This window comes from Lepeophtheirus salmonis, chromosome 6 (genome assembly GCF_016086655.4).
Source record: "Lepeophtheirus salmonis chromosome 6, UVic_Lsal_1.4, whole genome shotgun sequence".
Taxonomy (NCBI): domain Eukaryota; kingdom Metazoa; phylum Arthropoda; class Copepoda; order Siphonostomatoida; family Caligidae; genus Lepeophtheirus; species Lepeophtheirus salmonis.
Window position 1 is genome coordinate 58,536,011 of NC_052136.2, and position 135,748 is coordinate 58,671,758.

At 32.2% G+C, this 135,748-nt stretch overlaps 4 protein-coding genes and 4 long non-coding RNA genes across 16 annotated transcripts in view; 4 read left to right on the top strand and 4 right to left on the bottom strand.

The window, feature by feature from the left end:
• LOC121120107 (proclotting enzyme) overlaps positions 1-7,797 on the bottom strand; it is a 15,223-nt gene extending 7,426 nt beyond the window's left edge. The window contains exons 1-6 of one of the 2 annotated variants that reach the window (XM_071889793.1): positions 7,402-7,797; positions 7,018-7,221; positions 6,852-6,941; positions 6,553-6,603; positions 2,271-2,312; positions 2,031-2,205 (exon numbers count right to left, since the gene is read on the bottom strand). In XM_071889793.1, coding sequence (XP_071745894.1) covers positions 2,031-2,128 — 98 coding nt within the window. In that variant the 5' untranslated portion in view covers positions 2,129-2,205; positions 2,271-2,312; positions 6,553-6,603; ... (1 more) ...; positions 7,018-7,221; positions 7,402-7,797. Of the gene's footprint in view, positions 1-2,030; positions 2,206-2,270; positions 4,847-6,552; positions 6,604-6,851; positions 6,942-7,017; positions 7,222-7,401 lie in introns of those variants that run through there. The other variant, XM_040714939.2, reaches the window with a different exon arrangement.
• A 15,536-nt stretch (positions 7,798-23,333) lies between these two features.
• LOC121120447 (ubiquitin carboxyl-terminal hydrolase 9Y) lies at positions 23,334-26,869 on the top strand. 3 transcript variants are annotated; one of them, XM_040715315.2, is made up of 3 exons: positions 23,334-23,489; positions 23,742-24,562; positions 25,000-26,869. In XM_040715315.2, the coding sequence occupies exons 2-3, from the start codon at positions 23,809-23,811 to the stop codon at positions 26,508-26,510; spliced, it is 2,265 nt and encodes a 754-aa protein (XP_040571249.1). In that variant the 5' UTR covers positions 23,334-23,489; positions 23,742-23,808; the 3' UTR covers positions 26,511-26,869. The 3 variants fall into 3 exon arrangements, with proteins under 3 accessions (XP_040571249.1, XP_040571248.1, XP_040571250.1); XM_040715314.2 differs by having other exon boundaries at positions 23,334-23,451; XM_040715316.2 differs by having other exon boundaries at positions 23,335-23,455.
• Positions 26,870-52,039: 25,170 nt separating this feature from the next.
• Positions 52,040-119,908, bottom strand: LOC121120322 (uncharacterized). Of its 4 annotated transcripts, none has more exons than XR_005865011.2 (8): positions 117,209-119,908; positions 116,726-117,115; positions 116,192-116,640; positions 115,941-116,119; positions 115,531-115,881; positions 66,124-66,182; positions 63,042-63,119; positions 52,040-52,402 (listed from the first exon to the last, which is right to left on the bottom strand). XR_005865011.2 is itself a non-coding variant. In XM_040715173.2 (7 exons), exons 1-6 carry the CDS (start codon positions 119,255-119,257, stop codon positions 66,151-66,153), a joined length of 3,450 nt encoding a protein of 1,149 aa, XP_040571107.1. In that variant the 5' UTR covers positions 119,258-119,908; the 3' UTR covers positions 52,040-52,402; positions 66,124-66,150. The 4 variants fall into 4 exon arrangements, 2 of the variants coding, with proteins under 2 accessions (XP_040571107.1, XP_040571106.1); XR_005865010.2 differs by having other exon boundaries at positions 52,236-52,402; positions 63,042-63,116; XM_040715173.2 differs by lacking the exon at positions 63,042-63,119.
• LOC121120323 (neurotrophin 1) lies at positions 71,996-73,445 on the bottom strand. Its single transcript, XM_040715174.2, has 2 exons — positions 73,316-73,445; positions 71,996-73,247 (listed from the first exon to the last, which is right to left on the bottom strand). Exons 1-2 carry the CDS (start codon positions 73,331-73,333, stop codon positions 72,423-72,425), a joined length of 843 nt encoding a protein of 280 aa, XP_040571108.1. The 5' UTR covers positions 73,334-73,445; the 3' UTR covers positions 71,996-72,422.
• On the top strand, positions 74,799-77,991 carry LOC121120324 (uncharacterized). 3 transcript variants are annotated; one of them, XR_005865013.2, is made up of 4 exons: positions 74,799-76,254; positions 76,310-76,495; positions 76,555-76,800; positions 77,184-77,991. It is a non-coding gene; the product is annotated as an uncharacterized lncRNA (long non-coding RNA). The 3 variants fall into 3 exon arrangements; XR_011781018.1 differs by having other exon boundaries at positions 74,799-75,861; positions 75,926-76,254; positions 76,310-76,800; XR_005865014.2 differs by having other exon boundaries at positions 76,310-76,800.
• LOC139905895 (uncharacterized) lies at positions 101,294-103,727 on the top strand. The gene is made up of 2 exons (XR_011781019.1): positions 101,294-101,426; positions 101,493-103,727. It is a non-coding gene; the product is annotated as an uncharacterized lncRNA (long non-coding RNA).
• A 6,688-nt stretch (positions 119,909-126,596) lies between the features above and the next one.
• LOC121120936 (uncharacterized) lies at positions 126,597-130,819 on the bottom strand. The gene is made up of 2 exons (XR_005865272.2): positions 129,724-130,819; positions 126,597-129,670 (listed from the first exon to the last, which is right to left on the bottom strand). It is a non-coding gene; the product is annotated as an uncharacterized lncRNA (long non-coding RNA).
• A 3,902-nt stretch (positions 130,820-134,721) lies between these two features.
• Positions 134,722-135,748, top strand: LOC121120181 (uncharacterized). The gene is made up of 4 exons (XR_005864947.2): positions 134,722-134,849; positions 135,096-135,155; positions 135,421-135,483; positions 135,678-135,748. It is a non-coding gene; the product is annotated as an uncharacterized lncRNA (long non-coding RNA).

Below are 135,748 nucleotides of genomic sequence, written 5' to 3' on the forward strand. Positions count from 1 at the left end.
TCCACGTGGAGAAGGCGAGAGTGAGACATATGGTACTACTGAACTAAGACCCTTTTAGGATCAGCTACTTTTTATATGGCTTGGGGGAGCAAATAAGTTAATTCTATAAATGGAGAACTTTTTACTACACTTATTATTTACTAGGTTGATCTTATTTAATGGTACACATGTTATTATTTTTAAATTTAAAATTTCAAGGAGAGATTTTGTGAGGACATTTATCTAACAAAAATCATATAGAAATAGTGTTCGGCACGACTTTTATTCAAAATGTGAGCCCTCACATCCTAAATAAAAGACCTAAATCCCTTGAAGACCTGGACTATTTTGTTAGACACGAGCTTGGTCCACTCCTTCTTGATGGAAGGCTCTAGAGACTGGACACTCCTGTGAGGAGTAGTACTCGCCCTCCTCTCCTGACACGTCTAGATAGAGTATTACATGGGGTTTGCGTATGGAGAGAAGGATGGCCACATTTTGAGGCCCCAAATGTCCGGAAGGTTGTCAGTAAGGAAGGCCGGGATCTTAGTAACACGATGAGATAGAGCTCCGTCTTCAGTAAAAACAAAGCTTCCCCGAAACTTTTCTTTGGTCTAAGGTACCACTTTCTTTTCCAGAAGTTCCACGTAAGCAGCTCTATGGAGCTGCTCCTTCCTCTCCACAAAAATGAGAGGGCAGACATCAACTGTGCTGGCCATAACACCCAGTATCATGGTGGCGGTGAATAAGTCTCTGGCAGTATAAACAGTGGTACGGCTGTACCTGTGCTCCTTGGATAGGGCCATGGGGGACATGCCTCGTGAGAGAAGCTACAAAATTCCCCTCCTTTGTTCCTCCATTTTACTCGTTCTCGTTTGTTTTGTTTTTAACTGAGTCGAAACTTTACATAAGGAATCTTGAGTCACAAAACCTATCTTTCGCCGAGTTTGAAGCCTTATTTTCGATTTATTAAAATTGAAATAAAGTGTACCACTAAAAGAGATCAACCCTGTCAATTATATAAGAAGCAATGCAATCACTTAACTTTCACCTACCTCGACGAGATTGCATCCTTAAGGTCATTGTGTAGTAGTGATTTATAGGTAAGGTCTTAAAATATTATCTTAAAATAAATTAAACGAAAACAATATAGCTCAGTTGTAAAATTTCATGGATTAATTACACTATACAACAAAATTAAGGTATTTAAACGTCCAACAGGCATAATCATACAGAAATAAAGTAAAATGAAGGATCACATTTGGAAAGAAGCATTTTTTTCTGGTTTTTCTCAATTTTTTTATATTATGGGTAAAACTTAAGAATAACCCATTATGATTTAAAAATATTTGAGTACAAAAAAAAAGTTCAATTTGGACTGATTTCTTTAGTTTAACTTTTTTAATTTCCATATGGAATATTTAATAATGAAGCAATAAAAAATGTTTGGTTAATCTTTATATCTCTAAAATATTAATCACTTATCACATTGTGTCAAATAATCGATTTATTTATAATTAATTGTGAAACATTTTCATGCAGACATAAATTACTTAATTAATAATTATTATGTACGAAAATGTTAAGTTAAACTGAAAAAAAAAAAAAATGAAATTGTAAAAATAAAGTTGAGCTACTTCGTAAAGGACAAAACTTTATACTTTTTAGGACTAATATGCAAGACTGTACCGTATCAGGCTTGAACTAAACGGGAACGTAGTTTTCATTCCCAAATAATGATCGACAAATACACTAAATTTGATGTAGTCAGTACTAAAGGTTTGTTCTTTCGTTTGTCCTACATTAGTAAAGTCATATTCTTCTAAGCGAATCTTAAGTTGTAATTTGAAAAACTTGCCAAAAAAATGTACAAATCTTTTCATCTTCACCAGATTTTAAATGAAGAATAAATTGGAGAAAATTGACAAAATAGATAATAGTGCATGCTATCCTAATTTTGAGCACGTTAAGAAAATCTGGAGTCCAAATCACAAGTATAAACTAATTGTGCCTTCACATATTTAAATGCTGTAATATTTAACAAAGAATACCTTTCTACACAATGAGCCGCAGTTAGGATATATTGATTCGAAATAAAAGTTCCACCACAATGATGCTCTAGGTTTCTCGATTTCAAAAGAGCAACCATCCAAGGCCATTGATTAGGTCCTGCAATACGTCCATTGACAATTCTAGTTCCAACATTTTGAGAAGTCACGCCACACTCTAAATATTCAAAAGAAAATTCAAAAGAAATACAGAAATCAAAGAACAGCTGATGGAATAGTTACTTGGCGTAAATGAGGATGGAGAATCTGCAGGTGTAGATGGATCTAGAATAAACAATCACATCAATTTTTATTTATCTTTACAAACTCGCTCAAACGATACTATACCATAATTAAGAATATAATTTGTTATAATCATATAGCTTGAAGTACAACTTAGAACAATAACTCAAATGACCATTCACATATATAAATTCAACTAAGGAAAAACATGAAAAAAAACACTGGTCAATATAGATTGTAGGACCTGGGGGAACTTGAAACTTAGACAGTTTACTTTTTTTAAATAATTGCTTCATATTTCAAATAACATTCGTTTTACGAAAAAAAAATTAAAAATAACAAATTATTCTTAAGTATGCTTGCTTTATATATTTATTCAATTCTACTAGCATCATCTGTGACATTGACACTGATCCTACTTCTGAAAGTTTTGCAAGTTTTGCGTATGTAGTCTGGATTTTTTTCTAATTAAAGTCTTATTTACGATTTCCTTCATGGCTACTACCCTACCATGTCGCTTCTTAAGGCGTGTTATCATATAATCATGTAAATGTACACGCACGATATATATGGCAGCCCACCTTTACATGTCTTCATCTCAATATGCTACCAGAATGAATAGTCAAAGACTGGGATCTGGGATAACCGCTTTGTTTTTGCCCCGAAATTGATTTTTTTAGGCAAGAATGATTGGTTAATTTTGGCTGTCTGTGCAGGAACTCCATCCTGCTGGAAGTTTATATCACCTTCAGGGGTTTTTTTCCACCGTACAAGGAACCAATTTGTTTTGAAGGACTTCACCATAACATAATAATAGGTGTATTACCAGAGCCATCCTTCGTTTCATAGTTCTCATCATATTCGAACTAATTTTCAACGTTCTAGTCAGCTACAAACTCCAATAAGCCTGCAAATTTCAGTTGGAATGTGACCTGCACGAATGAATGTTCAGACCTTAAGCCTTGCTTCACCTCTCTGATTACAGTTTTTTCATTAATAAAAAATGTATATATTTATGACGCTGATATTTCATAAGAACAACAAATATTCAGAAGTCAGTCACTGAAATCCCCAGAACTTTGAATCATTTGAGTGTGTACTTTTTTATGTTCCACCTGGAACTATTGTTGTTCCGTGTGTATCGGATAAAACACGTGGTACTCATATATTTAAAACGAAAAAAAAAAAAAATGAAAATTGACTTTATAACAATAACTCGAGCGTCTAGTCTCTCCAATATCAAAAGTGCAGTCTAGGGTCTTAATGTCTTTCTCCTCCCTCCCACCTAAAAAAATAAATGGTCCCTTCCTCCTATGAAAACTCCTTATTCGCCCCTACAAGGGTATGTGAATTTCCTTAATCCCATTTTTTTTTTGTTAAAAATAATTATTAATAAGTATCATATGAGACGTCAATGGTTAAGACTACTGTTAACAATATTTAATTTTTATTTTTAATATTCATTATGTCTCTTTGGTGTTTTTTCCCGAGTAAAAATCACATATTAGGGATTTAGTGGTCCTAAAATTACAAGCTTAGAGATTGAAAGGGAAAGTGAATGGTGTTCACGCTTTCTGTTATTTTTGAACAGTGAACGGGGACACAAATTGTTTCTAAAGGATCCTTTAATGACTTTTTTTTCTTTGTTATGGGTATAACTACTATTATCTTTGAGGGTCCCTAGAACAAAAATTAATATACATATTGAAAAAAAATAATTTACTGTGTGTATTCATTATTTTCCAGGAAATTTCCCCAAGCGCACTATTTGCATATAACTTGACAACAGAATTGCCGTGTAAGAAATACGTATATCTCCTTTGAGTACAAGTTTCTATATATCCATTCGTTTTTTTTATTATTGCTAAATATTTCATTAAAATATAGATTAAGAAAAGATGCTGAATCTAGTGTAAGCTCAACCAAATTCAAGAGTATGCCTGTAAACATCTAAGGTAAAACTTCTAAGGTCCCAAAGGGATTGGTCTCAGTTATTAATCACCAAAAGAAGTGATGTGATAACCATAGAAGGTGTAATAGATAAGATTTTCGACATTTTAAACCAATGCGATAAAATATTATTTGAATTCCATGATTGGAACGCATTAGTTCCAATCAGGGAATTCTAGACACATGTAATAATCAGGAATGGAGCTTAGCTTCTTTTTATTACTTTCCCGTCTGGCAGGAATAACTTTACCACCAAAAAATCTAATAAAATGAACGATTTTACTTTTTGCTCAATTTTGTTTCTAACTATATGGGTGAATACTAGTGTTGGGTTTCGGTCTGGAAATCCTAGACCGGTCTGAGACCATTATATTTTTGTTTGACCGAACTAATTCGGTCCAACAAAAAAAGCTCGGTCTGGACCGGTCTCATATAAAAATTCGGTCTAGAACGGTCCCAAAGGAGAATTCGGTCTAGGTTGGTCCAAAGGAAAAATTCGGTTTAGACTGATTTTACAGATAAATTGAGATTATATGTTGTTTCAAGTATAATGAGTTTATACAAAGTTTAAACAGAGATAGCTCAGATTAATTTTGATCACACCGTCTCTTATATGTATACAGTATTTTTTTCTAGAACTTAACGTGTACTTTTGAGATTTTTTTGGAAAAATGAATGACAGTTGATCTAGAAAAAAAAAATGTTCTATCATAATATATGAGACTGAAAAAAATCTGTCCATGAATTGAGACAGAAAAAAATCGGTCTATAAAGTGAGCCCGAAAAAAATTGGTCCACGATATGAGACCACGGTCTGGACAGAAAAAATAACTTAAGACCGAACCGAAAAAAAAATTCGGTGCTGGACTGAGTTTCAAAACTAGTGAATACTAATGAATTATTTTGAATACGAAGCATCAATAAACTTGTTTTAATACCCTTTCATCTAAATTATCAATTACATAGTTAGTTATAAACTCATAAGGTATTCAATTTTTTCCCCAGGAATATTATTACAATCTATATTCAATCCAACCTAACCAGCCTATTTTATTAAATTTCTTAACAATTTTTAAAACTTAATTGACCAAAAATCAATCAAAATCGACTTTTTTTTTTAAATTGAAATATAAGGTGTATTTTTTGATAGTTGTATACATTTTTTATTAATTGTAATCGAGATAAAAAATAAATAATTCATTTTTTTTGCTAAAGCAGTGATGATGGGCGGCCTTCCGTTTTTATTTATGGTATATTGGACTCCCGTAAGCTTCCCCTTGAGGTGGCCAAAAGTACTAAGTTCCTGGTGGAACTGTCGGGGCTCTGGGGAGGCCAATAGTCTTACTTGTTCTGAGAAATTTGTACCGGGTCACACGCTTTACTCGATCCGAAGGCTTCAAACCCTGACGAGGACCTTTCTTGTAGGCATTAAGGTTTAAGTTTTGTTTCACCAAGCGATACATTGTAGTCTGACTGCCGTCAAATTCATAAGGAAGGTCATTGAAGGTCAATTAACCCCATCTGCGTTAAGCTTTACCTTTAAATGCCACAAACAATTTTTTTGGCCTCTGTGGCCTTGATCAGAACCATGTGGAAGCATTTGGTGTGCCTCTCGCGGTCACCGGTCCACAGTAGAGTGGTTACAAACAAGCAATGTGGAGTTCTATGATTGTGATTTTGTACGCACGGATAGCTCTAGAATTGCAGCTCTGTATTGTTCCATTTTTTTTGGGGTAGGACACTCTTATTTATGGGCTGACTTTGGTTATTTTCTGTCTATTGTTTCTTAAGAAAATTGTAAATAAAATGTTATAAGGATTAAACATCGAAATATAACAAATAAAACAAAGGCGCGCCATTTGAAAAAAGGGTTACATTTTAGACGGAGGGGATTGTACTCTTTTATAAATGAAATACCAGTTATATACGCTTTCATTGAGCCCATTCAGCGTAAACACAAAATGAAAAATCGAGGTGTTATTTCTTTCCAAAGAAAATCCTTACAAAAACTAGATTTTATCTTTTTCTCAGGTTTTTTTTCAGGCTTTGATGAGTCTAAATGGTGTATATACTCATATTTGAAATTAGCCTATAATTTTGCAATTAATAAGTATATTTTCATACGGATTACTGATTATTTTCTTTCTTAAAAAGTATTCTCAAATTTCTAAAAAGGGTAAAAGAAACTGAAAGTTTAAAATCGAAAATTATCAAAAAACAGATTGATACGAAAAGACTAATTACAGATTCGTGATCAGCGATTTGTTGTTAAGTACTATGTACTATAATTAGATATCGAACTAAAAAATTTTTTTTATGTTTATATACTTACTGCCAAAAAATGGTTGACCGTTGGGTGATGAACCTCCTCCAGAGTTAGTTGCTAAATGTAAAAAAGGAACATTATTGAATGGATAACTATCTATGTCAATGATTCATAACTGGGGCATTGCGTCGTAGAAAAGATCCGCGAGATTATGAAAATTTATTTAAAAAAAAAAGGACCATTAAAAATTCCTAATAAATATATTGACTATTTTTTTATAAAAAGCCCTTAAAACTAGCTACTCTTTAAAGAAAAATCCAGAGTAATGAAAAGGTTTGAAATCACTGAGCAATGTAGATACTTACTTCCAAAAGATAGTACCCCGTTAAATGATGAACTTTCTCCAGAATTTGGTCTCAAGAGCGACTAATTACTAGTTGGAACGCTCATTCCATCTAATTGTAAAGGAAACAATCATTGTTCGAATATCAATATTAGAAAATTGTTAAAAATAAAACAAATAATACGTACCGAAATCCAATTTGCATGAAGTCAAATCACAATCTCCCCAATTTCCTTTTATATGAACTCCCGAACTGGTTACTTTAGTAGAACACCATGGGGTTAAGCTAAAAGAATTCAAGACTGTACATCCATTGTATTGCTTTCCTTTGAAAATGAACGGGAATACACATTGTCTCCCTGAAGATGCTCCACCAACCGTTCTACAGGTAACTTGAATTAAAGATTTTTTGGGGTATTAGATTAAAAAAAAAAGTCATAAACAGTTACAACAAAATATTTTTGATTTAATCTTCGGCATATTTTTTTCTATGTATTTTTTCTAATCATATTAGGAATAAATCATTCTTGAAAACTATATCTATCTTTTAAAAAATATATATGAATGCTTACCAACCCTTTTTTGCTTAGATGCTTGAACATTATTCATAAAGAAATATACCAAAAGAATATAGTTCATAATTATTTTGATCATTTCTCTCCAAGTCTCCGTCACAAAGCATCCACAGATAAAATAAAATATTATTTCGGTGTAAAGTAATGTGTACTCAAAATTAAATTATCTTTAAAATTAACAATCCGTGGTCCTATTTCAACATTTCTTGTTATTGCATGCATTGCTTGCAGCTATTGAAGGTAGTGAACATCTATATTTATTAAGCAAATTATATAATTGCAGTGGGAGACCTGACCATTCTTGAATATGAGATGAGCAGACTACATGCACAGGGATCTTTTATTTTTTCTTGCCCACATACGATCCAGAACTTAAGAAAAACCTATATTTACAAGAAATATTGTTAAACTAAACTCTATAATATAACTCTTATCAATCGTTTTTTAGAATTGGACTCTGGAGAGTCCTATACAAGTTCTATAGGTAAATAGATAAAAAAAAGATACAGTAAATCCTCGGATTACGAGTAGTTTCCGTGCCAGAAAAGTTCAAAACCAAACCTGAATTATTATTTGTGCCTTTATACAAATAAACTTACCGTCATTTCATGGCAAATATCTATGTGTATAGTCTCAAGAAGTTCAACGGTTCTCACATATGTATAGTGGACTAGAAAATATATTTATAAGTGTTTGAATGAAACTTATTATTTTAGCTAGTATGAATTTAAATAAGGGAAAAAAATATTTCTCCCAAAGATGGCCAATTTTTGACCAAGAAAAATGCTGTTTTCGCATTATCGCACAAGGTACATATTTTCTATTATCTTTAATTTCTCAATATAAAATTGGGGGGGATAAACTGACTGTTTTTTAGTTTAATGGCACATGATTCCTTAGTTTTTGAAGTATTCAAAAAAATTGATTGAATGTAGGCCATACTATAGGATATGAAACTGTATATGATTTTTTTCCTATTTAAATTATCCTACCCAAAAATTACTTTTCATAATATGGAGACAAAGGGGTTAATTAGAGGGATGTGCAGGTAAATTGGGAAATTTTTTAAGCGCTATAGCTTAGAAAACTTAAATTTTACAGGATTCTTTTTACAAGAAAAGTGAGGTTAGGTGTCTAGTTTAAGCACAAAAAGTTTCATTCAAATAAGTAAACAAACATGGAGCAAGGAAAAAGGTGGGTAGTTGTCAAAAAGCCTCCCACGATCGCCAAGACGCCCCAGGTCGACGGTCGACAGGATCTACGACAAGTGGAAGCTAACCAACCAGTCCAAACGGAAGTCCCACCAGTCAAGAAGCTACAAGAAGAGGAATCCCACGTTTCTGGTGGAACTCAAATGATCGATTGAGGCGAACCCGCAAAAAACAGTGGAGTCAGCACGTGGGCAGTCCGTATGGCATTAAAGACCAGCCTGAAGTTAACCTCCTACAACCATTCGAAGTGGCACATCTTGACATCAAAGATGAAGGAAGTTCGATTGACCAGGAGCACAAAATTATTGAAAATCCTCAAGGATAATTGTCGTCCTTCAGCAACGAGAAGAATTGGCACGTATACCTTCAAAACGACCGCTTCTAAGTTGATAAGAAGGAGAAGACCCCTATGGTCTACACACCCAAGTTTCCGGTCTTAATAATGATGTTGGTTTCATCGAGTTCCAGGGGACGGAGATGCTGCCGATCTTCTTCAACCAAAAAGAGTGGGTCGGCGCTCACAAGTACTGCGAGGTGTTGAAGGAAAACTCATCACGTGGATGAAAGCCAACGATGGGACAATGGGGTTCGCCTTCCATTCCCCCACTCATAAGGCCAAGAAGCCCTCGACTTGCTCAAGGAGGAAAACACTCACTTCCGGCACCCGCAGATTTAGGTCTCTAAATCTCCCGATTTGGACCCTATAAACTACTTCTTTTAGGTAGAGTTAGAGAGGCAAGTCTGCTCGAGGCCCCACAACAGTTTGGCCGACCTCAAGAAATCGATGGTGAAGGTAAATCCCGCACACGTCGTCTCGGCCTGCTCCTACCTCCGGATCCGCCTCGACAATGTTATCGACGCCAACGGCGGACACATCGAATATTCATTTTCTTCATCGATGTATAAACAACTTTTGTACAAAAAAAATTCTGTAAAATTAAATTTTCAGGAGTTTTAGTCCATTAAAAAATGTCCCAATTTACCTTTACATTCCTGTAAGTAAAATGAAATTAATTAATAATTATGCCAGCAATATAATATGCGATAAACTTCAAAAATGGTTTCCAATTTTTGAAGCTTACAACAAACACATTATTTTTTTTATTTGTTTCTTGGGATTAAGATAATGTTTTTTCCAAGATATAAAATAATTTTTTTTTTTTAAATTGACATTTTTCTTTTGCCATTTACTCAAAATAGTAACTTAAACGCTTTGTATCATAACGTTGCTTAGGAGCAACACTCCACAAAATAGTCTCTATCTTCTATGATTAAAAAAAAGATGATTTGCAAGAATTATCGTATTAATATGTGTTTAGGGATGCATTTCAGCATTGGAAATACCAGAGTTTCATGCTTCACAGGAAAATTTAATTTTTGAAATTTTGTTCCAAAAATATTATTTTTTTGTGAATAGTTGTCTATTTTTGAAGTTTAAATTGTTAAAAAGTCTTTTCAAAAAATATAATGGTCCGATTGATTATTTGTAACAAAAAATTGATAATGAACACTAAACATAAACATCATAATATCTATTAGATGTAAATATACGGAACAAAAATGATTTTTTTATCCGCAACCTTTTCTTTAAAAAGGAAAAAAATGACCATAATGAATTAGTAATTAGCACATTCTTTCCAACTTTAGAATCACTATTTAATCATTGTTAGGAATTGCTAGGGCCGGCCTCCCAATAAACCTCATTTTTAATGGAAAAATTAGACTAAATCTTTTTTTCTAAAGAGGTAACTTGAAAAATGTATTTTTAACCCATTAAAACCGAAAGTTTTAAAAAATCCAAATTTGGATACCTCCTTGTTTTGAAATGATAGTATTTTTAATAGAAAATGGCTACTTTAGCCTCAAAATTTCTATACATATTCTCTGACTATTACTTTTCAATTAAGTAAAAAAGAAGATATGGTAGAAGAAAAATTAAATAAGAGACTCTTTAATTTTTGTCCAAACACTAAAAAAATTGCCGACGCCTCCCCTATATCGAAATGATATTTTTGAAATGAAAGATGGATTTACGAGTCTCAAAATTTGTATTTATATTTCCTTGTTATTGCTGGAATATATCGTATAAAATAGAATAAAAGGGTGTCTAAAAAAAAGTGAGACATGTCATTATACTATGTTCAAAATGTCAGGGACGCCATTTTTGAACTTGTTTTTATGAATGAGACTACAAACTCTGAAAATCTTAGTTGAAGCTTGAAGAAATGTAATATTTAAATAAAGGGTTTTTAAGCAAACTACATTATTTTATGACTCAATATTTTATTAAATAATAAAAGGTGAAGTAAAAATAAATCCATTATTTTTCCAATAGATGGCTTTAGTAATGTTTATCTCGCTTTGTACAAATGCAATCAGATTCAATGTGTTTCAAATATGTTTCACCAAAAGAAATGTGGCCTCCTAGCTCTCCCAATCTGAACCCCTTGGACAACTATGTGTGGGCGTCTTGGAGAGAGAGTCCAAAAAACCTGCAAATACCTTGGAATTTCTCAGCATGTAGAATAGCTGTAAAACTTTTGTCAGAGGCTTCTACAAAAGTTTATGGTTAAAATCAGAAACATGGCTGCATTTTATCAGCTTTGAAATTGAGAAAACGACTTAAAAAATTAGAACGAAGAAATAATATAAATAATTTTTAAGGACTAAAAAAATAAATGTAAACATTATTTCGTAATTATACACAAGTATTTTATAATAAATATGTTTATATGTAGATTTTAACTAAAAAAATTTATTTTTATGCATGTGAGATTCTATTACATTTGTAATACAGTAAGTTTAACTTATGAGCGGATCTCATATGGAATGCTGAAGAAATTTTGATCAACAACTGGAAGAGATGACTTTTTAGGCCACTATATCGGGAATGAGAAGTCAAGGTCAACACTATTATCACAACAACTCAACAATTAATATATGCTTACCAAGTATCAAGAAGGACCCTAAAGATGTCAATGCCTGGTGATCCATCTGTTGCACCATAATAATATTAGCAAGTAGGATATTTTTCTATTGTAAAAAGTTATCAATGATTTCAAATACAGCTCTCATTTAGTATTTGTTGTAAGATTTCTTACAAATATCTTTTCTTGAAGTTCATACATGTAGATATTATATTATTAATACATGTACCTATATTTTATGTATATATATGTCACACAGGATGATCGTGTAAAGTAATAATAAAGTATACAGTTTAATATAGGCCATGATGTTGCAAGGTACATCAGTCTCACTCTTAAATATAATTACACGGCGCAGGTGGTAGTTTTAGAATACTATTAAAGAGGATAAGGATAGCCCTGTGGATTCATAAGAACGTGACAAGATGTCGAATACAGAGAAGGGTGCAATTGTAATAAGATCACGAAGGGCTAAGAAAAGATCATATGAGTCACAATTTAAAAATTAAAATCGTACACACGATGGGGAATTATACACCTAGATTTCCCTAGACTATAAAAAGAAGAATGGATTAGTCCATTGTTGCTTAATGCAAGTTTTAAATATAATAAAATTCTAGATTTTAATACATCAGAAAAAGTCAGATCGCATATTTCAAAAGATTGGATAGCCAAATTTTCAGATGTGATGAAGAACTAAAGACGATTATATTCCGTCCGATAAAAATTTAACTTTGGGAAGATGCAAAGCCATTTACCATTCATGAATCGATACATCCCATTTTGTTACAGGGATCAAGTTAAAAAAACATTAGTAGACATGGTGAAAAAAAATGAAATTATGAAGATCGACAATGAGTTAACAGAAAGGTGTCATCCAATTGTTGTTGTATCAAAATATAATGGAAAATACAGTTAACAATAAATCTTATTAAATTAAACTCTCAAGAGATTAGTTTACCCTATGAAGACACCTAAAGAGACCGTTTCGGAAATCAACCCGAAATCAAGATACTTAACTAAATTTTATGCAGTAAATTGTTGTTGGAAATGCCTTTCAAAGAGAGAAGTCAGAAATTAACAAGATTTATAACAGCGTATGGTACATTTTATTTTAAGCGAGCACCAATGGGGTTCATTACTACTCGTGAGAGATCAGAACCCGTCATTACCCACATATAAACAGTTGAGCTGGAGGCAACTGTTCTCCACTCTTGGTCCGCTTTAGATGAAAGATCGATTAGATTTTTTTATTTAATTTTTGGAAGAATCGTTGCCGAGAGAACAAGTCCCCCCCTAACTGATTTCTAGGTCTACTTAGACCAGAAATATAAGATTTATGGAAAATGTCAGACAATCATTTCCTTTCTCCATTTATAACTTTATCGGCTACTGTAGGTAGGGAGGAGGCAACAAGGAGAACCATATGGGTATTATAAAGATTAATACAATTTTGCAAGTTAAAGTTTCTCCATTTTCTAACCTTATAAACTACCACCAAATACCGACTGCATGTAAACGGAATATATTTCGATATTTGACTATTAATATGGTAATTTACTCATAAATAAAGTTATAAATTTAAGATTATTGTTACATTGTTATTTCTGAAGAGGTCTCCAATGGAGACAAAATCGATTAAATATTACTGATCCTCTAAAAATCTATGTTTATTGTGTTGGTTGATTCAAGTACTACCTCAAAGTTTAGAGAAGTCCAATTAGCCTCTGCTTCTCCATTTCTTGCATACTCAATCCCAAACACTACAACCTTGTTGGTTACAGGACAACTGGCATACCGTCAGCAGGAATGCATAGACCAGTAGGGATAACTCAAGTCTCCTTAAAATTTAACCTAAGACCAGATTTCATCACAAATTTCTTGAAATGATACAGCACTACTTCCAATTTACGGATTAAATCTACGGGTTAAATCTAATTCTTCAATGGGCATGACATACAGTAAAGGAGCTGCAGGACATCTTTTCTGGCAGCTACAGTTGGTTTCTGAAGAAAAAAAATAAAATATTAAAATTTTGAAGAAAAATTTAAGAATCTTTTCACACAAAATTAATTTTTAGGAAAAAAAAATTTGGAATATTAAATTTTTTATTAAAAATGAAAAAATCCTAAATTTTGATGGAGCTATAGTGCCTCCAGCAACTGAGGACGCCCCCTGCCAATAAACTTTATTCTTCCATGTTTTCTTTTTTACAGTTCAAAAATTAACGAATGAACGGAAAACAGTGAACGAATATCCAACAATAGGAAACTTTACGGAAAATTGAGGAATGAACAGAAAAAGTGTGAACGGTTCTTAGGCTGGTATTAGTAAAAATTATTTTTAAATGTACACTGCATAATAAATATTCATTATTTTAACCCCAATTATAATCTTATGAAAATAGAAATACTTTTCAAAACTCCTTTTCTCATTTATATTGCATAATAAGTGCATGGAACTTTTTGTTCTAGATTAACTAATTTATATTCAAATTACGTTTTTGATAATACTATAATAATGAAGAAAACTAATAAATATCAGGGGTGTTTGCAAGATTATATGTATTTATATATTTTTGCTTGGTTTTTGGATTTTTTTTGGAAAAAAAATTAAATTTCTTGGAAAAAAACATTGAGCAATAGCAAAAAAAAGGCAAAAATAGCAAAAAGGCAAGTGTGATCTCCTGATTTCCTTTGCATCGGGTATCAGTGCCGACAAAGCTACTAAGACCATTGAGATTTCCTACAATATTTAATAGTGAATAGCTATTTGAAAAAAAAATCTTAAGACAAATTACAAATATTAAATTTTTGGGGAAAAAATTTCAAAAGCCTCCAGTTGTTGAGAAATAATTACATTTTTTGTAGAAAAAAAAATCAAAAATTAAAGTAAATTTGAAATATTCAACTTTATTTCAAAAAATTTACATATTTTTATTTGTAGTAAATGCCAAAATTCCTTTATTTTATTTTTTTTTTTGGGGGGCTAAGACTGCTTCCAGCGTGTTGATGCTGTTAGTGGTTGTGAAGGAAGACATCTTGATTACAAAAACTAGCCAAATGGAGTATTTAAATATATAACAAATTGGTGTTGAGTGGCCTTTTCTTGATTCCATAAAAATAAAGTTTTTTAAACTTTCTTCATGAAAGTTTTGTGTCCACCATCTCTATGTGGCTCATCAACACAAAGCAAGCTGAAAGAATTTTTCTCAAAGTGAAGTCCTACTTACATTTGTATTCTTAACAAATTATTATACATTTCTATAAATAAATTATTATGGATAATCCTGTGGAGTCACGGCAAATCCGCAAAAAGACATCACAATAAAAGAATTAGTTATGGATAGACTCTACTTATAATGGGCCAGGCCGGGTGCAAATATAGTATCATAAATGAAATGAAGGTTTGAAGTTATAGTTAAAATTATTTAGTATCTCAACTAATTACCAGAAATTTAAATATCAAGTATGCAATTATTGGAAATATGTCTATGAAATATTGGATGTACCCAAAGTAACTTGAAATACAACCTATATCAATAAGATAAATTTGGCCATCTGTCATTTTTGAACTGTTGTACCGCACCGACTGCCGGTAAAACTCAATAGAATGATTGTTTTTGTGACGTCAGAGCCGATGTGAAAAATTTATATAATATAAATATTGTATTTTAATTGTATTCATGGTAGTTAGATAAAATTATTACTATTAAAATATCATATACCTCATTTTATAGCGTGACTGGTGATGAAGTCTAGCAATAAATCTTGGATCTGTGCGGTTTCCATTTGTCAATTACCTAATACCAGATTTCCCTAAGGATTGTTCAACGAGAAATAATTGGCAAAGAGCTTGTCATCGAAAGGGTCGCCTAGGAAATACACCCAGAATTTTTGCAAATCATTCTGAGGAAAGCCATAAGATCTAATTCATATTTTGTAAAGATGATGGAAGGAGGACTTGAAAAAATATTTACTAAGATTCAAAGTAAACTCCTCGTTAGCGGGAAGAATCTGGTAGATTGAATAAAGAGTGTTTATTCTGGGACTGGTACTCAAGTCTCTCTCCTCAAAAGGTTATAGATATATTAAGTCAAGTGGCCTTCTTCCGACTCCTTGTGTATCAACCAAGGTTGTGCTCTTAGCTGTTTAGAGGGTAAGGAAACGACTTGAAGCCAAAGATAATATTGAAGACAATCCTCCAAGATCAATAATCAAACTAACTTAAGAAGCTGCCTGAGAGGTCTTTGAAGTCAATCCATGAATGAAAATGACTGAACTGGCCAAGAAAAAAGGCATTGTCAAGTCCACTGCGTCAAGAGCCCAAAAAATTGCTAGTGGTATACCCCTACCACTTTAGAAACGACCTACAGTTAGTTAGTAAAAAAAAAACATTTGTCTCCAGCACTGTAAATGCATCTTGATTTATCAAATTCTTTTAATAAATTATTCAATTCAATTTTTTGCACTTAAAGTAACAAAAAGCATGGAAATAGAGTCATTTTCTTCAGTGATGAAAAAACTTTCACTATTCATCCTGTTACTAACAGGCTAAACGACAGACATAAAACTCTTGATAAATAATTGTGTAGAATTATCCTCAAATTCTATAAGTAAATTAGTTAATGTGTTAGCTAGTCACAAAGAAAAAAAAATCTTAGATTTTTTTTTCAAAAATCCAAACTATTCACAACAAAATTAAATTTTTTGGAAAAAAGTTTGAAATAATAAATTTTTGGCTCTGCTGCATAATTTCCCTGGATGACGGAGAAAAAAAATAGTATACCCCAACAATTTCTTAACTTGGATATTTATTTACAAACACACGAATCATTGTAGTATATGTAATTTTAGATTTAATATACATGTTCATTTCAAAAAAATCAATTCATCAGTATTCATTTTTTTTATAAGATTAAAAAATTGTGCAGAAATAAACAACAATCTGCATGAAATAAGAAAGTTAAGTTTCGATTCGAGCTAAGGAAAAACGGACACAATTATGCCTCATAAAGATTATAAGTATGATTGACATTCTTAAGTATATTAAATCTTCCCATAAATTTTCAAACAAAGCCTATACATATTAATGAAATCTTGAGGCTTTATACATGTATATCTTGCCTTTAATCCTCAGTTTTAACTTTTTGTCCCTCATATTCTTCTCTCTTTCCCCTTTGCTTTAAACCTATAAAACTTTCCTACGCACCGATTTTTACTGATGGTTTTTATTTGCCTATACTGAGCTCTAGTACTTCAACTATCAACTTTATGACCCAAATTTGGTGAGTATTTTTACGAGGCCGAGCTTAGAGAGATTTAACCACATTACTCAAAGTAGGCAAGACTATTTAAGGAAGTTTACGCCTTTTTTTATCACGCGCATGAGCTATTACACCAATTTTTTTCGCTCTAAGAAGCTTAGGAGTTTAAGTAATTGATATATACCCTATCCCTTAAAAAGAACACTTTCTCGGACAGGGGAGGTAGTTTCTAGCTCCATAACTTAGACTAACCCCAAAAATTTTGCCCACTGTCAACACTTTTAACCACCTCTGTAAACTTAAAGAAAGTATCACCCTATGATATAATAAAATATTTTGATCATTTTTCCCTTTCATTATTTTGTTCAAGATTGTTTTTATGTTGAGTCACCATATTTATTAACATTTATTTTAATCAAGTTGAAAGTATCTAAAGGTCTCATTTTAGAATATATTATATACCTCAAAGATTTCCAAAAAAAAATGAGCAATAAAAACAGGCAAAAAATATATAGGAAATACCTGTTTTTTTTTTAACTATTCAAAATGCTGACTCTCGCGTGACTCGTTTAATAAATGTACACAAAGGTAGTACTCATACCTAATGCCGGTATTCATAAATTTAATCTAATTCATTGCTTTAAATGCCTTTTTTAAAGTAAATTGGAATCAGAAAAAAATAATAAATACAAGACTAATTGCATAAGAGGATAATTAAATAGGTTGTGTGTTTGGTTCATGTATTATATAAATGTTCCTTTAATTCCTATTATGTAGATTTCAAAAGTATTCATATTAGTATGGAAGAGGTATGGATCAAAATAAACTCTGAAAGTACATATGATTAAAGGGATTACCTTACAGCATACACAATCTATAATAACATAAACCTACTAGAAGTGCTCTTGTTTGTTGCTCTATTGCAGTAATTATAGGTCTATTATGTCGTGTTTGAATTAGTGATGGATTTCAGCTCTTAATTTTAGATTCGGGTAGTTTTGGTTTTATTTTAAAAATTATTGGGGTAATTTACATAATTTCTCAATTATTGGTGTCAGTTGCGTAGATTATAGATTTTTTGGTTCTAGTACTTTTACACTATTTTTATAATTATTTTCGAGCTTTATTCATTCTTAGGTTCATTTTCCAATTGACTCGGGTCAAAGGTCAACAAATTGATGTGAAAAAGATTTTAGATTGTCTTCTACGTAATGATTTATTCCGGGTCTTAACTTTAGATACGGGAGTTTCGATTTTTTTTTTAAATATTCGGGTCATTTGTATATTTTTTTAGTTCTCGGCCCCAGAACCTCCTTCCATTCATTCCAAGGATCTAGTTTTAAATTGATTCATTTAAAAGATCAACAAATTCACTAGGACTAGACTTGAAGGGTGAATTTGTCTATTATGACTCGCGACCTGCCTTGAAAACTTCTTACAGACTAACGGCATAATACCATTTTTGCATTTTATGGCCCCAAATTCGAATATATCGTTTATTTTGTGGTCGAGTTGGTGACTGAAACAGCAGTGTCGGTCTTTTTACTTTTATTTTTCATTATAAAGAAATGGAACCGAGTTTTCGGTTCTTCTATTTACCCAATATCCATCACTAGTTTGAGTACTCTAAATATTATTTCATTACATCATAACAATAGAAACACCAAATTGTATTTTGATTAATGAATGCCTATATTTTTGAGAGTGCGTGCGTATACACAGTCCTACTATCAAAATTGAGTATTCTGCACACCAAATGCTTGTTTTAACAATATATTATTGCTATTACATGACGTAATCATAGAAAGTGATCATATCATCAAACGGAAGTTGGAAGATATGTGATCAAATTTATCACTACATTTAACAATCTTAATAAAATAAGGCCATAATTATTAAAGTACCTATATGAAACTTAAAAATACAAAAATGGGTCGTTTATTTTTTCATTAGACCGATTTGCAATATTTATATACCTATGTAGTTAACATACTTTTCAAATGAGATTGTTTTTCACTTTTCTTAGATGATGCAATATTTTACACTTAATCATATTATGAGTTTGTTGACAACATTTCAGAGGAATATCACATTTTGTCCATTCATAAAAAAAAACTAAAAGAAGTAAATGTATACTAGTGAAGGTTATCAAGCAGGCCGGGAGTTCGAGTATTTGTACGATGCATCCTTTAGGAATTCAAGTTGTGAATTTTGTTTCAAATATTATTTATAGATGGAGCTTCAAGTGTGAGCATAAATGTGCATGCTGTTTATGAAACGTTATAAACAAACTAGGATGATTAAAAGTTTTTGAGCTCATTATGAATCAATTGGATAGTTTGTCAACTAAACTTGCTAACAAATCAATTTTCAGTACAAAAGCCGCTGGGGATATATCAATGATTGAGTAAATCACTCGCGGTTTTAATTATCTTACGTAGTTGAAGGGATGAGTTAATCCTATAAATTTAACTTGTTACATTCTTCTAAGTTACAGAAATATGTCAGTCCAAATTATTATTTAATTTTAGCGGGAGTTTTTTATATGAAACTCTAATATAATATTATAAATTGAAACACATTAGAAAGCTTAATTTTCATGCAATTTGCACATAGTAAGATTAATGTGATAAAAAGGTATGATGAAATAATTGTCCTTGGCTTGACGTGACAACGTGGAATTTCCTGAGGTATTTAATGTACAGAGTCATTTGCAAGAAAAAGAATTTTTATTTTTATTGCGTTTGACATTTAGAGATGAAAAATATCATAATAATAGTTTATAACATATTATACTATTACAGGTACTATGCAACACGGATAGCACGGGGTTAACTATCAATTTTAGTAAAGATAATCACTAAAGCAAGGCCCGTTACTACCCATGGCTAAGGGGAGATGTTACCTCCTCCTTAACAAAAATGGTGATCCCAAAGTTGTCGAAAATACAGCATTTTCTGTCAAAAATTTAAAGTATGTCAGGAATATAATTTTTGATTTTTTTTGTCACAATTCGAAATAAACCACTCATTGTTGTCAACGTTTAGTACATTGTTCCTATACAAAAAAGAGTTCATCGAAAAAATATGGCATTAAAAAACCACTGTCAACATTGTCAAAGTTTTGTCAAAAAGTATAACATGTAGGGCATTTTTGAATTTTTTTAGAAAAAAAAGTTATCATCACAAAAATTTTTAATTATTTTTTTGATTTTATTTTTTTTTAAATTAAATTTTTGAAATTGTTTGTAAACAGCTATGAACTTTTGAAATTTTTTTCCCGAAAAATATAATATTTGAAATTTGTTTCCAAAAAATTTAATTCTTTGTGAACAGTTGTGGGTGGTTTTAGAATTGTTTTCCAAAAAAATTAATATTTAAAATGTTAATTTTGATTTGTTTTTTGAAATTTTTGTGAAAAGTTAAGAATTTCTGGAAAAAAAAAAATCCAAAAAATTTAATTTTTGGATTTGCATGAAAAAAATCCAAAAACACCTAGCCTTCCCCCAAAAAAAAAAAAAAAAAAAAATTATATATATAAAATCCTGTGGCTCCCTTAAAAGATATTATTTTTGTATTCTTCATAATTTTCCTAAATTGGAAATAATCTTCTAATGAGAATCTTCAAACATAAAAAAGGAGTGCTTATTTGATATTGTATACATAAGTATTAAAATAATATTACGAAACCCTAACCATATGTAGTTGACAGGTATTGAGTAAAAAAAAAAAAGTACAAAAATGTACAACGAACATAATAATCCTCTTCTTACGTCCAGTCCGGATTAATGGATTGGAATTGATTGGTTTTTGGAGTTATTTAGCAAAAAATTCAAATATTTATTTTTTTGAAGAAAAATTTTAAAAATCCATAGATAGTCATTTAAAAAAATCATTCGAAAATAATTTTGAAAATTTAATTTATAATTTTAAAAAAATTCAAATATTAAATTTTTCAGAGTCAAATTTCAAAAATCCATAGTTATTCATATAAAAATTTCAAAAAAAATAATTAAATCAAATTTCAAATATTAAATTTTCTAGGAAATAGTAACAATATCTTAATTTGGGGGCATCCAGGCCCTCCAACCCACCTTCTGCAAATGCCTCTGGAGCCCCTTAGACTTGGAGTGATCCCTTCTTTACTCCACTAGGGTTAGAATCCGGAGAGAAAAAAATATTGTGAATCAGATATTGAGTGAATTCCTGGAATGGATGACATCCTAATTCTATAGCATCAGTTATATTCCATACTTTCCTGGTTGTTTGTCCTTCTAACATCTTGTTCTATTTCATTCATCCTATATTTGTTACTCTTTCACTCTTGTACGATTTGTACCAAAAGTTGTGGAACCTTTCAACAGCAAGAATGCCAAGTTTACAAGTCCGAATCAATTTATTTATTAAATTTGATAGCACTATTTAGGAATAATTTATATTAATTCAGCAAAGTTTGTCAGTCTCTTTGTCGACGCGTAATAACTCTGAGCAATCCCAAGTATTCCCGCTAATATTTTATGAATTATTTTTTGAACCTTCGATTTGAGAAGTTTGACAATTTCTTGGGTCAAAAAAATCATGGAAGATATTGCAAATATATGGATCAGTAAGTGGTACTGATGCTGGAACCAAAGGGGCCGATGGGTTATTGTCCACTCCCCATTTCTTATAGCTATCACAATAAAAATAATCCCTATTGCCTAAAAAAAATTAATTACCATAATTTTCGAGAAAAAAAAATCAATTGCACTTTTATTTTTAAATTTTTATTCGTTCAATTTTTGTTCTTTTTTTAATATAATGGGTTGCCTTGCCACTTAAAATATTCTAATGGACCGCAGAACCTACTAAGTAAAATTTCTTAAAAATGGCTATTTAAAAAAAAACTATTCAATACAAATTTATTTCAATTTTAGAGCAAATATAAATAAAGGCAACATATAATTTTTCAAGGACAAACTATTTTAAAAAGGTGCACTGGTATCCCTGTTAGAGTATCAGAAAATACGAGATTCAGTTAAATATTTTTCAATATTTGTACGTATTATGAGCGTTTTAAGCATTTAGATGATATTGCAACAATTTTGCTAAAAAAGACAACTTTAAGTGAGAATGAGTAGTGGGCCACACTTAAGCATTCGTTGGGTGCATTGTTGCCCACGATCCACAGGTTGGACATCCTTGTACTATATTATCAAATTGCTTACAATGTAATTGTATCTTAATCAAATCCTTATTGATGAAATTGCTTGCAATGAATTGTTTAATAATCAAATTACTCACAATCATTTTATTTTACCCTACAATAAAAATAAAGTTAAAATGACCATTGACCACTCTATGGGAAATTTATTGATTACCTTGGCATTTGCACATTGTCCACTCTGACGGACAATACGTCTATTATCCGGGCATTTTTCAAAATTTCCGATTTTCCACATTGCCCACAACATATACATATTTTATTATTTTTACAAATAAATTTCGACATTCATATAAAATTACGTTTTAATAAAATATTACTAAGCAATATTATAAATTATATTACAGTTTCAAATAAAATACTGTGTAGGATTTTAATATTACGAATATAAGAAATGGGATAAGATGTCCAGGGCTTCACATATAGATGGCATTATCTTTTTTTAAATTCACCTTATTCTCAGTAAGTACCGACCTTCAAAAGATAGATGTCAAAATTTTATGGACAATTTTTTCTTCAGTTTGTGAGTTATTGTACTATGTGCAATGCAACTTTTGTTTTTTCCAAATCAATGGATGAAAACAATTTTGTATTTTAATTTTACACTGCTTCTTTATGCGAACAAATACCGTACAATCAATGCAAAAGGCTTAAAAATTAAATTAAGGGAATAAAAATAATTTTACAATTTTTTTACAAAAAGTTAAATTTTCTGTAAATATATATGAATTTTTGAAATCTTTCCAAAAAATTTAATTTTTTGAGAACAGCTGTGGAGTTTTGAAATTTGAATTGAATAGCTATGGATTTTTGAAATTTGAATTGAATAGCTATGGATTTTGATTTTTTTTTTTTTGCAAAATATTTAATATTTTGTGAGTAGCTGAAGATTTCGGAATTTTTTTTCCAAAAAATTAGATATTTCCTCTCTTTTCTAAATATTTTTTCAAAAAATTTGATTTTTTTTTACGAATAATTTTTGCTATTTTTTCGGAAAAATTAAATATTTTTTTTTTTTTTTTTTTTTTTGAGGAAGGGTTGTGTTATACCTACAATATAAGTAACTACATGTGTAATTAATACAACAGAGTCCAAATTACTCAGTATGAGATGGATTTTCAATGCTTCATAAGCTATCGTTATTCCCAATTTTCTTAATTATATGTAAATTTATCATTGAAAGCTGTGGACATATGGAAGTACTTGTATTTATTTATAAACATAGGAAATTTAAAAAAAAAAGATAATTTGAATGAATGCTTTACAAGCAGTCATTATTTAAATTATAAACATAGGAAATTTAAAAAAAGAGATAATTTGAATGAATGCTTTACAAGCAGTCATTATTTAAAGTCATTTTAAATTAGTTTTAAATGTGATAAGGTTTGAAAAGTGTTAATTTAATTGGTTTTGTTAGTTAATTATTGTGTTAAATATCCTTGTAGGTAACCAAAAGCAGGCTTCACAGCTTTTAGATTCGTAAATTTTTGCAGTCGAACTTCGGATTTTTTTTTAAGGAAAATAATGTTTTAATCTTTTATCGATTAGGATTCATAATATATTTTGACACTCCAATACGAATACTTTAAAATAATTTGGACTATATTTTTGCTATTATTTTTCAGAAAAAGATATTTTAAATCTTATTTTTCTTTAGAAAATAAATTTTACGTTTTTCTTTTTAAATTATTATTTGTCGCCTCTTTTGTGACCCTATAAAATTCATAACAGGCGGACAAGGACCCTACACCCCTCTTTTCACTCCGCTACTGAAGTAGCCAATATTTTTTCAAGCACAATGAAACCATCTCAGGATAGCAAAGGATCCACATATCCCATAGAAAGACTCCACAACTTGGAAAAATTGATCAATAAGCCGGATTCTCTCATTCCTGTAGGTCCAGAATCAGACCTAGCTGTTCTTTTAGAAGCATCTATTTCTTTAGTAAAGAAGCAACTGGATTTAGAATCCCCAGACTGTCTCCGTTTTTACGAACTGGCTCTACCAAAGTCATTTTTCAAGTTAATGAATCTTGAAATTGATTCATCAGGGGACGATGCAACTAACATAGAAAAGTACGTCCAAGAAAAATGTGTTACTCTGATGGTGCTGCTGGTTCTTAAATGGAGAAATCCCTTAGACCAAGAAGAAGAGGAGACTTTTGCCTCAAATGACGTCCTTTCCCTGCTTTTAGATCCACATTGTATTTTTCATACTACCAACGCCAAAAAGCAACCTCAGAGCAGATCCATTTTCACAAACGATGGATTTCGAAGCAATGGAACACTGTTGGACTTTATTGAAGGATTTGGTTCTCTGGGTGGGTTCGATGTTCTCTATGATAGATTATATCACCCAGCAAAATCCGGAATATGTCTAATAAATGCTATTATTAAACCTTTTGGGTTATGTGCGGAGTTCCTCTCTCAAGACATTCTTCAACGTTATTTCTTACCTCTTCTGCAACAAATTCCTACATATTTGGAATCTTTGTGTGAGGAAGAGATGCAAGAAGAAATGGATGATAATTACATTCTTTCTATCATTCAAGGTTATATATTTTATATTGTATTATCATTTTTCAAAACAGTTTCTTGGTGACCCCTGGTCATTCACGATAATATGTATTTGTCATCTTAATGATATCATAAAGTTATTTTGAATTAAGCGCGCTTACGATTAGTTTTTCAGTTTGAATATATCATTTCGACATATTCCTTGAAAATCATAGTCGACATTGTCTTTTCGTTGGAGAATACGTCAAGTTCATCCTTACTGGATTAGTATACTAATTCAGATATAGATAGAAGTTGGTATGGTCACCTTATTTGACGGAGTACCATGTTTTTGGTCCTTATGTCTTTCCCGTTTTGGAAAAAGGTCTCACGATACAATAAAGATCATGAGGTTTTTTAAATATTCGATTATTTTTTAAAATTATATTTACGTTTACAATATTGCAATTCCCGTCTTTTTTTCTATTTACAGCTCTTAAATCCCTCTCAAAGGCCACACTTAATCTACTAGAAGATAAAGAAATAAATCGTAGGTTGGAAATGTTTCGTCTCCAAGTTCACCTTAGAACATTAGTCATGTCTTCTCCTAAAAAAGATACTAAAGAACTTCTGCAGATCATAGGATTCATATCAAATGGACGTATAAGTCCCCAAAAAGTGCAAAATTTACTAGAAATGGAAGATAAATCTAATTTTCATCAAGATAATTGTATTTCTTCTTGTAGTAAAAGAATATCCCAATTGATTTTTGAAGAATATTTGGATCAGCCTAACTCTTTCGACAAACTAAGCCAAATAATTTCATTTAAAAAAAATGAAAGATCTTTTTCTTCACAGGATATAGATGATATATGGAGTGCTCAATTTGGTCAACATGAGTCCATTATACACTTGCTATTGATTCAAATAGTTGTGAATTTGTCTGATACCCAAATTGATTATCTCTTTGATAAATTCAAATATTCTATTCTTGAAATGAAAGATGATCTTAGAGTTCAAAGTTTACTTGAATTAATGGGGAAAATTGTGGAAGTTGATACTGAAGACGTCATGAGAATGAAGGTTTTGAGCTTATATTGGAATTTATGTCACCATGAGGATATTTCCTTGGCTAATATGAGTCAAATAATTACTGCTCATGTAAAAATCCTTGATGGTTCATCCAATCTGGAAGCTAGAAAAAACCATTGGCTGCAAGTGTGTATTGAAGAATTCAGCTCAAAAAGAAGAAGAAGAGGATTCATTCCTTCTCTGAGGCTTATTCGAGAAATTTGTTCATACTATCCAGAGCCATCAAATATTGTTGTTCAAAGCTCAGAGCCTATTCCAGTCGATGTAGCTCAACGATATAATATCACTGATGAATTTCAGGGATGCCATATGATTCTTACCAATGTAGTACACAGTTTGATATCTCTTTCTCAATATAATGTTGATCAGGGTGATTTATCTTGTTACAACATTGAGGTGCGAGAACATTTGGAGTTTATCGGTTTTATACTCAAGCATGGATCCTTGTGGCTTTTGGAAGCTCCTGCTAAAAGGATTTGGAAATCTTTAATTGAAGAATCACATTTGGAAGAAGTTCGAGATGCATGTTTTGAATGGTTTCTCTACTTGATGAACAATGAACCAGATATTAATCCAGAACATGTCAAGAGCTTTTTTGATAACTGCATTATTCAGATGGATCCAAAGCTACTCACAATGTCTGGGATGGAGTGCTTTAATATATTCTTTCGATCAGTTAATCTTAAAGAGAACAAATTGTCAAGAGATTGTTTTTTGACCAAAGATTTGAATCTTATTGGTATTGACTATATTTGGAAGATCATTCGAACTTGTCCAAACAAAAAAATAGTACATAGAGCCATTGATATTCTAAAAGAAAAGTATACTCAGCTTGATCCATCTCTCAGAGATGAAGATGAAAATATTGAAAATACTATACTCAGCTCCTTTTTTGACAAGTTATATATGTGATTACTTATTAGTTATTGAATTAAAGCTATGGTCGACTTCATTTGCTCGTTCAAAAAAATCTCATGAAATAAAATTAATTGTAGTAAATTCAAATTACATTCCATGTTATGTGCATGGTTGTCAAGTTTCTAACAAGTACGAATTTATATGCATTATTTACTATACATGGAGATGATTAAACAAAATTTGAATTCATTCGGTTATTAGTTTCATAGATATGAGCGTCTAAAATCATTTTAAAATATTGTTGTTTCAAATTCTGACCTCAAATTTTCTGAATATAATATTACAAAGTGTTATTGTCATCTTTAATGAATTAACATCAAATAAATCTTGAACAAAAATCAAGAAAAAGAAAATGAATTTATTTTTTTATATCTAATACAGACATTTAGACATTTCCGCTCAATTATAGGCACTGAATTCAAATTTCTGGTAGGGCATTATAAATCCAGATATAGTTTATAACCTTTATTTGACTGATGTGACTTATTTTAACTCTGATGTGGGCTTTCAAATAATTAATTTTCTAATTATTTCATAGTGACGATGAATTTTCCTACTTTAAGGTGTAAATTACGATGTCACCAAAGGATTAATCAGAATATTTTTTAAAGAAATTGACATTAATATGTCAAAGAATCCTAAGATAATCCAGACTCAATTTGGAAAAAAAGATTCAAGCTTGCTTTTGTCTTGACATTTGATTAAAGTTATATGAATACGGGTGCATGGATTTATTTTACGTTAGTGTGAAGAAATTATGTGGATCAACTTTTGTGGAACTTGAGTGTTTCTCCAACTTGAATGATTGAAAAAGAATAAATTAGTCAATTTCGAGTAATCAAGTTTCTGGAAGTTTTTATCTTATCGGAAATAGACAAAATTATGCCATTATGTAAATATATTTATCCAAACAAAAATCAACCCGCCAAATGTTTCAAGTATCTTTTTTTTTCTAATATTAACAAAAACAAACTTTAAAACTTAGAAAGGTTGTTGGTATTAGTGCTTAAAAAAGGGATAGGGGTTCATGTTTCGACTTAATACGAGAAAATACAATAAAAATTTCAATTAATATGGCACTTGATCCTCTCCCCCATTTTTGGAGATTTTTTTTAAATTAACAACAATACCAAAATTACATAAAGAATTCTAAATGTAATAATTTAGGTGAGAAAAAATCATTTCCCCTTCTTTTTCTTTAAAAATTAAGGCTATTATTTCAGATTTCAGATCAAAAAATATCCAGGGGCATTGACAGAGGGCTCCCACCACCCAAAAAAAGTATTTTTGTTTTTTTATTCCAAAAAAAATTCTCCAGGTAAAAATTATATTACACGACAAAAAGTACTATTTTTTTTTTTTTTTTCGGGATTTCGTCTCCCCCCTCAATATTAATGAATTTTAAAACAAAAAGTAATAATTAATAAAAGCACTAATATCTTACAGATTACCAACAGTTACTATTTTTTTAACTTACAATCCCTTGAACCTTTGTAAATTTATACAATAATGAATGCTAATGAGTCCGTATCGTTACCTGACTAACAGAAAAATCTAATGAGTATTTTTTATCTGGTGTCAATGTTTCTGCTTCTTTTCCTCTAATTAGTACTCTGAACGTTGATTGGTTGAATTAGAGGGTGATCTTGTTAAGCTGTGAACAGTTCCACATAATTGTTGAATAATAATTCCATAGTTTGGAAGAATTCACAAAACTGGATTAAATGATTTAAGGCTTGATTTTCGGAGGAAAGAATACGAGATCTAATAAAGGCAACGACTTGACATGAGATAGACAGCCTGTTGTCGAACATATTTGATTTTAGATTCTCGTAACGTATTTGTAACATATTAACTAGTACTATCAGCGACTCCAGTCTTGCTCTATATTTAGCCTATTATTACTGAAATGTTATTTCGAAATACTTTGAAGAATGGGTTTTAAGTAGTGTTGTGTGGACTTGAGTCGAGTCGTTAAGAATCGACTTGACTAGATGAAATAGAAAAGGAAAAATCGAAGTGTCTAGGCAATACGATGCCCACTGTCCTTATATATTAAACTGTATTCCATCAAGAAATTTCAATGTTTTCTTTGCAGGGACTTTGCAGGATTATAATTAAATTTTGGAAGAAAAAAAATCAAAAATCCATATTTATTCACAAAAAATCATATTTTTTGGAAAAAAAATTTCAAAAATTAAATTTCTAATAGTAAATTTTTCGAAGAAAAAATTCAAACATCTAAAGTTATTCACAAAAGATTGAATCTTAAAAAAAATTTCCAATATTAAATTGTCCGAAATAAATTTCAAAAATTAACCGTTTTTTACAAAAAAAAAAAATTTGGAAAAAAAAATTCGAATATTTAATTTCTTGGAAAAAAATTCAAATATTAAATTTTTTTAGTAAAAAGCAAACATTCCTTAATTTGGAGAGGGCTGCCGTCCCTCCAGCCCACCCCTTGCGGAAGTATGACCAACTAACTTTTCATTTATTATTGATTTTTTATTTTATTTCTTGCGTTATATGTGCAATAGACTAATATTTATATTAAATGTGAGATTGTGCAATTCGTTACAAAACTGTAGTATATTTAGGGAATACAAATTAAACCTGTGCATCACTTAGTTAGTGTTATTTATATATATATTATCTTAGACTATTCGTTTCCTTTTCAGTTTATGAGCAGTATGCGAAATATAGTATTGATAAGACGTTATTAACTGTGTTGAATTATTTAATGACTAATATTATATATATATATATACATGTAGTTGTCTAGTGTATCCCTTCAGAGATTAGAAAAAAACTCATTAGAAACTGTGATTGATTAGGAACTCAAGTAGCGATAGCGAAACAAAACTCAAAAAATATGATAAAGTTTAGGGATAAATATTAATCTGGAATTACCAGCGGAGGTATCTGGAATAGGGCAGAGTTATTAGGCATGGTCAAAAAGACAAATATTGATAAAAAATATAAAACACCTAATTAAGAAATCTTCAGTGTTACTCACCATTTTTTATAGCACACGTAGTTACTCAATACCTAGAGGATAAATGTTCTCTCCTCAAGAATGAAATAATAATAATTAATGCATAAGAAAAAAATAATAATTCGATGTTATGACTGATGAGCCAGGGCTTGATTTTTTAGTCTCTAGTACGCTACCTGTCTGTACATTAGCTACACAAGCTCGATGTTACATACAAATTCTTACGGAATTTCATCTACCCTTAGTTAGTGAACTAGGATTTTCTGTCCCCTGACTTCTACCTACATTTTATTACCATAACTCTATATGCAGTGATGAAAATCCGGTGTATTTTTTAGATATCCCGTGTTTTTGGAATTATAATCTGAAGAATGAATTATCTTTTCCTTAGTAGTTGTCTTTATTATTATATTCTGAGTAGTGTGAACATTCTTTCCTAAATATATTCCAATCTGATTGAACATTCGTGTGTGATCATAAAAGATTTAGCATAACCTGAGGATTTATTGCAGTGTTATCATTCTAAGTCCTTGTTGGACTCAGAGTAGAATTGAGGATCGACTTCGTAGTAATTATATTGATTTTTGTGTGTGTTTTTTTTTAACATGTGCATTACACACACGATTTTAATCACAAGGTAGTAAGTATGCTCCTTAAAGGAGCAATCATGATAAATTAAACTTGTTCCGTGTTTTAATAATGTTGTTTCTAGGAATTATTCGGTGTTGCTACAAAAGTAATATATGAGTATCTATTTATTTCATGAGAATATGAATCCAAACTGAAAGTATTTCTTATTGTGGCCCAAAACTTATGTTGTTAAGATTCATAAATAAATAATGTATCTTATATATGAGTATAACTACATATGTATATTAGGGCGACAATAATTTCAACTTTTTTTTTCGAAAAGTAAATGACTTAGATTAAACGTTATTTTGGAGAAATAAATATATTTTTTGTAGAAACACTTATAAAGTTTATTTTATTGCAAATTTGTTAAGCTCAATTCATTATTATTACAAAAAAGCTTTAACTTGAATTATTTGTACCGTTTTCAAACAAATACTAACTTTATTTTCCTTAAAAATATAAAAACTTTAGAACCGTTGAGCTACCTCTAAATATTTCTTAAAACTGTTCAAAGTTTTCTTAAATGTTTTTGATATAAATTTATAATTTTGAAGATAACAACATTGAATAAATAAATCGAATTTTGAAAAATAAATGTGTTTTACTATGTTAGCCTTCGAACTTTTCAGTTAAGTAAACATCATCTCTTATATATGTTATGTAGGTGTGTATATTTATTATAATATGAATACATATGGTAAATTTTAGATCTAACATATGTAGCCTAACGAAATATATATATTTTTTTTTGTCAAATCATTAAAGGGTTTGGGACATAAGTGGAGTTTGAAATGCTTCCTTATTTTTTTATTAATATACAAACATATCAGGTACGTTTATTAAATAAATCATAAGATCTAGGGTGCCAAGCCCCTCCCCCCTTCCGGCTTCTCTCGCAAACTCTGACCATGGTGTATGGTTTTGCCATCAAGTGTTAATAGATGGGAAAATGTTTCTACCATTTTAAGAAAATAGTTATTTTGTTATATAATGCTATTAATGACCGTTGATGCCCGTAAACTGACCGTTGGACAGTCACTTTTTTTTGACCGCCCATTGAAGCTTTAGTATGACCGTTGAAACCTAAAATTTAGACTAGATGACATAATATTTAGATAGATCAATACCATCAAACATGCGTATTGGACTCCCACCAAGAATTTATTGATCTGATTTACTCAAGATGCTTTGAAAAATTTATTCAGCCTTATTAGGTACAAAAGCCCAACTCCAACATCATTAAAGGCTCAAATCAATCTAAGAATAATTACTTTCAGTCAGTTCATGAAGGAAAACGGATCTTCCAATCATCAATATGATGAAGGCAAATATCAAATCGATTTCTCAGATGATTCAAACACGGAAGAAATAAATCTGACAAAGGGGATAATACATCTTTTCTACAAGAACTAACTCCTCAGCTAGGAGAAGATACTGTGTTGCTGAACAACAAACTGATGTTTTATATTATATTGCAGGATATATTTTAAACCAAATTAAGACATTTCAGTCTGTTTATTCGGATTGTCTTAATTTTTGTTATTTTGGGGGCTAATGATAGTGGCCTGTATTCAAAACTCCTTGATCTAAAACATTATACCAGCCAATCTTTATGCCGCTGTATCAAGAAAATCATCGAAAGTACATGTATTGCAAACAAGAAGCGATTTAGCAACTTTATTCAAACTTAAAAAATTAATGATTTAAAAGATATAACAAAAATCCTGCAAGATATAATTGAAAAAGAAATAACAAATGTATCCCTACCCGATTGTCATAATGTGAAGACAAAAATTATTAGAAAATATTCCCAAGTTTGCATTAAGATGTCCGCAAAACTTTTTCGAAAGAGACGAACGGAGGAAACAATGTTTGGGCTAGCAAAAGTGCAAGTATGCATGAAATTGTGTAACACATTTCTTAATAATTGGCCACATTTAATTATATGTATACTTTATATTTATTTAAAAAAATTATTTTCTTTAATAAAGATAATAAAAAAAAGTATTAACATCTATATTATATAAAATAAAAATTTTAAATTATGAATGATGAGAAAATAACAACTATAAATATATCAGTCATATCTGCCCTTATATATTTCCTTTATATTTTTGTTATTGTTCTGGATTTTTTGTTTGTCCGCTCTTTCCCTCGAGTCTTTTAGATTAAAGTATATTTAAATGCACGGAACATTTAATTCTAACCACCAAACCTTTACACAAATGAAATAATATCAAGTAGGTCAGTCTTATTTTTAATTAAGTGTTTGAAATAAAATAAATAGCTATTCCATCACTGAAACAGGAGCTCAAAAAATCATTTAAGAATTATCGTGTGTCTGCTTTTATCGTAATTATACATAAAATTAAGTAACTTTTTATCGTCTATACATGGTTGATAATTCAGTTTCCGTAGCACTTTTAGCGGCGTCCACAGGGGGGAAGGGTCTTCCTTAAATTAAGGAATTTGTGCTTTTTACTAGAAAATGTAATCTTGGAAAAAAAATTCAAAAAATTTATAATTGAAATTTAATTTTTGAATTCGTTTTACAAAAAATGTTATTTTTAAAATATTTTGAAATTCAAAATTTTTATTTTTTGTAAATAGTCGTAGACTTAACAAAAATTTCCACAAAATTTAATTTTCTGTAAATAGCTGAGGATTTTTGGATTTTTACAAAAAAATTTACATTTTAAATTTTTTTACAAAAATTTTTTTTTTTTGTATAGCTATAGATTTTTGAATTTTTTTTCCAAAAATTTGATATTTTGTGAATAGCTGAGGATTTTTTATTTTTGATTTAATATTTGAAATTTTAATAAGTGCAATTTAATTTTTGAATTTTTTTTTTTTTCGAAAAAAATTAATTTTTGGATTTTTTTTCAAAAAAATCGAAGAAGAAGCCCTCCCAAATATATAACCCTACTGATGTCTTTTATATTGTCCCTTATTTACGCCTCACAGAGTATGTAGGTAATATTAGTGTGTTTTTATAAGTGTAATTCTCCTTGTACGGGCCTTTTTTTTAATTAGTAGAAGGAATTTTGCAGGCCTCTAAAAAAATTGAAAAATCTACCAATACTTCAGAATGAAAAACTCCTGTAGATAGAGGAGGGTTATAGCCGGTTCATCCATTTCCTTCTCCACTTTTTTTCATATATATTTTTTGTGCATATTTATTGTATTACTTGTAGAAGGTTTGGTTCGTACTTAAAATTAATTTCTGTTATTATATTCATAGGAACAGTTTGATAATCAACACCACAAATAATAATAGTGAACAGAAAAGTATTTCTTTCCTGATGATGGAGTTGAAGCTATTTATATATTGGATTTATCATGAAAGTGTTGCTGTATTCAATGAAATCAATTTGAAATGTAACTTTTAAACCAATCATCCTAATTATGAATAAAATTTAGCAAATCCTAAATTACAAAAGAAAACAACCATGGGTGGCTGGAAGAAGTTGTTGGGAGGGGCTGTAATCCCACCCAAAATAACGAATTGTTAATTTTTACTAGAAAATTTTAATTTTTGAATTTTTTTTCGAAAATATTTAAATCATTTGAAATTAATTTTTGAAAAATTTATATTTATTTTTGAAAGGCTTTAGATATTTGATTATTTTTCAAACGAATTTAATACTTAAGTATTTAATGTCAAATCAACAAGGGCATGTCACCCTCTCAGATTTGGATAATTTTTGGCACACATGCTCAAATTCATGAGTAAATTAAGTGTGCCTAAATTTCAGTACATAATTCATAGTCTTTTCGGAGATATAGATATTCGTCTCAGACCAAAATTTTCACTTTATTGTCTTTTTACCCGACGCATCGTTTTCTTGTATATTTTTTGATTTAAAAGACTTTACCTCTTTAAATTTGCTACTAAACAATTTTAAAGTGTGAGAATTCCAAAAATGAAGTCAACATTAGAATATTTAAATATCTTATGATCTCAATTTTGATTTAAAAAAAATCTGAAATACACTAGCAAGTACTTGATCAACAATAAAAAAATTGCCCAACTCTTACGAATTTGAATCTTTGAGGACATGTTTTACATAAATACCGTGTTGGCTTTTTTATCATGTCTCTCAGGGTTGGATCTTAAAATTAGGTTACTTTTATCTGAAAATTTGGTAGATTTTACTTACGTTTTTATATCTTAAACTTATTTTATGATTTATATAGACTGAAAAAAGACAATAGACAATAATAAAAAAGCGTCGGGTAAAAAGACATTAAAGTGACGCTGAAAATTTAAGCTTATGTGCCAAAAATCATCAAATCTGAGGGATTCAGGTGACATTTTTCATTTATTTGACATGATTTTTTTTTATAATAATTTAATATTAGAACTATTTTTTCCCATAAATTTAATTTGTTATGAACGAACGTTGATTTTTGAAATTTTTTGTGAATACCCATGGATTTTTGAATTTTTTTTTCAAAAAATTTAATTTTCCTGTTAAAGCTATATATTTTTAGAATTTTTTTCCCTTAATTTTAATGAAAAAAAAAATGAAACATTTATAATAATCATCCTTTAATATCTCAAAGACAATGCAATACATCGGAATATCACTAATATTAAAAACTCAATTCCAAACAATACCAATTATAAATTGGTATTTTAATAGTAGTGTATTTGACTGGAAATTTTAGGAGCACGTTCGAATATGTTCATTTGAAATGTACAAATGGGGGGGAGGGGGGTATATTTTGTGTTAAATTTTAGGTATTATCATTCAAAGCATTAATTTTTAATTGAATTGTACTAGTTATATGTCTATATTATTTACTCAAATACCTCCAAATATTTATCAAATATGTTGGTACATAGTTACGAAAGTAAACTTAACTACTCTTGGTATAGTTTATATCAGTAGTTTTTTACCTGGAAGGCTGGCTCCTTTGGGAATGTGAGAGGTATTCAAGGTCAGCGCCAATGTATAAACAATGGGACTGTTTGATGTACAAGAATCACCACTTGGGCAAACTCTATCTTATCTTAAAAACTCTCAGGATTTGTAAAAGACTGAAAGGAAGGTAGAATTTATGTTGAAAAATTCAAAGGCCTGCCAATAAATATAGAAAATATTGACCTTACTTAAATTAAGAGAAAAAGCTACATCAAATACAACAAATTATTGCCTTCAAATATAAAATTGTAAACATTGCTTTATGTATATTGGGTTTAAGTAAAAACAATAATTATTTTTCCAATAGATGGCTTTAATAATGTGTATCTTGTGTTGTACAAGATAAATCGGTTTACACTAGATGGTTTTAAAATGATTGGATTTCGTACTAAAAAACTTCTTATATAGTTTTGTGATTGCTTGACTTAGTATTGCTTGAGCACGCGTCAAAAATGGGCACTTGCAAAAAAAAAAAAAAAGAAAAAGAGAGTCATATGTTACTTTTGTTTGATAAAAGCAAAAACGTCAGCCAGACGGCTGAAAATGTGAATAGTGTTTATGATATTGATACTATATCAGCTAATTACACATAATTTTTGTTAGGTCGATTCCATTCCTGTAATTTTGATGTCAAATAGGCACCGCGCTCTAGAAGGCTAATTGTCGAAAATGTGGATAAAATAATGAAAAATTGTCCAGTCCGACCGTTATGTAAGCTTTGTTTTGATTGACAATAAGATTAACATTATGTTGGGTTAAGGCAGTCTAGGATTTATTTCATTTTGATGGATATCTTGTATTAAAAGGTCGATGCATAAAATATTTAGTATTACAGAAAAAGGGCTCCCTCGGCGCACGCCTCTTTTGTTATAAAATAAGCATTTTTGAGTTCCATATTGGAACTACGTTCTAGTTTTGAACAGGATAACGCCAATTACTTGAATAATAGAGTCTCCAAAGCCCTTTCTGTAAAGGATCTTAATTATATATTTGTGAGATATGGTGCTAAAAGCTTTAGCAAAATCTATTGCCATTAAAAGCCACATGCATAAAATAATTAGTATTACAGAAAAAGGGCTTCCTCAGATGCAAAACGAAGAAAATCTTCAATTGACATAACCTTTTCATAAAAACAAAGAAGAATTGTACCAAAGAAGTACAGATTCATTTTCCCACTCTTGGATAAGAACGGATTCATACTCCACTATTTGGAGCCTATGGCCGGCCCAATTTTGTCTTGTGTGACCAATTTGAACAAAGCACATACATTGTTGTCAGACACCCGTAAATCTTAAATTTACTTAATTATCATCCACAGGAATTAATTGAAGAATTTGTTATGGATCAGCCAACACTTCGAAAACATAGTTTTGAAGTTCTCCAAACGGACTTATAATCCACCACGCTTTTTAATGACATAGTGTGTGAGTGGTTGTGTGATTTGTCAAAATCTGTCTTTCTTACGCAGCAGTTGGTACGATATATCAATTTGAAAATATATAGCAATAGTGACGTCATAATCTATGATTGGTTACATGTTTTGTCAAAATGTGCTTGCCATGCCCAGAAGTTGGTACGATACATTCAAATTGAAAATTCTAACAAGCTCGATTATGTTATAGTCTGACCTTTTATTTCTATTAACCTTGTTATTGACTGAATTGTTAGAAATGTGAAAACTGTCGAAATCCTTGCTAGTATACCACCTTTTAAAAAGGTCATGACGGCAACTTCCAAGATATTATTTCTTTTATTAATCATTCTTCTGTATTTTGATGATTTAAAATATAGCTCATATTATCTCTGTGGGTGTTCTAGGGCTCTTACCTCCGACCAAATAATCCTGTCCTTTACCTTCCGACCAATACCTCCTTCTATACACTAGTATTTTACCCCCCCCCCCTGAACTATTAACCTCCTGAACTATGTACCCCCTCATCATTTTAACCCCTAATTACAATTAATACCAACCATGCGACCAAACATTCAATCATTTAACAACCATACAAACGTAATTATTAATTTAACTTGTTGACGGTAGTATTATTGATGCATCAGACTTCTCTTGACGTCGTCACTTGTCACCTCTTTAAAGTCAAAGATGAGTTTTCAATTATAAATTTATTTATGATTTATTAATTGTTATTATAATAATAATAAATAGTATAATAATAAGTATAATTTAAGATACAATGGTGAATTATTGCCAGAGGTAGGAGCTTGGACTCAAGACTTGCGACTTGATTTAGAGTTGAGTCCATATTTTGAAGGTGATCTCACAATCAAAGACTCAAGAGTTGACTTTGACTCGATAGCTAAGTCTTGCAACTCGACTTGGACTCCAAAGCCAGTCGGTTATGTACTCGAGAAAAGCCTTAATACTACGGACCCCATATTATAGTTATGGACTTGAAATGAGCTTGAATAAAACCTGAGGATTCGATGACATGAATTGAGATTTGACGTGGACTCTTACCTACTAGACACCTACTAGAATTCATGTTTGGTTTCATTAATTTTTGAATAAGGACTTTTAAGATGACCTATCAGATAGCAAATTCTGCCATTTTACATATCCTGGAGTAATAAAAAGAACCAAACTTAAAAATATAAATGTACTGAGTACTCCCATCAATATTTGTACCTGAAACACACTACTATATCTTGTAAAATGTGAAATACGAATTGGACATTTTCTGAAGCAAGTAAATCATTGGAATTATTTAATGAACAAATAGACCCGTTTCATTCCTCCAATCAACTCAATAACTTGTCAAATATCCAATTAAGATTGATAAAGCAAGAACTTACTTTTTATACATATCTAAATCATAAAAAGCTTCCAGTGTCAAGGGTTGTATATATTGTGAGGTCCAATAAAGTTAAAATTCTTGATACAATTCATAACGTCATAGCTTATTTGAAAGGTAGAAAGACTATAATGTGGAATCAAAACAGATGATTACGAAAGTTGAGGAATTGATTTCTTCGAATATCTTGTTTACCAATAAGTTCCCCTAAAATATGATTCTTCTTGAAGTTGAATTTATAGTATTTAGATATTCCGGCTCCAAATCTGTAGGTATTTTTAAATTTGGCACTCCAAATCATAGATAAATAGCCATATATCTGTGATCCAAACCGATTCGGTGAGTAAATAACTCATCAGCCCTAATTATTATTTCAGGAGAATTGGATGTAAAAAAATGGAATAGTTGCTTAATAAACCAACTCATGTTGAAAAAAAGTTACAACCACGACAAATATTATAATCTTATATTTGTACAAAATTCATATGAGTTTACCAAGTAGAGTTTATCATCAAAAATGATATACATCTAATTATGTATTTTGAAACTTTCCATTGCAAATATACCGTTGATATTACTTGAGAAGATTTGGGATGATTCCATTTTACTTTTGTAATGTTGAAACACATATATTCAAAATTAGATATAATTAATCTATTTATTTTGGACATACATGACTCTATTTCACCGCACTTAAGGAGTTATCCGAAAATCCCTTCTCATACATTTATTATAAAATCATGTGTATACTCGTTCAATATAATCAATCCCTAAATTCATCGTAAATTTATGATGAATTTAGGGATTGACTACTAAAACTCCATGTTTTACGAACTTTTTATCATGAGATTAAGGTAATTAGATAAAGAATTATTAAAAATATTTATGTATGTTATATGTCATGCCTATGGCGAAAACAATCAGGCTATGTATCAATTTTAATTGAAAAATGTTTATATTTTAGTATACAATTTTGATGATTTATGGAACTCATGATTACTTTCCGATTGGAACTTGAAAGTTTCATTACACAACCACCACTACAAACAACCATAACATTCATTTATTACTTTGGTCTTCTATCATTTACTATCTCTAATTCTCAATAATAATGATAGAAAAGGATAGGGGGTAAAGGGTAGAGGCGATAGTTGGTTGGGGGTTAAAGGATTAGAAGTAGTTGGATGGAGGTTAAAAGATGGGGATAGGAGCCCTCTTCCCATCTCTGTGAGCAGATATTTCCTTTCTTAAAATTGACAATATCTAATTCTTCTTTTTAAGCTCGAGAGGATTGCGACCATTTTTACATATTTAACTTGTCCTCTCTGTTTCCATCATTATGTGGCACACAGCTATTTATTTATTATCTTGTGAAGATTTTTATCACACTTTAAAAGTCCCTTGTTTATATAAAATCAATAGGTCTAACAAAAACAATTAAAAGTAAAGTTTGAAATGAATTTGCTTTGATTAAAAATAGAAAAATTTCCATTTTAACAATAGCAATTGATTTTTTGACAGAAGAGTAAGACAAAAATTTTTTATAAAAGATATTGTCAAAAAGTGTATTGATACAAAAAAAAGAAAAGAAAAAAATTACATCTCAATAAAAGCTTAAAAAAATCCTAGTGGGGGCCTGCAACTATTTTTTTTTTGTATAAGAACATGATCACAGTAAAACCGGTGTAGCTCACCTTCCTCCACATCAAAGAAAAATACTTGTCACTGTCAAGCTTAATAGAAATACAAAGTTACACCTTAACGCGTGTAGGACTGATGTTTTTCATCCGCCGCGCTTTTAATATTGACATCATAGTAGATGAGAGGTTGTGTGTTTTGTGAAACAGTTTTTCTTGTCCAGTAGATGGTACGATACATAAAATTGAAAATTTTAGTAATAGTAACGTTATAGATTATGAGTGGTTGTGAGTTTGTCGAAATCTGCCTGTCTTGCCCTGCAGTCGGTACGATACATCAAATTGAAAATTCTAGCAAGCCCGATTACATGATGGTCAAAATTTACTTGTTTACGAATGAATGCGTATTTTTTTAATCTATTTTCAAAGTAATAGGAAGAAACTTGCAAATGTCATGATCATTAAAGCCTATTTATGCTTAAAGCAATAGTTATATAATATTTTACATATATAAAATACGTATTTAAGGTCAAAGGTGACAAAGAAGGTAAACTTCTTTTAAATTTTTATTTTAAAGTGTGTAAATAGGGTGTCCAATTTTTAGGGTGACCTGTTAAGTCGTTTTTTGTTGTATTTTAATGAAAAAGTTATGTGTATAAAGTTGTACTGTTCAAAGGGCGTTTTTTGACCTTTATAGCCATTTAATAATGGCATACTACATTATTTATTTGTAAAGGGATTTAGAAGCTTGCACTTAAAAGTTATGTTGCTGAATTTCAAAAGTTTCATTAAAATTCCTTTTTGCAAGTGATACATAATCCTTGTTTTCATTTTGAAGGGGAAAAAATATAGCCAACGAAATACTTTAGATACTTTGGCCGATTTTTTTTTTTTTTTTCCCCAGAGTGCTAAAAAATATTTTTGTATCTGAAAAGTTGGGTTAAAATTTAATTTGTTAATGTTCATGATTAACACCTCCCACCCCCTCCTAGCTATATAGCCATCACTTTATTCTTAGTATAGAAATTCAATTTAATTAATGCTACACATTAATTGTTCTTACATGCTTTAAGAAATTTTGTATTAATATTAACATTTGAGCAAAGACTTTATGTTTTGACTCGTCATTATATCTAAAAATGAAACTTATATAGAAAGGCTATCATTGGAAATCTGGTACATTTATAAATATAACAGACATTACAAATATTGAGCACTCTTTCTACAGACATTAGAGAAAGGTTTTTTGTTTTTTTTCATTTCCTAAAGAGAAAAAATACGATAGACAGAAAAGTCGTGGTTCAAAATCTATTGAGCTAACATTCCACACAATGGAGAAACTTTGACAATTTGTATATTAAATCCTTGAATATCAGCAATTATTACGCAACTACCAAATTAAATGCGGATAATTTCTTACTTTGTTTACTCTGTCTCTTATATAGCTACGTCACCGAGTGTCACAGTCCAATTTCAAGCAAAGTGTATATATTTTAAATTTTTTACGTGATTTAACTAGTTTTGTGTCGACTTGAGTCGAGTTGTTAAGGGCCACCCATAACTACTCGAGTCAATAAATTGGGAAAAGGATCAAAAATAGATACAAAATTAAGTAGTTGCTATTTTTGGGTTTTGGTCGGAAAAACATAGACCGGTCTGAGACCATTATGATTTTTAGTGGGTCAACCTAATTCGGTCCTTGAAGAATTTCGGTCCGCACTGATTATAAAGAGAATTTTTCGTGTTTTAAAATTATGAACACGGACATACAATGACGTCATTTAAAGGTAAATATGTTGCATAAATCATATTTGTACAATGGAGGAAAAATCAGGATAAAGACAGATAAAAATCGGTACACGATTTGAAAACGATTAAATTTTGGTCTTGGACCAAGTCAAAAAACTAATAACTACGTATGCTACAGCTCATTTATTAATTTCTAGCCAATCAAATACTTCGAGTTTGAATTTTGTATATTACTTGCCAAATACACACCTATTGCAGAGTTTTTTAGTTTTGTTTTTTTTCCTCATTGGGTAATAATGAGCTAATACTTTTTAATAACTGTGAGACTGTACAATTTGTTAAAATGCTATGGCCTAGCATGGATATGTAAGAGGGGCCGTGGTAATCCCATTTTTTGAGAATGTACAATTATCACATAGCGAGGGCATCCAAATATAGATTTTTAAAAAAAAGTTCATGTGGTCAGGTTATTGTCAGAGGGTAAAATTTTTGAAATTAATCAAATTTAAGGTTACTTTATGGTTAATTTTTTTTTTTTTTTTTTGATTGAAAAATTGATTTCAAGCTTTTGTATTAATAAAATTGACTTTTGTTTTTTATTTTTTAAAAGAAATCCGAAGTACATATTAAATTAGGGAGACCAACCGTCCTTTTTTGCACGAACATGTCCTCTTTTTTTTAATTCTAAAAATCGACTTAACCCATACAAAAACCGGATATTTCTTGCATTTATAGAAAAATCCCTCCAAGCTCTGAAAAGAAGGTAAAAAAAAAATTTTTTTTTTAATTAGAGTAATTATGCCTTTTCATAGAAAAGTGTCCTAAATGAAAAAAGATAAAGAAAGAGATATTTATGTTTTGAAGTTGTTTAAAACAAGGTTGGAAAAATAATTATTTACTATTATTATTTTCCTAATAATAAATAATCATAATATTATATCAGCATAATCAAACCTTTTTGTAAAGGCGTACTTTCCTATGTGGAACAGAGGTCAAATATATTTTGATTCGGATTGTTGTGTTATTCTTTTTCTTGTGCTCTGACTAACTGAATTACCTTAGTCATATGCAAATTATAGTTTTACATAGTAATTGAAACATAATGGCCCAAGAACAGTTGGCAAAACCAAATTAGATGTATAAATGACCTATGTACCCAAAAATCATCACTTAGTAGAGATGTGACAAACTGTATAGGGAAACATTCAAATAATACATATTTGATAAAAAACTTTATCTACAAATTTTCTATATAGTTAACAATTGATTGAAGATAGAGTTGACATGTTTGTAGCAAAAAAATATGTTTGGAAATTAGAAAAGGAAAAACGGTTGTTGAGTGTACTCCTTCACTTTTTTTGTCCATTATTTAATAAGTCGTAGTGGTGTTAACTTCACCCTCTGAAGTGAGAATTCTCGCTAATCTTTGGAGTAACTTATTTTAAAAAGTCATCATAAAATAAGTTTTTATTATATTTTCCCTGAACTAATGCTTTTTAAATGTAAAAGGTTTTCCTCTTAACGGCAGTTATTCATTTTTTCCCTAAAAATAATATAACAGTAGGGGTGTACGCAAGAGATGGGCTGGAGAATCCCCCCAAAAATTTATAAAAAATTAATTTTCTATTTTTTCCCAAAAAACTTCTGGAAGAAAACTATGAATTTTTGAATTTTTTTGTGGACAGAAGTAGATTTTTTTTTAACCTTTACAAAAATTTAACTTTTGGGAGAAAGTTATGAATTTTTGAACCTTTTTCCAAAAATTTAACTTTTGGGAGAAAGTTATGAATTTTTGAATCTTTTTCCAAAAATTTAATAATATTTGAAAAAAAAATTATAAAATTTTTTTATCCAACAAATTAATATTTGAAATTCTTTTTCAAAAAATTAAATTTTTGATTTTTTTCCAAAAATTATAATTTTAGTCAATAACTGTTGACTTTCGAAAAAAATTTCCAAAAAAAATATTTTTTGTGAACAACTGCGGATTTTTGAAATTTGTTTCAAAAACTTTTAGTTATTGGATTTTTTTTTGAAAAAAAATATTATCACTCATAGATTAGAAGAACCTCATTAGAAATTGAGACGGATTACATAATCACACACAAACAGCCCCACAATACTTGGTTTAGTGATAAAAATCAATCGACTCAATAAAGTATGAAATTCTGTAGAGGCTCCCTTTGAGTCGACTCGAAAAATCATTGAAACAACACTAGACTTATCCTATTATTGAATGTAAATTATATCATACATTACTTATTTATAAATTGTAACTTAACCAATACAAAGCTTTTGGACATCAATAGACTTTGTACTCAAATGTCGAACTACGATTCTTGTGAATTTCTTAGCAATTTCTTCCTGTTTTGGATTTGTATTTGATGAAGAAAGTTTGTTATGCTGCAGATATTCAGCTCAGAATCTGCTCTGCACACACTGTTGGTTTACAATGGAATGTGGAAAAGTTTTCAAATTATTACCCAAGATGTGCTTAATTCATGACATTTGTTCATAAGTAGTACTGCACTACTTCTTAATCCAACCCTTCAAAAGCCTATACGTATTAAACATAATTCGTTAAATTCATATTAATATCTTATTCAATTACTAGCAGAAGTACCGAACTTGTTAGAATTTGAAAAGTTTATTTGAAGATTACATATAACAAAATAAACCACGCTCATTTTGAGTTCCTCCAAATATTTTCGCCGTATTAATTGTACAGTAAACCTTTTAGTTATGCTAACTTTGAATCTAGGAGATTTTGCTGCATGATATACCCGGCCAACTGTTATTATTTACTCATTTCTGTTATGCAAATTTTGAGAGGTCAAGAGTCATTTTTTTTACAACTTTCCTATGAGCAATGTTGTAGAACACATAACTAGCGGTGGATTGCTAAGAAATATGAATCCTAGTTGCCACCATGAGCACACAGTACAAAAAGAGGAATTGTTCCAGAAGGCCGTCCGGGAGCTTCGTCGAAGATGATTTACATCGTTTTCAATTCATGGATATATTCTAAATCGTCTTCCTTGTGGCCCCATTCTACTCCCCGATGGCCTTCTGCAACAATTCTGCTACTTTCTCAATCCTCTTCTCGTATTGTGTGCCCATAGATCATTTCATAAAAAATCAATCCATCTTCAAAGGAATGAATGAGACAAATATACATCTATAATGGTGCTAAGGACATTCTGACATTACAGGAAATGAATTTACAGACCGATTTTGCGAAAAAGGGTACTGAGAACCCAACACAAGTTTAATAATGGGACGCATCCAAGCTATCATTTAACCATTATGTGTCATTGACATATTTGAGTCAATTATATGTATTGCATATGGGTAAAGTAAATGGCATCAAAGTAAAATCAATTCCCTGTGGAGAAAACATCTTGCCACCCTAAGGTATAAACTCAGCAAACTCAACCCAAATCATCATCTAAGTTCCCACAGAGGTGAATACCTTATTGCAAAGAATGTTTATCGTTCAACGCTTAGAAAAGAGCAGAGAGAATCATGGAGGAGTCTCTGCAGCAGGGTGTAGGGTCCATAAGATATCGCTCAACTTGTAAGAATTCAAAAAAATGACGTACACTCTATTGGTCTTTTTAAAACTGATCAGGGCTACGTGCAATCACATGCTGAATCACTAAAATATTCATGGAAATTCATTCCCCACAATGTAGACTCATAATGTAATAGTTTTAACATAGACTTCTTGGATAGCAATAAGGTCAGGGAATCCTCTAACTCCTTTGGCTCATTCAAAAGCTCGGGACCTGATGAGCTGAAACCAGTCATACTGCAACAACTTGGGGACAGCATCGTCGCCTATATCTCAGAACTTTATAAAGTCGTCCTCATCACTGGTTATTCACCAAGATGCTGGAGAGAAAGAAAAGTAAGCTTTCTGCCAAAACCAGGTAAAGAAGATTATAGCCTGGCCAAATCTTTCAGACCGATAACTCTTTCCAACTTTATACTTAAAAGACTTGAGCAGATTTTAGACGGAGAAGTTGAAGAAGTAATTCCAACACTCCGCTCACAAGATACTTATACAAGAGGTTTATCAACTGAGACGGCCCTTTTACAAGATGACCGATACCACAGAAAAATCCATCTATCAACAACAATGCACACTTGTTGTCAGTTTTGATTGTACAAGTGTATTTGATTACATACGATTTCATTCAGCTGATGCAGCAATGGAAAAACACGGTTTCCAGAGCGTATCAGTTCCTGGTATAAAAATCTACTAAGTACCCGTACAGTGACAGCCAAACATAAAGATGAATAATTTTTTGTCAATCTAACCCTTGGGAGCACACGGGTTCTGTCGCCCGTCGTTTGGAATATGATTATGGATAGCTTACTTAAAAATGGGGCAATCAAGGTCGTTGGCTATGCAGACGACATGCAAAGGGCAGTCAATAATGTTTTTGAATGGGGGAAAAGAAAATGGTCTTACCTTTAACCCATCAAAATCAAATGTGCTAATCTTTTCGAAAGCTTAGAAACTTAAGTAAAAATACTTTCCACAATTAGAAATGGATGTCAAAGTGATAGAATATGCCAGACATATGAGATACCTAGGTGTTACTTTTGGTCAAGGACTCACCTGGACGGAGCTTTCGAAAAAAAATAAGCCTCTAACTGTTCTCGGATATTGGATATGGCCAAGGTAATCATAGGACAAAAATGGGAACTTACATTATACAAGGTTCTGTGGTTGTATGAAGCTATAATCAGACCTATCATATCCTATGTGTGTCTAATATGGGGACATGCAATGACTACAAAGTAAAGTGCAAGGAAAATATGAAGCACAATTCCAAGGAAATCAATCTTGAGAATGAATCATACATTTCGATCCACAACCACAGGAATGGATGCAGTTTTTGGGTATTACTCCTCGGGATATATACATTAAGGAATAGGCAACGACATCAAGATGGAGAACGAAGCATTTCTGACGTGGTACCTGGGAAGGAATTGGTAATCTTCCAAAACGTCGTGGGCATGTCGGAATGGATCAACCAAATGACTACATAAAAAGTAATCGCATTTGGATGGATAATAGTCAGATTAAGAATCCAGACGCGATCATCTATACAGACGGATCTAAAGACGATGACGGGAACACTGGGGTTAAAAGGGTCATCACCAAAGGTGATCCATCAATTTGTCATTCAATGACTTTATTGAATAAAGAGGCTTCTTTGTTTCAAGCAGAGATTTACACCATAATACAAGGTGTAGAAGTTCTTCTCAAGAATGAAAAAACACTGAACAATGTCATACTCAGATCAGACTCCTAATCAGCAATTGCTGCATTCTTTAATCCACTGACTACTAGTAAAGAAGTTTTAAAATGTAAAGAAACCATCATCAAAGGAAGAATATTATACATATTATGAAATATACACATACTATGCTTAATAAGCCGAGGTCAAAGTGTATCAAGCTCAGAAGACAAAAATTGAGACTTATTGTACAAGCCTACAGTGGACATTGCCCTTTTCTAACCCACCTAAGCAGTGGAAGGACATAAGCTCAACATACATTGTCTGTATGGAAGAATTGCAAAGTGCAGAACATATCATAAATAGATGCCTCGCCCTATCTTACGAGAGACATCAAGCCATGAATGAAGAAATACGAAGACATTCGTATTTTAAAATTTATGAACAGTAAAAAAATAAAAAATATTATCGAAGAAAACTTTAATCTAAACTAGGTTTTAGAATCTGCTGTAGTAACACAAATACCCCGTTGTGTGGTCGTGTTCGTTGCCTTATATTTGTACAAATTTATTTTATGTATATATGGTAAGCAGTAATAAATATTTAATTAAGTAATGGAGTATAATATTTCTCGGCTCAGTCATGACTCAGTAATGTCTGAGCCAAGTAATACTTCGTACTCAAGTGATAACTCATACAGAAATAGAAAGACTCCAAGTTACCCTTCAAAAGAGGTAAATAAAGATCTGAATATTTTACGGTTTTTACGGGTAAAATGCGGGTATCTTTAACGTTAATGTTCCGGCCATTACCCGGGCCCATCCCTAATACATACATACATATTATGTAAAAGAGAGTAAGTATTTGTTCCGCTGAATTTGATCTTCAAATGAGATCCCATTCAGCTTCCAGTATACACCCCAAGTGATCGTAGACATCCTATAGTGAGTCATGATTGGAAAGTAATTGATAATTATGTGAGGTTAGGCGAAGGGAAAATCTTGTGTAATCATGGATATAAAATAGCTTTGAGAATCTTAATGAAGAAATGTTTTATCATAAATATGATCTCTGTAGATGATTGTGAGGAGATGGATTGGGCTGTTGAAACATATAGATTACTAATGATCTCTCGTGCAGAACAATGGATTTGACGTCATTAATTTAAATTGTTAAGGTGCTCTAGAGTTATGAACAGGTTAGGAATCACTGATCTGGTGATCAATATTCATCACTCTTGTTTTCAGTTTAAACTTAAGCTATTCCTACACCATCCTGTTGTGAATTCTTTAAACAATATGCTAGGCTGTGTCCGGTTCAGATTCAGCGGTTCTATCGGTCCCTTTCTCGATTCAGCGGTTTTGGTCTCCGTTCAGCTTTATCGATCTCGGTTTTCGGTCTCAATTCTTCTTTATAAAAGCTCTGTTTGGTAATAGGCGCTTAAAACAAGTGGCTTCACTAGAAAAATCGAGCCTGGGAAATGGTATTAGATACAAATACGGCCGCAGCGACCTTAGACCCAGACTAAGTAGTGCCCCAATTTCCTGCAGGGGCACCAAAATTTAAAGTTGGTTAAGACAATAGTTTTTAAGTGGGACTTTTATGATGCTGAGGATCCAGCGAAATTCTTTGGTGATCAGAACACTGATGTAGACCTTTGTGTTGGTCTGCAGGCCCTCCTTGAAAATGAAGGGCGGTATAACGTGAACCTCGCTGCGAACATCGCCAAGAAAAACCATAACTTGTTGTATGTATGTTACTTGGCCTTCATGATCCTAGAGCGTTATAAGGACTTTTTGCATAGCATCTATTGTTCCTTGAGTTATACTTCTGGGTTTGAGAAAAAAAAAATTATCAATTCAGAAGATCCAGAAAAGATCTTTCACAGGAGACTTCTGTTTTAGCTGGATCAAAGCCTTATTTCGGATGACCTTTCTCTCCCTATTTGAAGGGGTTAGAATGCTGTCCTTTGTGACGTACATATCTGTGGTACCGTAACTCTTTGTTGATGACACGATGGACAGTTGAACAGGAACATAGTTTCATGAGCTTTATGCATTTTTTCCTATAAAAACTTGATTGCCCAAAAAATCCCCTTTCTAATGTGGAGTCAAACAGAAGATAAAAAATAAAAAGACAAAAATGTACAGAAAATAGAGCGTACAACTCCTTCTAAAATATTTTTCCTTCAAATTTAACATTCATTTGATTTATGTATCTTAGTTTGTTCAAAAGTTATGGTCATTATGTGTTTTTAACGTTTTGTATGACCTTTGACATCTCAAAATTCAATTTGCATTATAAATATTTACAAGCAAGCTCTGATTATTCCGTCAAATAACTCTCAGACTCAGTAACATTAGAAATGATTAAATAAAGTAGTTTTTAAAATACATTTAACAAAAAATAAAATGCTTCGAAAATATTTTTGAATTATGCAAAAATATTTTGAAAGAATATTATAAAATATTATCAGTATTTTTTAGTAGATGGAAATAACTGAGTTATTAGGCATATACTTTGTAGTGTTTTATTTTAAACTGTTTTATCAAGTCGTGAATAACCTTGTTTATATTTTCGTCGGGTGTGTGCGGTTCTGGAAAAGATTTAAGTCTCAAAACAAATATCATATCTTCAAAATCCAAGGAGAAACAATGAGATGAACGATACAATGAAATTTTTTGTCGAGAGGGCAGTAGTTAATGTAATATTTTTCTATTTCTCCAGCATATTATTTACACGTTCTCGAATGGTTTCATGTAAATGAGAATTATATTTGTGGAAAAGAATTGTATACTGAGCAACTCATATTGTGGCTGCAAATGAGTCATTAGTTTTTTTAATCCAATGTCTATTCCAATGGAATAAGGTTGTACATCTAAAGAAATCATTTCACCGATCATATTATGTATCAAAATTACTTTAGGGTTATTAATACCCCATTTATTTTTGTGTTCCAACGTTTCCTGGATTGTATATTGCCTTGAGGAGTTAGCAGAAATATAGCTTGTTCTTTTTGAAGCTGCGAATAATTCTAAGGAGGATCTCACTTTTTATGAAGATGCAAAACAAAACTTTTAAATATTACCTTTGATGTTTTCTCGGACTCTTTATGAAGTTAATCTTCTTTTTCAAACAATTCATCCTTGTATTTATTTTTCAAAAAAAAATTATTTCATATCCGAAGTTGTATACCTTTTGGAGTCTCTAGCACGTCTTAAAATTTTCTCTTACCATAAATTACACCGAACACTAGCCTTGTCATTGCTTAATGTAAAGAAGTTGCAAAGAACGCTCCTTGTTATACTTTCTACGCTCATAAATTTATTATATCTTTTGGAGTATTATATCAATTTTTTGGCGGATTTAATTCTAAGCACTTTTACACTCACTGATGCCTTATCTAAAAGTGTGGTTATTTCTAAATTGATACTTGAAAGAAGATTTCCTGTACAAACCTTCAAATTTGTATAATTATTATTCTCACTTTATTGTATCACACAACCTTTCCTCCTAATTGAATATTTGAAATTTTTTTCAAAAAATTTAAAATTTGGTTCTTTTTCAAAAAATTAAAGTGTATGATTTAAAAAAAAAAAAAATCACCCCCTCCAAATTATAATCATGCAAGCAAGATTATAGAAGGGATTCTGGTCAAAAGAGCTTTAAACCACCGTCAAGCCCGAACCTGACCCCTTGGACTATGTAGTGTGGTGTGCCGTTTGAGAGGAAGGTTCGTGCAACCTCTCAACCTAACGTGGAACCTCTGAAGGCTGCAGTTGACAAGGAATGGGAGGACATGAGCAAGGACTTTGTGAGGAAGACGTTCTTGGCCTTCGGCCCTAGGATTGAGGCCATGCTGGCGTTCAAGGGAGGCCATTTTTAGAAATGATATACCTAATGACATTCTAATAAACCAGTAAAAATTTTCATTATCTTCCTCTTTCATTTTCGAAAATCGTCGTGAAATTGTACAGAGGAATCAATTACTGCTGGATTCGCTGCCACGCACTGTATACATAAGTATTTTATTCGATACTGTATTATAATATTGTATTAAAAATTATGCATTTCTATTTATATATGATAACCAAAATGTATTTATAGAAATACGACGAGGGGTCAACAAGAAATTGTATTCTTGTCCCTTTGGAAACGTAGCGAATGTATTGCATAACTAATTACTTTGTGTATTTATCAAAAAGAATAAATAATGAAATATATCAAACGTATCAAATGAGACGAGGCAATCGACAGCTGACAATAAAATGCAGAGGGTATTTCTGTGTTAGCGAGATAACGCCGTCTTTTATGTACTTTTTCCTCTTTTTTTTTTTAAATTGTCTGAACGACGTCGTATAATCCAGCTATTTTATTGACTTGTAGCCGTAATTTTATCTCAATAAAATGAGCTCAAAAAGTAATATAATTCTTATAAATAAGTATTAGTGGAATTGGCAGGATTGAGTCGATTTCGATACTTGGAAAAGGGCTGATTCTTGCCAATTCCAAACCCCATTCCGATTCATCGGCACATCCCTAATACAAAGTCTTCCTACAAAAGATTAACCAAAATTGATCTGTAACTTTTTCCGTAATCCAGTTTATAAATAGACCCACAAACCTAAGCAAAAATATTAGTTTCTTTCGTGGAGGTAATTATATTAATTTATTCATATTAAAAAATTGATATTTTTTAAATTTTGCACCAACATTTATTTTTATTTTTTTTGTAAATCAAAGGACAAAATCATTCATTTTCTTTTAAATGGACTTCTACACAAAATGGTACGTTTAAAAATGATTAACTTTAGTACTTAATTGAACAGTAAGAGTTTTATATGAATATAAGTTCTATAAATGTTTCTTATGTGAAATTGATAGCCAAGATCTTTAGTTCTTAAACATTTGATAAGTTCATCAAATGTCTTAAAAAACAAAGACAAAAAAAACAAAAATCATTCGTTTGATCCCACCTTGGCCTATTAACTTTTCAATCTTATCAATATGTACACAATTTGAACAACACTTCATAAATATTTTAAACTATTGTTGAAAATAATATGACCTGTCGATATGTTAAACAAACCCAAAAATTTACGTGGTAACCCAAGACGGAAAAATGTGTTGAAGGAGAGCAGCTTAAATGTCATTGTGTTTTATTAGACTAGCTCTGATATGCTATAATATGAAGGAAATAAACACAAACCAAACCCCATGTCTAGCAATAATATGGACAGAAACTAATAAGATATCAATCCTCAATTTTACTACGAGCCCAACGAAGACTTAAACTTATACAAATAATAATTTTTAATTTTTTGTCATTCCCGCACAAGTGATTAATTTATACTTTTACGTTCTCTTTTGAAGAATAAAAGACTAATGATAACTGTTTTTGTAAAATAAAAAAAAACACTTCTTAGGTTGCAATACCAAAAATTATCGCACTCTTCCATTTTTTATATTTTTTTCATCTATAGTTTGAACCTTAAATTAAAATAAAGACACTTGACTGAATCAAACTAATAAAATGTATTTACACATTGATCAAAGCTTTGAATGGTGTTTACAACAGCTACAAATATTTATAAATAAAAAGATTAAACACATAAATTATAATTTATAAGTTTAATTCGAAGATCTTCCCCATATTAAGCGCGAATGCAATTAACCTTTTTGAAAAGGTGAAGCTCTTGATATTTTTTCCACTTTTTCGACTTGATACAAAAATAAGCATATTCATGTTCAGTAAAAACTACAAAGAATCAGGTAGTATCCAACCAAACGAATTTTCGAAAAATTAAAATCCTGTTCATATACTAAATTAAAATAGTATTTTGTATTCCTTATTCACATTAATTTCCAAACTTTAAACCCTGAAATAGAAATAAATAGTATTAGTTATATTTTTTTGTAAAAAAATATATAAAGCAAAGCTCCAATGTTGCCCTTCTTCTGATAGTCTCAAGAATAATAAATAAACACTAACACAAAAACGCTATCTTAAAGAAAACCAATTTAAAAGATTTTATTTATATTTAATTTGTTTCTGTTAAAATTATAAACTAAAACGATCTGCTATAAATATCTAATAGGTAAATTTCTATTATAAAGCATCCTTGTATACAACATTTTTTTTGTTTTCTATCCATTTGATGTATATATAATCAAATTTTGGCACTCTTGAAAATCTAACATGTAAAAATCCTTATTTTTGTAAATATAAAGCATTTTTTTCAAATGTTTGACATTATGATTTATTTATAGCCATTGCCATTGCTAGATTGCCATGTTCCTTCTTCAACCATAATGAAGATTGAAGATGCACACTAAGATTTACTCGCTCATCTTCTTCCTAATTCCTTGTTTTAATTCGTATTCATTATATGTTCTGTTAGAAAAATAATTTAAATTAAAGCCAAGAATTTTGTAAAATTACGTGAACTGAAAAATTGGATAACACTTTAGCTTGACTAATCAAAACTCCAACATTTCGAGTTATGATTAGTCAAACTTTGAGTATCACTCAAAAAGACAGTAAAAAACTACTACAGGCGGGTTTTTTTCATTAAAAGAAGAATCAATGAATTAATAAGTAACCAAATTTCATGTTAAGTGAAAACTCTAAAAAAACGGAACTCAATTTAACACCGAAATAAAAACTCGATCGAACTCCCAATTTCTGAGTCGAATCCAATACTCATGAGATCCAGGAGGCTCGAGAATCGACGTTTTCCTACCCAACCCTTTAGACTAAAGGCTAGTTCTTTTAAATTTTCACAATTTTTCTATCCTTATCCCATCCCCAACAAACTGATTTTAATACAAACCGACACTAATTGCAAGTTAGTTCGGTAAAATTCAACTCAATCACGTCAGTTGACCATTATGTTTCTACCACAGTCTCCTTTTAATCAGGAACAAAAACTTAGTCCACTTCTTAGAGAAAGGAATATACTCCGTGTATATGGACTTTAACGACTATTCTAAGTCAGATGGAGTAATTGTGATACTATGATTTTTACATATACTTAATCAATGCAACCCCATCAAACCAATTAAAGAATATTTCTAAAAAAATAGCACATGCGAAAACCGTTTTTCTTGCATAATTTGTTTTCCTGTATTTTTATGTAAGCTGTCGATTTTATTTTTATGAACGTTCATGGGTTGAATCCTAATAAACTCTTGCTAAACTAGGAAGAATTTCCTCAGCATTTATTAAATAATTGTTCACCAGTTGGGAATAATTGGCCAAATTACTAATTGAGGTTTGTCCTTTTTTTCTTTTTGAAAGGAAAGGTTTCGAGATACAATAAAGGTAACGACGTAATTAACTCATCAAATATATTGAATTTATTAAACTTATTTGTTTAGAAAAGTGTAGTATTATGGGACACGCGTGCTTACACATGATGACTATATTATTATCATTCATCTGAGATAACTGTATTACTTCAAAATGTGAACACAATAAACGATAAGAGATGGAGTTTAAAACGCTATTTTTATCCCTTATACAATATAGTAAAAAATCATTCTTACTCTATTAAAAAAAATTGACAACACAACTCATTTTAGCTCATCTAAATCATTTCAGAATGGATAATATTATATTATAAATTGGCTTTTATTTTGTCAGATCGGATTGTGGTATTTAGTTTGTGAACATCCTCTGAGAATGAAGATACGTTTCTTCAGATACTAAAGGATTGTGTTTCAAATAAAATTTTATACGTTTATTTATCAACATACAAATTTCATCTATTTTATAAAATTATTTGAAAAAGAGTTTTAGGCTCTTTAAAGATAAATTTAACTCGTGGAAGGGGATTTTGCGATTACTAACATTTCAATTTTTCAAAACTTGTAATGTTTAATACGAAATGCTCGGTCAACATTATATTATAGTACTTGAGTATAATAAATGTTATATTTTAACTACAATTTAAATTTAATATTTTTTTATCCCCCACAGTGATCTGCATTCCATCTCTCAGCCTTTCTTCTTCATAAAAGAAAAAGTTCCCTGAATTAACTGGTTATAAACAAATTACGTCATTTTCTATTATTATTGGACTATTATATATATCAGTGGTTCCTAACCGGGGCTCTGCAAGATTACGTAAATTATACATTTATAACAAATTATTTCAGGAGGGGGGGAGAGGGAGTAACATAGGATATTAAAGAAACCATAGGGCTCCGTATTGATGAAAAATTTGGGAATCACTGTTAAGAAGTCTAGTTATTGAAAAATGTTTATTTTCTTACTCACACGCTATTTTTGATCACCCTTCAACGGAAATACTCAAATTTTGTATCGATAAACATACTATGATCTAGAATAGAAATTTCAATAGGGTTGAAATCAGGGCTGATGAGTCGGAGTTAAAGTTTTTTTTTTGCGAAGTTGGAGGACGGAGTCTGAAAATTGGTTCGGACTATAAAATATATTATTATAAAACTAGGACGAACACGCTATCTTAAAGATAGCCAATAAAAAATAGCTTATTTATGTAAAATTTTAAACTAAAACGATTTACAATAAACTATAATTATATGATAGGTAAATTTCTATAGTAAAACCTCCTTGTATTCAACATTTTTGGTTGCTTCTGTCTATTTGATGTGAATAATCAAACTTGCACTTTCTTTTGACACTCTTGAAAATGCAATAATTAATTTGCTATAAGAAAATACTGATTTTGGTAAATATAAAGCTATTTTTCAAATGTTTGACTCTGTGATTGTCATTGCCATTGCTAAATTACCATGTTCCTTATTCAACCATCAATATAATGAAGATTGAAGATATATACTAAGATTAACTTGCTCATCCTCTTCCAAATTCCCTTACATTTAATGGACCGACACTGCAGCCTTGGTTCTAATACTGGAGATGATATATATTTTAAAAGTATATATTAATCTCTACTCGTGTAAATCTGGAATTTTATTGAAAAATTCACTAGTAGCCTAGCTCTCAACATATACACTAAGAGTCGAGCACTATTAAGTTCGAACTTCATTTGAAAACAACAACTTTTTTTTCGAACCTAACAAATGTATTATATCTCTATGTAACATTTCTCGCACTAATAACTATGTGTTGACTTATATTTTGACATTTTTTTAATAATTCAATCTAATTTGTATAAATATTTCAAAAGACTACATCAGTAGTAGTTATCTACACGGTTGTTCAAAAGTTTTTAACTTCTCATTTGACATCGTAATTATTTTGGGGCTAAATCCAACAATCGAGAATCTGATTGGCTAACATTGAAAAGAGATTCAATCCTCATCAAAAGGTATAAATAGGGCCAAACAATTTTTCTCTCCCTCAGACGTCATACACCACTTAAGGAATGAAGTAAAGTTTTTCTTAGCCACGGAAAAACGTCAATTCAAATTTATCGACTCTTATCCGGAAAAATAAGCTACAGTTCAATTAAATACACAATTAATAAGCTCTACAATACCGGAAGTGTCAATGATTGGCCAAGATCCACTCCCTCAAGGACTGCACGAAGCAAGAAGAACATCGAGATACTTCGGTTTAAGATTTATTTGAATCCGAAAAGATCGATGTCCAAATGGGTGATGAAATAGGAATCTCAACGTCGTCCGGGAGGATTTGAAAATGATGCCCCACAAGTTATGGTACGGTCAAAACATAAATGCCAGTAACAGAGCGAAGAGAGTCGAACGTTGTCGAGAATTGTAACAAGTTTGTACGCCGAGGACGAAAATTGTTTTCAGCCATGAAAAAAGTAGAATTTGAACCAAAAGTTCAATATAAAAAACAATGGGAGTTGGTCCAAGTCCCATGTTTTGTCCAGAATACAATAAAACCATACCTGTTCTTACCAACAGACGATCTCTTATGGCCTGGGCAGCAGTTTCGAGTTCTGGAGAGAAACTCCACTTAGTTTTTTTTTTTTTTGCCCGAAGGTCTCCGTATGAACCATCATGATTACATCTCAAGGATTTTAAAGCCCGTGATGCTTCCATGGTTTGAAAGTAGCCCCTTATTCGTTTTCCACCAAGATGGGGCTCCCATAAACACCGGACGCCGACCTCGAGAATGGTTGGAACAGCACATTTCATTTCGGTACAAATCAATGTGGCCACGTTCAAGTCCAGATGCTAATCCCTGCCATTATTTTGTATAGGTATATCAAGAGTCAAATGTGAAAGTCCAGTCCTATCAAAGTTTGGATACTCTACTAAATGCTATCGAAGATGCATGGGACGAACTCCCCAAAATAATGATCCGTACAGCATGCAATTCATTTCAACGTCGATTATCATTAATAGTTTCGAATGATGGTGGATATATAGAATAAGTTAATAATAAAATTATTGTTAAAAATATACTTATAGACTTTTATTATAACTAAATTTAGATATTTATATTGATAAATTAATTATGGCGTTAATAATGAGATTTAAAACTTTTAACCAACCCTTTATATATCTTTCATGTTAAATATTATACAAATAATATCCAGAAGAGTAAACAGATTTAAAATATGCTGATAATACTGTCATTGTTAGTAGATGGGACTGGGAAAAATTACAAAACTCTGATTCTTGTACATTAAAAAGTCTACCGCAGCAATGTTTAAATTACAACTGTATAAATTGAGAATTGACTCTTTTTTTGTTATCAGTAGATAGGGTGCTACAATAGGTATAGTTTTTTTATGGTAATGCATGGCAATCAAACTATAGAAGTAACAGGTGTGGTTTTATTCTAGAGGCAAGATTCTAAAGTTTTCCTTGAAATACAGTCAGTTGCTATTATGCGTAGTGAGGAACGTACGTTGACCGTCAGAAATAGATATTGCCAAAAATGGTTTGACATAATCTACTACTGGGTGTGGCGAAAAAATCTTTACACTTCGTTTTGGACGCGGGCAAGAAACCAATAGAGATTGTAAAGCAGTTGGGGATCTCCAAGCCAACCTTCAACATGAACGTGGTTTTCCAGCAGGATGGTGCGACTGCACACACGTCCAAAAAAGCCCGGAAGTGTTTGGGGGACAACTTGCCTTTCTAGCCAACAGATGCCAACCCATTAGACTTTACTTTTTTGGATGTATGTTGAGTCCAAGGCATGTACTGTCTATCACTCAAATATCAGAAGCCTTAAGGACACAGTCATCTAGCACTGGGAGGCCATCTCTGAGGAATACATCTGCAATGGATACATGGCCTTCTGTGCCTTCCCCCTCCCCCTGGAAGCTATCATTGCTCTCAAGGAGGGTTACATCGATTATTAGGTAGCCAAGACATCATATTACTTATGATTAGCATACCCTGTTACAACTGGCTGCTGAAATACATCTTGATAAAGTTAGGAATTGAAAGTGTTAAGATTTTGTCACCGCACCCGGTATAATATAATATTTTAGTACGTGTAAGTCCTTCTGCTAATAAAAACGCCTAACCAGGGTATTTATTTCACAAACAGAGACAGATACAGACTTTAAACATCAAATAAAAGTTGTTCCGAATTCTGAGTTATGTACTTAGTGTCATGTTTAATTCTGATCAGACCAGTTTCCTGGTCTCTGGAGGGAAAGCTTGTTTTTTGGCTAATAAGTTTATATTTTTCATAAAACAAGATCGATTCTCCGTTTCTCAAAGTTTTTTTCTACGAGGCTGTAGATTCGAAAATGCACCAAAAAAAAATTAAAAATCCAAAAAGGGAGAACGTACATAGATGAAGCAGAGAAAAACGCATTATGAGTTTTTTACTTCAATGAAAACCCTAAGAAGATTTTTTAAAGAGTCAAATACAATATTAAACCGCTGAGAAACTGATCGACAAGTTATTACTATGATTGATATTTGTTTCAATTTTTACATGGACATATTGTATACAAATTCAGTCAATTTGATCTTACGGTATTTGAACTTTAAATCGAATTTTAATATCATCAATTTCTGATGGTGAGGTTTGTTCTTAACCAGCTAATCCCTTTCTTATTTTCGATATTCTCGCAACGTGAATACTTATACACTCTTCTTTAAAAAAAAATTTCACTTCATGAAGTTTGTTACCAAATGACCGATTTTTATCAGATTCAGTCAACCTTAAAAACCACGGCTCCTAAGAACTTACTCACTTTTTTAAATTAATATAAACTATAGTACCCATATCAACGGACAGTCACAATACAGGGTGCCCACAATAAATTGGAACTATCTTAAAATTCAACCTGCTTGATAAAAATGGAATTTGGAGTGTATTTGTTAGACATGATATTAAACAATAAATTTATTCAATATGTCCTCCCTCAGCAGCCACCATCTTCTCCATTCTGCCCCTAAAGGATTTGCATGCCCTGATGACTTCCGCGGAATCGACAGCATTCCACTCCCTCGTAATGGAGCCCTTCAGGGCCAGCTCTTGTGGCTGACCTTGCATACCTCCCTCTCTAACTTTCCCTACAAGTAGTAATCACACGGATTGAGGTCGGGTGAGTTGGAGGGCCAGTTGTTTCGATCCCAAAAGTGATATCGTGGGAGTTGAAGGGGTTAGTGGTCCTCATGGCAATGTGTGCGGGTGCTGAGTCTTGTTGGAATATGAACTCCCTCCCAGCGGCCGTCTCCTTCATCCAGGGGATGACAAACTCCTCCATGACTTCGCAGTACCTTATCGCGTTAACCCTTTCCTTGGGATTGAAGAAGAAAGGAGGCATCACCTCACCGGTGCTACAGATGACACCCAGGGTCATCACAGAGGCCGGGAACTTTGTGGTGAAGACCGCAGGGACCTCTTCTCTCTCCTTGGCAAGCCACCTGTCATTCTGGACGTTGTAGCTTCTGTCGACAGTCCAGTTCTTCTCGTCCGAGAAGAAGATGATTCTTCCTCCATGGCTCTACAGGTCATTGAGGAGACGCTTACCGTTGGTGAGCCTGGTAGCCTTCATGGATGCCGTGAGGATGTGTTGTTTGGGCATTCACAGCCTTGGAGACCAGCTACTTGCTCACTCCACGGTTCTTGGCCAACCTGGACAAGGAAGTCTCCGGCGAAGCCTTGATGGACTTCCGGAGGCCTTCAAGGAAGCGGGGAGTGTGGATTCGGTCACTTCTCATGTTGTGGGCCTGGCCTTGTGGCAGACCTTCCCCTCAACCTCCCAGGCATTGAAGACCCGGTATACCGTAGTCTTGGGGTAGTTAAGAAGCTTTTAGATAGCAGAGGGCTTGTGTCCCGCGCGAGCCAATTCGAGGATGACGTCTCTCCTTGCTTGTTCCTTGATGACTATTGTTTGTTGTCAAAACAAATTGTGGTGGAAGTTATAGTGTATTGTTCACGCAACCTTTTCTATTAGTATGATTTAACCCCGAATATCCACATTATGGATCTGGATGAAGTTTAAAGTAGTTCCAATTTATCGTGGACACCCTGTATTGAGAAAAAGTATCCCAACTTGTTTTTATATTATCGCCATACATATATTATGGCAAATATACCTTCTCACATATAACTTAAGGTTTAATATGGTACTCCGTCCAATTGCAGTTGTTTGTAATGCCTTATTGCATTCATTAGCGCAAAATGATTGTATTTAATTCAATTTTAATATATTTAAAATAAAAAATATATAAATACTTCAAGTCAAGGAAGACCCATTTTAAGCCCGAAAAAATAAGTGCAAACATACATTTTTGCTGTTATATGTATATGAGAGCAAAAATTCCTCGGACAAAAGGTTCCAGGACAAAAATTCCCATGGTAAACCCTCTAGGGGCTAATTTTCCGGTAACCAATTTCTTCCATTTCTAAAAGACAAAAAACTATTTGTTTAATTCATTTCCATAATTTGAAATTTACAAAATTATTTGAACGCGAATAACTCCAAAAATAATTATGCTAGAGACCCAAAATTGATGTGATCTAGTTTAGTGCCATGCAATAATTTTAGTTTGGTGCAGTTTGTTCAAATCGTATAATTGGAACTTGATTCATTCTTTGAAACCCAATATTTATCAGATCAATTACCTAATCAACTAATCGTCCAGAACTATAAAATAAGATATGTTCCCAATTAAATTTTGTATCTTTTTGCATAATAAGTTATCTCTCTAACTCTTATTAATGAAAATTAATTTAAAAAGAAATTAATAAATCCGGAGGCATTAAAATACTGAAGTTCAGTGTATGAATAATTGGGAACGTCACCTATAGGATATGATTTTTACAAGTGTGTAAAACAAAACTCTAAATGAGTGCTATTATTTTGATACAAAAATAAATAATTATGATTTAGAAAACTAGTTTAATTGCATTTTTGAATAATGTCCCCACACGCTATAGTTAGCAATAATTCAAAATTTAATTCCATGCCATAATCACGTTTTTGTTATTGTGGAGGGGGGGGCTGATTTGAGTGACTATGGATGACTACTATTGCTCACTTCAGCGGGTTGGAATCTCCCTCGTATTATTTATTCTTCTTTACTACTTAGGCTTCATAACAAGTATGCCTGTTAACCAGAGCAGGTCTCTAAAGAGAGTTATGACAGTGATTTTTTCCGATCAGTGATCTATCATATAAACATTATTATCTTAATATCCTATAATACAAAAAATATTATTTAGTCTAACGTTCTTGTTGTCTAACTCAAACTCAATGTTGTTTGTTCCAACCGTTCCTGCCTACAAAGTCTCCAGTTGTAAAATTTGACTCGTTGTATTTAAATGCCTTTTCTGGGGGAAATCTACTGATAAATATAATCTCTAAACAGGTTTAAACAATAGCAAATAATATATGGTTACTGTGTAAAAAAAATTGCACGTAACCAGCTCGGAGTAATTGAGCCAAAAACAAAGTACTACTATTGCCTCTGATCTCTTCTTCCTAAAACGAAGAATAGTAATGAGGATAAATTAGATATGAGCAAAAAAAAGCTTATTAATATTATTTCAAAAAGTAATTTACAAAACAACAATAACAAAAAGATGAAACAATAATTGAAATATGAAAAGTGTGTGACGAGAATAATGTTGCAAATCAGAAATTGTTATCATACCTATTAGAGTTTCTAATTTCCGGGGAAATTGTGTTACAGTATAATCAGTATAACTTCTTTTTTCCAAAATGGAATTTATCCTGATGCATCCTGTATAATTATGAAATACAGTAACTGCCCAATGAAATGAAGTTTGTATTTTGAAATAATTCATGGCAGGATTTAACGCGAAAACAAAAAAAATTCCAGGAACTACCCGTAGGAGTAAAATCCCGGAAAAACTGGATCCCGTAAAAATACAATGGGTTAAGTAAACCTGGAATGATAATGGTAATAATATTTTCTTATTATACTTATTCGAGGCACTCTTTCCAATTAACAGGGATGTTTCCTATATTCTGTACCCATAATGTATACATATATTTATTATACATGCACAGATATATGGGGTTGAAGGTCGAATTGAATGAAGCCACAAATTGACTTTTGATTTCCTTGTATGCCATATATATATATATTAAGAGCAAAAAAACTAACTTTAAATAGAGTTGAATATGATTTATGAATCTCCTTAATCATTCGTTTGATTATTAGATGACGATATGTTTTTTAATCAAACGCCTCATTCTCCACTTTAGATACATAAAAGGATGACAATTGCCTGCCCTAGGATGTTTGAATGTTTGTTAAGTGTCTTAAAAAAAGGATTCCTCTATATATTATACAAATTATTATATTTAGGCAACAAAGCTTTACGATGGGTTAAATAAGTAGGGGTAATTTTGTGTCGGTCCTTTCAATGGACTCCGGTCCAGTTCAGTACAGTGCAGTCTAGTCCATTTCGACTTTTTAGTCCTTAAAATAAGGAAAAATCGATATCTTGTTCAAGGGTGTCTTCCTTATTTATTAATTTGAATTTAAGGAGTAATCCTAGACTAGACTGAACTGACACAACACTAGTGCTGAGTTAAATCAAAAATAAATGAATTAATTTCATGGTTTTATATATATTTTTAAAGAAGGATGACCTTACCTTCTACCAAGGCCGGCTTTATCGTGAGCAGAGCCTAAAGCAAAGATAAATGGATGAGGCCCTTTTCTATATTTTTTTCCAAATTCTAATTTAATTTTGAACTTTTTAATGGAAATATTCCGAATCTTGTTTATTATTTTATATTTTCGCGCGGGCACCTATTTTTATGGATAAATTGCAGGACCTAAACTGAGCCTATTTGTGATCATAACTACAACAGGTAGTGAATAAATCTTGCACCATCTCTTTAACTATATTTTTTTAGAGCTGTAAAGATTTGCAATCATAAAGTAGCGAGATATTGCAAACAAATATATGTATATCAGTTCTGTACAAAGATGGAAACAAAGCAGTAAGGTAGTCAAGTTAACCCCGAAGCAGTCAAACACTCTTTTGAGTCCAAATTAGCAAACAGAAGTCACCTATTCATCAATTATGACTGAAGCGTTGTAGGACCCTTCTTAAATAAATCATATTTAATTTCTACCCACCCCGGATCCCGCTCTTGTCACAAGTAGAGTCCAAAGCCTGCTGAGTCCTTCACACCAATATTGCAAACCTAAAGTCTTCTTTGAATAAGGAGTAGAAGAAAATGAGTTGTAGGGACATTTCACATGTATACAAGGCCTTCCGACCCCGTTTGGAGAGTGGCATTGCGGCCAATGGAGTTCATGTTTACAAATAATATTTTGTATATATATTGAATAAATATTTCAACTATTTCTAGCATGTTCGAGTTCATTTGACTTCATTCAGACTAAAGTAAAAAACATCATGCAAGGTGGTGCAAAACTTATTCACTATTTAAATTTATTAAATCTTACGCTTATAAAAAATAATAATAGTATTTATCAATTTAATGTCAATTTTTAAGTGAGAAATATCTTATTTAACGTCCAGAGAATCTACCAAATTGACAAAATAGAATAGACATTAAATTGTTTCAGCATTTTTTTAAATTTTAAAGTTTTTTTTTTTTTTTTTTTTTTAAGGTAAACAGAAAGAGAAGAAAGGGTAACAGTTGGTATTGGACGTCTCATTTATCAATAGGGTAGGGGTTTAAATTTTCAAACTTTTTAAGCGGGTGTTATATGTATGGCCCCTTTTACTTTGAGCCCAATTAAGGCAAAGCAAAATGAGAGGATCTTTTTATATTGTTGAGATGGCTTTTATGTTGTACTTTTTATTTGAACATTTTTTTATGACTTTATTTAATACAAACGTCTTGACGAATAATAACAAATAAAAAATTCGCTTAATATTACGTATTACAAATATCAAAACTTATTTGTGTGTTCCATACCCAAGGGAGTACCTTCAAGTGTAAGTAATATTATTGCAATACAATTTCCTTACAATTTTTTTAATTCAGTTCCATGTTCTAAGAAATGGATCGAGAGGATTGGTAAGGAGGGGGGGAATAAATAGCTTAGGGGCTCATAAAATATGGTTGAATACCCTACGCCCTCATATTAGCCCGGAGGGTAGTGTGGGATTGCTAAAAACCACATGAGGCTCGAGGGGTTGAAACTATTTTTGGTAGGAGTTCCTTGGATATATATGATGCTTTGGTGATGGCTTTTAAGAATCCAGGGTTACCCCAAGTACCCTGCTCAACTCGATAACTTTGAACTATTTTTTGATATTAGAGGGGATCCTTGGATGTATTGGATGATTTGGTTGTGGTTTTTAGAAATCCCACATTACCCCCGGTCGAACGGATTGAATTTAAAAAATGATATTTTTCATAAATAATAAAAAGGAAATTTATAATTTGCAATCATTCATCATGAAGTTCCTGAGTGCAGTTTCCCAGTAACACTTTATAAGTATAAGGAAATGAGTTATCTCACAAAAATAATGAAGAGTATCTCCTTATGAAGTAATTTATTTATTTGACTTGTCCCTACTAGAATCTACATAGATGATGAACGAAACCATTCTTCCCTCCTACTGTTTCTGTCAACTTGACTTTGGTTTCAAGGCTCAACTTCTTGAAAATATTATGTTGTAGGTTCATTTTGTGTGGTATATGGGATATGATATATATGTGTATGTTTGCACAATACACATTTTGTATATACATAGTATGGAAGCTGATGATTAGATCAGTGCTTCTATGCAGATGTACGGATCAAAATAAATATCATAAATAATCCTTAATTTTGATTCTTTGTACAATAAATGAAGTTCTATCTTAGCCCAGAGGTGTATGAAAAAAAAATTCATATGAGAAAAAAAAAAACACTTTGATCATTGTACAATTGTTTAATTGTACAAAAAAACATTTAAGGAAAGTATGAATAGTTTTGAAAAAAAAATTAAAGGGAGCGTAAAGGCTTTTTGAAAATTGACATTTTTAAAGCAAATACAAAGTATTTGCTTGACCATTGCCCATATACTTCAAATTTAAGCCTTTTTTTCTTTTGTAAACACAATAAATTGAGCTTAATAAATTAGGAACAAAATATATTTTATAATTATTTTGAAGAAAAAAAATATTAAAATGTCCAAAATAACGTCAATTTTTACATGTGTAATAAATTTTGTCTTCAAATGCCATCTACTATTATTTAAACTTATTTGAAAATATTTCCGGATACTTTTGCTCGACCCTGTATATATCGATAAAGTATTAATTTAACCTGAGATTGAATCTAATTTAACCCTAATCTAAGAAAAGTTCAAGCATTTAATACATCTAAAATCTAAAGGGTTGACGAATGGGGAAAAAAAATATGTTAAAGGTCCTTGTTATTTTTGGAATTTCAAAGAAGAAGGGTGGAACTTCTGAAGTAACAATGGCTCTGGACTTTTCAATTTTTAATTGTAAAGCCCTCATCACCAACCGACTAACTAACTATCAGACTATTCCGGAGACTGAGTTGAGAGGTATCATCTTGGCAGCTTCGGCCTGCTATGTCTCTCTCACAATGAAAATTCCTGAATCAGGATGTGAGTCATGGAATTTTGCATGGGAAGAAATCCGGTACCTTCCATCAACTTCACGGAATCATCGAAGTATTTTAAAAAAGGTTTTAAAAAATTTTAACAAATATTTATCATAATTTTTAATTTGCATGTTTACTGTTGTTTTTTCAAAAATTGATATTTAGTTGAAATTCTACCCCGGAGCATTAAGTATAAACTATAATGTTTATTTATGCAATTTTTTACGCAATTGTATGTTCTACATAATATATAAACCAAATAAAGAATGTTGAAAAAAAAAATACATCTTTTGATGATACTATTAGCTATAGTATTCTTTTAATAGGAAGTGTTCATACAAAATAACAACATGATAGAAATCGCAACTTGTAAACACCACTTACATATCTAGGTATTCCTTATAACAGTAAACATGGGTAAATTACCGCAAATTGGGTAATTTAGAAGATTTTGGGGGTAATAGGACTAGATGCTATTTCTATGCCATAACTAAGAACTTTTATTTCCAAAGCTTTAAATGAAATAAATAACATTCCGTTAATTTGTGGTAAATTAATTTTACTACAAGTTCTTTTGGGGTAATGCTAAAAAAAAGTTACTTGTTAAAAAAACGACACTCACCCAGACAATCCATAGTTTTGAGTTGCATTAGGATAGTAATGCTCGTAGTATTCCCAACTCTATAAAAAATAAAATAAATGTTATACATCATAAAAATCAAAGTAACAAGTACAATATGCATTTTATAGAACTGTAAGAAAATAAACATATATAGTATTAAATACAATATAATTTCAAACATCCCAAGAATAAAGGAATTTTTGGGTGTATGGAACACATAAAATGTATGATAAAACGAAGGCTAACGCCTATTTTATATTAGTTTAAAGATCGGAGAACAAGAAATAGTTAGATAACTGCATATCAGATGCATGTTTTATGCATTTTTAGATTTTTTTCTCACGAAATCATGCTATATATAGCATCATAGTAAATTTTTTTTTTGCCCATGACGATTACAAGACGAATAAAAAACAAAATATTTTTTCATTACTGACGTCACTAAAAAGTTAATACGCTTTAAACTGTCACTAATCGGGATACGTGTTGCCTTTAATTTAGGAATCAAAATATGATGACCTTGATAAATTTAAAATTAATAGCCATTTTAGTTCCGAGAAAGAAAGTTTCCTGGTTAAATCTTTACAAATAATATTAAAGTACAGTGTGTTAAAAAAAAACCGGAAAATTTACCTAATATGAAAATTCAGACTTTATTTTTTTAAAAAAAGAACATAAATATGTCTTTCAAATGATACCATATTAGTTGAAATTAAACTTCTGATGTTCCTTCATATCCGGATGAACTTGATTTTTTAATATTAACAGATTCAAAATTTATTTCCATGCTATGACCATTCACAGCTTACAGTTGTTTAACAACGAACTTTGAGCCCCTGCAACATGCACAGAGAAGATGTTGTTGTTTTTTTGGCGGATAGCCAGGATTTTTTGGCGTCAGTTAAAAAAATGATATCACTTAACGATTTAATTATTACACACTTGTAGAACAGACAGAGTTTCCTTGTTGCAATCCACGCCGGACAAGACAATTTTGAGATTGTAACTTCTTGTAAAAGTCTTTTTTCTTGAGTCAAAAATGAACTGGAAGAGTTTGAGGGGATTATGAATCAACAGCAAGGCATCACAAGATGAGGTCAGGCTGCCAAGAGTTTTAGTTTTTTTTAATACTTTATTGGACCTATTGTTTAACCTCCAAACTCATATACTTCTTTTGTGTGGGGTACAGATAACAGATCCTCTTTCAGCACAGCATCCGTGCTGATGTCCAGGATCTGGAAGAAACTTTGTAATCTCCAAAGGAGACTTTTATCAAGACCTGCTCCTGTTTCCAAGGTCGAGTCGTTTATTGACGACAAAGGTGATTATATTGGAGATTTTTTTTTTTCAGCTTCCATTTGGCCTTGTTTTATTTTTAAAATTAGATGATTAGTTTAGAAGAAAATTTATTTAAAAAATAAATCGTGCTGGTTGTTAAATAGAGGTCGCACCCTGTCCTAGGATATATTCGTCTGAAACTTTAATAGAAAGAGAAAGCTGTCAGTTGCTATTAATTGCACCATTCTTAGCTCTGACCTCGATGACACCTAGGACCCAAAAGGTATTATTCTCTTATATATTTAAAACGTAATGGAAAAGCTCCTTTGAACACCCCAACCCTTCTGCCTTTACTACACAACGTTATTCATGACCTTCTCATGTAAAAATTAATGTGGAATATTGTATATACACTTATTCATAAATACGTTTCTCTTATCGTTTCTACATGATTTTTATTTTAATAACATTATATACCTAAACCTTGAAATACATTGTGACTCATGTCTTGATGCCAACGATAAGGATTTCATATTTGTCTTATGAAGGAGAAAGCATTTTATTAATATAAAAAATATATATATTTTTTTAAATATTATTATTAAGTGCTGTAATTGATGGATACGTATTAACATTTTGGATATAATGTTGCCTAAATATGCAGACCATATATGGAGAGTAACGCCATTGAAATAAAGATGAAACCATTGAGTTATTCTTAATAGATTTATTCAATTTTATGATTTTAATTTATTATCTTTTAAGTGCGACTAATTATCATAAATACTTTTACTTAATTTGGCCAGCTTTTGCAGCAATAATCTATCTCAATCTTCTCAGAACAGCGTTTCCACAGGAACGAACAGTATTTAGTAGAAATATCATTACATTTCTTCAACAATGCATCCTTCAGGGAGTCAAAACTTGGATGGTCCAAACAACATCCGTTTTCTTCATTTAATGACCACATTGAAAAATCCAAGGGATTTATATCAGGGTTTGAAGCAGGCCAGTATTTTACATTAAGAAATCCGGTCAAATTTTTTTCACACCAACCCTGGATAGATTTTGAGTTATGTGATCGCGCTCCATTTTTAATAAAGGTATATTTTTTACTTTGAAATACCTCTTGATCCAAGGAAACAATGTCGGTACCAATATTAGCTTCTGGCAAGTCTCTTCATTGAGTTTGATCCCTTGTTAAATAAAAAAAAGTTGAGACTTTGCATCATCATATACAACATCCTAAAACGTAATTCATGTGGGCTTCTGACGCTGATAGCGGATCCTTACTGTTGAAGGGATTGAAGCGATTTCTTATACAATCGCACGGTCATTTTAGAGAGTAATGTGGTTTAGATAGTAAAATATTTATCACAACTGAAAAGGAGATGTGGGAGCGTGCCATTTCTAATTCATTTATGAAGGATCTTGTCTTTTCAATTATATTTCGTCTTGTATTTGTAGTTAATATATGGCACTTCTACAAACGATACACAGACATCTTAATTTGAGATACCCTGGGCTCAAAAATATCATATATTTTCTCCAGTTCCCTTTGATGCCGTACAGGATTTCTTCGAATTAACTCCCAGATGGCTTTGATCACTTTGCAAGTCTTTTTCGACTTTGGTCCATCACACCTTCCCCTATTGGTTTATGACGTTTAATTGTTCTCCAAACAAAAACACGTTTTATATCCAAATATTTAAGGGATTTTAAGATGACAGAATTTGACTTCCCTTTCTCGTATAAATTAATGATAAACTTCCATTCTTCATTAAACATTTTCCACATGCAAACACAACTTCTCCAATTGTTTCTTTTACCAATAGGTTTCTAAAACTTAACAGAAGTACCATATACACTTTATTTTCATATAGACCACAATATCCATATTATAATAAGTTTGTTATCGGACTTAAGTTATAACCTTGTACATGAGGATCTGCGAATGATAAGGAATAAAAACAACATTTTAATCAATTTTTAGTTTTTTTTTATATTCGTGTCCTCACCCTGTATATATTTGTGTTGATTTTCGGTCTGTAAATCCCAGACAAGTTTGAGATCGCTATAATTTTATCTACTTGTTCTAACTTAGAAAATAAATTTGAGGGAAAAAAAATTTAGAAAAGGAAGTTTCAGTCTACAATTTTAATTTCGGTCCATGGTTTGAATTTTGATCTTATAAAAATTATGTCTCAGACACGTCTCTCCACTAATATGTCACATCTTTTTAAAACTAATTTAAAAATTTAACCATTTGTATACTCATTCTTCCTATTAAATCCATGAATCCATTTAATAAATTTTATTAATTATTAAATTATTCTTGCTAGGTAAATATTTAATCAAGAAGATGGCATTAACCTTTACGATATCTAGAGATAGGTAGGTATATCACTTAATTCATGTATATGTACACTAGGCATAGTATATACAAATGAGATTAATAGCATTGCACTAAGAATAAATGAACCAAAAACAAGGAGGAACCGTTAAGCGATTGGATCGTGGTGGTACATAGAAGGAAATATTGAATCCCAGAACATCGGGGATTATAAAAACTCGTGGTTTTACGCAATGTTTTATCATCGATAGCGGAAGTAGGATCATTGACAATGTGTGTGAAGCCATCTTCATTCAAGTCCCTTATTTATTTATTTTTTTAATAAATTAACATATTATTATAGACTATTATGTTCACCAACTACCTAATTGTTTTGTTATAAGATATATTTCAATTTTTTATGTGAAGAACATTAATTTGATATAATATTCATGGTGAATATATTTTTATGGAGCAATCAATTTCTAAGAACTTCAATCATTTGTTTATTTCAACCATCTCCAAAGATTTTGATTGAATTTGGTATATACTGCATACGTGGTTTGTCAAAAACAAGCTAGAATTATTTGTCTCAAAATGAAGCCTGGATTACTTTTGTATTCTCTGACTAATTGATTATTATTGTCAATTTCTCATTCATCCTTGGGAGATGCCTAAAATGGTTATTAAACTAGTAAAAGATGCATCGTCATAATGACTGTATTAGAAGTTGATAGATTTGATTTGAAAGAAACCATAGGATCAGGTCCAAATTAAGTCTAATAAATCAAATGAAGGTTCTAGACCGTAGACAACAATCTTGGATATCTCAACTCATATCAGGAGTTTAAATAAATAGGCGATAATTGCCCGGAATATGTTTAACAAATATTGGGCTGTAGATATACAGGGTATTAAGATCAAATCGGCACATTTTTTTAAATCCTTAAATTGTCGCCGAGGCCACTAATTTCTAAACTTAATTTTTTCCTTACAAAAATGTCAACTAATACTTATACTTAATCGGTGCAACACCATCCGAACAATTTAAGGATCATCAAAAAAATACTTGATAAGCCCTAGTCACTTCTCCACGTACCACCTAGAGAGATTGAGAACCACTGATCTATGGAATACACTTGGGATTTATTTGAGTCCACCTTTTCCGATTCCGAGTCAAGCCCAAGTCCTCATACTCCTAGTCCATATGGCAGAACTGTAGCTCTTGAGTACTTTTGTATTAACTTTGACTCGTTGCAGAACCATAAGGACTCGGACACTGAAAATCTGGACTCCAATAAGCTCTGCCATCAGGTTCTAAATCCACAAAATTCGAGTTCAAGTCTTCATACTCCGAGTCCATATGGATGAGCTGTAGTACTGAAATCATTTTGTAAGAACTTGGACTCGGCAAACGCTGACTTTAATACAGCTATATGATATAGTTTTGAGATTGACTCGAGTCCAAATCCATTAAAATAGAGATGAGTTAAAGTTTTTGATAATTTTTACACATTAGTCTCCTTTTAAATAAATCAACACTTTTCTTTTTTTTTATATAAGAATTGAAGCGTTTGTGGATTTTTTATTGAGTGATACTAGAAATGAGACAAATGAGTACTCCAACGTTTCGAGTAATGATTAGTCGATTCCGCCTTAGTATATTCGAAACCAGCACTAGTTCTTACATATATCACATAATACATAATCCACAGAGAGGATGTCATTAACCTCAACGTAGTAGACCAAATATCCTTTTCTCCACTTTATAAAACAATTAATTTTTTCCATCACACAAGGAAACAACGAATAGTATTCTTAACTATATTCCAAAGTAAAGCATGGGCTGTCAACTTGATGAACTCTATGAACCTATTAGATAACCCTCCTCCCCCCCTCATAATTTTTCTCACTATCCTTGAGCATCACCATCACACATCATTATATATTCACATCACATGAGTTGTTAGTTAGAGAAGGAAATTTAATATTGGAACTCTTAAGAAAAAGAACGTAAAAGGCCAAAGTCGTGAGGAAGGTAAAAAGCATTGGCAGGGCAAAAGGTCATAGTTCATGCTGAGCAATACATAATACAACATTGAATAATTGTTCCCTTTTTTAGTAAAATAATATAATATTTTTGAAAATATTTCTCTAATCAAGTAATTAATAAATTACATCTCTAATTAAATTTGATTCTACATATTGCCTAATAATAGTCGTCAGTCAAAAGTATCCCGATTCAATTAAAGTTCAAATAAATTACTCAATAAATATATGATATATTTTGCCATTTTTGTGGTACGAGTTATAAGCTGAGAGCTTTTCTTTACAAAGTTAAGAAGAAATTTTGATGGTTCTTTATGGAATGGTTGGAATAAATAAATAATTTAATTCTTTGACGTTGGAGGTCCTCGTCAATTTACATTAAGTGAGGAACTTGGATTGGTGATAATGCAGAGTGGAAAGAATTTGGAGAGGGAAGGACTCGTTGATAATGGAACTGCTTGAATAAACGTGGATGGAAGTACTACTATTTGGTATTAGGAACTGAGAGAAGAGAAAACGATTTCTGGGAACTTGTTCATCCATGTTCTTACACACATTGCATTTACTTATCCTTTCTTTATTCTGTCTCTTAAAGAATTGGCGACGTCCTCCAGGTGAAAAGATTTATTGTTTGGGTTACTTAGTGGGATTCAGCGAAGGCTCCATTGTAACAAGCACAAGAGGCTGGGAGCTTGAAGCTTTCGATGGCGAAGGGAAGGTATTGATCATAAGGATCGTAGGTCAAAAAGCGGTGGTAGATGGACTTTTGAACGCATTTGGTTTCGTAGCATTCGGGTACAAGAGGACAGTGGGATCCAGGGGTGGAGCAGTGTTCAACACGGGTGGTTTGGGTAAGGGTTTCGTAGTGAGCCTTGACATTGTTGACAATGATTCTCCATTTACCGTTGGCATTAACAGCTCTAAGAGGTTGAATGTACTTGGTTTCAGAGGGGCACAAGTAGGTTTCCTCAACAAGGCTCTTGAGACGATCTACAGAGTTCTCAGTGTTGGCAAGAACATCCTTGTAGATTTGTTGGACGGCATCGTAGTGGTATTCCAAGGCGTGCTCAATTTCATAGGTAGGGTACTCAGAATCCTCAACGCAATAAGTGTTGGGGTTACCTTTGGAGCACTTTGGAGGAGCATAGTGTTCGGGTTGATTGTGGTGGGGAGGGGCATAAGGAGCAGGGGATGGATGGTGAGGAGGTGCATAAGGAGCAGGTTCGTGGTGAGGAGGTGCATAAGGAGCAGGTTCGTGGTGAGGAGGTGCATAAGGAGCAGGCTCGTGGTGAGGAGGAGCATAAGGAGCAGGCTCGTGGTATGGTGAATAAGGAGCAGGCTCGTGGTAAGGAGATGGCTCATGATATGGAGCTGGGGATGGAGAGTATCCATAGACAGGAGCGGGTGTATATCCATAAGGGGCAGGGGTAGCGCCATAGACGGCAGCTATCAAAGTTGCTAAAACCTAGGAAGAAGGTAAGAACATTATGATAAAGATGATCAAAAGAGAGGCTTTGAGTATGAAGAACCTACCATGCACTTTAAAGCCATTGTGATGTTGTATTTGATTTTCTTCCTTACTCTGTAAAGAAAGACTCGTAACTCGACAATTAATACTTGACTCAACAGACTATTTATACTATTATTTTTTTCGTTCGTCAACTGATGCTGGCTTAACAGTGCTTTTTCTAAATAAAAAAATACAACATTTAATCGTTGCCTCAAATAATAAGGGCGTGCATTTCGTCTGATGATGTTGCTGCAATGTGACCTCCAAAAACATCTTCTGTAAATCTCCACCCAAAGGGGAAGTAGAGAGAATCCTGACGCCCGCGAAAAGGAGCAAAACCCTACAGTACATATGCGTACTAATGAATATCTCTCTTCTTCTTCTTTTCTTTTTTTTTTATACACAAAATATACCAAATTAAAAAAGAATCCATTGAGTAATCATCAGTTGACGTCAAATCCTCAAAGTGTTTCAACGACTTCTTCATATATTCAAATATATACTCGTAACTTATTTAAGAACATCTTAAATGAAGGCCCTTGTCTAATCCTTGTCAGAGTTCATCAATCATTGAAGTAATTACACAGCTAGTTATAAGAAATAAAGAGAGTAATTAGGTGGATGCATTTTAGGAAGGTGTCTCTTATTTATTCAAAATAAACAGCAAATTGCTCTTAATTATGTGATATTTATCTGTGTAACCACGTTCTATGGTTTGTAATGGAGCTCATAAAAGGGATTCCCTCATGAACTCATGTCTTTTAATTTGATTGTATAAGTATTCAACCCTTCCTTGAAATCCTTTGACAAGCCTCTTTCGAAAATTGATTTGTAAATCATTTATATTAGTTCAAGAGATTTCAAATTAATCATTTCATCTTTCATTTAAAGTAGTAAAGTTGGGTTGGTCCTTAAGATCGGACATAAAATCAGATATTCTTCATATTCTGTCCTGCTCTTGTCCATACTATCAGTCCTTAAAAATGTCTCAAATTTAAAAAAAAAAAAAATTGTGCCAGGGGCGGCAACAGGGAGTGGGCTGGAGGGGATGAAGCCCCTCCACCAAATATCCAAAAAATTGAATTCTTCAATTTTTTGTGAATAGCTTTGAATATCTTTGAAGTTTTTTTCCGAATAATTTAATTTTTGAATTTTTTTCCAACAATTAAATTTTTAGTAAGCAGCTGCGGATTTTTGTAATTTTTTTATTAAAAAAATCATTTATTGTGAATAACTGAATTTTTTACTGAAAATTAATTTTTAAAAAAAAGTTAATTTTCCTTTAAATAGGTATGGATTTTTGAAAAAATCCCCCAAAAAAAATATTTGGAGATTTTTTTTGCCAAAAAAAAAATCAATTTTTTCTTTAAGATTTTTAAATTTTTTTCCCCTAAATTTAATTTTTCTGTGAATAACTAATGATTTTTGATGATTTATTTTCACAAATTGTAATATTCAATATTTCAAATTAAATTTTTTTTTTTTTTTTTTTTTTTTTCAAAAATTTAACTATTGATATTTTTTCTGAATAGCTATGGATTTATGGATTTATTTTTTTTCCAAAAAATTCCAAACTACTACTGAGCCACCCTATTCAACCCTGTTTTTACACTACAAGGTTTTTTGGCGTTTTACATTCCTAGTTGCTAAGATATTATAGGTTAAAACAATTTTCCTTATAAAAAAAAGAGTAAAGATTAAAAATCCCTACTAGGGATAAGTGTAAGGAATTATGTTCCTATAATAATATTAAACCCCCACAACATATTAAAGCCAACAGAGGCGCAATCGGCAAAATGTATTGAATGTCTAATGCATATTAATGCATTGAAGTGTTATAATATGTCATCAAAGAATGAGTTACTTTTTTTATTTTGTTTCATTTTTTCATCAGATAATAAGCAGCGTTTCTTTATGTATGTATACTGCAAGTTGTGTCTTTGAGCATGGGATGAACTACCCATACATATAAATAAAAGGAATTGCATTTCTATTCAGAATGTAAGAATAGGTAATACCTACCTACAGATGTTGGTTGCCACATATGTTTTGTCTATAAGACATTTGTTTATCTAAGGAATGAATTTATGCAGAGAGTGTGTTGTTAACTTCCTACTTGATTAAAGTCCTCAACAAATGCTCATGATGCCTTGATAAAGTGGAGTAAAAATAAATCCATCACTTTTTTGTTTGATTTTTTTTTTAATTTTTTCATCTTTTACAATCAAAAGAGTGCTTCATGACGGTGGGACTCGACCATTTCCATTATTGTATCCACATTTTCGACAGTTGAACTTGCATCTTTGACATCAAAATTACCGGAACAGAATCGACGAAAAAAAAATTGAATGTGATTGGCTGGACAGTATCAGGTCCATAAGCATTATTCACATTTTCAGCCACCTAGCTTTCCTTTTTGCCTTTATCTAAGAAAAACTGTAAAATATGGAGTATTTTCTATTTGTTCGTATCCATCTTTGATGAACACTCAAACAATCCTGAGTTAAAGATCACAAAACTTTGTAAAAAGTTTTTTAAACAAAATTTTATCTTTCTAAAGCCATTTAGGGTAAATCGATTCAACTTATAAAACGGAAAAAATTGGAAAAATTATTGATTTCTTTTTACTCTAGAGGGGGTGAGGTTTTCAAATCCAGAAAAAATATTTCTCAGAATTAATTCAGTAATTCACAAATCTATTGCTCCTGCATGTATGAATCCCATAGTGAAGTAAATCACTCAAACAAACCACTTCCATGTTCTACCATAGCCTCCAACCTGGCACAGCCTTGATAAAGAACTCATTGGCCATGACCTCTACCTTGAGAATGGAAGTCCGACAAAAGTCAACAAGATTATGAATACTTTTATTTTACTTTTTCTCCAAGAAATATAGTAGTCCCAGTTATCAGAAAAATATAACCGTAATCCGAATTCTATTTTGTTCAGGTCTGAACTTTTGGTAAAATATTCATAAAATTTAAGACAAGTATCCATCTAATTTTCTCATTTTTAAGCTCGGAAAAAAATATAGAAGCTCATCTGGCCTTTTCTAGAGGATATCTGAAACAAAATCCCAGATTTTGGTCAATCCTCCCATGGTCTGATTAATTTCATCAGAAAAATAACAAAAATTAACAAGGGTATTAATGGGGCTCAGATCCGGTGAACTAGGAGGCCGCATGTCTACTCATTTTAATTGCGTATTTCAATCATTTGTTATGTGTTATAAGCCCAAAACGATCATAAGCCTTCCTTGCAGGTATTCCCGACCCAATAGATTCATTGAAAGCCTCGGCAACATCGTAAACAGTTTATTTTGTCAGCGTTGCAAGCTTGGTAATCTCCTTGAGCGTACGCCTGGCACGGTGGCACACAATTATGGTCGCAAGGCGTTCTTATTTGGAGGACATATCAAAGTTTCTTTATTTTTATATGCAGTCTTGTCAGCTGAATCTGATAAGCTCACTTTCATAAACATTGATTTGAGAGTTGCCAACATATTGAGGTATAAAATTTTTACGTATATAAAATCCCCACCTGTATATATCATATTATAATCAAGCAGAGTTCACATATAGGTAGATATATATGTATATAATATTGATATATATATATAATCTACTTATATAGATACATACAATTAGCTATTTCTTTGTTTCCTGCAAGGATAAATATCTAGCGTATACATGATATAAATAAACACAAATCAATAGTCATACAAATATGCAGGGTGCAGAAGCAAATTTTTCCAAAATTTAATAACTTTAACCCTTTATATACCATGTAAAACTCAATGGATAAGAAAAATGATCTCTATTGATTTTTAAGTGTCTTTGTGTATTTAAAAAATAATCAACGATTTATCCTTATATTTATCTTGTATTACAGTTTATTGGAGTTAATATTATAAATTTTTTTTCTCATAAAAGAGTACTCTTTATAAATAAGTAATTACATGAACGTTTATCTATGTAATGACTAGCATAACTCAATGTGACTACCCTTGAAAACGATCACGTTCTTAACATGAGAAAAAAAAACATTGGGCAGATCTTCTGGATGTATTACTTCAACATAATGGCTACCTTCTACTCTTCCATATTAATATAAGAGATATTACCAATCTTGGCCTCCAAAACGCTCCACATACTGGTTCGTAGAGGATGAAGATCAAGTGAGTATGGCGCCAGAAGGACTTGCACTAGAAGGAGGTAAAGCTTTTCAGGGAAAGAGAGGAGATGGAGAAACCCTATCCCAAGTCCATACATAATTTCCATCAGGGTAATTAGCCTTCAAGAAAGGCAACACAGTCCACCTGGCAACCCTGTTGTAGGCATCGGGATCAACTTTCTCCTTCTGTGTTGTAGAAATATGAGTCGATCTTCCTGTCATCCCACACTGCAATACCTAGATACATGACCTGAGGAGTTGGATTCTTTCTTCTGAAGGCACTCTTAACATACTTGAATAATCAATCTGCATTCACAAGATCCGGCTTTGTTTGCTGTACAATATGCAATCATTTTTTGTTTGAATAAAAAAATATATCTAAATTTAGGAAAATCTAACTTATTAGCTGGTTGTATAATTATTATTTTTTCTTTTAACCCTCAAATAATGCTATAATCAAATAAAACTGTGATGAAAAATTAGCTCCTGCACTCTGTACAATATACATATATTAATGTCGTTTAAAGATAATTGAGTCGACGTAAATTGTAATCATAAAATTGTTGTACGTACATCTACAATTGAGGAAATTGAGTACTCCTGTCATTTCATTTATACGTTTGAAGATAAATATTTATTGCAAATAGACTATTTCATTATTATTTATTCTTAATGATAAGGGCTCAAAAGAGAGGTTCTTTAATTAATGCCACACCCAATATCCCATTTTAATTATAAAAACTACACAAAAAGTATGAAATTGGTGGTATGTGTGAATACATTTATGTGCAATCAGAGATTTTAATGACCTCTTATCATGGAAAAGTATTACGAAATTACAATTTTTTTAATACTGTTTTTCATCATGAAAGACTCCACTTAAAGTTCACTGAGAAGGATACCTAATATTAAATAAGTTCACCGCAAGGGCTTTTTCTGTTCTGAACATTTCAATTTTATCTCTACTCATTGTAAATTTAATTCTGAGACACTTTTTTAAATGATATGTTTTGTACCAGTTCCGTTACTCATTCGACTAAAAATATATAGCAAAGATGTTATTAAGGAAAATTGATATACACTTACAGGGGCGTCCACACAATTTTTGCGTGTGGTAGGGGGAAAGGCATAGCTCAGAAGAATGAGCGCAAAATCTCCTCCTAACATCAAATTGAGTTATGTATCTCATTTGTTTCGTTTTGTGTTACGTTAATCTTGACCCCTCAAAATGTAATTGCCTCTTACTTTGACCATATACAATCTTCTTACAAAGTTTCATCAAAATCGATTCGTAACTTTTGCCATAATCCTGTTGACTAACAAAAAAACAGAGCCGAAAACATCACCTCCGTTCAACTTCAGTGGCGGAAGTAATTAGTAAAGTACCATTTTAAAGGCATCTGTACCCTGGTGCGACTATTATAATGGTATACTAAACAAAAATTAATATAGTGTATGTATTGATCCCATCACTTGTACGTCTCGTCCAGGCCTGTCCTACCGGGCCGTGCAGAATTATTTACCGATTTTTGTTCAGAATATATCGCGGACAATAATGACATTTAGAATGACTTGAGAAACAATTTATTCATACATTTTTAGAATAATGAAATAGTTTGTGATCAAATTTAATCAGGCATTTCTGTTCTTGTGTCGTTTTTTGCAGTCTCCACCATTTGATTCAATGACACTGGTCAGCGTGGGCGACGAATCTTCACATAATCTTCCGCTGTTAATCTGTAGCCAGTGGGGAATCATACCAGCTTCATGGCCTTCCCGTTGGAGGCCACGAGACCCAACATCATCACCGAAGCAGGGTGATTTGTTGTTGCCACATAGCGGTGCTTATCTTGCACATCTCCAAAGCTCACAACATGGTCATTTTGCATGTTGAAAATAGGATCGACCGTAAAAGATTTCTCATCTGAAAAAATGATGATGCATCCAGATGAGCTCTTGATATGATTCAAGATTTTCTTGGCACGCTCAAGTCTGACTTCTCACTGACGTTCAGTTAGCAGAGGGCGTTCAGTACGCCTCAGGGACTTTCCTCCAGCCCTTTTCAATGCCCTTGTAACAGTTGATCTCGACGTTCCCATCTTTCTGGCCATGTCGGCAATGAACCTGTTGGGAGTCCTCTTGAACACTGCCTTTACTTGCCTTGTTGAGACAGTGGGCTTCCTGCCAGCCCCAGGGGAATGCTTGAGATCACCCCCAGCCTCCAAGCGCTTGGAAACGTTGTAAATTGCCTTCAACGAGGCCCCATCCTGTTCCTTAATGTTGTTATGAGGCACTCCCGCTCGGAGGAGGGCTGCAATTTTGATCCTCTTTGTTTCCTGATGGGACATGGTCTCACGTGTGGAAGTTGTTACGCTCTCACAGGAAGGATTTTTGTTTATCTTAACAGTAAAAATACGAAACAATCAGATTGGTTGCCACAAAACCTCTTAAAAAGTATATTTACATCATCGGTAAATAATTTTGCACGGCCCGGTACATCTTTTAAACGAAGAAAACGTCCTGTGGATCAATATTTGCTAAATTATTTTTTTTCAAAAGTCGAATGATTCCTAATCCAAAGGGTCCATAAGTAATAATTATTCACCACGTATTATAGTTCTGCGTTATACTAATATAAAAAAGTTTATAAATAACAGAACAGATACCAAATGCAATCAAATCATATGTATTTTAAGTGGCAACTTTTGAGATGCCTATAGCCGTGATAGCTCTTCTTTTTTTTTTTTTTTTGCTCCCGTAATACTGCATAATGACCCCTGTTGGTATAATAATTTGTAAAATTGTAATAAAAATGTGTTTATTTGTAGTAGCATATTTGGTCCTCGATTGCAGCAAATTGAGAACAGGCTTTTGCTAAACACTCACCAAATTTGAGTGTTCTCAAGGAACGAAAAATATCTGAGGAATGGACAAAACTTAAGGCAAAAAGATTAAGTCTGCTCCTCATTTTGAGGCTGGTTAAAGCACGTTATTGAAGCTAAAGGGCTACATATTGAAAACTAATACGGTTTGTAAGATTAATTATTCGTCAAATATCAAGTATTTATTTATAAATATTTAAAAAAGATAAGTCCAGAAATGTTTCTTTTATGCACATTAGGGGGGGTTTTTTTTTCGAATTTTAATTACTGCTAGTTTGCATAAATTATGAAATGATAAGAAAATAACTTTTGCAAAATTCATTTAACTTCGACATCATCTTTAGCATACCGTTCAAAGTTTCAAAGGAGATATTTAATTTCTTTACTTTGTTAATAAGGATTAAAATCCAGCATTAATTATTATTTTTCAATTATTAATTATAAGTTTTTATTTTCTAAAGCTACCCTATGGAGCAAAAAAGAAAATTATATGAAAAAATTAATATTTCTTTTGTGAAAATATTAAAAAAAAACGATGCGCGTTATGAGCGGGTCATCAAATTTTCCTAACTTTGTTCCATAGGACAATTTTAGGAAAATAAAAAACTTTATAAATACTTTATATAGGTTAAAACAATTGCTATCAAAGTTATTTAATAAAAAATAACCAAAAAGGTCTTTTTAGTATCTATATTTATTAAGTAAAGTGTTTTTGTCTTTTTCCATAATTGGATTGAGATGTGCCACCTAACAATAAACTCGTAGGACAATGAACCTTTGTATAGGTAATTTTCATATCCAGTCACGACGTTTCCGCACTAGCCATAATTGAATTTCGAAAAAAGTTGAAACACACCTTCCTAATGTATATAAAATGTTTCAGAATTAACTTTACACCGGTACTACATGTCAATTTAACTATCGTTTTTGATGCAATGTTACAAACCAAATTTAAGAATTATATAAAAGAAAGTTGATCACGAATGATTGAACCTTCAAAGACCAATCCCTGATTTGTTGTGCCTATTTAATATATCCTTGTATTCTATTCTTCATATTATTTCCTTCAAAAAAATTATTTTAGAGAATCTTTATTTGTACATTTCCATAGATGATCATCAGAGTGTCTATGTACTTAAATACATTATTCTTAGGTTGTCCTTGAATGAATCAAGAGCTCATTTGATTATCATCATGCTTTAAATTATAGCATTATAGCCTTTTTAAGATCTCCCTTTGACTCACAGAAAACGAACTTATGCTTTGAAAATCTCATTCTGTAGTAGGTATGTATTTTGGGGGTTTCAATATATATGCATGTATGTGCCTTGTTACGATGAAATTGGGTGGTTTTGAACCTTGATGAATCTCTAATAGGTATTTTTATGTACGTATTATACATAGTGAGCATCTCTTTTAGGAATCTTACGCTCTTTTCTGTGTCACGATTTATTCAAAATGAAATCCACAATCAACACTGATAATAATGCTAAATAGGGTTGTTACAGGGTTACCCTAAAGTATTTTATCTGCGATTTCATTAGTGTAACGCAATATGGGTTCAATCCTTCCCTTCTGTTGTAAAACAAATGCGATTAAAATTAATTATATTAGTCAAGATGCATTATATAAGAGAAGGAGTAGAGAATCCCTATCTGGCTGGTAAATCATTGCACCAAATATTTTGGATTTTGAAACCTTCAATTAGTCTCACTTCGGTAAAATATAACATCTAAAAGATTTGAGAAACTGCAAAATTTCGTGGCAAGCCAAAAAGTGGACGCTTAAAGGTCAGCTACCACTCCAGAAAACGCTCGGAAAGTTAAAACAATAATTTACACCAAACACAGATGAATGGCTAAAATGACAAAGGAAATCGAATCATTCATAAGGATCTAGGGATGGTTTCACTCAAGTGTGAAGCGTTTTCGATTGAGAAAAAATGGGACCTGGATCAAAAATTCAACCAGCAAAATGACCGAATATTGACCTCTTCATCAAAAAGTGTCTTCTTAGACCTTCAAACTGTTCCAAAGCGTGTCAATAGTCGATCCCTTTTGGTTTGGGACAAGGGTTTCAAATTAAGGAGAAAAGCTTCATTTGTTTTTTATCGTGGAGGGTCTCCGTATGATATGGTTATTTACAATTCATTTTGCTTGGACCCTTTGGTAATTCGATAGTTTGAGTCCAATTCATCCAAAACAAAAACGGTAGACTTTTAGCAACACGGAGCTCCAATACATACCATCATTCAATGCCAAGAGTGCCTTAAAGTTAAAATCCTTTTTTGGGAAAATCTTTGAGCCCCCTTGGAGTCCAGATCTTAGCCCTTCGACATCTTTGTGTAGAGTAATTTCGAGTCAAAGGTAAAAACCCTTCAATATTCAAAATTGGAAGATCTTTATGCTACAATTGAGAAGAAATGGATCCAACTTCACATGTTGGCTTTGTCTTACAATTTAGGACATAAGTTGACATACCCAAGAATATTTGCTATACTTTAGAGTCTTAATTAGATTTAAGATACTTAATTTGGCTCCCATAATGCCCTCCAAATAGAATGTATCAATTTATTCTAATTCTAGATACACACAATGAATTTTTGTAAGTGCAATTTGGGCCACCTTCAAACAATTAATAAAAAAATTTATTTAAATGAATGAACGATTATTATAGATATATAATCCATACTCAATTTTGAGAAAAATCATTCTTGGTTGACCTTGTGTTGACGGAGCCCATATGCAGTTAATAACTTGATAAACATTGAACTCAATACAAAATACCTACTTGGAGGAATTCTATATAATATTATGTATGATGGCTACTTATTAAGTCATTGGAAATTCATATTTCCAAATGAAGTTATCTTTTACAGACTCAAGGTCTTTTCATTGATGTTGATGGTATAGTGATCATGATAATTATGAATGCACTTGAAATCCATAATTATTTTTCTTGATGTATGTATGGGTGTTTTTTCCTTATACTCTGTGTGATGAGTCTTGATTTGGTAATTTATAATATGTAATAATTGGTATAAATTATCCATAACAGATTTAAAATTAAATTCTAATTTAGTTTAATAAGTTCTATATATGGTTATTATGCTGTTTATTGGATGCAATTTTGTACAATTGTAGTTGATTAAAGCAAATTGTACAAATTACATTTTATAGCTCTCATAACATCAGTCACTTAATAATTAGAACTATACATCCATGCAAACATTTCATTTTGATCTATTAAAATTACTTATTTATTTTGTACTAGCAGAGGATAACCGGGTTATAGGCCTAAATAGAAGGGAATGGAACCAAAGAATGAAGGTAGAAAAAAAAAGAGAGAGAGGGATAAAGAAAGAAATAGAGGGAAAGACATAGAAAAGAGGAGCGAAATGGAAAAAGAAAGGAAGTTTTATTTCGGTCAACAACCGCCTCTTAATGACCTCGGAGGCCCACAAAATCTCATAGGAAAATGCTTTATTATTATATAAGTTTACTTGCTAAATTTCAGACTGATTTAGTCGAACGTTTTGGAATCCATGTTAGATAACACCAAAAAAACTTATAAATATGTATAAGATTTAACGATCAATATAACTGGAGGCTTTTAAAACTATGAAATGTTCCAAAGAATACTTATAATTAATTAGTAAATTTTTAATCAAAAACTCAGAAAGTAAAATTAATAATATATCAACCATCCCAGGCTTATCCAATTATTTCATTAGCTTCATCACAAGTGATTAAAGATTATTGATCTTGTATGCAACTTGTGTAACTTGCTTATACAAGTGGTTGACCCATCACAAAAACATGATATGTGTAAATAGTAATTTTTTATTTTTTTTTGAAGATAGGATTGTTAAATTTCCATAACATTATTGTGCACTGAATAGATTTACACCATAGATCTAAAATCATTTTTTTAAATTTAATTCATTTTTTTAAAGGACCGGTACATTTATCATTACCATAGACATCTCTCATGGGGAATCCGGCCGGATTAGTCATTTCGCTTTAATTGAATGAAATATAAACAAACAGTATACGAAGTTGAGCCATCAAAATTTTGAAGAGTCAGAGTGCAAACTTCATACATCGACTCCCCAACCCTGGTAAACCCATTGATAAAAGGACTGCAATTATCATGATGACCTCTAAGCTAACTTTCAATGAGGAATTCTTTCAGCTAGGTATGCTATCACAAAAACATCTTTAAATAGCCATTGTAATTATATACAAAAAGAATTATCCCCTAATGACCCTATTTAGTAAAGTGGATAATTATGGTAGGAACATGAGTAAGAGTACACGAGCGTTAATTTCCAAATTACTTTAGGATGAGCTACAAATGAATCATCCCATATTGATATTAAAATTATAAATAGTTTTTAAAAACTGTGAAAAGGAAATAATGTTCATATGCATGATACCTTGATCTCTTCCCAATAATAAAAGAACATATTGTTACCAATTCCTTAGATGTGGAAGAGCTCAAACAAAAGGAGGAAGTATTTTAATAGAAAAAAAAGTGTATTTTGCGAGATTACTTACGAATAACCTATAATAAGTAAAGATAAGTAGTAAATCCCCATGACTCTATTAATTAGATAATTATTATTCGGTATCCTCGAATGGTTGCTAAAATAGTATGTATTGTATATACGCAAAATGTACATAGGATAAAGGGTAGCCACACCCTATTTATGTGCATTACAAGTTCTATCTAACAGTATTATTATAATATCCGTCTGCTTCATTATTGATATTATAAATAAGTAGAAGGATGTATTTACAATAAATTAACTTTGAACATTGCCAGTCATCATGGAGTCATTTATTGAAGAATAAGCATTGAATCCTGATCAAATTTATATCTTACCCAGGTTCGGGCCGTTTACACTTTTTTAGCACCGTTTTTCTCGGAAAGATTCCACAAAGCGTTCATTTGTTCATTTTTTAAAGAAACAAAACGATGATCACGTGATCGATGTTTTCTCAAATTTAGATGGCTACAAAAATAGCTTTTTTTACTCGAAAAATGTCAATTATAAGGTACACCAGATTACGTCACTTAATAATTCGACGTCTGCATTTTTTCCTTCTGCTTGCAGAGTTTAACTTGGGATTTCAAAAGAGTGGTGAATTCATGAAGGTTGGGTAGTTAGTAAGTTATTCAATACTTCATGATACCCTCCTGGGACATCTTCAGGATTACGGTTTTTTTTTTTTTTTTTTTTTTTTTTTTTTTTTTGTTGAATATTTTATTAAGAGGTAATCTCTCAAAAAATTAATTCATTTGGTAGGGGTCACCACACATTCCCCTATGCAAACACCTCTAACTTCAGCGGGGTCTATAGAAATTGCCAAGGAGAAAATTACCATTGATAAAGTTTCCATTGGGGAAAATTGCCTTGGAAAAATAGTCAGTGTAGAAAATTGGCATTGAGAAGATTTTCCAATATTTAATAATAAAATCTGAATACCTCTGCCCAAAACTTGTTTTATCAATGACAGGGTCACCAAGGAGGACAAAAATCATTGCCTCTACTTTACAAAACCTATAAGCGCCATTCAAATGCTCTAAAATAAACCACCAAGTCCATGGGTTGTTTAAACATACAACAGGGACACCATACAGGTTAAAGCTCCCTACCCCCCTTCAGTCACTTTAGAAAGCATTTAGGATCCCTTTATATCCTTTAAAATAAACCCATGTCCATGGGTTGATTAAAGCTACGGCGAAGACATTAAACGTTCTCTTACTCAAATAAATTTGGCTAAAAATTTATTCTTGGGGTTTGTTTCGCCTCTTGGTTTTAACTTTGGTCCTGGTGTAAAAAATTATTTTGCAGAACAATAATAAAGGAGTGAAAAAATGATTGGGTAAATAAACATCGTTCAATGATTTATTTTTTCCTTTCATTGTTCTACTTTTTATCATTCAGAATTGAACAGAAAGCATGAACGCACTCATTTTCTACTCAATCTCTAAGCCTCATCATTTGAAAATAAAAAGTAGTACAAATTTTGTTATTTGCATTTCTCGACTTTGTCATCAAAAAACTTTATATACATACATATATGAGCCTTTTGTAATATTACAAAAAAGGAAGTGTTTTTATTTATTGTGCCGAAGTTCATGGTTTCTTCAAATATATAGCATAGGAATGGATAAAATAATCAACGAATTATTTGATTACTTTATGAATTAAAAATACAATTTAATGAAGTTGTAAATATAAACTGGTGGTTACTGAGAGATTTTGTATTTTACCTACATATATATATTCTCTAAGATATAATGAAATAATATTCATAAAGCCTACAAACTATTATTTATGTAGTTAGTTTATTAATAACAACTCATGGATGCGGAAGAGGGAGTCCTTGTGGTGACAGAACATCGTTGTTTTTGTTTATTATTCTGTGGATCTACTTATCAAGGAGACTTTCTTAGACTTTTTCAACTAAAATCTCCCCTCCCAATTGATCACTTAACATGTAGGTATTCATAAACATTTGAAGATTACAAATGTAAATCGAAAGGTTTTTCGGTCCTTAATATGGGACTTAAAATCCCCCCTCTCTCTGTAATCAGTCCTTTAAAAGTAAAAAAATTTAGAACGGTCTCTAGAACACATTATTTATACTAGTAAATCGTTTTCATTAGGAGCGCTTCATTTTTTCTTTTACCTTAAGAAAAAAACGACGCCATTTTAATTTTTTCCCTTTGACATTAGAGCAATATACACATGATCAGCGATTGCTAATTATACAAATTTATTATCAAAATAAACGATCAATGCTGATACTGATTTTCATCGCAAAATCAACTGCAGTGATGATTGTCATTTTTGTCTAAATGACTTTGTTAATTAGCAAAATATACGTTATTGGTCTGTCAGCAATCCGTAAGTGTTTCACGAGACATAATTGCATCCCGAAAAAAATACTGCTTGCTGTGGATATGCTGGAGAGATCATTGACCCATATTTTTTGGTTGATGATGATAATCGCCACCTAATTGTAAATGAAATCTCTATTGCACCATGATAACTGATTTTTTGGCCCAATTGCAAGGTATGGACTTGGCAAATTTCAACAAGATGGTGGCACTTGTCATACAGAAAATGTTCAAATCCATTTATTCCAAAGCAAATTTGGTGAGCACGTTATTTCGAAAAATGGATCATTCGATTTAACACCTTAGACTATATTCTTTGGGATCACATGAAGTTTACACCAATAAGCCGGCAACGTTGGAAGAGCTCAAAGAAAATATCGAATGCAAAATTGCTCCAATGTCGGTCAATTCATTGGAAAAAGTAGTGGAAAATTGGGTTACGTGATTGAACTTCTGTAAACATGGTCGAGGTGGTCACGCTAGAGAAATCGATTTTCATAAATAAATCTCTATGTTTATAATTTGTACGAATAAAAAAAAATTACCAAAATCTTTAACCATTTGTGTTTTATTTACTAAAAAAAAGTTGAACCCCTCTTAATGAAAAACCCTATATTATAGTAATATCCTACTTCAATAAGTAGAATTGAGTAGTTTGTAATGAAAAGCTACTTTATAAAATTAGAAATGGAAAAACAGTTGTTGCGTGTGCTCTTTCTTATATATTTTTTCCAATACTATTTAATAGCTAGAGTCAAGTAGTTTTTTTTTTCTCCCCGTAGCTCATCGACAACGAGCTCGGGAAAAGTTATTCTCTTGAATTCAATGTGCGTTTGCGCCCGGGCGATTCCTAGAGAAAGAAATATATTTTATGTATATGGATTTCACCAAAAGATTCCTCGGTCAGATACAGTAAATTTAATACTATAGTGCAGGTGTCGGCGACTTATGTAACGCGTGCCACTGCTAGCACGTGTCAAGTAGATTATATTCCCGTAGTTCGTGTGTGTTTTTTACCATTATTGTTAATAGTGGCACACTCATTGATTATAAATGTTGAAGTTGGCACTCCACGTAGGCAAAGGTTGCCTACCCCTGCTATAATGTATTCTTAATCAGTGCAACTTCATCTAACCAATTAAAGGAATATTAAAAAAAAAAAAAAAAGGTTAAATTAATACCCTTGTAATCATCAGATACGTGTTACATAATTTTGGGCTAAAAAATAAATTACTGTTGTATGAAGAGAACCTTCTGCATTTAATATAGAATTAGGAAAAATATTACAGTTATATTTAAATTCATATATATTATTATTATGCATATTTAATATAGTTTACACCAAAGATAGGCAAGAATTCTCCTTTTAGAGGGAGATGCTAACTACAGGACCACCTATTAAATAATGAACAAAAATATAAAAAGAGAAGACGCAACAACCGTTTTTCCTTTTATAATTTTAAAAGTAGTTTTTTTTTTTCATTAAAAACTACTCAACTATATTAACAGGTGGTCGTGCTGTATGAAAACTTCTTCTTTTGAAGTAAGCGTTATCGCCTCTCTCTGGTGCAAATTATTTTAAAATGCATGTTAAAATAAATGTATTCTCGCCCCAAAATCATATAACAGGCAGCTGATATTAACAAATACCTTCATTCAGTGGTATTATATATGTCTCGCTTTTGCCTTCTCCTTGCACCCTTTTTTACATCACAAAATACTCAACTCTACTAATAGTGTATGAAAAAATAAAAAAATAAAATATTCTCCGCAAGGTCCTGTGACAGTCAGTAGGTTTTTTTTTTTTTTTAAATGTTCTCTTAATTGGTCAGATGGAGTTGCCTTGATTAAGTATAAGTAGACATTATAGTATTACATTTACTCCATCTGATCTAGGAATCATTTTTAAAGTCCAAATACATGAAATTAAGGTTTAGATATTTATTCCTCCACACAATTTTTTTTATACTCCATTTTTCTTAATTTCTAAATCAAATCATTTTTTTTAACTGTTGTAACTGTCCCTGGCTACTAATACATTGGACTACAACATTGGACGTGTCTTATTCAAATTGCAAAGGGTGCAAAAATTTCAAATTGGTATAATCTCTAAATAGATTCAAACAATTGATATGTTGTATTAAATTTTAACGTATCGGAGTCAAAACAGCTCTGAGTAACTAAGCCAAAAACAAAAAGTGTTGCCACTGTCCCTGCTCTAGCCAACTTGCATAATTACACCATTTAATTATGTTCCTCCATTAGTAACAATAAGAATATCAAACTGACAATGCCGGAAAAGATCAGCAAAGTCTAACAAATAAAACTACCTATACATAATATTATACATTTCAAACAGATGGTCTCTTTGCATGACTGCTTACATATATAGGTATATAGAGTATTCAGCCTTCGACAGTCTGTTTTCATGAAAGTAATAAAAATTTAAATACAGACTTTAACCTATTTATGTCATGCCAAAATAATTAATTGACTAGTTATATTTGTTATATCTTCTTAACTTTTATTAAAGCTTTAGAAGATTTTTCCATTTCCAGAAATATTAATTGGCAAAAGTGTTAAAACGATATGTCAGTAAATGGGTATTGGAACCCCTACTTGCAACACCATTATGCTATAAAGATATGTGATCGTCGATTACGAATTCTCTTATGTTCAGAGCTAGTGGTACTTAAAATAAAAGTTTTATCAATGCTCCTGTAAGTGCATGTGGAGAGTCCTTAACGACATGGTCGAAAAAGTAGCAAATACCTATATCTAGGGTAGAAAACACTTGAATGAATATTCATTCAAGTGTTGCCTGCATTAAATTGCGAGAAATGTTGAAATAATGTTGAATTTAAGGAAGAAAGAAAAAAAAACAGTTGTTACTAGAACTATCAAAAGATATTTGAGTAGTTTTGCACCACATTGCATGTTGTAGTTCATTTTAATCTTAATGATGTCAAATGAACTCAGACATGGTAGACATCAAAGAAAGATTTATACAAATTACATTAAGGAACGTTATTTGTGAACTTCGCCACCGTTGGTGGCAATGAAAGTCTCCAAGTGGGGTTGAAGAGGCTGCACACGTGGCTCATCTTTTTCAACTCCTTTTTAGTGGCAGACTCGGCATGCTTTGGACTCTACTATCCATCAGATGAGGTCCGGGCTATGGAGTGGGCAGAAGTTAATTAATAAGTCATTAAGAAGACTTCTACAGCCCGTCATACGAAATTATTCATAGTTTTGAGTCAAGAATGGCATTTTCTTCGACCTATATTAGCTCTTCTTAGAGCTTTGACCAGTTTTGACACGGTAGACCAGTCTGGGTATTTCTTTTTCTATGCGAATTCGGGCATGGACATTGCTGAATTGAACTCAAAAGAGTGTTTGGCAGCTTTAGTGGTTGGTTTGACTACTCTACGGCTACCCTATGATGTCACTAGTAGATATATAATGACGTCACAGGTATACGATATATGAGAGTGGTTAAAAATTTTACGAAATAACAAACTTAAAGTTATCCCTCAAAAAAATATATTTCTTATGGTTACAAGCATTGATTTTACTCGTATTTACTTTTGTCAAAAGGATACTATCTTATTGTTTGTACAATAGCAAAAAAACATTAATTCGAGGTTGAGTCACACAATGGGCATAACTTGAATACAGGAATCCATAAGACGACCCACATAATATGCATTTTTGTGCCGAGTGAATTACCTAATACAAAGGATTATATCATTTCCTCAACATAGTTAAAGATTCAATTCCATCAATCTCATTCAATTGAAAATCCCGAGACATATTTAGTACTAAGGTATTCCAACACCAACGCATTGACGTCTTACTACTAAAATGTACTTACATAATATTTAATATTTAAGAGCATTGCCGAAGCAAATAAAACCTTCTCAATATAATATCCTTATTAGTGTTGTCGTGAGACAAATATTTTCGTACCGGTTCCAGTACGAAAACAAATATTGCTATTTCGGTAATTTTAAATACTTTTTTGACTAAAAATATGCAACAAATTGTCTTTAAGAGCAATTCACACACATTTGCAGACTTTCGTAGAAGTTCTGGTTTGGGGTATCACGGGGTCCTCAGGCTTGTATCAGGGGGAGGGCTTAGTTTTTTGATATTTTTTTTTGGGAAAAAAATTCTTGGAAAAAGCAAAAATTTCTTAACTTGGGTGAGGGCTATATGCCCTATCACAATGTTACATACATTAAACAAAACATTAATGTTCAGAAACCTCTAATTACAGAGTAACTAGGATGTCAAGAAGAACCAATTCCATAGTCAGTTGACAAAAGGACCCAATTGCCTCAATAATTTTATTGATCAACTTTACACATTTCAAGTACTGTAATACTTAAAGCACTTCACATGTTTGAACACTTTAAAAGGCTTCTGGGAAATTCCAGCGTTACGAACGTTAATTTCAAAAATAAATTGGGAAACTAAGCTTAATATTGATGAGGCATTCATTTGAATTACAAAAATTGAACATACATCTTTTAGTTACACTTATTGGCATACAGATAAGCTTTCAATAGGAAATGTTTGACCCTTTGGATTTTGAAGGAAGTACAATCAGTGTTATAAATGTTACGGACGTTACATTTGAGTCGAATTGCTCCTCTACAAAATTAAAGTTTTTCTAATAACTCAGAACTACCAAAATGTCACTTGGGTCCTTTCGTCGTGGTAGGGAAGGTTTGCTAGCTTAGACATTTCGTGATTTTTTCTGTACTATACAGGACAATTTTCCTTTTTCCTTTGTAATTGTCAATGTAATAAAACTACTACTTCAAGTTAGTACAAGTTAAGAGGAAGAATTAATTTTTACTACCCAAATTCGCTATTTTTCCCTTTTCCTAACTCATTGGTGGAGTTGACATGTTCGTAATATGAAAAGCACCTTTAAAAATTAAAAAAGGAAAACATTTGTTGGGTGTACTTTTTCCTTTTTTTGTTTTTTTGTTCATTATTTAATAAGTCGTTATCTTCTCTCTCTCTGAAGTAAACATTCTCGACTATGTTTGGTCTAAAATGATTTTAAAAATGCATAATAAAATAAATATATTTATATGAATTTCAATATAATTATAATATTTTCCCTGCTCTAATTATATTTTAAATGTAGATGGTTCTTGTCTTTATATGAGTAATTCATGTTCTCACTCCAAAAACTATATAACATACAGCTGATATTAATAAGGGTAGTAATTATGTAGTACCGTATGTATCGCTCCCGTTTTCTCCTCATGTTCTTTTCCCCCCTACAAAAAATGTCGACTCACCTCATTGGTTATGTCATCATCACCCATTTGTTTGTGACGTAATAGAGGAGCAATTACCGATTTTAACAGCAATAGAGCATGAGCAAGCTAATATATATTATCCGAAAGGGGGTGTGACAGTCTATAGTTTTTTATTTAAAAAAAATGAATAATACTCAAAAGAATTTAGACAGCAAAAGATGAGTACGTGATATTTAAAAATTAATTATCATTCAGAGAGTTGTATTTTTTTGCCACAAGACGGCGCCACTCTCTGTTGCTATGTTTAACAATGAATATAAGTAAACAAAGCCCCTGTCCCATTTATTATAGTTGTCTTTACCTCATTTTCCCGGTATCCCTATAGTACCGAAACACCGAATAGCACTCAACTATGTATATTAATTATACGGGATCTTTACCACCTCATCCAGGAAATTCATGAAATGAGCTATAAAATGACACGGGGAATAAATAAACATGACTTGTCTAATATGTATGCTTATATGTAAATTTATGCATACAATTATATTTGTCTCTAAGTGTGAATAAGTGCATCAAAACGATACTTCTTTGCTGCGATTTGTACTGGATCCGACAATGAGAGAAAATGATATTTCAAATACTTTATCAAATAAAGCGTATATAAGACGTTTAGTAATATTTGTACATAATATTATTTGAGGCAAGGAATACAGTTCTATAAAAATGGCTTACATCTTTTAGTTCTTCCTTTTTGTGAACACAAAAGGGTTATTTTTGGGAGTAGAATAGATCTATTTGTTTTATGTCTTCAGAATAGTAATAATAAAAGTTATTTGAATAATTTACAATCAATATATAACGATTGTTTCAGCTCAATTATATACGTATTATAATAGGTGTAGCTAGAGGAAATCCATTATTTTTCCAAGAGATGGCTGTAGTATTGTTTATCTCGTGTTGTATGAGTGTGATTGGTTTATACTAGACGGCATTCGAAATATTACATTTTTTTAATGAAAAGTTTCTCAAAAAGCGTCATGGTTGTTTGACCCAGTATTGTTTGAGATCGCGTCAAAGATGGACACCAGAAAAGAGAAATCACGCCATATTTTAGAGGTTTTTTAAACAAGGTGAAACCGCAAACCAAGTGGCTGAAAATGTGAATAGTGTTTATGGTCCTGATACTGTAAAGGCCAATCACGCGCAATTTCGGGTTCATCCATTCCGTTCCGGTAATTTTAATATCAAAGATGCAAGGCTAATTGTCGAAAATGTGGATAAAATAATGGGAATCGTCCCGTAAACCCGTTTTGTTAGTATTTTTTTTATTGCCAAGGAGATAAACAGTAATGGGAAAAAAAGTTTAATAAGATCCATTAAAAATAATGGATTTATTTCTACTACGCCTAATGTTTAATAGCTATTCCACTAATTGAAAAATAAGCCTTTAGTTGGTCAAAAAGAGTACTTGTTCCTTGATTGAGGCAAGTCCTTAAAATATTAATCTATCAAATAAAATATTGATTCCTGCTTTAAGTGTATTTTAAAGGAATTTTTTTTATTTAAAATTTATTCTAATTGATCCAAAGAAAATTAATTGATTTAAACATCTGTTGATATATATAGTGTTCAACGAATATATAGTTCCTAAAACGTCTTTACTTTTAATGTATCTTGCAACTTTTCATTTAAAAAAAAAAGAAAATGCACCAGATCAGTTAGTCAATTCTTCACAATTGTAGTACTATTCTCTACTTAGGTATATATATTGTAGAAAATTGCTCAGAGCTTATCAAGAGTTTGTTCGAGTTAAACAAATCAACATTAAGAGCACTAATAAGTAGAAAAACCACAGCTGACAAAAAAAAAACTCATAGTAGGTCACGTCGCATGGGATAATCTAGCAAGGGATGGAACAGCCAAAATAAATAAATACATTAGTCATCATAAGAAACACCTATTGAATCTAAATAAATCATAGAAATTTGGATGTTTAAAAAAATTTGGAGAAATGAAATAAATAATAATGTAGATAATATTTAGGAATATAATCAAAAATTCCCTTATTTTTGGACTAATAAGAATAGTCATGAAGCAAACAATGAAGAAGAAGTCCCTGTTTCTGACTGCATCTCGAGACGTCGTCGCTACTTTGAGCATGAAACGAGCCATACTTCAAGAAGGATGAATAATAGGGTATTTTGGATCGAGTGAAAACTTTACTGTTGATGGTGAAGAGTATCATTACCGATAGGTTTGACACAAGTCTCAAGGCGTCAGACTGGATCAATGAGAGGAGATAATGATTTTAAAGTGGAAGCTCTAGTAGCAAAGACTCTCACGATTATTTACGCTACCAAATCAAAAAGGACTCCTCTTCTTGCAGGTCTAAACACAACAGTCGCAAGATATACAGAATCAATGGACTTTGAAAGTGTATAATTTTTTATATTTTTATTTCATAAAGGGGACTTTTACCCCATCTTTGAATAACTTTTAAATCTTTAATACTTTTTAAGTAACATAAGTACTAGCATCAGTCATCTCAACATATTAATTGAGGTGTTGAGGTCAAAATCTTATTATTATTCTTTAAGACAGAACACATTTGCATTGGATTCAGTAGTTATGTATTCGTGCAAATTTTAAGCTGGGCTTTTTCATTTTTTCCTTTTTTTTTTTGAATTGGTAATCTGAAGAATAAATTTTATTTTCCTTGGCAGTGATTATTATTTAATTCCTGAGTGGTGAGCTTCCTTTCTTAAATAGAATAGATTATAAGCTAAACCTGATTGAACATTCCTCTGTGCTCATAAAAGACGGAGAGTAACCTTGAAGATTTGTTGCAAAGTTATAAAATTATAGTCCTTGTTGGACTCTGAGTGGAATTTTCGGTTACTTTTTTTTTAGCATGCCCATTATAAACAGGATTTTCATCACTAGATATAAGTACTGAATAGTTAGGTGTGAGCGTGCTCATAAAAACAAAGAGTAACACAGTGGATTTCTTTGGGAGTTATCTTCAATATTCTTAGAGATAAATTTATTTTTTAGCCAACGCCTAATTACTCCGGGCAATGCCGAATACTACCGCGTGTAAAGTAATAAATATAATTCCTTTCCGATCATGAATAAAAAGCAAAAGTTCTTTGAGTCTATAGAAAGAAATAAAATGATTTAATACATTTTTTGAAATTGGGAATCTAAGAACGGAACTCCATTGCCAATTTTATACTAACAATTTTGCGAGTCAGGAAATGTCAAAGTACAAAATACATATGGAATGGGTACGTACATTAATGTAGATACACTAAGGAATGAGTAAGAAGCATGAGTAATAGGGAAATATCTTTTGGGTGGGAGTGCCACGCCTGATCTCTTTCTCTCTCTTCCTCAGATCGAATGGGATTTGAGCATAAAGCCATAAATTATAAAATCAAGAATTATAATGTATATTGTTACATAATTAAAATAGCATGACTTGTGTTATTTTTTGTCTCATTATACTAAATACAAATATGAGGTATATAGTAAATAATAAAAAATGGTTTGGATTAGTGATGGGACAATAAATTGGAATCGGAGAGTTATGTTCCTTTCATATTGCAATATAATTTACATACCGGGCCGTGCAGAATTATTTACCGATTTTTATTCAGAACATATCGCGGACAATAATGACATTTCGAATGACTTGAGAAACAATTTATTCATACATTTTTAGAATAATAAAATAGTTTGTGATCAAATTTAATCAATATAGCTACCATTTGACTCAATGACACTAGTCAGGCGACATCTGAAGCTGCCACAGACTTGCTGGATGTAATCGGCGTCCATGGAGGCCCAGCCCTTGTTGACAGCTGCTTTTAAGGCATTTATGTTCTTGTGTCGTTTTTTGCAGGCCTTGGTCTCCACGTGCGCCTAGATAGAGAAGTCTAGTGGGTTCAGATCTGGACTCTGAGGGGGCCAGTAGTCCTTGGGCCAAAAGTTCATGTTGTCCTTGAGCCACTCCTGAGCTTTCTTGCTCCATCTTGTTGAAAATCCCAAGGAGAGTTGCCGACTATGGATTTGATCCACGGAAGGAGCTTGGACGCCAGAATCTTCACATAATCCTCCGCTGTTAATATGTAGCCAGTGGGGAACCATGCCGGCTTCATGACCTTCCCGTTGGAGGCCACGAGACCCAACATCATCACCGAAGCAGGGTGCTTTGTTGTTGCCACATAGCGGTGCTTATCTTGCACATCTCCAAAGCTCACAACACGGTCATTTTGCATGTTGAAAACAGGATCGACCGTAAAAGTTTTCTCATCTGAAAAAATGATGATGCGTCCAGATGAGCTCTGGATATCATTCAATATTTTCTTGGCACGCTCAAGTCTGACTTTTCGCTGACGTTCAGTTAGCAGAGGGCGTTCAGTACGCCTCAGGGACTTTCCTCCAGTCCTTTTCAATGCCCTTGAAACAGTTGATCTTGACGTTCCCATCTTTCTGGCCATGTCGGCAATGGACCTGTTGGGAGTCCTCTTGAACACTGCCTTTACTTGCCTTGTTGAGACAGTGGGCTTCCTGCCAGCCCCAGGGGAATGCTTGAGATCACCCCAGGCTCCAAGCGCTTGGAAACGTTGTAAATTGTCTTCAACGAATCCCCACCCTGTTCCTTAATGTTGTTATGAGGCACTCCCGCTCGGAGGAGGGCTGCAATTTCGATCCTCTTTGTTTCCTGATTGGATATGGTCTCACGTGTGGAGGTTGTTACGCTCTCACAGGAAGGATTTTTCTTTATTTTAACAGTATATAAATTTGTCAACTTTTAATCACTATATGATGTTCTGTAGTTTCTCTTGTAAGTCTATTTAAATCATCAAATAAGTTTAAGATATAAAAATTGACAAAATTTCCAGAGAAAAGTAACTTAACTTTGAGACACCGCCCTGGGAACCATGTTAAAAAAAAAAGATTTTTGGCAGAGTGATACCCCTACATATGTAGAACATGATGCACAAGTTTTATTTTCATAAGAGTTGGGCAATTTTTTTATTCTTTATCAAGTACTTCCACATTAATTTTCAGATTTTTTTTTTTCTAAATTAAAGTGTGTAGACATTTAAATATTCAACTTTTGACTTTAAATTTGGATTCGTCACACTTCAAAATAGTCAAGTACGAAATTTCAAGAGTTAAGCTCTTTCGAATTCAAAAATATACAAGAAACAGTAGCGTTCGTTAATATTATAGCGACGCTGAAAATTTTGGTCCAAAAGGGAGGGACTGGGACGAATATCTATATCTCATGAACTATTAAGAATCATGTACTAAAATTTCCCACACTTGATTTACTCATTAATTTGAGATTGTGTGCCAAAAATCATACAAATCTGAGAGGTTGGGTTTACATGGACTGGTTGATTTAACATGGAATTCAAATCAAAATTCAAGTGTAACATATGTGACATATCTTGCTCCCACTTTCTCCTCACCCTTTTACACAAATCCCATCTCTATTCATAAGTTAAATAATGACTGGACGTATTCTAAACATACATCCAAACAATATTGTCTTATTAATATACATGTAAATTCAAAGTCAAAATTGTATTAGGGGCGAAATAAAAATAAATTAAAAAGTAATGCACTTTATAATTCACTTATGTTCCGCCCCTAAACTACATACTATCGTTCACCTTGTAGAGAATATATAAGATTTGACTCACTCATAATTCGTTAATAAGCAATATCCCAAATTTAAATTATATCTCAGAAATAATAAGCTTCGAAATATGTATATCCCACAAGAAAAATGAAATATTAGAAACTACGTATGTGCATATTTTTGGTCTTCTCGCCAGGGTGTGAAACACTTTCTGCACAAAAATAATTATGTTAAAATGTGGAATGATCGATATGAAGAAAAAAAATCAAATATCTCAAAGAAGGCCTGAACTTTGTTATACACACTCGAATATGTGTGGGCATATTTTGAAATTGATTATTAGATATATCGAATTTTTAATCTACCATGATTCAATTTCATGCCATCCTTGGAGATGTGAAAGGGTCTACGACAACTCCTTTAAATAATGAATACTTTAAGAATTGAGTTACCCTATTTTCATTTAATAAAAAAAGAGGATTCATGTCTTGATTTGTGACGGTATTAAGTACTATTAATTTGTGAAACTTGAAAGTTGAATAAGGATTGACCGATAGGACAAAAGAACCACTACGTCAAAATTTCACCAATTTTAACCAATTACAGACTGTTTTAATAACAAACAAACAAAAATATATGAGGTAATGTAGGTCATGTTTGGGTATAAATGACAACAATGTTGGGTTAGAAATGTTAACAGCGGATCCCTGCAAACTTACTCGTATTGTGTTTCTCCTTGGTGTAACAGGTGAAAACAGAGCTCTCATTTTTAAGTAATTGTACATACGTATATATATTCTTATGGTTATTTTATTTAGTGTGTCTCTGTTGTGATAATATTGTATGTTAAATGTTAAGATTTATGAATGGTAGGAAAAAAGCAGCATTAATTCGAGACTGGCCACAGCGAAACGGCTTTTCTAACGTCGGCGTAAATCAGTGAGACATCTGGTGGTGTCAGTGTTGTTCTCAAAAACAAAGCCATCATCAACCTCACAGGCTGCAGTACGAGTTTCAGCGCTATTTTCTAGAGTGCAAAAGAATGATTAAGTTTACGAAAGATCAGCTTTCGAGCTTACAACTCCCCAAAAGGAAGCAGAAGGCATAGAAGACCATTTTCTTGACCTGGTGCATGAATCCAATGCAAAGGCTGTTCTTGCAGAGAAAAACAGGAAGGCATTCTGGGCTACTATACATGGTTCACATTGTTGGGGTGGCGCTGGCTCAAGTGGTTATATTTCACTCCACGTACCTGTGCAATTCGGTGTTATTTAGCATGGTTGAGGTCAAAATCAAATCGCCAAAACCACCTGATTTACCTTGAATCTGATGTCCACTGCACCATTTCAAAAGTGGAATAGAACATTGAGGCACTCCTCAAGGCAAAAGAAATGCAAAAGTCTCATAACTTGTTTGCGTCTAGGCCAAAGAAAATGTGAAAAAAACGAATCTTTTCACATGTATTTTATTTACATGTGATAACCTGCAGTAAAAATATAATATATACGAACAAAACTTAATTGTAGTAAATGCCAAAAATAAGCAAAGTGTATATTTAAGTAATAAACACTGCTACGGTTAAAATCGAATTTATAATAGACCGATGCTATGGTGGGAAATGGGGAGTTGACTCACTAAAAGTGGGGAATTGGAGAAAAAGGTTTAGATCCCCTGGTCTTTATAGTCACAATTCCCGAATATCTCTAATGTATAAATTATTGTGTTGCGTAAAGAGTATTAATTACTTACTCTTGTGAATAGTCAATGTAATCTGTGTAAATTGTAACATTGCAATGAGAGGTTGTGTGCATTGTCGTTCCTTGGTTATGAGTGTATAAATTATGTTCAGACCCTTATGAATGAAATAGCAATTGATGTAAGTCCTACAACTTTTTATCAATTTCATTTGTTGTTCTTTATGTTAAATATCTTATAATCCAAATATTTGCTATATATATCTGGTACAAATATTCACTATATAAAAATAATAATTATCTATAAATTAAATTTATATTTAATTATCTCAACACTCAAATAACTCAATAACAATTATATAGGCGATAATTCTTTTTTTTAAAGAAAAATTGAAAGATTTTTAATTTGTATCTTTAATTCAAATTTAATTTTAATTTGTATCATACATCATGAGTTGTGAAGTTGGGAGTCGGAGTCCATAACCCTGGTTTTAAGGGTTAAGAAGGGAATTTGAGCATATATTTTAGATAAATAAAATATATGCGTAGGACGGGGATTACTTGTGCGTTAGAGAAGTAACCTGTATTTTATTGTCAGCTGTTATTGTTTCTATTTATTTTCCCTTTATTAGTTTTTTTTCAACATTACTAGGTTAAATTAGAATTGATTCTTTTTTAGGGAAAGGTTGCGAGATAAACGCAACGTAACTCCGTGATATACCATTATGTTATCCTTCTTTCTCTAATTCCACCCCTTTTCTCTCTCGTACAAACTTAACTCTTCTTTCCCTTGAGATCAAGGATAAAATCATAAATTTTCTTTGTGTTACCACATTACCTTAAGTTGTTATTATTTCCCCTATTGTTCTTTATTCTCATGAGAGTTTATGAATCACGAATCCAATCCTATTCGTATGACACGTATTTAGGTAATCCAATCATCAAACTTAGGCCCCATTAACTAATTACAAATGCCTTTGTACCCAAGTAATGAGTCTAATCAAGAAATACGATTTACTTAATTCCTTACAATAAAGTTTGTATCATGTAGGTATGTAGACTAGACATATGTAACACCTATGTGATGATAAGGAGTGGGCGGGGTCAAACATGATCTGTCGGTATATAAAAATAAAAGAAACCGAAAATGAACTTGCGAATCCTGACGATTTGAAAAATGCTTGTCATGACGTTTTAATAGATTAGCTGCAAGCAACCGTGAGAGGTAGGAAATATACACAAATATCACTGCGTATATAGTAAGAACATATAGGGCAGAATCACTCCGATATTGATCCTCAATTCTACTTCGAGTCAGGCAAGAAATTACACTTATAAATCCCGAGCAAACCCTCATTATTATTCTCAGTCTTATTTACTATCACTAGTTATTATTTTATCCCTTAGATATCCTCTTAAGAAGAATTAAACAATCATGATAGCAGCTTGAAAAAATAAAAAAGCCTCTTCAGATTGCCAACTGGAAAAAGGCCCTTCCGCTTACTTGAACATGCTTGATACAACTCTGATTATACGTATGTGCACGCGTTAATTTTCTATCATTCGTGAGATATTAATAATTATTAATTATGAAAATCTAGTGTAGAATGGACATGTTAAAAAAAAGAAACCGAAAATCAACATGGTAACCCTGACAATTTGAAGAATGTCTTGGAGGAGAGATGGAATAATGCTCATGACGTTTCATTAGATCAGTTACAATCAGCTGTGACATGAGAAGAAAGAGAAAAGGATATAAACAAGGACATTTGCTAGAATTACTCCGATGTCGAACCCCAATTTTAGACTGAGTCCAACAAAAAAATTTCAAAAATCCATAGCTATTCACAAAAAAATTTAATTTTTTCGATAAAAAATTCCAATATTAAATTTTTTAAAAAATAAAAATCAATTGCTATTCTCAAAGAAATAAAGAATCAATTTTTTAGCAAAAAATTTCAAATATTAAATTTTCTAGTAAAAAGCAAAACTTCCTTAACTTGGGGGAAGTTGGCTAAAGTCCCTCGAGTCCACCACCTACGGACGATCTCTGTAGAGATAAAGAAGGGTTGTTGTGATTGACTAACTATTATATGATTTCTGATCTTATTCCTTTCTTCTTTTTGAGAAAAGAGTTCGAGATACAAAGGAATAGTGACGGGTATGCAACAAAGATAACATTTTTTGATAAGTAAAAAATATTTTGTATATAATATTTGTGCCTCTTGAAGTATTAACAGTTTTTATAGTTTTGAAATTAGTTGGCATAACATTTTTAAACTTATACAATACACCATTCAACCAGGCTGTAAATCTTTTAAACAAGTTCGATTTATTAAAGATAATGTATGCAAACAAAAATATTCATTTACTTCTGATTAAACATTAAACTGCTGGTGTGGCTTTTTTATGGTCTTTATGAGAGGGGTGGGTGACTTTTATTTTAAAAAATTGGGATTCTTAATCAAATGCAGAGTGTGCAAATTATCTATGACGTGACTTTGGTGCTCTCTTAGACAAATCCAGGCACTTAGGAAGCTGATTTTTTTTTAGACATCTTGTTCAAATCTGCACCAGTTGAAAAAAAATGGAATCAATTGACGATTTAGTTGTCCCAAATATTTAGGAAAGACACGGAGGCCTACCTGGGATTCTGCACCGGGAACTTTTGCCGAGACCAGAAGGTCAACAACAAGAACAACATTGGTTGGCCTTCTTGCCCAAGGATGTGCCTGACGTCATACAAACGAAGTTTCCAGCCCACTTTATGGTGTCTGGGGTAGTTAGCTCCAAGGGCCACGTCATGCTTATTCATATGTTCCCTCAAGGCCTCAGGGTCAACACGAATGCCAACTTTGGCGTGCTAAAAACCAATGTGAAGCCTTGTATCGTTTTGGTTACCAATAGGAGGCCTTACATGTGGCAGCAGGACTCGACTCCGTGACACACCTCGAAAAAAAGGCTCCAAGATATTTTGACGGCTTCATCTTGCCGGACTTTTGAGCTCCGAACTAACCAAATCGAAATCCAATGAATTTTTTTGTGTGGGGTGTGATCGAAATACAATCCAACAGAACACTTGCAACACCAAAGACGAACTTATCTGTCGAATCAAGAAGGAATTTCAGGATTTGCCAAGGGACCATGTGGCAATTGCCTGCTCGTGCTATTGGTCTCGTATAGAGACTGTAATTGAGGCTGAAAGGTGATGTTATTTAATAGAATAATTTTAAATCTTTCAAGCTTTCCGAGGCTGGTTTTATTTTTTTAATAGGATAACTGGTTGGAGAGAAAATTGCGTTTAAAAAAAAAAACAATTTTCGTGACACAGCCTGCCTGTATTTGTATATTTGTGAAATATATATTGTGTCTTTTAGAAAGAATCACAGATAAGATTATAAAATACAATGATGGAAAATTGTTGCACAAAGATCTCAAATACTCATATTATTATTTTTATTCTGGAAAACATTAATGGAGTTTAACTATAGTTACATATGAGGAAGGTTTTTGAAGGTTTTTTGAATATGAAGAAGAAGGAGGGTTGATTGACATTTTTCCAAAGTATCAATGATTTTAATTATAATATAATTATTTTTCTAGGAGGAATATGAACCGCATAATGAATAATGAAAGTATACATATCACATACAAAATATACCTTTGTAAGCAGATGCAGAGGGAGGGGGAATGATTTGGGTTGAGGCCAAATGTCAAAAAATATAATCCAAACGCTTCCTTCTTCTTCATTTTTTTCTTTCCATTGTAAGGATTTATATATACCATATATGTATGTGGAAGAATCACTGATAAATATTAAAAAGTACATAACTAAATTAAAAGACATGATTATTGAACTCATGGTACTTCATTTAGAAATACAATTAAGCAGTTGTGGGGACTTGGACTCAAGACTTATGACTCGACTTGGAATTGAGTACATATTTTGAAGACTTGTAACTCCACTTGGTTTAACAATCAAACGACTGATGACTTTACTTGGACTACATATCTAAAACTCGCTACTCGACTTGCCATCGAAAGATATTTTATATTGAACTCAAAAAAGCCTAAACACAATCGATCCTATATTATAATTATGGACTTATAAGGAGCTCCAAAAAAGTAAAAGGACTCAAGCTAGACACGGTGGAAATACTCAAAGACATGACTTGGACTTGCAGTGCAAGAACTTTTCCCATCCCTGGCTATACTAGAGATAAGTGCTTTTTCAATCCTTATTTATTTGGTGTGGCCCACTTCAGTCTTAGGAGTGGCCATATCAGTCCTTGGGACTGGTATTAATAACTTCAGTCTTTGGGAATATCAATAGTGTTATTTGAGTCCTTATTTGGCAAAGTAAACTACAGTCCCGTCCAGTTCAGTGTCGGTCCAATTCAGAACCTCCATATCAGCCCTAAAAACTTATAAAGTTCGTCCGTGATGACGTCACTCAACTTCACTTGTTCTTTTTTATCAGTTCTAGTACTGACAATCCGAAGGACTGACATTCATAAGGACCAGTCCTAATAAAGACTGACACAACACTAACTGTTAATACTAGAACTGATTAAAAAAAGAATAAATAAAGTTGAGTGACGTCATCAAGAAGCGAACTTTATAAGATTTTAAAACTGAACTGTACGGCACTGCAGTCTTCAGTCTAAATAAGGACCAACAAAACAATACTAGAGATAGACTTGAGTCCGTACTCAAACTTAAAGACTCAAAACCTCACTTGGACTCAAAAGATAAGACTTGAGACTTTATTGGACTCAAAACCATTTTTAACAAATTATCTCACAATAATTTCAATTTTTTCACTGGATATACAATATCTACTCCTCAAAGCAGAGCCAGTTTTACCCTTTTTTTAACTTCAAGAAATAATTGTGAATCCTTACTTATTTTTAGAAAATAAAATGCGGGTCAATTACCTTTTTATGAATACTACGAATATACGATGAATGATATTAAATTTTAACATTGAGAGTTGGCCAACGCCATTATTTTTTATTAATAATTATTATTTTATACGAGAATGAGAAAAAGACTAAAGGACCAAATCAACAACTAAATAATTATAGGGACTTTAAATGAGCTAGAAAGAAATATAAGGACTCGAACTATAGAGCGACAAACTTTTTCTTGAGGAGGTTGTTATCGACATTAGTTGACGTAAGCTGTTGATGGAGGATTTTTGCTATATTTATCTTCATTTTTTTTCCTGATTTTCAAAAAATGTAAATGTACGTTCAAGTGGAGAAACACACAACAGTTGACAAGAACTTATTCGATACTACCACCTTCTAGCAATCTGTATTTAATTATCCTCGAACTGAACTCACCCAAAATATTTACGGATCTTTGTTGCTATTTCAAATCATATATACAAAATCTATAATAGCAGGGCGTGCTGCTGTTAGTGTATAGCTGATTTATTCAAGCTTGTCATTTTTGATGTCAGTATCACGACTCGTTTTTTGTTGGTTCTTATTTATTTGGTCTATTCCAGTCCAGTCTTAAGGCACTTTTTTACTAAATTATATAATATAATTATATAACTGAATAATTTAAAAAAAGGAAAACAGCCTCAAAGACGTCACGAGGGATCAATTTTACCTTCTCAAAGGACTGACAAATGGGACTGGACTGGATGCAACCGAACTTGACTGGACTGCAGCCCTAATTAAGGACCAACACAAAACAAGTAACAACCACGGTTAATAGAAATACAAAGTTATACCATAACGCGTGTACGACGGATGTTTGACTTCCACCACGCTTCTAATACTGGCGTCATAGTAGATGAGTGGTTGCGTATTTTGTCAAAATCTATTTTTCTTGCCCAGCAGTCAGTACGATACATTAAATTGAAATTATAGCAATAGTGACGTCATAGACTATAAGTGGCTGCGTGTTTTGTCAAAATCTGCAAGTCTTGCCCAACAGTCGGTACAATACACCAGATTGAAAATTCTAGCAAGCCAGATTACATGAAGGTATAACCTTGTATTTCTATTAACCTGGGTAAGGACTAGCTTTTTTTATCCACTCCTAGCCTCGACCATCATAAGGAAAAGGAAAAATTTGAAAAAACATATGGTAGATACTCTTCTGTATTTTTCTTATAGCCAACTGTTAATAGTGAGAAAAAACTGAGAATAGTATTAATTATTATTTACCTTGAATCGGTATCTTATCAATGACTGAAGATGAAAATACAGTCATTCTAAATTGATTGATATAAACGAATATAAAAATCCTATACGTTCATAATACGTTAAATCAAGCAAGAGTTACCTAATCAAAATTATTGGAAACAGCTAAAATGCGAATACAGCTGTTTGTTTGTTTATTGCAATAAGCGATCAGTATTTATAGCAATTGAAACGTTATCGTTGACAAACTTTGGAAGTATGTGGCAAGAATTTATTAGTATATGTTATAGCTATCTATATTTATTTTCATCAATTTTAGGACGTTACCTCGATAACAGCTAATTATGTAATTAAAACTGAGAGGTTTTCCTGCATATTCCGAATCTCCTGTTATTTTCAAGGTGCCCAAGATGAAAAAGGATGGAAAAGACCACTCAAAAAAAGAAGGAAGTGGGGGACAAAACTTGAAAAGGGATTCTAAATTTCTGGGGGACCTGAAAAAGAAGATCAAGGAGGACCTTACAAAATCCCTGAATCGCCTCTCCAACGAGTTTGATGTGGACGAGGGGACAATCAGAAGGGCTTTGAAGGAGGACTTGTGGTTGTCCTCTTACACAAGGACTCCACACCACCTGTTGATGGCACTCTGAAGGCAAGGAGGCTGCAGAGGTGCAAAAAAAGTTCTTGCATGGATCAAGGCAAATGGATTTACAGTAAAAAAATTATCTGACGAGAAGATTTTACCGTGGACCAGGTCTACAACCGTCAGAAGGACCGTTGGGTTGGGGGATCACCGGGAGAGGTCAAGGGGATGTTCTGTCCAAAACATCCGGTCCAAACAATGGTCCTGGGAGTCGTGGCGTCCGACGGCAAGAAGATGCCTCAATTCTTTTTAAAGGCAGGGGAGAAAGTTATCCAAAAGGCCTACTACAAGGGGCTGAGATTCACCATACTGCCATGGCTCAAGGACACCTACCAAGAAGACAATTATGTGTGGACCCAAGATACCAGAACTTCTGCGCCGACAATATGGCTGATTTTTGGTCCAAGGACATGTGATTATCATCTTCGCCGGATTTGAACCCATTGGACTTTGCTATGTGGGCATTTTGGAGAGGGAGACTAACCGGACATCTCACTCGAACGTGGACTCCCTGAAGCCTCCATTCTGAAGGAGTGTATCAACTTGTCAGAGAAGTTCATCATCAGCTCCTGTAAGTATTTACGCCGCCGTGTGGAGACTGTGACTGAGGGCGTCCATATTGAGTGAACATATGCACAAAGGTCGTGTCTCAAAATTTTGTTCAAATCAAAATTATTGATATTTTTCTAAAATCAGTTATTCAGTCCACGTTTTACTTCAGAACCCTGTATACTTATGCACTATCTCCAAAAGGAAATGAATTAAATTTCCTGTTGATCCTTGTCACATATATAATATACAATGATGAAAATCCCGTGTTTTATGACTGGCAGGTTACTTTGTATTTGGTAATCTGAAGAATGAATTTTCTTTACCTTAGCAGTAGTCATTATTACTTAATTCCTGAGTAGTGAACATCCTTTCGTAGATATATTTAATTATATTCAAAACATGATTGAACATTCATGTGTGTTCATAAAAGACGAAGCATACACCTGAAGATTTGTTGCGGAGTTATAATTGTAAGTCCTTTTTAGACTCAAATTAAAATTGGGAATCGAAATTCTGTAATTCTAGCAAGTGTCCTTATTTATTGATTTATCTCCTTCATCCCTTGTCACAGCTGATTATAGCTGATCTAATGAAACGTCAATAAACATTATTCCTTCTCTCTTCCAAAAAATTATTCAAATTGTTGGGATTACCATGGTTGATTTTCGGTTTCTTTGTTTAGCCATACCCATTCGAAACTGGATTTTCATCATTGAACCATATATACCATAATTCGTGCACAACTTATATTTAACTTTTTTAAATAGGGACATCATAAAAAATGATGGGTTGCATGCTCTGTCAAAATATGTCTGTCCTGCACAGTAGTAAGTGCAATACATAAAATTAAAAATTCTACCAATAGTGACGTCATAGAATATGATTGGTTGCGTTTTTGTCAAAATCTGTCTGTATTGCCAAGAGTCGGTACGGTAATAGAGGGAGAGAGTGATTAGGAAATCCGTCTTAGTACCAATCCGACACTAGATAGAATAAATCTCAGCAAGCATACGAGCAGAACACAAAATTTACCGGTGTTTGAACGAACTCACATTCAATGAGCAAAACATGATTTATTTATTTTTAACTTTGAACACTAAGAATGGAATTACTACTAATTCTCGCAGCATTTACTCTTAAAATGGAAATCACTTACACGATCAGAATTTCCAATATATAAAAAAAATAGTGTCCTAATTTTTTTAGAAATTTTCTACATTTCAAGTTTTCAATCCAAAAAATGTATCCAAATCTAAAAAAATGTATTTGATAGCGATCCAGGTAGCATTTTAATTTTTGTTATATCAATTGGGCAGTATTATCAAAAATACTAAACTTTGCATAGCAATATATATGTCTCAATGAATATATACACAGATATCTTATTATTTTATATAATTTAATTTAACAGGAATGGAATAGGAATATAATATTTTGAAATGTTGAGTCGTAGATAAATGATTTAATGTAATTTGGATCGAGATATTAAATTTATAAAATCAAATTTGTTATTTTAGCTGAATATTTGAATGCTAAACTGAAACGAATACTTTAGAGTGATGTTAAAAAGGATATTTGCTGGTAAATCGTAGCATATCAAATTGGCTTATGTAAAAATCTTTATTATCAATCAACCTTACATGATTCCTAATTCCTAACGGCTAACACCCTATTTGAGACAAATGAATCAAAACTAATTTTTAGTTTAGTTAATAAAATTCTATTAACTAAGATTTGTTTGAATAGTTCCAAATTGTTACAAAACCTATGAATATTCCTAAAATAAAAACTTTTTATCAACTGTATAATTTTATTTCAGCTTTTAAAAGAGAGTATACCTCAGCCTAACGATTTAGCCTTACATATAGTGTGTAAGCCCAATCAATTTTTTTTTACTTTATGAATTGAACACTGAACGGAAAACTAAAACAAAATAGTTGAACAGAATGCTTAAAGCCTAAATCTCAGAAATTATATATTTTATTTATTTATTTACGACAGAATATGTTCCATAAAATATTGTGGTATCCAACATATATTTCCCATTTCCCAGGGGCGTCTGCAGAATTATAAATATTTATTGATTTTTTTAGGGGGGAGGTGCTTGGTTTTGTAAATTTTTTTTAATAAAAAATCTGAAATTAACAATTTCTTAGAAAAAAATTTAAAAATTAATTTTTTCTCACAAAAAAATTGAAAAAATTAATTTTTTGAGAAACAATTTCCAATTTTAAATTTTTGGAAAGAAGTTTCAAAAAATCCATAGCTATTCTCAAAAAATTAAATTTTTCGGAAAAAAAATTCCAAAATTAATTTTCAAATATAACACTTTTTGAAAAAAAAAATTCAAATTTTTAAAAAAAATTTCATAACTATTTTTAATTTTTTTGAGAAAAATTTGAAAACCCCATAACTATTTACAAAAAATTAATATTTTTTGAGAAAAATTTGAAAAACCCATAACTATTTACAAAAAATTAATATTTTTTGAGAAAAATTTGAAAAACCCATAACTATTTACAAAAAATTAATATTTTTTGAAAAAAATTCCCAATGTACAATTTTATGAAAGAAATTCAAGTATTAAATTTTTTGAGAAAAGTTTCAAAAATCCATAGCTATTTACAAAATAATAAGTTTTTTGGACAAAAATTTCAAATGTAAAATTTATTGAAAAAAAAATTGAAATATTAAATTTTTTGGAGAAAAATTTCAAAAACCCATAGTTATTCACAAAAAATTAAGTTTTTTGGAAAAAAAATCGTTAGTCCATAGCTATTCTGAAAAATTATATTTAAAAAAAATATATATCAAAAATCCAGAGCTGTTTGTAAAGAAATTCTAAAATAAAATTTCAAATATATAATTTTTTGAAAAAAAAAATCGATATTAAATTGTCAAAGTGTTAAAATATCAAAAATTACTTAATTTGGGAGGCTACAGCCCCTCCAGCGCTCCCCCTGTGGACGACCCTGTTTTGGGTATCTATACATTGATTTCGTAACTGTTTAGATCATTAATAACTTACACAACTACCGCCTAGCAGATAAACCCCACCTTTATTATTGCTATTTAAGGTTAGAACACGGAAGTGATCTTTAAAATTCTCAATTTCAGAAAGTTTGGCCTTTTGAGCTTCTTCTTTTTTTTTTTTTTTTAAATCATTTTTTTAGAGTGTAATTTTGATTTAAAGCCATATTTGAAAATGAAATAACTAAACAGATGAAAATTAAATGTAATAACATTTGATAAAAACATTCCATGATTCGAAAAATAAAATATTTATTTAATCATCTTGAACACACTTCCTACAAAATGGTTCTAATCAGAGAAAACAAGTAAAAAGAAGGGTCTTATTTGGAAGCTAATTTATTTTTCTTTCATTTTTTTTAATTGTATAATATTATATATACGGAAGAATACACCTTTTATTACAACTTCAAAAAATATAGTTTAAAAAATTCTGAATCGAAAATATACTTTTATAACGTGATTTAAAAAAAAAAAGGTTTTAAAGGCCAAACCTACTGGAATTGAAATTTTTACAGATCATTTTCGCATTCTATGGCTTTAATAAATAAGTGTTTTAGCTGGCGGGGGTACCAGGACCTGAATTTTGCTGCGTAGTATAATAGTTTATATTCTTGTAGATTTTCTTCTTGAAGATCATGACTAGACTAAGAATTTGTGAGGAAATTAGGCCTACAATTGACTGTTGAATAATCCCCCTTGAATCTTGCAAGAATGGAAAAAAACCTTTTTTTTGCCAAATTGCGAAATCCGGATCTTCCATTTATGTAAAAGGTTGGACGTGTTGGTGATGATGAGATGCCTTCTTCTAACAAGACTCCTGAAGGTATCTTCAACTTGAAATTTGCTCCGACTACTAGTGTGGACGTTCAACGGTCTTTAGGTATGTTTAAAGCTACCAATACTCATCGAAAGCAAAAATTATCGGAAGAAAATCTTTCTAAAATCATAATTTGTCTATATAATATTGCAAAATTGATCAATAAATTATGATAAATATATAAAACTAATTACTTTAAATTATACACTATACAACAAAATGAAGGTCATGGAGCGCCCGCAGGCTGACACCCACATTTATTATTGATATATAAGCTATAAATACAAATATGACCATTAAAACTTTAAAACTCAAAAGATTTGGCCTTTAAAACCTCTTTTTATTCGCGTTTTTAGTGTATAACAACGATTCAGTCCCATATTTCGACATGAAAGAACTATATAAATGAAAATCAAAGAACAATAAAAAATTGATACAAACATTTTAGCATTTGAAAAATGGCTTATTTATTATTTTATCTTGAAAAGCTTTAAAGGATAAATCTTTTGAGGTAAAAAGTTTTAATGGTCATATTCGTGTTCTACAGCTTATATAACAGTAATAAATGTGGGCTTCAGCTTGCGGGCAAAAATGCTGTTGCATGTTGCTATCCTTATAAAACTGTTTTTTTTTTTAAATTACAAATTGCTAAAAATCCTTAGTTTAATTTTTACTTAAGAGAAAAAGTGATGAATAAAGAGTCTCCAAGTTACCTTGTGCAATGACATTTATGACATTATTACATATTATATAAATATCATTGACTTCCACTACACAGAACAGACCAAACAATTATTTAATATTATATTTACATATTTTATAAATATCTACAACCTACTTATAAACGATCCATGATCCATTTATGGGTCGCGATCCACCTATTGAGAACCATAACTCCAAATGCCCTCCTAATCATATTAGTAATATTCTACATTTATAATATCAATATGATATATATATCATGCATTGGCATAGGAGATTAGATTTTTTTTAAATGACTAGAATAAGAAAGATGTAAAAGTTAAATATTGCCTGAATATACCATGAATATTGATAGTTTCCACATTATCAAAGGTGGAATTTAGGGTTACACCAATATTTGTGCAAACACTGTTGTTTTTTTTTCCTGAAAGTACCAGCTAAAAAGTAAATTTCTTAATCAGGGCCCCAAAAAATTTTATATGTGGAATTAAGCCTTTATTTTTAATCAAAATAGTCATATACCTTATATTATTTGCCTCTGGGTTGAACTTTATAGGATCAATATATGGCTTTTAACACTTCTATTTGTATAATATAAACACAAATTTTATATTCATCTCTCAAAAAGAGGAGCAAGTAGGGTCACACATTGTCCAACCTCATATTTCAAGGGTCGGACTCAAAAAAGTTTGAGAACCACTTCCTTATCTCACAAATTTACACCATTTGCTTAAACAAGTAAGATTAGAATCTATACAAAAATTTCAAGCCAATGTATTCAATAACAACAGAGATATGAGCTTTTAAAGATTGGAAAATTCGATTCTTAGAAACATACTCCCACTTCAAATCATTATATAATACTTATTTTTCAAGGTATAGCCTTCAAATTTGAAATACTTGAGTATTTTTAATTAAAATATCTGTAAATGATAAATAAAAGTATATTAATCATTTAATCTTGTTTGTGACTTCAATCATTACTCTCGGCGTATGCAATTTAAAAAGTGTGTGAACTTTTTTAAATTCATGCATTGGCACTACATGAAATCAACTTTAAAACAAAAAGTCAATATTTAATTAGCCTAATGTTATATGAATATGTAACGAACTGTCAAATTAGTTAATTGGTGTGGTGTTTAATAAAATAATGTTTTTATATTTCCAAAAGTAATAATGTAAATTGATAGCAATACTAAAATCAACATATGAAATGAATATATAATAATCAACGATCATGTCAACATTTAGCTAATCTGTGGTTTATATTAACTATTTAAGATTTAATAGGGCCTTTTATATGTAGATTTTATACGCTTACACTAGATAATATATTATGTATTGGTATTATTGTAATTTATATTCATAAATATAATTATTTATATATTTTCATTATAATAAAAAAAAGAATTATCTCTTAATAATCAATAATATAACTAAGAGAGCCAGCCAGCCTTTGTAGATAAATGGTTTGTTTCTCCATTTCCAATTTTAGAAATTATTAAAAATATTTCTACATTTCTGTTTAATTTCAATGCACTTGAACTCATCATCATTTCCGGGGTCAGGAACCAAAAAGTGTCCACCCGTCATTACTTCATCATCACAGGTTTTTGCAGAGTCTAAATTCAACATTCCAAAAGCACCCTTGACAGATACTATAGTAATAGACAAAAACTCGGGATCGTGAGGGTCAGATATACCGAATTTAGTTAAACTTTTTCTAATCCATTCCAATGGTCCTCTCATTGAGGTTAAAACACCATCTCCACGAGAAGAAGTGAAGAATGGAAAATTCTGATTTTGGATACAAGTGATGCGCCCCCGAGCAAACTCATCATACGCCTTAAGAAGATCGATGTAAAGTGGATCATCTATAACAATGCGTATGGGTTTTTTGGAAATTGGGTCTCCACTTGCGCACGAAATTATAAGGTGATCCTGAACTGTTCTCGCCTCTAGCCACTCCTTATAAGTGAATGTAAGGAGGAGTCCGCTAAATTGTGCATAATTGTCAAGAAATAAGAGTCCTAGACAAATATCCCTTACTGATTTAGCAGATAGATTCCCTCCTACAGATACATATTTACTCATATTTTCCGTCAGATCTTCAATTTCTTTTCGGAGCATCTCGCTCAGAATTAGCTTCTTTAGATATTGAAGTAAAATACGAGGTCTTCTTAGAAAATGGTACGATGAATCTATAGGTAGAGATGCTCTATCTCCTTGCTCCCGTATGCGTTTGCGACTGGCTGTTCCAACCTCAAGAATGTCTACTATATTTTGCTTAATGTTCTGGTACCATAAATCGGGCATATTTGCTCCTTCAGATGTGAGATAGAAATCCATGAAAGCCGAGAACTTGTTCATGGCTTTTATAGGTTTTGACGAAGTTTTGGGGGAGCAAGTGTTTTCTTCTAAATATAGTCTGTAATATTGAGTTGGAAAGAGCACTTGAGGTGATTCGAAATTATTACTAAATATTTCATTAAGGTTAAAGGAAGGATTTCTTGAGATGATCCAAGAAAAAACTTGTCTTACAGCATTCTTATATGAAGAGGCAGTATCCTTATTCACCTCTTCTATTAGAAATTGATAGAAACGTTCAATTACTATGTTCATGAAAGTAAGTGCCTCTTCCGCAATATTGCTTCTTGCAGCCAGTGATCTTTGCTCATTTGCTTGAAATGAAGAAGCTTTAAAACTCTTTAAAGGATCTTTTTTGACTATTTTCTTTCTTATCTGCGTCATTTCTGCTGTTAAGTATGATGATTTTGAGACATTTGATTCAACCGGGGCAAATTCATGAGCCTCATCTACAGAACATCCATGCTCATCCATCAGATGTTGGTGCAGATCATAGATCCATGAGCTACAAAAAGTGCATCCAACTATTGGACATGGAGTGTCAGCTGAGATTGCAGTAGATGACTCCTTCTTTCCCTCAGCACCAATAGTTCTTTCTTTCTTTACATCATTTTTAAAAACATCATATTCCAGAACTTCTCCATTAATAAATTCATCATCGACATAGGAGAACTCTGGGAAGCATGAAGGATCATTTGAATCAAAATCTTGTTGGTCAACAGAGAATGGAAATTCTGAAAATACAACAGGTAAGAGTTCTGTCTTTGCAAAATTTTCTTTTCACATCATTTTTATCAATCAATATAATATGTATTAGACTTCCATGAAATCAACTTCAAGCTCTTATCTACATTATCCATGATCATGTACACCCTTGGAAGAATATAATAAAATGAACATAGAGAGGGGGAATAATTAATAAAAACTCACTCAATTCGAAAGATGTATTAGTTTTGAGAATAATTTATATCTCAATCATAGTTTGTATCCATTAAGTGTAAGAAATCAAATAGATACTTTTTGGTTTTGGCATATTTACTGGAAGCTGGTTTAACATACATAGACCCACGCCAAAATTTAAAACAACATATTTACATCTGTCTATTATCGATTAAATTTAATTATAAATGGCATCAGTCAATAGTTGTTGTTTTTTTTAAATTTGCAAATTGCATTTGAATACATTAGTCCTCCGTTAAGTTTTTTAAATCAAATGTATACAAGGAATGAAATGGTAAATCGAATTAAGATAAATTCTTGCATAAAAGTTGTATTTGAAAAACATTAGGAAAAAAGAAAAAAGAGGAAATGAATTAATATTAGTAACAAAAAGCATTAAGTTCCTACAGATCAACATCTCTTACTTTCAACGGCGGACTCTAAATCTTCTTCTGGAAGTTGCGACTGAATATTTTCAATGACTGGATGAAAATGCTTCCCGGAGTTCCCATCAGATTCATTTCCATTTGATGGATTTTTGTCTATTGAAGACACAGACTCAATTTTATGATTTTCGCTTATATCCATGGACGGGGATTTGTGTTCTTTGGTTTGAGTCTCAGAAAGCAGTATACCTTCTTCCATCCTTGAGCTCTTGTTTGGATGAATTCGCTTATTTAGATTACTTTTTTCTTCATTAGGTCCTCGAATAGCGGTCTTTGCAGCTTTTTTTGAAGGATAAGCTGTTTTACAAAAATTAGCACTCAAATGTTTCGCTGAAAAATGCATGAAATAATTTAACAACCCCAAACAAGAAAATCATAAAAAGTAATACCCATTTTGTTTCCAGAATTGGTTTTGAATCCACAGACACAAAATATATTATCATTTAGAATACATGGAGTTCCTAATGTATACATTCCTTTGAAATGTCCGTGAAATAATGAGTAATGTATTGATATAGCTCTAGAACAACACGTTGAATACCGGCATTTTGTACAACACAAATAGGCGCTAGGAGTATGATATTTTTTTAGAAATAAAATAGAATAGAACTTACTAAAGTCATTGATCTTATTAACTTACGCATAATGTCCAGGATTCGTCATTTTCTTATTACACTCACAGCAGTCTTCCTTATAAATATTATACATAAGCATATCTTCCAAGTTCTGAGCGGCAAATGCCGATTGGGGTTGTAGCTTTAGTACTCCAGTTTTCCTAATTGCATTTCGCGCAATGCGGTCTTCAGGCTTTGTCATTCGTATAGGTTTTTCATCTTCTTGGTAAACATACGCACTTAAGTTTTCGAATTCCTTAAAGGAAGCATGATCCCGCATGATGTGATTCCTTAGATATGCATCTTGTAGGAAATTGAGGTTACATCTTTTACAGGAGAAGGTTTTGCCGGTCAAATGGGATTGGATATGGTTTGCAAAAGCAGAAGCAATAGTAGAATTATAGCCCTTTTCACCCATGAGAGAGTACAATTTCAGACATATCGGACATTGTAATTTATCAGTTCTATCGTGTTCCTATATTATTAAGGATTAAGAATTAAAAGTGAATGCATTAGTTACAACATAATATAAACAAGAAGGAACCAAAAACTTAGCTTACCTGATGAAAATGATCCACAAGATTCTTATGAAAAGAGGATCTAAATCCACAGACATTGCACATGTAAGGTAATTCGCTACGAATATGAGTTTTTAACATATGAAGTGCTAAATAATTTTCTGACTTGAAACCTTCAACACATATTTGACACATACATTCGCAATTTTTTCTCATGTGACTAACATAAATATGTCTCTCTAAGGCTGTGGTTGTTTCAAAATTCTTACAACAATATTTGCAATGGTTCAAATCGGAAAAGTCTACATTAGATTTTTTATCATAACCGATATGGAGACACAAATGGGCCATGAAATCCAGATTATTAAAGTAAACTTTACGACAGAAATGGCACTTGAAAGCCATATCAGCTTTGAATTCGTTTCTGAGTATCTGGAATTAAAGAAAGAAAGAAGATAATTGTTAATTACTAAAGAAGGATTAATTAATTATGAGAAGAAGGAGCTAGCAAGTACTATAAATTACCTCCTCGTCCCCTTGTAGTGTTCCGTAAAAATAGGTCTGTAGATCAACTAACTCTATATTAGTAGATAACTTGGCTTTTTTAGTTACTTTTAAGTCAGAGTCAGAATCTGAATTGGAACTTCGTTTCATTCCAACATTTTTAGGAACTGAACTATCAGTCTTTTGATCTTTTGAATCATGCTGAGTAACATTCTCCTCTCCTTTGTGTTTCCATGATTTGAAAGGATTCTTTTCAACCTTATTAAGTAAATCCAGGAGATCCATGCCATCCTCCTTCGCAACTCTAGTAATATGCGCTATCTCTTTTAAAATATTATCGAAGCAAGATAATGGATGGTAGCCTAACTCTCGGAAGGTAAGCTCATCAAGAAATTGTTGAACTTGTTGTGCACTGAGCCGTGAAAGGTTAGTTTGAAACATTTTAGGAACTATGCGTTTCAAATAATCCATAATAACACCATTACCAAGAGTGCTCTTTTTCGAGGTTGCACTACTTTGTAAAACGTCTTTAAAGCCCAACATCGTAAGTTGCTCCCGATCAACAGAAAAGTCTGTTACGATTATGGAAGAATCAACAACCCATCCAGGCAGGCATTTAAATATACGAGCAAATCTTTCAGCTTGTGTTACACCGACCGTAGGTTGAGTTGCTCTGAGTCTAATTTTGCAGGTTTCAACTTCAAGTATTCCAAGAACTTCAACTTTAACCTCTTTTCTTGATCCATCACTAGACGTTGTGCCAAGAGATATAACACCAATTTGTATCTTCTTTTTTAATCCACCCATTTTCTGAAAACTATCATCAATGCTTATAGTACAAATGGATCGAAGAATTTTGAAATATAAATCAACTTTTTTAATATCCACTTTCACCCATTGCACGATATTTTGTATATTCGTCTGACATGACCAGTGATATATGAGTTTCAATACAGTTATTGGAGGCATTTCACTTGCTTGAAATATTGAGGCATCAAAAACAGAATAAAAAACTGTAGGCTCTCTTTCATTGATCCAAACGTATCCTCCAGAACGAGGAAATTTATTTTCACCAGAGTACATTCCTAGTTTTAATTCTACTTTCTTACCCGTCTCAGGGTTTACTTTATAGCGAGTTTTTGGAATTAAGCCTTGACGAATTAAAAATTCAGTAAACTTTGCTGGGTTACGCACAAGGAGACCCTTCACCTTTGTGTCTAGTTGTTTGCGAATTGCAGCGGCTTGAGATGGTGGAAGATTTTTCATAGATTTGGGAAGGACGGAAAGAGTTGGAGGAATATTGTATGCTGGTATTTTGTCAGAATTTGACTTATCGGATATCTGATCTTGTTTGACTGTTGTGGCAAGTGTATTAGAGACAGGAGGAAATGTTGTCTTAGTGTGCTGAGAAACTGTGGAAAGAGGAATTGGCTGTTGTTTTAAAGGTAGAAGAGGTGGTGGGGGTTGACGAAATTGAAGGATTTGTTTCATAGGAGGTCGATAAGTGGGAAGAGGAGGAGAAATAGGTATTGGAGAAGTGTTAATAGGAGTGGGAGGTGGTATTTGAGATGTTGGCAAAGGTATTTGGGGTTGGAGTGGAAGTTGATTTAGGGGTAGGGAGATGGAGGGTGAAACTGCATGAACTTTTTTTGTGGAAATTGAAGGACTTGATGGAACAGGTTTAAACACATGGTCAGTACCTCCAGTGGAATCCACGGTGCCAATAACTCTTCCAGAATTCGGATCCATGATTAATCTATATCGAGGCTGATTTTTACGATTCCCAGACGGAGACTGAACTGGGATCATTTGAGGCATAAGTTTATTCACAACAGTTGTGGGTTCAGGTACGGAAATAACCGCAGTGTTAGAGTCAATCAAAAACTTGGAGGCTTTGGACGAGAGCTTCTCGAGTTCCAACATTTGACTCTGAAATTGAATCTTTCTTTGATCTGCGAAGGATAGCTGTGCTCTGGTTAAGGGCTCCTCCTCGCACTCCATATTCAAGGAACAGGAGGTTGAAGAGCCTGGATGATCTCCAGGCATATTCACCATCTCCGTAGTCCCCATTTATTTAGAGATAGACGCGATCACTATGACGTCACAGTAGCTGCTATAAACAAAACAATTCTTCTTTTCTTCCCCTTTTTTTTAGATAACAACACAATATAATAATAAATAATAACTGGATGTTCGTTTCTTCTTCCTTTTCGTTCTTCTTTTCTCTTCTAGCTAGCTAGCTCTCAATGCAAATGGGATCTCGGTTCTTTCTCTTCTCTTTTCTGGTGAACGGCGTAAATCCTTTATTCATCACAAGGCTATCTCAATTATTAATTGCCCTCTTGTGAGAGCTTGCCTTCGACCTTCCAACGCCAACAAGTAGAGCTAAACAACTGCCTTCCAGTTTAAATTAACCACGCCTTCGCAGCTACTAAAAAAGAAAAAAAAGAAGAGGAAAAAATGGTGCGCGTAGTCGGTCCCAGTTGATGTTTAAGTAGTACTGTGTGTTCCAAAGTATACTAGATATAGTAGACTAGTGATGCAGATCAACAAATCGGTTCCCTTCCAGTTATAATTTATCAGATGTATATTTCATTAGGGGAAACTTTTAGTTAACAGATTTTTTTAATTTTCTTGAACCGAAGAAGTCAATCATTCAATCCTATCATTATTGGATTATTTCATTCCACATAGACTTAGGCGGTTAATTATATGTTCTGCAACAACAATAACATAAAGAGTATCAGCGCAGACCTCGAATTAAGAAGGTTCTAGGTTCATGTGTACTCAAAAATAATAAATGGTGCAAGTTAATTATTTTCTGGTCTCCTTGTTCAGATTTTATAAGAATTTGCTTCTAAAAATGTAGACTTATTCATTCAGGAAATTGTCCTTTTGGTCCTATGGATTAAACTATCACAATCAGGATAATCGAATTTAATTTGTAAAAACTTCTTGCATGAAGAAGGAGTTTTTATTTCAACGAGTGAGTTATTTGATACCAAATTTTGATTTGCAGCGTATCTTGTAGTAATTGTCATTGAAAAATCTAAACTCTTGCACAGAAAACCCAAAATACGGTCACCTTTCCTGTTTATATGATACAACAGCTAATTTTCTTTCTTTTCAAAATCTTCATTACATCTCTCAACATTAACTTCAAAAAGATAAATAAAAAAATTCCGAAATTATATTATATCTAGCCAATAACATCTTTCTCCCCAACTGTTTAACAAATAGCTGAATAAGAAATATTTTGGACTTAACAGATCAAAGACTCGAAACAGTAATAAGGGGCATGAGTACATATAAAAATCAATAGCTAAAAAAAGTTGTAGGAGTTGTTAATGACTAGGGATACCATTCCAATTGTGTTTCGTTGTATCTAAATGGAAATTATTTTTCTTCAAGATATAAACATGCAGCAATGAAGAAGAATGTAACTTCTTCTCTCCTTACTTTTCTTGCTTTTTATATACGGCATTCACGTCGTTACCTTTATTGTATCACGCAACCTTTCCTTAGAAAATAAACATGAAAAAAGGCCCGAAATTATCGGGTAACTAGCCAAAAAAGTCAATCATACCAATTGCTATATATTTATTATGTACTCCCAGACTATCACCGTCAAATATTATATCTTCATCACTTTTAAAATATATTTTATATTATTTAAATCTACATTGTATTTTATTTAATATAATATTACTATGCAATACTATAGTAAATTATTAAAAGTGTAGCTATTAATTTGTATTACTATATAATAGCCATAATTTCTTCATATATATAATAAAATGGCCATTATATATCCTATAAAGGACGAGGGATCAACAAGAAATTGTATTCCTGTTTTTTTGGGACGGGGACGGGGACGGAGGGGGAACGGAACATAAGTATAGAATAGCTTATTACTTTGATTATTTATCGTAAAGAATACATTATGAAATAGCCATGACGTATGAAGTGAGATGAGGGAATCGACAGCTGAGAACAAAGTATATAGGGTATTTTTGTATTAGCGAGGTAGAGCATTGGATCAAAGAAAATTATAAACTTTTTAACCTAGATTATCCACTGCCGAAAACTTCCACTTGTGATTTATTATTAGTTGTTAGCATTAGAATTGTGAAAATTGGTGGAATACCAGTGTGCGTAATTATAAAAAGAGAGTAGCTTATCGAGTAAGATATTTTTGGTTTTTTTATTATTATTCTCTATTTAGAAGGATAAAATATCATTAATAGACAAGAATCACTATAATAATTTCAATATGATCTCTGTTAGTAGGTATGTTGCTTTTCAGATGTATATTGATCCCGATGAGATTCCCTCCATGTTAATCCTTTTTATTATAGTTATTAGTTTTGTATTCGTATAATGTGTACGTTGTATATTTTTACAGTTATTCTCCTATTGACTATTGATATCCTGGCGTGCGAGTCATTTTTACTTTATAAATATAAGTGTGCCTTTAATATACATCAAGTCTCCTCTACGCCTCTCTTTCTCTCTCTTTAAATCTGGTCTTTTCCCGTATCTTGTGTTACCACGCATCGTCAAGACACTACTACACTTTATTGTTAAAATATGTATCTGTGTAAAGAAGTATAGCGATTAGAAAAGGAAAAACGGTTGATGAATGTGCTCTTTCTTCTCTTTTCCTCATTATTTCTAGGGTTGTGGGAATCGTGTTTTACGCAAGCGGTCCCGCGAATATAACTTTAACTTTCTGGTTCCCCCGTTTTCTTTCGGACATAAACATACCTTTATTCATAAATCATACTTCATGACCGATGGATAATTTCGAAGATATCTCAATGAACTTAGTACTACTCAATCAAAATAATATCCAGAATATGTCTTAATGATAGTTATAATTTATTATAATATACAATATAGTTATATACAAATAGTATTAATTGGCATAACATAAAAACTAGGTAACGAATATCAATACATAAGATGGATATAACAAATCGTAAATAATATATTAGTAAGTTATGTGCTAACTATAATAATTTATCCATGAGGCTCTAGATATTTGCAATGTATGCAAGACAAAATATAATGTCAGTTCATTAAGAAAGCATCAAACCCATCATTAGAGGAAGTATATCTATGACTTTTTGGTAACCTTAAAGGATGAATAGATAACTTTGGCTCGAAATCTAATTAATAGAAATTAAGTCACAAATCATTGTAAAAATATTTTTAATTTTTACGTCTTGACAATTAAATACTTACAAAACATTAATTCCATTTGATGATCAATAATTTCTTCAATTTCTTAGTACTTACTTTGTACCTCCTTTTCGTATTGATCGTATTCATCATACTGAAGACTCTCTGAGCATCAAAATTGACGATTAGGAGTTTTTTTGTATACAAGGTTTTCACTTGTTGCGAGTTCTTTTGGTTAAGTGTAGCCAGGGTTCTTTTAACCTGTTTTTGAAAGGCTCTTCCAAAAAATCTTGAGTCATATTTTCTACAATGGTAAGAATTGTAAGAAGAGGCAATCTTTCCTCAAACGCAGTTATTGTCAAAGATATTTGACAACTATTTTCCTACATATATACGATTTCGTCTCGTATGGAACTATTATTAATTACTTCTTGTACTCTTCTGGTGATGGCAAATCTTCATCAAGGTTGTTTAATTATTCTCTTAAGACTTCTAAGTGATGGTAGTAGTACTCCAATGCTTATCCCTATCTTTTTATAATTGGTGATGGAGGTAGGTAAATTTCGTATGAACCAGTAAATACTCGCTTTCTTCTTCCAGAATTCAAAAGCATCTTTCATTGGAAATAAGTTCGTTCGTTCGAGGAAACTTTTGTTGAACCATATCAACAACCCTATGTAATCCATGCGCAACACATGCTATGTGAATTAAGTTCGAGAATTTTTTTCGAAGACTTCTCCTGCTTTGAGACAATACGAGGCGGCCTCAGTGATGCAAATTTTAAGTCTACTTTGCACAAAATCTACGCCCAATAACTTATAAACTGAGCTTAAGACGACGATCTTTACATTGTTTGCGTTTGCAATCTCAATATCAATCAAGTCAACAAGGTAAGGTCTCCCGCAGAAATGTCCGCCGTCCAAATGGGCAACCAAAATTGCTGTTGTGTCTTGACGAGGGAGAGGAGACACAAACTTATTTATAACGATGAATCCAGGACGACCGAGAGAAATGAGAAGAAGGAATAGCGTGGAGGAAATGAAATAATACAATAATTATTAAAGGAACATCTGTATTCTTTATAATACAAAAACCTACTCTAATTAATACATAAAATACAGGACTATTTATACAAGGTAAAAGACAGTACTTTTAATACATATATATATATAAAAGAAAATACAAGACGATCAGAAGAAGAACAATGGGGAAGGAAATACATTACACCACCCCCAAGCACCAAATCTATGACAGTGCTTACACAGGTTCCGCTCCATGAATAGCAGCTTAAAGATCCGCTCCATCCATATCCAGTCGCGGACAAACCATTCACTCTTGTACATAAAATTTTTATCTCCATAGACGTGCCGTGCTCTCAGCACGCGCACCGGAGATAGGAGAACACTACTCCTCATAAAGGTTTTAGGGACACGAGCACCCTGCTCGTCCCTGGGAGACATATCGATCATTCTTATAGAGGTTTTAGGGACATGAGCACCCTGCTCATCCCTGGGAGACATATCGATCACCCTTATTGAGGTTTTAGGGACACGAGCACCCTGCTCGTCCCTGGGAGACGTATCGATCACCCTTATAGAGGTTTTAGGGACACGAGCACCCTGCTCATCCCTGGGAGACATATCGATCACCCTTTTAGAGGTTTTAGGGACACGAGCACCCTGCTCGACCCTGGGAGACATATCGATCTTGCTCGATGTACCCTTATCTAACTCGGGATGATCCAGTGGAGAGACCATTGCACATTCATTATCCAATTATGTGAACGGGAGAGTAGGAACAACAGAGAACCAAAACTTCGTAGGATTAAATCCACTTTTGATGATGTGGTCCCTAACACGGACACACACTTCACTTCTTGTAAGTCACCAAGGTTCTCTTCCTTCCTCCACGAGACCCAAACTGAGGCACAGTCCATATTGCTCCGCCTTCCGCAGACGAACGAGCGTTCTCCCTGTCGACGAAAAAGGGCTACCCAACTCCAAAAGGGCTAGCTTCGCCGACGATCCCACAGCAGAGAGGTTACGTGATCCTGATCCCATCGTCGTTGCCAATGTTGCGTCTTGACGAAAGTCACGAGGTTCCAATTGTTTAAACCAATGAATCCAGGATGACCGAGAGAGATGAGGACAAGAAATAGCGTGGAGGAATAAGACTATACTTATTTATAAGATCATCTGTATTCTTTATAATGCAAAAACCTAATCTAATTAATACATAAAATACAGGACTATTTATACAAGGTAAAAGACAGTAATTTTAATACATATATATATATAAAAGAAAATACAAGACGATAAGAAGAAGAACAAGGGGGAAGGAAATACATTACAATTGCCGTCATTGAACTCTCTTGATGATCTCTTTTCTCATCTAATACAACGAAAATGTCCTTCTCTTCGTTGATTTTCCTAGGAGATATCATGATTGTAATTTGTCCTAGGACAGATTACGATCATGATCTCTCCTAGGAAAATCAACTAGTAGAGTACTAGTAATTCTAGTAGAAATTAAAATCCTATTCTCTCCTAAGATAAATTACAATTTTACTGAGGGAGATAGTAGCATTGAATATTTGAAGAGGTTGCATGTTTTCGAAAATATGACGCCAAATCATATCCTTAATGGAACTGTGATCAGTAATTTCATTGCCAGTAAATTCATCCCATGTCTTTTTATTCCAAGTAAATTCATTACCTTGATTTAACTACAAAATATTAGGAATTGAATATTTCTTACCAGTGATGTAAAAGGGATTCTGATGATGATCGTTGCAACCAAATCGAATCATATTTAATTTAAACAATTCAAGCCAAAACGTCATTAAAAAACAATAAATGATAAAGATAATTTATATCAAAAAAAGCTGAAAGATAAAATAATAAATTAGGATTTAAATTGTTGGGACACAATTTCCATAATGATAAATTGTTCTAAAATTTCGAATCCACCTTTTTATAGTTTATACAAAACGAGTCAGAAGAAGGCCAAATCTACAAGATTCTTCCCGCTAACAATGAGTTTACTTTGAATCTTAGTAAATATTTTTTCAAGTCTTCCTTCCATCACCTTTACAAAACATTAATTAGATTTTAGCTTCTAATGGCTTTCCTCAAAATGATTTGCACAAATTCTGGGTTTAACTCCATCCCCATTAACTTTATAAATTGAGGTATAGGAAATTTTAATAATTATAATTTTATATAAACACTATAAATACAATTAAAATGCAATATTTATATTAATAGTATACTAGCACGAACACGATAGTCAATGAATTTTTTTTTTAAATTTATATTTAGCTTATTTATGTAAATATTATAGAAAAATAATCCATCTTTTATTCTAAAAAATAAGGATCTCCAAGTACTTTAGTTCGATTTGGTATTTTTTGAGTGAGACAATTTATGAAGGGGTGTACAAGCAAATATACAACATTATCTTTATTGGTTACGATTTCAATGTTCTCATAATGACGTCATGCCCCATAACATAATACCGGGTTTCGCACAATTTCAAATAAAATAATTATTAATTACTAATTAGGTGTATTTTGAATATTAAAATTATACTCATCATGAATGGATCTCTTCATTGTTTCTACCTGGAATCCCCTTTCACAATTAAGGATTCCACTCTACTCTCTTATGAAGCCTTATGGTTTTTTGAATGAATTTTCATTCTGTCGTTCCTCGTAGAATCAGAGTTCCAAATAAGAGTATGAACTTTTGAGATGGATGATCTAGTTATCCTGTTACATTCCCGTAGATATTGGACTTCGAGTATCTCTTGTTGAGGAAACAATATCTCGGGTCTCTTTTTTCTCCTAATTCATAAAGAAATTTTCGCATTTAATTAATGAAGATCAATCTAAGCAAATGAAAAACACTTTAATATTGATCATACGTCCTCTTCGAGACACTACAATTTTAATAAAATAAAATAAAAGACTTTATGTGACATATGTAACTATAATTAAGTAAAATATGTATTAGGTGTTATCCAAACAAGAATATTACACATAAGCTACAGTTATAAAATTTATATATATTAAACGATAACATGAAAAAATATTTGAGTAAATGCAGGGACAAATTATTTTCAGCGATGAAAAAAAAATGGGATTTGAACCAATAGAAAATTCAATAGACAAAACGATTGTATTTGGTCCAGGTCTAGTGTTTTGTCCTTGGACGATAAAACTATACCTTTTCTTACTAACATCTGATCTCTTATGGTCTGGGCCGGAGTTTCGAGTTCCAGAAACAAACTTCCCTTATTTTTTGCCCGAAGGTCTATAAGGATAAAGGATAATGCGTTTACGACTGATGTTTGACTTCCACCACGCTATTAATATTGTCGTCATAGTAGATGAGTCGTTGCGTATTTTGTCCAAATCTGTTTTTCTTGCTCAGCAGTTGGTACGATACATGAAATTGAAAATTCTAGCAATAGTGACCTCATAGACTATGAGTTGTTGTGTGTTTGTCAAAATCTGTCTCTCTTACCCAGCAGTCGGTACAATACATCAGGTTGAAAATTCTAGCATACTCGATTACATGATGGTCTAATCTTATATTTCTATTAATCTTTCTTTTACGCTGAAATAATTTAATTTATCTTGTACTCAATGAAACACATTCTCATGCTCTTTTTTTTTTATTTTTGGCTGTAATTTTTCGTATGGATTTAAAGTACCTCACATTGAGTGGATATTTGAGTTGGATAATATCTTTAACTTTATTGGTTGCTATCAAGGTTAATAGTATTTCTATTAACCTTGGCTGCAATATATTTTTTCAATATCTCCTACATGTCGGGGTTTAATTAAAAAAACACGAATCATAATACAAACAAAGGTTCAATCATTTATATTTATAAAATGGCAGGCAATATTTCAAGGAGATATTACGGTCAATTCAAGGAATGGAATTCAATTTTCTGGGATGAATTGAAATATCTGAGAGTGTTAACTGTAGTTTAAAAACTCCGTTTTATTTATTTGACTTAATTTAGACGATATATTGTCTCAGAAATATAATTTATTAATTTCCTAATTTTATTAATGTGGCGGTGAATTTTGGCTAATTAACTATAATTTGTTGGAAATTATATTCTATGTTCAATTTTGAGAAAAATTATTCTAGCTTCCTTTCGGGTTGACGTCCTACAAGTATACAATTTTATTATAATGATTCAGTACTATTAAGAGTTTGTAATAAGTTATATATAATAGATTTTGATAATTAGTTATGACTTAATTAATCTATATTTACATATGGGATTAAGAGAAGATCGATATGATTGAATCACAACGGACAAAGCTATTCTACTTCTGTGAAAATAAAATATTGTAATTTTTAGTCGGCTATTAGTATTTTGAACTTGAGTTTGATTAATTTTTTTAATGATTCCCATAGACATTTTAGACAAAAAAAAAAAAAGCTTTGACGCCCCATACATAAATGAAAGCCTCCTCGTCTTTCTACATTCAATTTAATTTACCAATCTCGTTTTGAGTATACTACTTTTTATGCCTCAAAAACCGTAAAACTTCATTTAACGAGCACGCTAGTGTATGTATGTACTGTACAAGCCTGGTACTAACCTTATAATTTATAAGTTATAATTGGAACACTGAACGGAACGAAAATAACGGCTGAACGCTGAACAAAAAAAGAAAAATTGAACGGAATGCTTACAAGCCTGCCAGTATTCAGGGTGTCCACGATAAATTGGAACTACTTTAAACTTCATCCAGATCCATAATATGGGTATTCAGGGTTAAATCATACTAATATAAAAGGTTGCGTGAACAATACACAATAACTTCCACCACAAATTGTTTTGACAACAAACAATAGTCATCATGGAACAAGCAAGGAGAGACGCCATCCTCGAATTGGCTCGCGCGGGACACAAGCCCTCTGCTATCCACAAGCTTCTTAACTACCCTAAGACCACGGTGTACCGGGTCTTCAATGCCAGGGAGGTTGAGGGGAAGGTCAGCTGCAAGGCCCACAACATGAGAAGTGACCGAATCCGCACTCCCCGCTTCCTTGAAGGCCTCTGGAAGTCCATCAAGGCTTCGCCGTGGACTTCCTTGTCCAGGTTGGCCAAGAACCGTGGAGTGAGCAAGCAGCTGGTCTCCAAGGCTGTGAATGAGGACCTCGGGTACAGGTCATACCGAATGGCCAAACAACACATCCCCACGGCATCTATGAAGGCCACCAGGCTCACCAACGGTAAGCGTCTCCTCAATGACCTGAAGAGCCATGGAGGAAGAATCATCTTCGTCTCCGACGAGAAGAACTGGACTGTCGACAGGGGCTACAACGTCCAGAATGACAGGTGGCTTGCCAAGGAGAGAGAAGAGGTACCTACGGTCTTCACCACAAAGTTCCCGGCCTCCGTGATGACCCTGGGCGTTATCTGCAGCACCGGTCAGGTGATGCCTCCTTTCTTCTTCAATCCCAAGGAAAGGGTTAACGCGATAAGGTAGTGTGAAGTCATGGAGGAGTTCGTCATCCCCTGGATGAAGGATACGGGTGCTAGGAGGGAGATCATATTCCAACAAGACTCAGCGCCCGCACACATCGCCATGAGGACCACTAACCTCTTCAACTCCCACGACATCACTTTCTGGCAATGCAACACCTGGCCCTCCAACTCACCTGACCTCAATCCGTGTGATGACTACTGGTAGGGGAAGTTGGAGAGCGAGGTGTGCAAGGTCAGCCACAAGAGCATCGGGGCCCTGAAGGGCTCCATTACGAGGAAGTGGAATGCTGTCGATTCCGCAGAAGTCATCATGGCATGCAAATCCTTTAGGGCCAGGATGGAGAAGAAGATGGTGGTTACTGAGGGAGGACATGTTTAATATCATGTCTAACTTTTTCATATTAACAAATACACTCCAAATTCCATTTTTATCAAACAGGTTGAATTTTAAGATAGTTCCAATTTATCGTGGACACCCTGTATATAGTATTTTATTCATCTAACTGATGGAGTATTAACAAAGTTTTGAATCGAGATCATAGGTCAAAACAAGGTTAATACAAATAGTTATATTAGCCTTGGGCCGAAGGAGTTCTTCTTTGTTACAAATAGTCTGAACATATTGATCCTTTGTGGTCAACGGATCTGATTGGTCATATTCGTCTTGTGTTGGAGTTAAAATACCGTCGATTATGTTCTCAGTCAGTACCTCCTCCACTAACACGTCCAATCAGGAGTCATGAGCATGCTATTGTCATCGATATTAATTATGTTACCATTCTATACAAAAGTAGGGCTTTATAAATTAAGATTTCTTAGGAAGATTTAAATACCTTAAACTTGCCCATTTTCAATGTTGATCAAGCAAATTTTCCTCAACAGATTTTTCCTTACTTGCGACCAAGGAAAAAGATATGGGACTTGATCTCGTTTCAAATGCCGATATGCTTCTCCTCCTACGGATACTGGAGTTTATCTTGGCACTCGGAAATCTTCTGGCTTGAAGGGTTTTTCAAATAATTCAGAGTATGGTGATGGCGTCCAGAGTGAACCAATATCGTCTTCTTGTCTTCATTTTAGACATGTAGATCATTTGAAAGGAATCGAAATGATCTTCCTTTCGAGCACCCAGTCGCAACACAAGACGACAGCTTATCTATAAATTATAAATAAGAACACTATCCAACAAAATCACACTTTTTTTTATGCAAAATATATGCGCAACTTATTATAGCCTTATTTTTTATCTCATGACCTCTAGAAAAAGACCATACATTTTTTTGTTATTTTTGGCTATTTTTAAGATTCAAAACTGTTTTAAGCCCTCGGTGTTGGAGATAGGGATAAATTATGTTAATAAAGCCGAATGTTAAAAAAATTTGAAAACATTTTTAAATGTCTGCATCATACTTTAAACGCGAGTTATCTTTGTTTAAAGTGAAAAATAGGTGCATTTTATCAGAGGTTCATAGCTTCAAGAAGAATTAATTCAAAAAGTTAAAAATATCTCATTGGATAGTTGAAAATATGAACTTTGATTTAAAACAAAGATTCTCGCCAAAAACGATCTATATCGTTGTCAATTTGAGATAAGGGCATGACAATATTTCAAGGATAAAACACATTTTTCAATTGATTTCATAATAAAAGTAAATAGGTTTGGCGATAACATAAAAGCAAACTGGGATACTTTCCCTCAATATTGCGCCAGAATAATAAATGTATCTGTTGATATGAGTACTATAATTTATATTAATTCAAAAAAGTGATTAAGTCCTTAGGAGCCACGTTTTTTAAGGTTTACTGAACCTGATAAAAATCGGAAATTTGGTAACACTCATTATAAAAGATACTGTGACGTCATGACGTGAAAATTATTTTTAAACAAGAGTGTATAAGTATTCACGTTGCGAGAATAACAAAAATAAGAAAAAGCTTGCCTAACCACTGAATTTTAATAAAAGTTCAAATATCTGTTGTATATAATATGTTCCTGTAAAAATTTAAACAAATACTATAATTTAGTGGTTTTAATTTCTTTAAAAAATCCTCTTCGGTTTTTCATTAAAGTAAAAAACTTAGAATGGGCTTAGGAGCTACCGCCACACATATGTATTTTTAAGAGTTTACTGAACCATATAGCAACCAAGAAAGAGAAAAAGAAAATACAGGGGGAGCAATTAAAAAAAAAGGGAAATTTAATCTATCCTGAGAGTGTTTAATTCCGAATTTTTCTTTCCGTGTTCATCAATGGAGAAGAGTGCATGTACTGAAAAGAAAGTTCACCTTTGAACCTTAAAAATAGCCAAAAATAATAAAGGCCACGTGGCTATGAGAGAAAAACTGAGCCCATATTTGGAATTGGGGAATCAAATTCTATTAAATTCAGCATATACTGTTTTTGACGTCATGACGTAATAATTAAACAACTTACAAATTTATTAAACAATGAAATGTATTAAAATAGTAAATTACAATGGCATAACACAAGAGAATAACGAAAAGCGCCCTTAATCAAACCATGATAATATATATTTTTTAATTTGCTCGTGCCCTATTGCCTATACCAATGAGTTCTATTAATTTCTGGAGTGGAACAACGCTGATTCACTCAACCTCATGTAAAATGAGTTTTTATAGTTAAAATCAAATGAACCAACTTTATTAAGTTAGTATAATATCACTCCATGGTATAATTTATTAGTATCAGCGAATCAATGTGAAGTCAAGTTCTACAATTAATATCTCTTACACAAAGAGAACATTTTTGACCTAAAAAATATTTTCTTATTAAAAAACTTTTGTTAGGGTAAATGTTTGAACCTGAAATTAGTACAAATATTCATTTTAACATTTTTCTACAATACAATTAATTATAAAAAACTACAAAAATGAAGTTTAGACCGAACATATTATTAATTTTAGAAATTCTCTTTTTGGCAATGGATGTAAATATATTCAACAATTATAACGTTAATCTTTATTATTTAAAAGAATAAGAGAGGAAGCGATAAATGATTATTGATTAATGGCTGACCGAATTGAACGTGATGCTTCCAGTAAGCTTCGTTCTTCCATTAATGTTTTAATTATTTTCATCCAAATTACTATAAAAAAATTATGGAACAATCAGTGAAGTGTTTGAATAGCAAATTAAGTTTATCTTAGAAAGTATTTTTGTTAAAGGATATCTCACATTAATGAAGCAGACATTGGGTTACTATTCTTGTACTTTATAGAAGGAAGGGCGGTTCAGGTTTAGCGATTCCGGTCTTGGTTCTTTCATTTGCGGTCTCATTTTCGGCCAGCTTTATCATAGTTCTGGTCTTAGGTTTCGGTTCTTTTTTATAAAGGCTAAGTTGGTAACAGGAACTTAAAAAAAGGGGCGTCGCTCGAAAATTCGGGACCAGGAAATAAGCAAACTCAACGCAGAGTGTGAAGTCCTTCAGGTTCCAATAGGGGCCCCGAAAACTAAGGTTGCTTAAAACAAAGGTTTTCAATGTGGCGCAGGAAGATGGAAAATTGAGGATTGCTGTCAGTCTACACATACTTCGTATAAAAGGGGCCTCGGCTAAAAATTTATTAGTGTAGGGGGGCTTTGGCATAGTAAAGTTTGGGAAACCCTGCCTTAAGAAATATTATAGTTATCATATTATAGGGCCCCAAGAAGCTTAGTAGGGGACCTGGATCCATAATCTACACCCATCCTTCCCTCTTTTATTTACACCGTCTAAACTTTTTCAAAGACCTTAGCTATTGGGAACTCAGATACAACTTATCACAATGGTAACATAAAAAAACATTGGAAAACACTGTAATTGTACGAAAAAAAATCTCAGAAAAATGGCTTATTGATTAAAGCTAAATTGTTTTTTATAATAAATATTGTATTTTCTTTATATATTCTATATAAAAAACAAAAGCACAAGAACAGAGACCGATAAGCAATATATTGTGCTCTCAGTTCGACTTAATCAGTTCCAATTCTAGTAGTTGAAGAACGGGAACCGCTAGACGGATAACGTCACAATCTTCTAATTAAAATGACTTGAAGTTATAGATTATATAACAATACTTAATACATATTTTCTTATATTAAATCATAGGCAAAATGGAGTTGCGTTTATAAAAAATCTCTTGGCATCTTGTATCCAAGAAGTATTTTCAGTGATATAATTTTGCTTTTTATGTGTGTTTTTGTTTCATAATTTATTAACAAAAAATATACCTAATATTGTTATAAATATGTATGAAATACTAAAATATCACAACATATTGGTCATTATAAATGACAAATAATTAGCCTTAACAGGAGCGTAAACATACTACTACTTATTTAATAAGTAAAATCCGTTAATAAAATTCAATAATAATAGCACACACATATTACTGCCTACAATATATGTATTATAATGTAAGAATTGCCAATCCATAAGTTTATTCAATAATAATAGCACACACATATTACTGCCTACAATATATGTATTATAATGTAAGAATTGCCAATCCATAAGTTTTGTGATTTAGGTTTTTCACAAAGTTGAGAAAATGCGCTTGTAAAATCTATAAATTGATATAAAAATTTTTTAGCTACACATTCTTTTCATAAATATTAACATAATAATCCACGTGAATATTTGTCACTATAGATTCAAGGGTACCAAACAAAATCAAATTTTAATCTACTTTAATTGAACTTATATTTGACTATTTGTATGATATTAAATTGATATAAAGCAATATTTCTATAAAAATGCCTCAAAAATAGTATTAACTTAATATTTTCAAACATAAAAAAATATTTAAAAATTACATGTTACATGAAAATTAAAGAAATTAAAGTGGCTACAAATAGAGAATACATACGGTAGGACTACCAGAACCGGAAATAGCTACAAAAATATATAGGTAATGTTCAGCTGAGTTTCTCCTTCCTCCTTCTCTTTCGCCGCATCATTCACATTGATAAGACGTCTCAAATTCAGGTAAAACTAAATCTACCCATATCCTTGCGATTATAAACTCATCGTTATCCTTATTAATAGACTAAACGCCAAGTCCTCTTCAGACCCTCATCTATGGTCATAGTCCGCTCCCTTACCGTCATGATGAAGCATGGGTACATTGGAGAATTTGAGGTCGTCGATGATCACCGTGGTGGCAAGATTGTCGTTAATCTTACTGGGCGTTTAAACAAGTGTGGAGTTATCTCCCCAAGATTTGATGTTGGTATCAAGGATATTGAAAAGTGGACCAACAATCTCCTTCCTTCTAGACAGTTCGGGTAAGTCATTGCTATTTACTGAGGATTGATATCCAAGGGCAAGGCAGCGTTCCTCGCTCTACCATGCGATGAGGAGGCGTTCGCTTCTTGGAAGAGTAATGAAGAATGCATTTATTACTACTAAACCTTTCGAGGATACTATAGTGCATTGTTCAACAATCAATTTTATTTCAACTCCTTCTTGGCATTTCATAATTTCTTTTATTTCATTGTTACAGTTATATTGTCATGACCACGTCTGGTGGAATCATGGACCACGAGGAGGCCAGAAGAAAGCATCTTGGAGGAAAAATCCTAGGATTCTTTTTCTAATCTATGCGCATTATTATAAGTGACTTTATTTCATAGAAATATATCCCAAAAACACCTAATCCAAGAATGAGGAGATCCTGGCGGCATACCTTACCACTTTTGTCACTTGTGGCAGACCAAGACTCTTTGGTGGTAAGAATGCCTGGTCCCTTTTGATATACAAGATGATGGTAGGGTCTGTCGCCTTCTACTCCTGTATTGTGAATTTATTTTATTATGGGGAAGGGGGGGATGGGGGATGGGAGGTGGGGGGATCTAAGCTTTGTCTTATGAATGCCTGATGTATGATATGGTGGACTTTAACGCTGCTTAGAAAACCAAATGGATCCTGTTCCGATGAACGCCAACGCTGGATAATTACAGGTAACTGATCTGAACCTATTGATTTGTCTATCTCTTACGCCACGCCCTTAACTCATTTTCACGATGATTCGGGGTGCCAGAATTAATTTTTATAACGGAGAGTAGAATAAACATCCCACTAGGAAGCTCTTAGTCCATCTATTGGTTTGAGAGTGCCGAAAGTTAAGGAAACATACATTAATACTGATTAATTTTAAAACGATTGTTATCTTTCCTGCCACTTTCTAACCTTTCTTATCTTTTTAGGCTTTCGTTTTGGGTGCAAGATGATCGTGTGATGGTGAGATCGAACAGATAATTGCTTATGTAAGTTTTTAAATTTTGTTATTTAAAAAAAAAAAAGTAACTCCTACGCCACGCTCCAAATTCAATAACTTTTTGAATTGGAGTGCCAGATTTTTTCTAATCAAAAGGGGAGAAGAATAAAAATTCCCGCTAGGAAGCCTTTAGTTCAATTATTGAAACAAAAGGTGCCGAAAGTTAGGGAGACAATCTTATTTCTTTAATTTTTAACATGTATTTTTGCTTTTGACTTTGGACTAACGTATCTTTTTATTGTTATTCATTCTAGTTCGAAAAGAAGGTGGGGGTTGTGGAGGATAGCTTCCAAGGAAAATGGAAGGATTGAATAAAGGTATGTAAGCTTTTTATTTTTCTGTATTTTGATAGTTTTAAGGATGAAATTTTATAGAGCTTTAGTTGATGAATTGGTACAAGTACCCTTATGTTTACTCAAATGATAGGACTGATAAATAGTTTTAAAAATGAATTTGATTATTATAAATTATTCCGTAAATAGTAAAATCCTTTTTTTCTCCCTCTCTTAAGGTAACAGCTTATATTGTGAAATCGCCGTATCTAATTTTCAAAGGTAAGTTTTATTAAATCATAACGATGAT

Coding starts and splice junctions, on each gene's coding strand:
- LOC121120322 (XM_040715172.2), bottom strand. CDS start 119,257: ATGGGGACTACGGAGATGGTGAATATGCCTGGAGATCATCCAGGCTCT. Junction 116,641..116,725: donor TTGTGGATCATTTTCATCAG/GTAAGCTAAGTT, acceptor TTAATAATATAG/GAACACGATAGAACTGATAA. Junction 114,901..115,530: donor TTTAGAGTCCGCCGTTGAAA/GTAAGAGATGTT, acceptor TTGTATTTTCAG/AATTTCCATTCTCTGTTGAC.
- LOC121120447 (XM_040715315.2), top strand. CDS start 23,809: ATGAAACCATCTCAGGATAGCAAAGGATCCACATATCCCATAGAAAGA. Junction 24,563..24,999: donor CATTCTTTCTATCATTCAAG/GTTATATATTTT, acceptor TTCTATTTACAG/CTCTTAAATCCCTCTCAAAG.